Genomic DNA, 143309 nt, shown 5'->3' with positions numbered 1-143309 from the left:
GTGGCCTATAAAGCTAAACCAGATCCGAATGTTTTGCGATAGAAAGACTTGAAAATCAGTGCCATTCACAGTAGAAATGTGCACTAGACATTATCACAAAAGATGGTGCATTAACTTAATTGAGGTTGCCATTTGTTGTGATTACAATGGAACAAGTTTACAGTTACTCAGTTTGTAGCGAAGTGCCGTTCAAGTTCCCAAGTACCATTCTGTTCCCAAACATGTGCACTGAAGTATACAAATTGCAGTTGCAGTTCTACTGAGCCAACGATTCAAAAGGGAAGATTTTTCTTTTAAAAAAATGACCTCACTGCCCCTCTTTAAACCCTAATTTCCTCTTTTTTAAAGCATTCTGAGTGGATCATATGAAAGCACATGAAATGAGGGCACTGGCAATTTTTTTTACTTTTCATGCAACTTACATGTCAAAGAAGTTATACATGAGCATGGAGCATGCTTCTGAATTAGGCAGGGAAGGTGTTTGGGATTTGCAGGGACACTTTGCATCTAGTCTCCGTTAGATCTCATTTTGGATCTGGATCTAGTCCAGTTCCAGCCTCTGCTGCAGATTTTATCTTTGACCTTGTGAATGTCATTTTAATCTCTCTCTGCCTCAAGTTGACCAATCACTAAAATGGGGATAACAATGTTTCCTGCCTGACACCTTTTGTCTGTGCTGCCTAGTTAGGATTGCCAGATACTTTCACAAAAAATCACAAACCTACCAGGAAAAATAGTTGAGCCAAAAAAAAAAAAAAAAGGTCACTGCACCTTTAAATATCCCCATGCTCCTCCCTCCCCTCTGCCCCTTCAGATGCCTTCCGTCCCAGAGAAACAGAAAATACCGGACGTTTTACATGTCTGGTATTTTCTGTTTTTTTTTTACCGGACAAGGGCCAGAAATAACAGACTGTCCGGGTGAAAACCGGACACCTGGCAACCCTATGTCTAGTTACACCGTAAACTCTTTGAGGCATGGACTCTGTGTGCACAGAGCCTAGCACAATGAGGCCTTGGTTTCTATTGGAGCTGCTGTTCAGAGAATACTAGCAGACCCACCAAAGCTTAGCAGGCTTGTGAGAACATGCTCCTGGTTTTCCCCATCTCCTTAATGGCCACGCCAGGGTGATCTCACATTTGGTTTTACAAACCCTCACCTGGGCTGTGGTTTTGTGATTCAGAGCTGACCCCAAGAGTGGCTGCTGACTTCCTTCCATCAGGAGGCCCTGCCGGCAGCTAGTAAGGCTCCTAAAGGGCATCAGTTCCTGCCAGTAGAGATCCTATGGTACCTCTAGCACATGCTGAAGCTGCCCTCTTGAAAGAGAAGGGTGGTGGCATGGCAGAATCACCACCAAGTGTTTAAGGGCTGAAACTGGCACAGCTGGAGTGGGTTAGACCCTATGACTGTTGAAACAAGCTGTATAATGACAGCCGGGAGTCGTCCTTAGCATGATGAGCTGTAATAACACTGTTAAAATCACCATGTCCCCCTAGTGGCGGGTTGTGTCCTTCACTGATCACATTTTTGCAATACGGAAAGAAAGATTCTTTGTAAAGGTTCATTTTGCTTTTAGAAACCAAATATCCAGGCTGATTGGCAGCCCTTGGCAAAAGTGCTGTCTCTGCTGCTCCCTGCAATAGAAAATACTCCTTCAAGTTGACTCACTTTAACTTTCAGCGATAGAAATCATTTGCAACACAATAGCCCTTGTATTGTTACCGGGGGAGTTGTTTGTTCATAACAAATGTGTGTGTGACATCGAGAGAGCGGTCCTGTGTGTAAACGAAGTCTACGTCCCACTCTGGGGACCATATGCCATTGAGGCGGCCAAAGACTCAGCTGTACGATAGACGTTTGTATACTCCTGCTGGTATCTTGGCTGCTCTCGTGATAGCCTGGCGGCAGAGCACAGCCTTGCCATGTGAGAGATCCAAGATGTGTTCCAGTCTCTTTCTGCAAGCCAGCATGGGAAGGAGTTGCTGGGATGCAAGCTACAAAGGCATATAATGCTCTCTCTGACTAATTAAGGACTGGAAATAAAAGGCCTGCAAAGGGAGCACTTTCTAATCTTCCTTAATTGGAAAGAGTATGGGTGTAATGTAGGGATAAATGGGACTCTCTGAAACACCGTGGCTGTGTCTAGACTGCATCCCTTTTCCATAAAATGGAGGGATAAGGGATCTTTCGGAAAAGGCTTTATTTCCCGAAAGATCCGCATCTAGACTGGCGCTTTTTTCCAGCAAAGCTCCGAGCTGGAAAAAAGTGGCAGCCATTTTTATGCTAATGAAGCGGGGGAGATTTAAATCCCCGCTTCATTTGCAATTGCGATATGTCTAATTTGCATCCCTTTTACAGAAAAGGGATGCAGTCTAGACACAGCCTCCGTGTTAAGCACGAGCGTACATAGGTAGTCTCAGTTTGGGTTTTCTGTTGGGCATGTTACTATTATTAGACCAGATAAGGACGGAGGAATATTCCAGACTTTTATCTTTCCCTGTAGATTTTTTTCTGAGATTGTGTTCTATGTACAAGCAAGAGGTGGGGGTGGAGGATGAGAACCCAGTCTTAGGAGACAGCCTCCCTTGAAGGTCCATGTTAGTCTGCAAGCTTTCTGCAAGTGTTTGTCTGACATAGGAACAGCAAACTGCTGTTAAATCCTTTCCCATTCAGATGTATGTCCGATTAAACGGATTTTCTAAAAAGCCTGTTCGGTGAAGAAACCCCGTGTGTGAGCCTGTGGTCACTGAAGTCATTTTAAAAACTCCCCTCACCTTTGGTGGGAACATGTAGAGGTGCACAATTTGGTGAGGCCTGCTTGGAAAACGAAGATCGATTAAGCTATGAGTTCCTTCCTGGATGGTGCTGAATGTCAGCCTGATTTTTCTGTTGCCTGCGTAACTTTGCAACCATAATAACACCGTTGACGTCAGTAGAGTCGTTCCCGTTTTATGCAGCAATAAGTGAGAGCAAAATTGGCTCCTTTATAGGAGGGATTTTCTAGTTTACAGATGCTTCCCCTTCCAATCCCCCACAAATAATCCATCATCTTTTAAAAATAAACCCTCTTAGAAGACCCTGAGGACTTCATAGGACTACAGGGGAGGTCAGGCTTCTACAAGCAGGCAGCTGGTTTTGCTGTATCTGTGAAAGCCTTGTAGCAGGTTGTTTGAATTGCTCGATTTTAGGACTGCAAAAGGCAGGTAGATCTCTTGAAACTTCTATCAAGAAGGATCATTAATAAATAAACCATAAATAACAATACTGACAACAATAGCCTATAATTGCCTGATTATAGAAATAGGCAAGGGATACTGTCAGAACTAAGAGTTAGATTTTGTTTATAAAAGGAAGGATTATATTGCTAAGAGACATATTTTCAGAAAATTCACTAAAAAAAAATCAGTGAGTTGTTTTCTTTTAGATTCAAACACGCTCTTGTAAATTCAAACTTTGCAAGCTTTATACCAGTGCATGACAACCCAAACTGGATAGAAACAAAAAGCAAACTTCCTAGAAATGCTTGAGCGCAGTTTCAGTGACTGTGCATGGAGATGGAATTATTTCATTGCTACCTGGCATGCCTCATACTCCCTCCACCAAACTGTCAGTAAGACTGTTTTGTAGCATATTTATTTCACAGACCCTACTGTGCCCAACCCCTTGTCCACACTAGCTAGGAAAACCATGCTAGCAAGATCAGAGTTTATAGACAATCTACATTAAGTACAGTCTCTATACACATGGTTTCATGCCCAATCTGTCTTCCTGAAGTCAGATCCGCAAAGAGCCCTCTGGCACTCAGCTGGGCTCTGTAGGATGTGATGGGGAGATGTGACGGGGCACCATTGCCTTGCACTGATAGCGGCGCGGCGACTCTCTGGGGAGCCCGCCAGCCGTCACGCTGACTCTGCTGTGCATGCTCAGAGGAGGCTAGAGAGAACCTGAGGATAGCTAGGGCCCGGGGGAGGGGGTGGGACCAGGGCCAGAAGGAAAGTACACCCGAGGCCCGGAACTGGGGACCAGCGAGAGGGGAAGCCCGGTCCGAGAGGGAGGGTGTGTGACAGGGCACACGCCCTGCACTGGCCCTTTAAGGGCAAAACCCAGGCCCGGAGCAGGGGCTGAAAGAAAAGACCCAGCTGAGGCCGTTAGGGCTAATGAGGGCCCAGCTGGGGACTGTATAAAGAACAGTTTGCTACTGAGGGGAGAGAGCAGTAGGGAGCTGGTAGCTGAGGAAGCAGGAGGCTCCCAGGAATGAGAACAGGACTAAGGCAGCCCTGGTAAGTGGGGTAGCAAATCTACACCCCGTGCTGGTGATGAGCGGCCCGTACAGACTGCGGCTTGCCTGGAGATGGGCTAGATGAAGACTGGCAGTGGGTCACTGAGGCATGGTGGGGAGTACGCACCCCTACAGGAAACAAACCCCACACTGCCCATCAAGGGGTTAGGCAGCTGCTCTGGGCCTGCACCTGCACTTCTGCAGGGGGGAGATTAAATAGGAGGCAGCCGCTCATTTGTCAGCAAAGCAGGGAAGAGAGCAAACCGTCACTCCCTGAGGAAAGGGCTGACTGAAGCCCAGAGACAACCACAGCCTGAAAGCACCTCCCTGTGGAAAAGGAGGACTTGACCCTGATGCACTTGAAAGGGAGTCGTTCCTCTCTGCTTCTTACAAACTCAGCTTACTTGCGTTAGTTGCCCTTGCTTTTGTTCTTAGCCTGTGTCTGAAGGTGGGGGAAGGAGCAACCTGCAGCCCTCGTCCGAGTGCCAGTGTGCGACCGATACACTCTCAGGCTACATCTAGACTGCAGGCTTCTTTCAGAAAAAGCTTTTCTGGAAGAGAGCATCTACCCAGCAAAAGCGCAACGAAAAAGCGATGTGCTTTTTCGAAAGATAGCGTCCACGTTGCGAGATAGCGTCCAATCATTTAAGTTGTGATTACTGTGGATGGAGTGGCTACCAGGGCACCTGTGCTTTTTCCTGGAGGCCTTTTCTTTCGGAAAAACACTCTCTTCTGTGTCCACACACGTCTTTTTCTGAAAAAGGTTTGTTCCTCGTAGAATGAGATTTACCACCATCTAAAAAACCCCTCCGGTCTTTTGACTTTCTGCTGAAAGAACGCAGTAGCAGTGTGGATGTAAGTATCGTTTTTCCGAAAAAACTCTGCAGTGTAGTCATAACCTCAGTGGGGCTTAGCTGGTGACGGGGTATTGTGCTGGCCCCATGCAGAGGGGTGTCCCTGTCCACCAAAGCATTCAAACATGTGCTTAAAAGGGAAAATAGGGAGGGGCTTGCCAAAGAGATTTCTGGTGCCATCTTAAGCTGGCAGGCATTTATCACATTTAAAATCTCTGGGTCGTTATCGCTTATGGCTCCCCTTCGTTTTACTTGGGTGATCGCTTGCAGGTCAGCACCCACGCATACGTGCCTTTCCAGTGCTCCTCAGGTGTAGAGATATCTAGGGATCAAGGTGATACCAAGCAGAAGATAAGCTGTGGGTTTTTTTTTTTTTTAAAATGGCAGCTAATGAAGAGCTATCTCTGGTGATAGTCAAACACCTCCGGCGAGGAGGAAGCGGTGGGATCATTTGGAATGCTAGGAAAGTTTTAATTAAAGGTTTTGCTACACTGAAAAGCTGACCTTGTGTGTCATCCCCTTTGCTAGCATCGGCCTTTGAGCAGGAAGCATCATTTAGTGACATAACTTACTTCCTCATCGGCTCCCGCTCCAGAGCCAGTGCCATTTAGGGATGGAGGGGTGGAATTGTCACAGGGTGGCAGGGGTAGGGAGGAGGCTCTGCTTTCACGGACTGGCACTGGTCTCCGGAGGTGGGAGTAGAGGTGATCAGCATCAGGGCCTGACTCTATAACTGTCAGGCAGCAGGAGGAATTGCAAAGAGCTGGATAAAGCATAAAACCTGTTGGAATAGCTGCCATCACTGCTGCTGGTACTCTGCCTCTCTAGCTGTCTTGCCCCTTGCTGTATTTTAGTTTAAGCACAGCCAGGTGGAAGCAAGAAGTGACTTAGGCTATGTCTACATTGGGATGCTTTGGCAACAAAAGTGCTGTGGACATGCAAAAGTCGCCAAAAGTGAAAACTGGTCAAACTGGTTTTTCTGCCTCCCATTGTCCACATTTCCTGGCCACATTCCTAGCCCTCTGATGACAGCTAGAGCAAAGAAATGTGGGTAAGTATCCCACAGGGCTGTGTTGTGGGAAGGCAGAGCTGATCCCTGTCCTTCGTGGGTTCCCTCATAGCTCTGTGAGCTCTCTGTGCTGAGGAATATTGAAGCCACACAACAGTCTTTTCAGTCTTCCCACTGCAGCAGCCTGCCTGCTGCTGTGTTTGTAGCTGGGCAAAACAGGAGCAGTCCAATGATTTGCTTTTTGTTTGTTCTCCAAAGGGAACAGCTCACTCAGCAGTCAGATACTTCTCAGAGCTTTGAAAGGGGAGGGAGTACAAAACACTGAGCAGAGCCATCAGGGCAGGCATCATGGGATACTCTTGACAAAACAAATAGCAGAGTCCACACTGGTTCTTGGTCAACAATAAAGGGAGGGGAAAAGACAGGAGTCGCTTGCAAGGTTGGAAGTTTTTTTTGTCGCCAAAACTGGATGTTTTTCCCAACAAAAGACATTGCAGTGTGAACGCGTTCACTGTTTTGTCACCAAAACGCAGGGTTTAGAACTTCCTGGATCCTTTAGGATGTCTCAGGTTGGGCACCAAATCCCGAGGCACCCCAAAATCACAGGTCACGTACGGAAGTTGTAGGCACTCTATGCTGAAGATCCTTAGAAACCAAGAGCCAAAGTTTTGGGGTCTGTACAGCAAAGACTCTGACTCTTTAAGGCTTCAAAAACAAGGAGTGTGTGTGTGGTGTGTGTACATACTAGGAATTTCTGACTTCTAGCTGTGATCATCTCTGTGCCTCAGTGCTACTGCCCAGGGCTGGTGAGATGAGTAATTAGTGACTCTTTGGAGTATATTAATTATTGTATCACTAGTGAGGAGCTTCTTTAGAATCAAGGAGTCATTTTAAAGGTTCTTTCTGCCTGGAAACTGTCAATATTTTCGACATTTGATCTAAGCAGCTCTCTGAAGCCCTCATGTTTTAAAGCAGCGTTATTTGTGAGGGGGTTTGTTTAATGTTAATGCTTGGAATTGTCCGTAAGAATTGGATGAGTTTCTTCTCTCTACTTTTCATCCAACAGCGAATGAGAATTTCATGAGAAACTTTTCTCTCTCAGCTGAGAACTACCCAGCTATGCAAAATGCGTAGCTGGAATCGGCTTACCTTAAACTGAGCTGTGGCGTCTACGTTGCAAGTAACCGCTGGGAGCACATACTCTCTCAGGGACGGCCCTAGACTAGCTGCCAGCAATTGGTGCCCTAGGCGAACCATGCAATCAGCACCCCCACCTCCAAACCCCATTTGGTGCCCCATTTAACTTGGCACCCTAGGCGACCGCCTAGTTCGCCTATATGGACAGGCCGCCTCTGCTCTCATTGGCTTCCCTTATTCCTCGCAGAATGAGGAGTAGTGAACACCTGTGGGGGCTGCCCTCTACATTAGACCCACTAAATTGAACGCTAGAAGAGCGACCTCTCGAGGATCGATCTTCTCCGTAATGTAGATGTGCCCTCATAGCAAGGGATAAGCGGTGGCAGAATTGTGGTGTGGACAGAAGGAAAATTTACAGGGAGGCTTTTAATATAAGTTGTCAATAGAGCCCAAACATTACTTTTGAGGACTATGATCTGTATTGAATCTCCTGACATGGCATATGTATTTTCAATCCTTACTCGGAATCTGTACCATAAAGGGATTCTTGCAGCTTGTCATTGGAAGAAAACACATCGTATCCAGCCACATAGTTTTAATAAGGGAGAGCAATGGGCAGAGGCAGGCTTTTGCATTCTTCTGCTGTGTCAGATGAGACTCACAATACTGACACTAGAACGGCAATCCCACCACATTGCATTGCACAGCCGGAGGGGAAAGTGAGATAGTCACTAGCCCCAACCTTCCTGTCCCCGGGACACCGAACTCCTTATCCTCACTGGAGATAAGCACATGCGGTTTCAACTGGTGGCATGGACTCTCGGCACCCTGAACACCAGACCTTACGGGCTGGCCTGCCTGGAAGAAGTGACCACAGTGCCCGGAAGGGCAGTAGGAAGGTTGGGGAGCATCGCAAGCTAGGGAATGTGTCCCTGGTTGCTTTGTCTGACTCGGCAGGGCCAGCAGCATTAGTGATAACAATCCCTTATATTTGCATGGCAGCCAGATTACCTTATTCAGGTGCAATGAGGAAAAAATACAGCTTGTTTTTCACTAGACAGGTTGAACCTGTGCCTCAGTGAGAGCCACTTAGACCTGTAGCTATGGCAACCCCCTGCAGGTTTTTTGTGTATTTTTTTTTTTTTAAGATCAGGATGAGTCTCTCTCCTGAGAGATCCTGGGACTGTTCCCCAGGCTGCACCAGCATGTCGGGGAGAAGTTCATTCCCCTGCCCTTTGACTGGGACTAAAGGCAAAGACGAGGAGCCATATCTTTTATGCTGATTCCTGAGACTAGGGACTAGAAAGGACTGACTTCTCCTGCCTCATTTCCAACCTCATGAAGACACAGAGGGTTCGAAAGTTCACCCTGCGCTCAGGCACTCTTGGACTCGGGGCACAGCTAGACGGTGGGATAAAGAGATCAGGAGAGAGCGAGAGCGAGAGAATGAATCCAATGGATAAACCGGGAACACGGAGCAGCGTGCGGACAGGAGCAGAGAGCAAGGACAGAGAATGCAGGGGAAGGATGTGCTCTGATTGGAACAGGGCAGTCATGTGGCTTATGCGTAGAGGAGTCAGACTAGATTTTGTCACAATAGCCCTGGCTGGCCTTGGAATCTATGAACAGAAAAAGGTAGCAAGAAAAGAAGGAGAAATTCAAATGAAAGACTACGCAGTAAGACACAGGTCCTGGTTGGGCCAGGTTGGCTCGTGTGGGGCTCTGCTAACCAAGAGCAGAGTCCCTGTTGCCCTTGGGTTAGAAAAGAGGGGTTTCCGCTGCATTACACTTGAAGTAACCAGGGGGCTAAATCCCAGGAACTTTAAAAAGAGTAAATTGTAAATTAGAGTGGAAGGTAAATCGCAGGAGACTCAAATAATCTGACCAAGTCTGCCGACTGCCCAGACTAGCTGAGCATGTTTGCCAACCCACCCCATCTCTGACGCATCCTCCTTCCTGCCAGGCCCTTTCCCTTTAGTTCATTCAGTTACTATCACCCTGGCTGTGTCTACACTGTCAAATTATTCCAGAAAATCAGCCACTTTTCCGGAAACACTTGCCAGCTGTCTACACTGTCCGCTTGAATTTCCGGAAAAGCACTGACTATCTACTGTAAAATCATCAGTGCTTTTCCGGAAAAACTATGCTGCTCTCGTTCGGGCAAAAATCTTTTTCCGGAAAACTGTTCCGGAAAAGGGCCAGTGTAGACAGCACAGTAGTGTTTTCCGCAAAAACGCCCCGATCATGAAAATGACAATCGGGGCTTTTTTGTGGAAAAGCGCGTCTAGATTGGCCACGGACGCTTTTCCGCAAAAAGTGCTTTTCCGGAAAAGCATCCTGCCAATCTAGATGCGCTTTTCCAAAAATGCTTTTAAGGGAAAACTTTTCAGTTAAAAGCATTTCTGGAAAATCATGCCAGTGTAGACGTAGCTCCTCTGTTCCAGGTGGGGCATGTGCATAAAGCGTAGAATCGTGTACAAGATTTTCTAGCAGGCACCAAGAGGAGATGATCAGGGCTGTGTGTGAAATGGTTTGGGACACAGAACCCAACAGCTGGTCTCGGACGAGCTGTCGGTGATGTCGGATCCGTGTCAGCCACACTCACGTACGGCGCTAAGGATCAGTTGGACGTACAATTGTAAACCTCAAGGGAGTTCTCTGGAACCCAGGCTGTCAATAGCAGCGATATGTTGATGGCGGGTTTCTAGGGGACATCAGTCCCCACAGCCCCTTCTTGGCAGACTAAACAAGAAAGCCAGGGGTTCACTGAGCCAAGAAGAACAGGCTTCTTGCTCCTCTACGTTTGAGTCAGGGTTATTAGAACGCCTGTACTGCCGCTGTTCAGACTGCACCTAGTTTGAGGATAAGCAGAGAACAGCAGCCTTCAGAGTAATTGGCCTGGGATCTTTCATGAGCTCCAAGGAAATCATCGTTGCAAATGCAGAGGTCTGATTATTTCCCTTATTTGAATTCATGAATCCCATATAATAATGATGGGGGGCAGGAAATTAGTTGTACTTTTCAGGTATTCTTAACCAGCTGAGAGAGTTTTCCTTGTAACACCACCCTGAGCTGTGCTACCAGCCCCTAAAAATGCAGGGCCAGTTGCTTCCTATTGCTTAATTGAGACATCCAATCTGTTTGCCCTTCCTCGGTCTGGCTGACGGTCAGTCCTGCTTTGTGACCTTGACAAGGACCCTCATGGCAAGAGAGTCAGCAGAACGGCATAACATATTTGGCAGTTCCGTCAGCTCCAATCAGTATTCTACTTCTGTGAATGCAAACGATGTAATGATCCCCCTCCGCCACTGACTCACTATGTCACCTTGAGCAAGTCGCTTACCCACTCCTGTGTCAGTTTCCCTTGCTGTGAAATGATTGTTACAATGATAATATGTTACCTCTCTGGCCAGCCACAAGGTTGGATTCACCAGTGTTTGCGAAGTGTTTTTTGGCTCCCAGGGGAGGGTAATATACAGGGATATGAATGAGTAAGTAACTGGTTAACCAGTGCCCGAGAGCAACCCCCTGACTGCGGCACACTGCGGGAGAGGGGTTACTCCAGCCAGGCTCACCACGCCACAGGCCAGAGCCATCAGCTGCTCCCACATCCACTTCCCCCAGTGCTGGCAGCCAGCAACTAGGAGCTCCGCGGGGCTGGGAGCTGGAAGACATGCAAGCTGGGGGCTGTTCTGGACAGACTAGCCCCTCCCCCTGCCCACAGGATCCTGCTTAATTGGTGAACCAGTTAAACATAACATTTAACCAGTTAACTGATTAAACAGGATTTTACATCCCTAGTACTATAGAAGTGCAAAGTATTGTCCAGCCTATCCATTCAGGTCAGTTTTGATTGACACTAAAGGAGAGCAGAGCTTTCTGTGACATTTGGGGAGGGCATGTCCAGTGGGAAAAGGCTTCGCTACCCTCTGGCACCTTTCCAAGATCAGCAGACGTCAAAGGCTTGTTAACAATGAGCTTCTCTGTTAATATAGTCCCACATCCTTGCTCTGACAGAAAATCCCCTTGATTGAATGGGAGGTATGTCTGAGTAAGCCTGAGTAAGAGCCGGGTGGACTGGCTCACTGCTTGTCTGTTCATCTTCGGGACTCCCTCGTAGCAGAGGTGTGTTATCAAATGGTGGCTCCACTGAGCCTTTAATGCTCGACACTGCAAGCTTCTTTCTGTAGGAAGTGGAGGAGTCAATGAGGTAATGCCCACGACCACTCAGGCAAATCATTCCCCATGCTGTTCCTTGGAACATCAAATCTGTGAAACACCCAACTGTCAGACTGTAATTTATGTGTAAATTGCAGCTATTTGAGGAGGCTAAACATCAGAATATTTGCCTCTCCAGTGATGCCATAAACACCTAAACATTATCTTCAGGAAAATAATCCCAGTCTCCCAAGAGTCTGAGTGACAAATGCATATTCTCAATGCTCCCTATCGTGATCTATACAGTTTTCATGCTGCTCAGCAACATGTGAATGCTCCAGGAAGCTCTTAATTGTAGGTATGTGTAATAGTGACAGGACAGGGTAGGCCTGACTCCTACCCCAAAGGTAACCTTCCCCCCACTCACCCATCATGCTGTTTCCTGTTCAGATATCCCTTGCAGGGACTAGTCAGACAAGCCGAGCTAGGAACTCTCACATGAACAGTTCAAGAACCAGAATCAACATTCAACAGGTGACTAGTGCTAATCTGTTATCATTGGACTTTGTGTTTCTACAATCCCTTTCTACACGTGCCGCTCATTTTCCTGACCAGAGAGATTGGATGCCTTTGCTGTGAATGGCATCTGGTCTTTCCGGAAGAGCTAGGACCACCAAATTTGGAAGGCTGCTTCCTCTTATCCTAACGTATAGCAAGGTCAGGGTTTGGCTGTGCCAGGAAAACAGGATGTGCCTGGAAAGTGATTGTTTTCCGTATCATGGAAAGGGAGGAGGGAGAGAGAAGAGGGGCGCAATCCTCACTCTCACCACTGGGGGCAGTGAGTGCAGGGGAGAGCTATCCTGCAGAGTCACCTCTGGCAGCAGCCGCACCACCAACAGAGTGACCAGCTGGAGATGAGTTGACTCCATCTTGCCTGCCACTGGTAAGTGACCTCTCTGCTTCAAACCCTGACCCCAGGCCTTCTCGCTGCTCCCCTCTCTCCCAGGAGCACCACTGGGGCTGGCCATCCCAGCCCCAGCTGCCCCCTATAGGACACACCAGTGCCTGCCCTCCTCCTGCCACCAGCCTGTGCATCCCCCCCATTTTTACCCCCCAGCCAGACCAGGGAGTGCCGGTGAGGAAGGCCTCTGTGGACCTCCTCCCCGCTGGGCCTGAGGAGCTCTGGCAGAGGAGGCCTATGCACAACCCCTTCCCTCTACCCCGCCAGCCTGGGACGGGGGAGTGATGGGTGGGGAGGCCTTTACGGCCCTGCCTTTCCACCCCTGGCCAGGCACAAGGTGGGCCAGCACGAGGGAGGCCTGCGTGGCCCCAATCCCCAGCCCCAGGCCAGCCCCCCTAACCCTAAACCCTGGGCCATTCCCCCTCCCCAAACACTGGGCCAGCACCACCCCTCTTCTGACCGCCAGCCAGCACAGGCCGTGCTGCTGGGAGTTGGCTAGTTAATAAATAATTTGCATCACGTGAAAAACCGCTATCCAACTGATGCAGGTAACAAGCTCCATCACTTTATCCCCTTTATTCTCCTTGTCTCCATGCATTATTGCCACTGACATTTGGCATATGGATCCCAAAGACAATTCTTTCATTGCCCTGTTAAAATTTCTTTCCTCATATCATCCCTTCCCTCTAGAAGAGCAGCCAGCATGGGAAACTGAAGCTGCTTCACATACAATACAAGAGCCGGCGAAAGCCAGCACCAATGTGTCCTTATTTATTTGCAGTCATTTGTGTTTTATAAAATGATCTGGAAGCAGCTGCGGTTTCGCTGCTTGGCATTTGCCCCCATTCTACAAGGTGAGACTAATGTGTCTGTACAGACTATGCCCTGCCCCCACACAAGAGCCTCGCTAGTGTCAGATTTCCCACCCTGGGAAAAAAATTTGAAAATTGTCTCCTTCCCAATCAGGATGGGAAGTCAAACTCTCAAGAATCCTTAACCAAATACTGCCCCTTCCCAGTTCAGTTTTGGGTCAATCAAAATGTTTTGTTTCTGGTTTGACCATTTCTTAATATATAGCAAAAATGAATTAATTTAAATTTCAAAACTTTAAATTGTTTTGAACTGAAAAGTTGAATTTTTCATTTTAAAAATATTAAATGGGAGGTGGGGGGATTGCTTAAAAGAGGAAATTTGTAACTTTCCCATGAAATGTTTCAGTTCCGATGAAGCAAAATTAACCTGGCCCCAAGCTGACTGGCTACATGTCTTTTCAACCAGGTGCATGAGCTAGCCACACATGCCAGGTGCATGAACTAGGTGGCTAGCCAAGTGCTTCCAAGAGGGTTAATCCGGGGTCCTGCCAAGTTCTAGTACATAGGTGCTGGGGAATGAACTGGGGAAAAGGCCTCTTGGCTTCTTTCCCTTACTCGGGTTCACCTCTGCAAGAGAGGGCAGGTTTTGGTAAGGTGGTAGTGTCTTTTGAAGGTGGTGTGGGAGCCAATTAAACTCTGACTTGTGTGTAGGAGAAGGGTGAGATGCAGTCCAGAATTGGGACTTTCCAGGTGAAATGCTGAGTGAGAAACAGGAACTACCATGGAAGGATTTGCTTCTTAATGGCTCCATTAGAACTAGCTTGCTGGGAATCCTCCCAGTGGCTCAGCACATAGAAAATGGTACCAGATCTTGAAATCACTGTGAACGAGCTCTTGAGAGAGCCGTGAGACCACATGTCCCAGACACAGCTTGGTTCGAACTAACGCGTCCTGGCGCGCACTTCCTGGTTCGAATCAGCTGTGATTCGAACTAGTGCGTCAGCGAGATCTTGCTAATGAAGCGTGAGCAATTTAAATCCCCACTTCATTAGCAATTTTGAATGCCTGCATTTGCATCCCTAGTCCAAACTAGGGTGCAAATGTAGACATACCCTTAGAGAGTAGATGTAGTAGATTCTTGTCATCTGTAGAGATCAGTCACTAGAGGGTTACATCGTCTTGGTCAAGATCCCTGTCACCTGCTGTCATGTAGTGTATGCCTCAGAGAAGGCTGTTTGGAACATTCTTTGGGATCCCTCAGGATAAAAATGTTAGTTATGTAGAATACTACTAATAATATCAACTCTATTGTTTTTGTTGTTGTTGCCGCTGTACCTGAGAGACTGTGAAAAAAGCCCCTGCCCTCTTCAGCTTATGCTCATCCTATCACGGTTCTGTAAATAATGCCTTTTCTGGAGTCAGCATGACTTTAAAAGGGCATAGGAGTGGGAGTTAGGAGCCTTGGATTCTAATCTCAAAGCTGCCTCTATGACTTTGTATGAGTCATTTCACCTCTGTATGCCTCAGCATCTCCATCTGATTGCTAGGAATCAGGAAACAGCTGCGGTGGAGCGAGTTAAGTCACATTCTAGGAGAATCAGAAGGAGAGACTGAGTTAGACTACCAGGAGCCCGTTATTACCTTCAGATACAGAGATTCAGCTCCTAATAAAATTCAGTGTGAGAGAAGACTGGGCATCAGAGAGCAGAACTGATTCCCCATAGAACTCAGGATGCTGTTTGAAAATCCAGTGAGGTGGGAAATCCTCCAGTGATGTCTTAGCCCAGGGGTGGGTAATAAAATGGTGGTGGTGCACCAGGGTTAGCCCCTGGTGGGCCGCTGCTGCTATAGTTACGGTAGCTCCCGTTGGCCGGGAATGGCAATCCGCAGCCAACGGGAGCTATGGCCCCGCATGGCTGCAGAGGTGCAGGTAAATATGGCGGTGTGGGGGCCCGCGGGGGTCAGTATTTGCCCATTCCTGTCTTAGCCTCTTTTCAGAGAGGCGTCTCTACCACAGCACGGATGCCAACACTGCAAAGCGAGCATTCACGTAGCAAGCGACGATCTCATTGTGACCTGCTCTGTGACCATCTAGAGCCTGCTGTGTGATGCAGTCCATGGAGCAATGGATCTAAGAGAGCTTCCGCCTCCAAGTCTTTTTCACTGCCATCAAACCAGGCATCTAATGTTAGTAATTCCCAGCTTCCTTCTTTCCCAGACCCACCCTCAAGAGCCGAGATGGCGTTGCCATTGGCTTCAGTCAAATGATTTTTTTTTCTGAGTTTCCTTCTAGTAGAAAGAAAATGTTGTTCTCTTCTTTCTCTCCTGCTTTTGTGCATCTCTTCTTGAATAATTAAGGCTTTATGTTTTCTCAGCCTGCACTTGGGCAGATTACATTGTGTGCGCTTCTCACCAGGCAGCTGAGACGTGCTCTTATGTTGCCGAGATGTATATTGCTTATTGAAATGGGACAGGCTAAAAACATCTGAGACTTACCATTAAATCTCATTACATTTGTACAGTTTATAGATTTACAGTCCTCCTCGGGGCAGGCTGTAGCTGGCATCGAGGCCAGAGAAAGTTCTGAGCTGACCAAATGGGATTGTTAATAGGAGAAATTATAGGGGGAGTTGTGTTTTTCCCCCCTGCTTTTAGATTTTATTTCCTACTTTAGCAGTGATTGCAGTATTTTATCTCTGGTAATAGCTTATCTGGTAATACTGGAAACAGTGTCTCTGATGCTTATGTCTCAGGCTGTCTAAACCTTAATTTGAAAGGTGATTAAATGATAGAGGGAATAAAAGCAGGCCTATCTAATTTTAAGGCATTTAAGCTGATTGTGTCTGTTTTGGATTAACGCCTGCTTTGCCACTGATTATGGAAAAAAATTCTCTGCTACTTAAGCCATGCATGGCTGTTTGGATTTTGAGGGCTGGAACTGATGGGAGTAAAATTCTGTGATATGACTTCAGTATCCTCTCTCGCATGTTGTGAATTATCATCCACCCAGATGAAATCAGAGTCGTCTTATGCTCTGGTTCCCTCTGTTTAGGTTTCCATTCTGCATTCGTCTGTTTTTTTTGTTTTGTTTTTGCAGGTCTGGGGGTTTTTTTTGGGGGGGGGGTGTTTTCAGCTGCTCCTGCAGCATTTAGGGAAGGAGTGCGTGTGGGGGGGAGGGAGGGGAGACTGGTGGTTTGACACATGATTCAGAGAGACCTCTGAGACTTTCCTAAGGTTAGGGGCCGAACAGTCTGACTCTCAGAATTCCCAATCTAAGGACTAGAAAGACACGCCTTTACTGAAGCACCCCATGGAGAGCATGTTCTGGAAGAGAGATGGACATGAGTCTTTTTTTCTGTATTCTCTGTTTCCTTGGGCATGTAACTTGCCTTCTCTGGGGGTCAGTTCTCCAGACTGTGAAGTGATGCTTGCTCAGTGACACCTGTGCCACTCATGGCAAGGCAGGTGTTGGAGGGCAGGGGTGAGGGTTGGTGAGTTGGATAATCTTGCTAGATGAGAAATAAGGGGTGTTGTTAAACAGCTGTAGCTTAATCTTTCTCTGCCCTGGCAGTTTCAGCACATCAGTCCAACATACCTCTCTCCAGTACCATGATGTGGGAGTATCTGGCACCTCTCGGTGCCTCCATGAGGCAGGACAGGCCTATTATTCCCATTTCACAGATGGGGAACTGAGGCACAGAGACACTAAGGCTACGTCTACACTGGCCCCTATTACGAAATAGCCATGCTAATTTAGAACGTTGGAATAGGGAAATGTGCGGGGGATTTAAATATCCCCCGCGGGATTTAAATAAACATGGCCGCCGCTTTTTTCCCGGCTTGGGGAAAAGCCGGAAAAGAGCATCCAGACTGGCGCGATCCTCCGGAATAAAGCCCTATTCCGGAGGATCTCTTATTCCTACTTTCTAGACCTGTTGGGAGCTGCTGAGCCATCCCTCAGTTGGAAGAGACCACGGCTGTAGGGCTGGATTAAGACATGCTGAGGCCCGAAGGTCTGTCAAGTGTCAGAGGCCCAATAGTATTACAAATATATCTGTATATCTATATGCACACACAGTAAACTTCCAATAATCCGGCACCTTTGGGACCCAGGGGGTGCCAGATTATCGGATATGCTGGAATATCAGGAGGTACTCCGGAAGGGGGGCTGTGAGGCGTCTGGGGGGAGGGGTCTGCTGGGAACAGCACGGCGTGGGGCGAACCCTCTGCCGTTTTGCAGGGAGGCAGAAAAGCTCCACGCAGCCGCCGGCGACAGGCCAGCTAGGGCTGCAAGCGGCAGCGGCGATTTGGGGAAGCTGCAGGCAGAGCAGCTGGGGTGCTGCCGGGTTGGTCCCACAGCGCCGCCCCTCACCTGAGCAGCGCTGCGGGATCAACCCGGCAGCACCCCAGCTGCTCTGCCCACAGCTTCCCCAAAGTCCGCCACTTGTCAGTTTCAGCAGCGGCAGCAGTGAACTTGGGGAAGCGGCACGGAGCAGCTCCAATTGTCCAGCTGGCCGGAGCACTTCCGGGTTCCAGTTGGTGCCAGACTATCGGGAGTGCCGGACCACTGGATGCCGGACAATTGGAGTTTTCCTGTATATATATATTATTCTAACAGAAAGCACAATGAAAATAGAAATAATAAAGTTTAATATGTGCATAGATTCCACAAGACAGGTGAGGATGTAACAAAAAACAAGTAATTTTTTAATCTAAGGCCCTAAAATGTAGTTTACTTTGCTGTGCCTAAATCCAGCACTGTGAGGTGCTCTGTGCCCAGTACCCCTGGGGCTGAGTGCACCATCCCTGACATGGCGACGTCACCCATTGGGTTTGCAGTAGATGTTACCTTGAAAACAAAATGGCGGCCTTTCTCATATAGGGTTGCCAGGTGTCCGGTTTTGAACTGGACAGTCCGGTATTTGAGGGTTCTGTCCAGGAAACAAATCAAGAAAATACCAGACATATAAAATGTCCGGTATTTTCTAATTAGGTGAGTTTCATTATTCTTAGGAGTATCAGTACGTAGTTGCGTACTGCCTGGCTGATAGACACGCTCACACTGCAACTACGCAAGGGGCTAGGGCGGGAGGGAATCCCCAGGGCCGGACTTGCTCGTGCTTCGCTGGGACCATGTGCGGGACAGGCAGCACCCCGGGATCTGCGTGCATCCGGGTCAGTCCTGCTCCCCAGCAGCCGGTTCCCCTGGACAGCACCGCTCCCCTCGACTCCCTCCCAGCCAACCCTGCTTCCCATCAGCCAGTCCTGTCCCCCCTCGATCTCCAGCCAGCCCAACTGCCCCCGACCAGCCCTGTTTCCTGCTGGCTGTTTCTCAACCCACCCCGATCACCCCCAGCCAGCTACGCTCCCCCCAACCCTCACCTGACCAGCCCTGCTTCCTGCCAGCCGGTCACCCCACCCCCATCTGCCCCAGCAAGCCCCACTGCTCCCAACTCCCTCCCGCCCCCAGCCAGCCCTACTTCCTGTCATCCTTTCTTCCCACCTCCTCCCAGCCAGCCCCGCTCCCCTTCCTGCTGGTCCCTGCCCCCCTAAGATCAAGTATGTCCGGTATCTTTTTTGAAGCCACCTGGTAACGCTGTTCTCATCCAGTTTCGTGCCCGGAAGGGCTGGGTGTTCTTGAGGCTTTCTCTTGCCACAGTGGCCCCAGCAAGTAGCCAAGCAGCCTCTGGCATGGGGTTTCGTATTGCCTGTTCAGCACGTGTCCTCCCAGCCCCCCTGTTGTCATGGTCACTACATTTCCCCCTGAGGGTCAGAAAGGCTGCTGTTGCCGGTCAATATGTTTGCAATGCTTTTCCTGCTAGTGGTCCCTTTGGGAGTGCTGAAGTGTGCGGCGTAACCCCCATTCCTTCCCCATGGGGGCTGAACTTGCAGCCATCTGGAAGAGGACGAAGGGCAGTCCAACACCTAGGCCTCCCGTCCAAGAGTTCACCGCTACACACAAGTGATTCCGCATTTTATCTCCTCCCTCCTCCACTCCCCAGCCGCACTTAGCACTCGCTTTGTACCCCCTCATTTAAATTCATGCCTGGAGTTGTGCTTAGTAAGCACCGACATCGCTTTGATGAGCTATGCAAATATTATTTTCCATTAGGCAGGATTTAGTTCTATTCCATGGCATTACTGCCTCGTATTATGAAGTATGTGTTTCCTTCTGCAATCCGCTGGGCAGGCATTCCCTGGCTTGCTTAGCTTTGAAAACGGTCTGCTTAAAGGCGCTGGAAATTTGGAAAGCTCAGCTGCACCTGGGCCCCTGGTTTAAAAAAAATAACAACATTATGGGAGAGAACATTACTGTCCCTTGAATCCATGCTTTTTTCCATTCACTTTCTCGGGTACCCCTGCTACATGCATTTGTGGGAAGTGAGAACTGCAAGGTGGCTGTTATGGAAAGATGGGTTTTGTTAAAACTCTGGGGTTATTTGAAGGGAAAACTGGGGGCGGTAGGGTTCAGTAGCATCTCAATGTTGTGTGTGTAGCTATAGGTAGATATAGATATATGCTTCCACTGGAATCTGAAGACACAATAATGCTGCTGCTACTAAAAGCAACACCTACAGTATAGTACACTTCCGATAATCCGGCACCTTTAGGATCCAGGGGGTGCCGGATTATCAGATATGCCGGAGTACCGGAAGGGGGGCTATGAGGGATGGAGTCGAAGGGGCACTGCGCAGCATGGGTGAGGGCAGCACTGTGGGACCAACCGGGCAGCACCCCAGCTGCTCTGACCCCGGCTTCCCCAAGTCAGCCGCTGCTGAAACTGACCAGCGGCAGATTTGGGGAAGCTGGGGGCAGAGCAGCTCCAATTGTCCGGCTGGCCGGAGCACTTCCGGGTTCCAGTTGGTGCCGGACTATCGGGAGTGCTGGACCACTGGATGCTGGACAATTGGGGTTTTACTGTATATTGTGTCTTCAAACCCATATGGAAAACCCCTATAAACTGTAATAGCACTGTGATATATTCTCTGTAGGTGTTTTGGGCTGCCCTGCAGAATTTAATAGAGCATTATACTGGGCTATAAAATTCTATGGGAAGGGGTTTAAAAACCCTATAGAATGGATCAGATTCGCTATTAAATTCTATAGGCCAGATTTTCAGTTACATGGCTCGCTTTGGGCGTCAGCACAGAACTGCCATGGCGGAGGGGATCTTGGGAGACAAAGCCATGGTAAAGTGCCAGGAGCTAGGCTGCAACTTTGTTAGGTTGTGAGTGCGTGCCTGATTCTGATCTCGCTTGCATGGCTATAGAGCAGGGGTTAACTCTCTTGAAGTCAGTGGAGGGAAAACCAGCTTGAGTGAGATTAGAATCTGGCCTCTGTGGGGATTTTTGTGTTGCTCAGATAAGAGAGAGCTCGTTATTACCCATTGATTCTAGCTGCTTTTGTGGTACATGCCCTCAGAAGTGTCGGCATTCCCCCTTGCCCTCTGCCATTCCCGGTAGGCATCACACCAAGCCATTTCTTTCTATAGAGTCCAGCGATCACTGGGTCCCCCAGAACTACCTTCCTCCCTTGCCTTCACCACAGGCTGTGTCATTACCACTGGAAGTCTGCGAAGGCCTGGGAGCAGCTTGGCATAATTGAGCTGTTTGCTCTGAGTAGCCAGAGTGTCTCAGCCGGGGCAGCTCTGTGAACATTCTCAGGAGTATAATGTGGGGCCAGCAGCTTTGTTGCTACTGCTGGGTGCTGGCTCCGTTCAGGGAGGCGGCCAAGAGGTTTGCGCATTTGGATGGAGGGTTGCCAAGTGTCCGGTATTGTACCCGACAAAGTCTGGGATTTGCGCGCTCTGTCTGGTAAAAAAAAAAAAATCAGAAAATACTGGACATGTGCAATGTCTGGTATTTTCTGATTTTTCCGGCTGGGCACCGGACAGAAGCCTGGCGTGGGGCGGGGGGGGGAGCGGTAGGGAGACGGGGCCGTGATTGCAGCCGGGAGCCCTCAGTCGATCGAGTGTGAGGCGGAGGGGAAGCCTCCTCCTCGCTTGCACGTCACCGGGAGCCTGCGCGGGACAGGCAGCAAGTGCCCAGGTCAGTCCCGCTCCCCGCCGGCCAATTTGCTCCCCCCCCCTTCCCGGCTGGCCGGTTCTCCCCCACTTCCCCTCCTGATCTTCCCCGGCCAGCCCCCTTGCACTCCCCCCCCCCCCCCCAGCTCTGCTTCCTGATCTCCTCCAGCCAGCGCCGCTGCACCTCTCCTCGCCTCCACCAGCTCTGCTTTCTGCTTCCCCTTCCTCCGGCCCCCCCTTCCTCCCGGCCAGCCCCGCGGCTCCCGACCCCCCCAGCTCTGCTTCCTGCTGGCCTGTTCCTGTTCCTGATCTCCCTGGCCAGTGCCGCTGCACCCCCACCCCCGCCAGCTCTGCTTCCCACCCACCCTTCCTCCAGGCCACCCTCGTGGTCCCTGATCCCCTCCAGCTGTGCTTCCCGCCCCCCCCCTTACTCCCGGCCAGACCCCCCCCCCCCCCCCCGGCCGGACCCCCCTTCCCCGATATCCTGTGGCCAGCCCCGTTCCACCCGACGACCCCACTCCCCCACAACCAGTCCTGCTTCCCATTGGCTCCCCCATCTACCTCGGCCAGCCCCGTTGCCCCCCTGTTAGCTTTTTCCAGGCCCCCCCTTCCCGGCCAGCACCTCTCCCTTCCTGGGCCATTCCCCCCTATGAAGTGTGTCTGAGTTTTTGGGTTTTTTTTAAATGACTACTTGGTAACCCCTAGCAGTGATCCAGGTTCTTAGAGTTTTTTGTTGTTGTTGTTGTTCAACAACTTTGGTCTGCCCCCCCTCCTGCTTTTTTATTTTCCTACAACAAAATTTTTTCCCTGTGGTTTTTTTTTGGGGGGGAGGGTGTCAGTATTTTTGTTTCAGAAATCTGGCAACCCTATTTGGATGTGAAGCGGAGAATCCCCCTTTGAGGCAGAAAATGTGGCAGGTGCTAACGATTATGTACCTTTGGCACCAAGTACAATCACTAGCATATTACAGCGAGGAGCATCAATCACAATAAACTGGTGATTATAGGCAGAGCTCTCAGTGGTTTTTATTAGCTAGTATCATAGTGGGATGAACACAGGTGAAAGGGGAGAATGCCTCCCTCAGCTTAGCTGGCCTCTGAACGTGACAGGAGCAGCAGCAGAGGGACGTATGCAATTAGAGAGGCTAGAGGTTTCAGGACTGATAGTAAACCATTCCAAACAGGAAGGGCCAGCATCCTGCTTCTGCTTGTGAATTACTGTGTAACTAGTCTACAGGGTGCCCTTGTAGCCAAGAAGGCTAATGGCATATTAGGGTGCATTAGGAGGAGCATCTCCAGCAGATCTAGAGAAGTTATTAAACCCTTTTATTCGGCATTGGTGAGGCCACATCTGAAGTATTGCATCCAATTCTGGGACCCCCACTACAGAAAGGATGTGGACGTATAGGAGAGGGTCCAGCGGAGGGCAACCAAAATGATTAGGGGGCTGAAGCACATGATTTACAAGGAGAGACTGAAGGATTTGGGCTTATTTAATCTGCAGAAGAGTAAAGTGAGGGGGATTTGGTAGCAGCCTTCAGCTTCCTGAAGGGAGGTTCCAAAGAGGATGGATAGAAGCTGTTCTCAGTGGTGACAGGTGGCAGAACAAGGAGCAATGGTCTCAAGTTGCAGTGGGGGAGGTCTAAATTGGCTGTTATGAAAAACTGTTTCACTAGGTGGGTGGGAAAGCCCTGGAATGCATTCCCTAGGGAGGGGGTGGAATCTCCATCCCTAGAGGTTTTTAAGTCTCTGCTTGACAAAGCCCTGGCTGGGTTGATTTAGTTGTGGTTGATCCTGCTTTGGGCAGGGGGCTGGACTCAGTGACCTCCTGAGATCTCTTCCAGCCTTAAGAGTCTATAATTCTAGCACGGATTGTCTTTGATCTGTGTTTGTACAGCACCTAACACTATGGCAACTTGGTTTGTCATTGAGACCCCTTCATCTCTCACCAACCAAATCCTAAATAATACCATTGATCTATCACGGCATTTCTACGGCACTTAGCACTGACCTATCTAGACACCACAGGCATTCGAGAATTTGTAACACTTTGCCCTCTTATAGCACAGTAGGGCTGAGGATCCCAAAGCACTGTACACACATGAGTGGTGGACTCCTCACACCAGCCCTGTGGGATAGATGAGGACTAGCGTGCCATTTCCTGATGGGAAGACAGTGAAGTCATGGAGGGGTTGTAAAAAGCTGAGCCTAAGCCCTAATAACATCCCATGAAATTGAGGTGCGTGACTCCCACTGGCTTGTCTCCTGAAAATTTTAGCTTTGATCCAGCTCCCATTAAAGCTGACAGGGGCCACTCCAGTACAGAGGGGAAACTTTCTATGTCACTTGCCCAAGGGTCATGCAGGAAACAGTGGCAGAGCTGAGAAAAGAACTGGTATGTCCTGATTCCTAGCCCTGTGCATGCTCTTCCTTCCCATGGTTAGGTGTCATCATGCCTACATGTGGTAAGAGCCAAATTCTATTCTACTTGCAGTAAGAGCTGGATTCTAGTCTACTTCTGATACTAGGACTACGTCTAAACTGCAGAGTTTTTGCGCAAAAACAGCTGGTTTTGCGCAAAAACTCGTGGAGCATCCACACTACAAGAGCATTTTTGTGCAAGAAAAAGTACAATAGATCATTGGAAGACAGGGATTTTTGCACAAGAGTTATTCCTCTTTCTATGAGGAATAAGCCTTTTTGTGCAAGAGCTCTTGTGCAAAAAGGCATGTGTGGACAGACATCTTGTCTTACAATGTAAAAATAAGATTTAGTGACCACAGGGCTAGCCTACAATACAACATCAGGTTGACTCAGGGCTGTGAAAAAGTTCACACAGGGGCTACGTCTAGACTGGCATGATTTTCCAGAAATGCTTTTAACGGAAAAGTTTTCCGTTAAAAGCATTTTCAGAAAAGAGCATCTAGATTGGCATGGACACTTTTCCACAAAAGCACTTTTTGCGGAAAAGCATCCGTGCCAACCTAGACGCGCTTTTGCACAAAAAAACCCCGATTGCGAAAATGGCTTTTGCCCAAATGGGAGCAGCATAGTATTTCCGCAAGAACACTGACAATCTTACATGAGATTGTCAGTGTTCTTGCGGAAATTCAAGCGGCCAGTGTAGACAGCTGGCAAGTTTTTCCGGAAAAGTGGCTGATTTTCTGGAAAAACTGGCCAGTCTAGACACAGCCCCTGTGTAATGGAATTTAGCCAATCCAAGCCTTGGCATAGACACTAAGGGCATGTCTACACTACAGAGAAGATCGAGAGGTTGGTCTTCTAGTGTTCAATTTAGTGGGTCTAGTGTAGATCCCCAAATTGAACGCTGAGGGCAGCCCCTGCCGGCGTAGTGTACTCCTCATTCTGCAAGGAGTAAGGGAAGCCAATGAGAGTGTGTGCTCCCTTCGGCCTTCCACAGTGTAGACACTGCTGCAGCTTGGCTTAAGGTAAGCTGAATCCAGCTCCACATTTTACATTGCTGGGTGGCGTACCTTAAGATGACCTGCCTGGTCTAGTATAGACCTAGGGTAGGTTGATGGAAGAATAGTTCCATTGATTTAGCTACCACCTCTTGGAGCAGCGGATTTATTAGTGATGAAAAAATAACTTCCACCTCTGTAGTAAATATCCGGAGAGCCTGACACAGAGAGGTTTGCAGCCGAAGTGTCTCATTCTTTCTCACTCACCCTCTGCCCTCAAACAAGATCATATTTTCCTGACTGTAACTTAAACAAAATCCTCTTCTTTCAGTACATGAGCTGAGTGCTGCATTAGGACCGTTCCTGATGTGTCGTGCTTTTCTGAAATGAGATTTGCTTTGTACCCTTGTCTTGTTTACTTCTGCTTTGTTGTCTAACATAATAATGCCACTGTCAAAACTCCGACTGCAGATTTTTTTAAAAAATGCAGCGAACTGTCATTATAAAGAGATAATTATTTCCTCGTTAATCTTTCAGACGAGACTGGTAGAGTGGTTGTGGGGGTTGGGGTGGTGGTTCTCCCTATCATAGCCCGTAGGTAGCTCTAGCTCCTATTCTGCAGACCTCAGCACTATTCCTATGGCATCTTGGTTGATGAATAATTTAGCTTAGCACTGTACATAAAACACTTTTTAAAATATTTGTTTCCGGTTCAAATGCAAATGATGACTTAAGCCCTAAAATCGTCTCTGTCAAGCCAAAGACAAAGGGTGAGGTGAGCCACTGCTTTCAGGATCTGATAAAGACTATGCTGAATCGCCACCTGTTAGAGACGCTTTGCTAATAAAATGAGTCCTGAACGAACAGGTGTGTTAACCCTGACTTCTTAATCAAATATCAACACATTTTGGCTACCTACATTTCAGTCCGATGTGGAATTCTTCACTTCTGGACTGTTGTGTCATGCTGCTGTGTGATGTTAAACAACTTCCATGCTGCTGCCCAGAAATGACTGCATTTCACTCACAGGGGGATTCTTCTTGTAGACAGTTTATATTAATGCACAGTAGCCATGCTGAAGAAGTCCTTCCTTGGGCTAAAGATGACCAGTTCTAATAACATTCCCCATTTTAATGTTAGTGAAAGTGTCTGAAACTAGCGCTAATAGAAACTTCTTTAAATTTACTACTGGGACATTTGATGTTTGGGGTGAGAAATAATATCTAATGTTAAGTTCTGGTCTTGATCAAATGGCATATTTTATAACTTTTGTAAATCCAGTGGAGATTAAAATGCTCTGTCTTGATCTGTAGATCTATATAAATAGGATGAGGTTCACACTCATAGGCTGCATCTAGACTGGCAAGTTTTTATGCAAAAGCACCTGCTTTTGCGCAAAAATTTGCCAGCTGTCTACACTGGCCGCTTGATTTTGCGCAAAAGCACTGACATTCTACTGTCTGAAATCAGTGCTTCTTGCGCAAATGCTTTGACGTTCCTGTTCAGGCAAAAGCCCTTTTCTGGAAATGTTTTTGCGGAAATGTTTTTGCCCAAGAGGGCCAGTGTAGACAGCTAAAAACTGTTTTGCGCCAAAAAGCCCCGATGGCGAAAATGGCGATCGGGGCTTCCTTGCACAAAACCGCGTCTAAATTGGCACGGACGCTTTGCCGTAAAAAGTGCTTTTACGGAAAAGCATCCGTGCCAATCTAGACGCTCTTTTCTGCAAATGCTTTTAACGGAAAAACTTTTCCGTTAAAAGCATTTGCGGAAAATCATGCCAGTCTAGACGTAGCCATAGGGTACATCGAAGCAAGATATGTAAATCTCCATGCTGCAAGCCAGAAGTGCAGTCTCAACAACTGCCCTCCCCACACGGGGCTGGAGCGTGACACGTGCTGAGTTAAGTGCGAATGAGGGATTTTTTAAAAAAATGTTTGCTTCCCGCCTTGGAAGCATTAAGAGCTGGTGAGTAATGAGGGGTTTTTTTTTTGGGTTGGTTGGTTTGGTTTTGTTTCTTACTTGGGGTCAGGTGAATATCGAGGGCTTTTTTGTTTTGGGGGTTTTGTTGTTGTTGTTGTTTGTATGTGGTCCCTGACTGATTTTAATGTGGGTCAGCAGCCCCTTACCAGAAAACGGTTTCCCTGGCTTAGAAGACAGTTAGTAAATAAAGCAACTAGAGATGGTCAACAAATGGTCAGCATTTTCATGAAAATTTCTTCCCAGTTTCTCATTAACGTTTTGAGGGACATTTTTTTTTTTTTGCCTATCTCTCTGCTTTGACCAACTCTAGCAGCAGCTATTAAAAAACCAGGAACTCTTGGGTAAGCATGAACCATCAGACTCAGATGGGAAAGAACAGCCAGCCCAAGCTACTTCATACTGGAGAGGGAAAATTCCACCTCAGTTCCAGTCCGACACAGAGCCCAATGGAGTTTTGCAGTTGGCTTTTTTATTACTTCACTGATCTTGCACTCACCAATCAAGCCCCATCAATGTTCACTGCTTGCATTAAATGCGCTAGGGTATTGTAATGATGTTGCGACATCAGTGAAGCCCTCAGTGGAGATTGCCTTTGAACCATGCATAGACAAGTTGGATAGAGCGTGTGTTATACCCCCTAGGAAACATTTTTCTTCGTTTCTGCTTATTTCTTTATGCCTCTCTGAGCATCATCATTAACAACACTGCTTGTGATCAACAGGAAGAGGGGCAGAGGAGGAGATCTACTAGAGACTATGGTGCTAAGTAATGATCCCTCTAATATTTCCCATCCATGTGCGGAATTATTTTTCCGATGTGCACTGAGGCATGTGCAAATGTGCACCACCAGTAGAAACACAAACCTAGCTGTGGGCACTCTGCTAATTAGCTGGGTGGCATTTGACTCTCTCCTGAGTGGCTGCACAAACACACAGCTTACAGGGAACGCTGGTGCTAAGTATGCCGCAAACTAAGCAGGTAGATAGCAGAAGTGCCACAAAGCCTGGGGGAGGGGGAAAGTATTTCCTGGAGGAAGCTTTTCACTTGTCTATCAATTTGGTGTAGAATAAGCCAGACACAGAATTAAGTTTGTCTGGAACCGATACCCTGATTTACAAATGCAATCAGGCCTTTGCTGAACTCAGGTTAGCTGAGCAGGGGATACAGCCAATGCTGGGCCATTGCTCTGTTGAGGAAAGAGCTGGCATTTGTTTTCCCATTCGGGTCATGATTTCTGTTTGCTCTAGGGGGCAGCCTCTCCTAACAACACAATCCCTTAGCAAAGGCACCTGAAGGTCCAGGAACTCCAGAGGCTGTGCCTACAGCAGTGATTCCCAACCTTTTTCCCATGGAGGAACTCCTAAAATAATTTTTCCTATCCCAAGGAACCCCTACCTATGAAAACGTTTGCTTGGCCAGAAAAAGTTGACAGCGGGGAGTGCAATTCAATTACTGCTAAATTATTGTCAAGAAAATGTATTTGTAAAGAGCTGTTTATATATATGTATGTCAACTTACATTGTAAGAAAATTTTTTTATTTATTCCACGATTTCTCGCGGAACCCCTGACAATGGTCCGCGGAACTCCAGGGTTCCGCAGAACCCTGGTTGGGAAACACTGGCCTACAGCTTGCAAGCCTTCCGTAAGGCAGATTGCACTGCAAAGCTAATCACCGTCTCTGAATCCATGACATTGACTTCAGCCTCTGATCTGCAGCCTTTTGAATTCCTGCCAGGGCTTCCCCACCACCCTGCTTCTGGAACTTGGATTTCTGTGTGTCACTGCTGAGCGCAAGAATCGAGGCAGGTATCCTGGTCAGTGGCAATGTATTGCCCAGCAGGCAGAAAGCAGGTTGGTGCCTTTACCCCCTCAGACTCACCTGGCTCGTGCCCCACACCTATCCCCAAAGGATGGAATTGCTCCAGGGTTGCTGACCTGCAGCTCCACATATGCATGGAAGAAGGGAATTATGTGCATAGCCCAGTGCAGCCCTTCCCCTCGCACTCTGGAAAGTGAATAGGTTCAGAACAAAGTTGCAGCTAGTTACCAAACAAATGGATAAGTGATTTCGCTAGATCCTAAAGCTGCTTGGTGTGGCTGGAGAACAGAGATGCTTGTCTGAGACGTGTCTGTGCTGTATCTGGTTTATAACTATCCTTTAGTGACAAAGGACACTGCTTAACTAAGATTAAGGGTGTTAAGGCGGGCTGAGAAATGCCAGGATAGTCAACCAGGGCTGGCCCACAACATTTTGGCACCTGAGGCGGGGAGCTCAAATGACGCCCCTGTGCCCCCTCGCTTGGGCCAAAACTTTGAAAGGTTTCAATTCTGCCTTCTTCCTGTTCTACGCCTCTCATGGCACTGCTCGGCTGCCTACCTATGCACCAGCAGCAGACACAGTTTTCTACACTCTGGGCCCTAGCGGTGCTCCCCCACAGTCTGGCACCTGAGGCGGCCGCCTCAGTTCGCCTCATGATGAGGCCAGCCCTGTAGTCAACAAAGATTGGCATTCTTTGCAATTAAAAAGCAGCCCTCAGAGCCCTTCTCTTACAAATGTCACATAAACCCCCTGAGCCAATGAGCCATATGCAACAAAAGCAGCTGCACAAGGAATGCAGATTGTGGATGAAGGGATTTTATGTCACCAGAGTCGTCTGTTTTGTATCCTTTAGCATTTGCATATTGTTAGACCTTTCCCCCCTGACTCCACGGAGTGCCTTCTGCCTCCTTTCCCTTGTGGCCTGACTTTCCGCCAGCAGAGTCCTTCCAGATGGGATCAATAGATCTCATTGGGCCTACATTCTTGTCCTCTCCTCATCACCCACTGTGTGAAAGGCTAAGGCCAGGTCTAAACTAAAAGGGAACGTCAAAACAAGATTCTCGAGTCCAGCTACATTAATTACGTAGCTGGGGTCGACGAACCTTGTTTTGAATTTCCCTGCCATCCTCACAGCAGGAGGCCTACCAGGGCAGATGCTCCCATCGGCTTCCCTTACTCCTTGTAGAAGCAGGAGTACCGGCCGTTGACGGGGGCACCCTCTGAATTCAATGTAGCGAGTCTTTACTAGACTTGCTAAATCAAACTCTGGAAGATTGATTCCCATAGTGAAGACATGTTTGAGGAGAGGAGGGGTATCCCTTTGAAAAAAACAAGTCCTCATTTTTGTGAATACAGACTAACATGACCCCCCCCCCCTCTCCCCCGATGCATGTTCCTTTGGAAATTCAATACATTCAGAAACTGACAGGATATACCTGGGGTTGGCAAATACCTGTTAAATGGCTTCATTACCACTTGAATGGTTCTTTCATGGGTTCAGGGTCTACTAATAGCTCAGGCAGGCTTTTTCACTTTGAAGTTAATTAGATCCTCTCCAGAGAAAACAGATAAAAAGAGGCAGGTGGGTGGACATTAAGACCCAGCGGTGCCCCAGATTTTCAGGTGCCCTACACAGCTGTCTATTCCGCGTTTGGGTAAGGATGGCCCTGCCCAGGCTGATCCCTAGCATCCTCTGCTGTTTCTCAGCATGGCTCTCCAAAGGAGTCTTTACAGCTGTCGCTGCGAGTGCATGTTGAGCATGGCCCTATACTCAGGGGACGCATTTTCTTCCCCTCCTTCTTGTCACTGATCCCCTCTTAGAAACTGAGGGGATACACTTCCTTTCCCTGCCAGCCCTGCCCTGGTTTCTTGGGCCAGGAGCTTCATTGCTCGTCTTCGCCCGTGTTGCTAATAGAACTTGAAGGGAACAGGAATTGCTTGTCGTTTTCACTTTTCTTTGGGGACCAGAATCACTGGTGATTCCAGCAGGAACAGCCACAGCTTTGTGCCTCTCCGTCCTGAGATTGAAGCACAGCAGAGAAGCATCCCCAGGTCTCTTTGGGATATTGCACTGTCCTTCCAGTGCCCAGTAATGCAGAGCTGGGGTGCCCAGGGCAGAGGAAACCAGCCTGCAGGTCACTGATGTGGGCCCTGGCTTGCATGGGGACCCAATGCACAAAGGGGTTAGGATAGGGCAGCTCGAGTCATTCTGTGAGGGGCTGCAGATGGAAAAGCCCTGTCCCTGCATGTGCACAGTGTGCATCCCCAGCCAGGCAGCGTGGAGACAGCAGTATGCAGCAGGCTGCCAAAGCAGGGAGGGAGATGCCTTGGCATCTCCCAGCTCCACACACGACTTCCTGTGCAATTCACCTGCTGTCACAGCTTCCCCGCTCGATAAACCCCCCCCTTCCCTGAGTCTTCCGCCCCCGTCCTCCCACTCATCTCCCCGCTGTTAGGTACAACCATCTCTGGACCCCCCCACTGCCAGCGTTTGTGTGCAGTGGGAGGGCCAGCGTGCACGGCTGTGCCTTAATGTCACCGCGACTGAGATGTGACCGGCACAGCCGATGCAACCACTGTGCAGTGGGGACGCTTTCAGTAACGACACTCCAAACTCCCAGCACCAGCGTCCCCAGCTGGGGGCCACGTGGGCCAGGTAGGCATGGGCGGGGCTGGATCAGGGCAGGCCAGTCAAGTGAGACTTGCCGTCTGTTCTGTCTTCTACCTCCCCCTCGTTAAACAGCCGGTTTTCCTCTCCACGGGTGTGAATAACAACCGTTGGTCCTCAGCCCCGTCCCCACATCAGCCATGCTGAGAGCCAGCAAAGAACCGCCAATGGCACAATGCCTGCTCACCCCACAGTGCAGAGAACTTGAAACTTGTCCTGTTTCCTTCTAGCCGGGCTTTAAAAATATTGATTGCTGAGTACCCCCGGGTGGCATGGGTTTATAGATCTGCAGCCTGGCATTTTAGGAATATTGGCCCTGAATCGTATGGAATAATGGAGGTTGAATGCGGGTGAGTAATACAGGCAGGAGTTCACAATGCAGCTGCTGGGAATCAGCCCTGAATTCTGGCTGTACAGTGTCTTGCGGGTATACAGTGAGTTTTGGTAGGTAGCCAGAGCACGCCCCATGGACAATAGAGGGGGTGATGTGCCTGTTCCAGCCAAGTGTGCATCCACAATGCCAGCAAAGCCAGCACCAAGGGGTGTGGCAGTGGTGCTGTCTGTCTGGCTGTTAGGGGGGATAGCAAGGCTGATGACAGACTAGGTGGATTTTTTGTTGGTTGGTTGTTCTTTGCAGGATGTCACTGTTGGGGAACCTGACGGGACTCCATGCTGTGTCTTACTACTGTTATGTAAGTGTAGTCGGATGGAATTCAGCTGCCCTGGAGAGTTGGGAAATTGGGCCAGTAGGTTGAATGGACTGAGCATAAGAGCAGGAGCCAGGATCTCCTGCCTGCTAATCACAGCTCTGACTCTGATTGACTAGGTAGCCTTCAGCAAGTCAATTAACCCTTCTTTGCCCTCTGTCCCCACTCTCCCATCTGTACAATAACAATTTTCTCCTCCACCTGGTGGGCATGGACGTCATGAGAATGACTTTGTTTGGGCTCGCATGTAAATGCCGTGTTCCCATTAACGAGCAGTTAATCACCTGGGTAGTCCCAGTGGCTTTGCTAGGCCTCCGTGTGTGAGTACCTGTTCGCTAATGCTGGTCCTGACTAGGAAAAGCTGCCAGGTTGAGGTAAGACTTAATGAATATAAAATAAGCCCAGCTTAAACTCATCCTCTTTCCCCAGGGTGTACACAAGGTAGCGCCTTTTGCCCAATTTTTAATAGCCCAAGTTCAGGTCTAGACAGGCTCATGTCTCCTAGGCCGAGGGATCAGGTTTTGGTTGGGCTTAGCTAGCTCACATGAGCTAAGCCTGAGTTATATTAAGGCTTTTCCTCAGTGAAAATTTTTTCTCAGCCACACTCTGTGTATGGTGTCCATAAAAGGCAGATAACTTTGGTTCCACACAAACTACATAAGCATCGCTATCGCTCACTGCTGTCTGTGCCCGGGGATTCACGTTGCCAGGCAGGAGGTGTGATATCATCGGTCGCGAAGGTATGTCAGACACTTTCCCTGCTCCTCAAGATGAGCAGGAATATTTTTAGCTTTGGAAAGGCCCTGGAACGAGTGGTTTGAAATTATTCTAAGTTGTGGTGTTTTCCCAATTACACTGCTTAGCAACTTGTTTTTAAATGTGCGACAGGGAGCTGTTGACACTCAAGCTGTTTTTTTTCCCCCATGATCACTCAAAGAAGGAAGGCCAAATACGCAGGGTAAGGGAGGAGAGCAATGGTGAGGGATGATAGGAGTTACTATAGAGAATTTTCTGGGTGTCTGGCTGATGAGTCTTGCCCACATGCTCAGGGTTTAGCTGATCGCCATATGTGGGGTCAGGAAGGAATTTTCCTCCAGAGTAGATTAGCAGAGGCCCTGGAGGTTTTTCGCCTTCCTCTGTAGCATGGGGTACAGATCACAGCTAGAGGATCTCTGCATCTTGGGGTCTTCAAAGTATTTGAAGGCTTCAATATCTGAGATATAGGTGAGAGGATTATTCTAGGAGGGGTGGGTGAGATTTTGTGGCCTGCACTATGCAGGGGTTCAGAGTAGATGATCATAATGGTCCCTTCTGACCTTGGAGTCTGAGTCTGAGGCTGTATAAGTAAAGGGTGGCAGTAAGGGTATGTCCAGACTGCATCCCTCTGTCGGCAGAGGGATGCAGATTAGGCAGGTCGACATCGCAAATGAAGCAGGGATTTAAATATCCCGCGCTTAGTTTGCTTAAAAGTGGCCGCCATTTTTGCTGACTCAGCACATTGTCGGCAAAAAGCGGCCGTCTAGAGGGGGATCTGTGGAGAAAGAAAGACTTTTTCGACAGATGCCTTATGCCTCCTGCAAGGAGGTTTACAGGATCTGTCGAAAAAGGCTTTCTTTCTCAACAGATCCCCCTCTAGACTGCCGCTTTTTGCCGACAGTGTGCTGAGTCGGCAAAAACGGCAGCCATTTTTATGCAAATTAAACACGGGATATTTAAATCCCCGCTTCATTTGCAATGTCGACCCGCCTAATCTGCATCCCTCTGCCGACAGAAGGATGCAGTCTAGACCTACCCTAAGTGTCCCCACAGTTGTGAAAGGCGTGTTCCTAACCACTTCGTTCCCCTTTATCACCAAAATTCAGATTGAACAGCCTGGCACCCAAATGTGGGGCTGGACATCTAAAGGTGGCCAACGCCCTGCAACTGCATCTAGGCCCAAAATATGGAACTCCTTTGAAAATCTGGCGCACAAGCTCTGAGGACATGTCTACACTAGGAAATTGATCTGAGGAAGTGGGTCTGGCCCACGAAAGCTCATCATCTAATAAACCATCTTGTTAGTCTTTAAAGTGCTACATTGTCCTGCATTTTGCTTCAGCTACCCCAGACTAACACGGCTACATTTCTATCACTATTTCCAAACAAGTTATTGCAAAATAGTAACTCCAGAAATAATTATTTCAAAATAACGTGTCCACACTACAGGGAAGCCTCGAAATGAGTCCTACCTCGACTTAGAGCCCCCAGGAAGCACAGGGGAGTAATGAGACTGAATGACTCAGGGGAATAGTTATTTCGAAAGAGCTGCAGCGGAGCAACCACATGACTGCTGTTTCGATATAGCTATTTTGAAATAAGCGTTATTCCTCGTGGAAAGCGGAAGTTATTTCAAAATAACGGGCTTGGTAGTGTGGATGCTCCACTTGTTATCTTGGAATAAGGGAAATTATTTTGAAATAACTCGCTAGTGTAGGCCAGGGCTAATAGTGCAGAGGTGTAGCACACCCACCAATCCAACTGAAGTTAATGGGTATCTGGGTGCTCAGTTGTTCTGGAAATCAGGCCTTTCATTGATGGAGGTCCACCCCAACCCAAAGGACTGTGTAATAAAGAGGAAAAGAAAATCTTGAACTGGAAGGGACCTTAAAAGGTCATTGAGTCCAGTCCCCTGCCCTCATGGCAAGGCCAAGTACCAGCCTTGATAGATTTGCCCCAATCTCTAAATGCCCCCTTCAAGGGCTGAACTCACAACCCGGAGTTTAGCAAGCCAATGCTCAAACCACTGAGCTATCCCTCCACCTGCTGGTGAGGCAGTGGAGTGTGCCATGTAGCACTTGGTGCATGGGATAGAGTGTGGCTGTCCTTTGGAAACCTGTTCATGATGGGGATGCTTCCCATCACAGCTTCAAGCAGATGCGCCCATCGTGCCTTTTTGGAAGCAAATTCCCAGTTGCTGTCAGTGGGCCCGATAGACAATGCTAGTTAGAAACCTTGGGCTGGGGCATCACCTCTGCTTGGTATCTTAACAAAAAGGCCAAACATGGCACCTTTTATGGGCCAGGATGTTAAAATTTGGTTAAAGAGCTAATAGGGATGTATGTGAGCAGTTGAGCAGTCAATAATAATACCCGATAAGCCTAGGCATTCCGGGTAGCTGAGTCGACTACTTGCATTCCCCCCACCTTGCTGCTTTTCTATCAGAGACAGCAAGGTGCAGGGGAGAAGCAGGAGCTGATGCTTGGGGGGGGTTGGCTTAAAAATCAGTTTCCCCCAGCACCATCTCCGCGGTGCTGCTTCCCTCGCCCACCGTGCTGCTGCCTCTATCAGCAACCCACGGAGCAGCCACTGTCCACAGCGGGTCTCAGTTCCCCACAGGCACCCCTTGCAGACAGGGACTGTTGGACCCGGCACAAGCCGGGACTGAGCAAGCCCAGCTCAATCCCAGCTCACACCGAGTCCAGGAGCTACCCCCACTGCTGCTCTGCAGTTTAAATGTAGTAAGGGCCAGGTGGGCAGGCAGCCTGGCTCCTACTACATTTAAACTGTACAGCCACCACAGGGGTAGGTCCCGGAGGCTTCCTCCCTTATCGACTAATCGTGTCGTGGATGAAAATTCTATCGACTACACGATTAGCTGTTTACTCGCTTCCTAGCATCCCTGCTAGGTAACAGCATCACCGCTGAAAATCCCAGCAGTTACACGGTTGCACACTGTGGGCTCTGCAGTATAAAGCTGAAATAAGCTTTATACTGCAGCGCCCGCAACTAAGCCACCCTGAGAGTGGAGTCGGCAGCCCTTGCACGTCTGGCTCCCAGGGAGGAGGCGTCGCTGCCCTGTCTCCCTGCCTCCCTGCTGAGTGTAACTGATACCATTAAACGATAAGCATCGGTGTATCGGTTAAACGGTTATTCAGCTACACTCTAACATCCCTACCGGACACCACAACCCATTGCAGGACCTTGAGGTGGCCACCACCTTGAAGTGGCACCATGGGGCCAGGCCAGGTGCTGGATTCTGCACTGCCTCTTGGAGATTTTTCTTAGCGATTTTGGGAGAGGCTGCAGGCCTCCAAGTCTTACAGATCTTGATGTGGATTTAGGTCGTGGATTCAAGGCCTTTGGAAATCATTTGGGAATAAAATCAGAAGCCTGTGCTCTTCCTGGCTGGTCTTGTCAGGTAGAAAAGGCCGTGGTGAGGTAATCCATTGCTTGATTGTCTGCGCTTCCTCTGGCTGGAGAAAGCATCATGGAATCACGGCATCTGGCTTAGCTGGCCTCCTGAGCAATGTTCCCTCCAATTGTTTTTATCTGCGTGCAGAATACATTTTGTTTTGTGCACTGAGGCATGTGTGGATGTGCACCACTAATATAAACATGCCACGGGCTCTCTGCTAATCAGCTGGGCAGCACCTGAATCTCTCCTGGGCGGTCACCCAAGAGCACAGCTTACAGAAAACTCTGCTCTTGAGGATTTGCCCTGCTCAGGGAGTACTGCATACAGACGTGGTCGCCTTATCTCAAAAAAGATACCTTGGCATTGGAAAAGGTTCAGAAAAGGACAACAAAAATTATTAGGGGTTTGGAACGGCTTTCATATGAAGAGAGATTAAAAAGACTGGGACTTTTCAGTTTAGAAAAGAGGTCTGTAAAATCATGACAGGTATGGAGAAAGTGAATAAGGAAAAGTTATTTACTTGTTCCTATAACATAAGAACTAGGGGGTCAGCAAATGAAATTAATAGGTAGTGGGTTTAAAACAAACAAAAGGAAGTTTTTCTTCATGCAGTGCACAGTCAACCTGTGGAACTCCTTGCCAGAGGATGTTGTGAAAACCAGGACTTTAACAATGTTCAAAAAAGAACTAGATAAATTCATGGAGGTTAGGTCCATCAATACTTATTAGCCAGAATGGGTAGGAATGGTGTCCCTAGCCTCTGTTTGTCAGTGACTGGAAATGGATGACAGGAGAGGGATCACTTGATGATTACCTGTTTCTGTTCATTTCTTCTGGGGCATCTGACATTGGCCACTGTGGGAAGACAGGATACTGGGCTAGATGGACCTTTGGTCTGACCCAGCATGGCTGTTCTTATGTTCCCTTTATGAGGGAGAAGTCATGTTGGTCAGGTTTTCATGGAAGTTACAACATTTGGTTCTTAGCTTCCTGGGAGGGGTGGGGATTTGGCGCAGTGAAGTATTCAGATATTTAATTTAATTTAAAACAATAACTCCATTTCTCTCTCCCAGAGCTCTCTAAATTGCACACAGAAGGGGTAAGTGCATGTGCAAATGTAAACTTCTGCATTTGGCAACGTATATAATATACATACCTCATGGCTGTCAGCTATACCATAGTTGTGGCTGGCCAGACTTCGCAGTCTTTAGTGGGAATAGCAGTAGGCTGCCTGCCGTCAATACTTCTTCACATGCTCTGGAGAGGAGGACGGATGTATCCAATGGTGATATGCCCGGACAGAGCATTGCACATGCACACACAGATGTGCTGATGAATTTTGTGGCTGCAGTTACAGATAATCTCTAAAAATGTGGCCCGTTAAGAATCTGATGCAGCAGCTGCCGAGTGGCATGTCTGCTGTTTGTGGTGGGAATTAGTTTCTAGTAATGACTGGTGTTAACTAGACAAGGGGGAGAGGTAATATCTTCGATTGGACCTATTTCTGTTGGTGAGAGCGATACGGTTTCGAGCTCTCCCGTGCTCTTCTACAGGTGTGATTGACTTAGGCAATTGTTGCATGATGGGGCTATGAAATGAGCCATGGTTGCACATTGGTGGGTAAAGAGCTGGATTCATTATTGGACATTCTGCGCTCCTGTAAGACCTTTCATCTGAGGATCTCAAACCATGTCACAAGCATGTCGCCTAACAGCAACCTGAGCACCATTTTACAGTTGAACAGAGTACAGGGCAATAAAAGTCACCTGCTGAGCTATTTTGAGGGTAGAAGACGGAGGCATCTTGCGTTTCAGACTCCTGATCTAAGAGTTAGGGTTGCCAGATGGTTTCAACAAAATACCGGACACACTTGACAGTACTTCACAATCCACATTACATTTTATTTAGAAAATACCGGACAGTTCTATTTTTTCATTTCTATTTTCTCAATTTGTTTCTCGAACAGAAAGCTCAAATACTGGACTGTCTGGTTCAAAACCGGACACCTGGCAATCCTAGCCACAGTCCAGAAATGTTGTGATCAATGCCGCTTAGTAGCCAAAATGCATTTCAGCGTCTACAGCAGCTTAGTTATTTGTTCTCAGAGCTCTGATTATTAGGCATTGCTTTCATTCCTGCCCTACACAGCACTCAGACAACAGTTATGTTTATGAGTTGAAACTACATCATAACTCCTAGCCCACTTGGCATCCATATAACAACTATGTTTACAGGTTGAACTACATAATAAGTGTCGTCGGTTTTTATTGCTGCTGCTGGTGGGTTATTTTACAGTTAAAAGAAAATAAGCTCTGAGCTGAAATAATCAGTAGCACAGAACAACCTGTGGGTGTGATCATACGGCTGTTTGTTAGGAGAACACACAACATCTGAGTTATTTAAAGTTAAGGCATCTCAATTACATAATTGGCCCTTTTAAACCCTACATTTCGTACCTTGCTGCTCAATTTGTAGAAATCCCCCTTCCTTCCAGACGATCCCACCTGGAGCCAAATATGGCTTGACTCGGGGAACTAAGCAATAGCATTATCTCCACCAGTACGAAGAGGTATGGGGCAGTGGATGGAGCTCAGACTAACGATTCAGGTTACGATTTATGCTGGCCTATCACATGCACATCCCAGCTCTGAATTGCGACTATGGTAACAGGCAGCCAAATTCCCAAATTGCGAGGAATCATTAAAAAAGGGATAGAGAACAAGACAGAGAATGTCATAGCCATGCTACGCCCACATCTTGAATACTGCGTATAGATGTGGTCGCCTCATCTCACAAAAGATATATTGGCCTTGGAAAAGGTTCAGGAAGACTGTGCCACAGACTTCCAGTATGACCCTTGGGCAAGACGCTTGCAGCCTGAGTTTCAGAAGTGTCTGGTGATTTAGGGCCAGGGACGGCCCACAACATTTTGGCACCTGAGGCGGGGAGCTCAAATGACCCCCCCATATCCCCTCGCTTGGGCCAAAACTTTGAAAGGTCTCAATTTTGCCTTCTTCCTGTTCTCATAGTACTGCCGAGAGAATACATAGGCACCAGCAGCAGACACAATTTTCTATACTCTGGGTCCTAGTGGCGCCCCCCCACAGTCTGGCACCTGAGGTGGCCGCCTCAGTTTCCCTCATGGTAAGGCCAGCCCTGTTTAGGGCAGTGTTTCTCAACCAGTGGTATGAGTACCCTTAGGGGTACTCGAGAGAAGCCTGGGGGGGTACGTCAACAAACTGAAATTTGTAGAAGATTGAATTTTTGTTTTAAGTTTTAGAGTGTTTTATTATTTTTGTACTTTCTACACCCAAAAATTTCATCACCCGCCTGGCAACAATTAAGTTGTTTAAACAAATGTGTTGCAATAGTAGAAAAAAAATGGAGTGTCTGAAAACTCTAGGTCCTGGGGGTACTTATAATTTTTTGCTTAAAAAAGGGGGTATTTTATAAAAAAAAAGTTGAGGAACACTGATTTAGGGCACATCTGCTCTGTTATTGGCAGTGGGGCTTAGCATCTACAGCTCTACAAGATCTGGGGTTTTCAAAGGAGTTTGGCATGCTGAGAGTTAAGCCGGGCAAGTTTCATTCCTAGTCTACATAGCATGCAGGCATCTGTTATATTTATGGGTTGAAACTACATAGCAAACGGGTTCTGAGCACATGTAAAAATCGAAGGAATTTGGGGGGGAGGACGGAGGGTGGGAGGCACTTTGAAAACAGCAGCCACGTCTGAAGAAGTTTGCCTTAAAACAAAAACTCTCCCTGCCTCTATTTCTCCATCTCGGACAGCAGAGATAGCATCAAGTAGGATGCTCTGAGGGCTAGACTGTTAAAATGTGCAGACTACTCAGAGGTTCTTGGATGCCCTTGAGAAACACACGTATAAGGAGAAAGGAAGAACTGAAGAAAAACATGAAGCCTGGAACAATCAAGTTTTAAGCTGCAGGGCTCTTTTCAGAGGCTGTGTCTACACTACATGCCTCTGTCGGCAGAGGCATGTAGATGAGGGTTGTAGGCAAAGGTAAATGAAGCCGCGATTTAAATGATCGCGGCTTCATTTACATTTACATGGCTGCCGCGCTGAGCCGACAAACAGCTGATCAGCTGTTTGTCGGCTCGCCGCTAGTCTGGACGTTCCCCCTGTCGACATCAAAGCCCTTTGTCGGCAGCCCCGGTAAACCTCATTCCACGAGGAATAACGGGGCTGCCGACAAAGGGCTTTGATGTCGACAGGGGGAACGTCCAGATTAGCGGCGAGCCGCCAAACAGCTGATCAGCTGTTTGTCGGCTCAGCGCGGCAGCCATGTAAATGTAAATGAAGCCGCGATCATTTAAATCGCGGTTTTATTTGCCTTTGCTGAATAAACAAATCTACATGCCTCTGCCGACAGAGGCATGTAGTGTAGACATACCCAGAAAGTCCCAAACTACCGCACTCCCAGGGACTTCACAGGAAGAATGATGAACCAGACACAGCCTTCGTCCAAGCTGCCCAGCACCATGATGATAGCGAATGCCCCAGAGCTGGTGTCTTAGCATCTAGCTCATCGGACATGGGCAGTGTGCAGACCCTGCGTGAGCCAGCAAAGCTATCCAGCGAGTGCTGGCTGGGCCTGGGACTGGTAATGAAAGACACAATGTCGTGACTCAGGACCAAACCCAATGGAGCAGTTCAGCTCTTGTGGTGCTGTACATTCAAACTTTTTTTTGTGATAGTCGAGTCACGCTTGAGGCTGGCCCATTGAGGGTTGACACTGCAAGCGGCTGGAATCTATCCACAGCAAATACCTGCCTGCAGCAGCCAACAGCTCTGTGCTGGTGAGCCCTCCCCTTCGGAGGCTCAGAGAGCCCGTCACACTTTATCCTGCTGTTTCTAAAGCCTGACGTTGACATTGTCTCTACTTCGTCTCATAAAGGCGCTGAAGCTAATGCCAGAGGAGGAGGGGCTGCATGGGCTACAAGAAGAACTAGAGGACACCAAATGAAATTAATGGGGAGCAGGTTTAAAACTAATAAAAGAAAGTTCTTCTTCACACAGCACATAGTCAACCTGTGGAACTCCTTGCCAGAGGAGGCTGTGAAGGCTAGGACTATAACAGAGTTTAAAAAGAAGCTAGATAATTTCATGGAGGTTAGGTCCATAAAAGGCCATAAAAGGTTAGGTCCATAAAAGGGGATAAAATGGTGTCCTTGGCCTCTGTTTGTCAGAGGCTGGAGAGAGATGGCAGGAGACAAATCGCTTGATCATTGCCTTCGGTCCACCTTCTCTGGGGCAGCTGGTGCTGGCCACTGTCGGCAGACAGGATACTGGGCTAGAAGGACCTTTGGCCGTTCTTATGTTAAGTCAGGGCCAATTCTGGGAACTCCTACGAAAACAAAAACCCACCTCAAAGTGAATGGGCACCTGGCTTTTGAATCTGTCCCATCATGCCGTGCTCAGGCAAAACTCTTTGGGGATGTGCATCCAAACCTGATAGCCCTGCCGGGTCAGACCAGTGCCGTGGTCTTTGCTGTCACAGCCTCTCTCCACGCATTGTGCACGCAGCATAGTTTGCTTTACGTGTTGTAGGGCTGGCAGGGAGACGGTGTCTCTTCCCCCGCTCCAAAATGATTTTTGACAGCAAATGAAAAAAGCTTCGTTTTCTTCAAATATTGCCACACAATGCTTCAGCCGGTTGCTGGAAACTCAATATTTGGGGACAGGGGTGGGGGGAGAGTGGCACCCAAACGCAGAGGAATCTCAGCCTGTTGGACGGAAGAAGCGCCCCCTCTCGTGCCCCACACAAAGCCAAGCAGCTATGTTAATAACAAACACTAGCAGTGAAACGTGCGTCTTGCTTCTGGCTGGATGCTGCTCCGGCTCACCACCCCCTTGACCACAGCCAGACTACCTGGCAGAGTCTAACGGCAAAACTTGGCCCCTGCTTCAGTGACATTCAAGAGGAGGTGGAAGAGGCCAAGCAGCTGCTGTTGCCTTCCTTGGTCTTGCCATCCACAAGCACAGCATTACCTGGATTCTCACTTAGTACAAAGGGTGTGTCTAGACTACAGGGTTATTTTTTCAAAAAAAGTGGCCTCTTTTCGAAAAAACTTCCCCTGTATCTAGACTGCTGCCGCGTTTTTTCGAAAGTAAATTGAAAATGCAGCAGTTTTTTTGACCGCGGAAAAACTCGATTTACGAGGAAGAACGCCTTTTTTCAAAAGTGCTCTTTCGGAAAAAGACGCCATGTAATGCAAACAGGGCTTTTTCGAAAGAGAGCATCCAGACTGCCTGGGTGCTCTCTTTCGAAAAACCGGCTCGCTTTTTCGAAAGTTCTAGTTGTAGTCAGGACGCTCTTTTTTTTTTTGAAAAAGCCTCTTTCGAAAGAGGCTTGCAGTCTAGACGCAGCCAAAGTGTATTAAAGGCCCTCGCCTCTCCCAGCCAAGCCCTGCCTTTGACGCTGAATTCTCCTCGTCTTTCCCACTCTGAACTAAAGGACATCGTCCAATGCCCATTGAGATCAATTGCAAAACTCCCATTGACTTCAGTGGCTCTAAATGAACTTGTCTTTATTCCAGCCCTTTGGCACTTAATGGTTTCAAGGCGACGCTTTCCTTCTCTGAACAACGTTGTGCTTTTTCTGTGTCCTGATGCTGGTTTTTTTGTCGCTGCGGCAGCTTCTGTGCTTTTCACGCTGGCGTTCGGGGCCGTGGTGCGCATTAGCATTGTCACGGTGGTTGCATTTCAGAAGCCTCTGCAGAGCCTCCGTGAGCCGCTGGAATGCTGCTTTCAATGTGCCGTTATTTTGTAAATCATTGTTTTCTGTTAATAGTGGCTCAGAAAATTTCACTCCTGGGTTATTCCCAGCAAGAAAGGAGGTCTTGGTGTATAGGGAGGAAATTTGCTCTGGTATCTGTAAGCTTCCTGGATTCTAGTTCTCACTCTGGCCCTCACTCTGAAGTGATGTTACCGTCTCATTCTTTCAGCTGGTTCTTAACCCAGCCTCAGTTTTTGCTAGTGCATAGTTGTTCCTACACTGAATATTATGCAAATACTAGAAGACTTACCCGGCATTGCATGGATCCTTCAGGGCTGGGGACTGGTGCTGTGGAAGGTGCAGGAGTCAGGGCAGGGCCTTGGGGATTTGGGTGGCTCAGGGAAGGAGGCTGGGAATGTGGTGGGCGGGGGGGTTGAGGAGGGGCTTCAGGGCAGGGAGTGGGGATATAGCGGTATGCAGGAGTCAGGGCTGGGGTGTGAAGAGGTGCTCATGGCAAGGGATGGATGGGGAGTGCAGGAGTCAGAGCAGGAGGTGAAGAGGGTCTCATGGTGAGGGTTACAGGAGTCAGGGAAGGGGGTTGGGTAAAGGGGGAGCTCAATGCAGGAGGTGGTGGGCTCAGGGCGGGTGGCCTCCAGCTTCTCTGCGGGTGTGGCCCAGGATAGCGGGGGCCACACACACACCCCTGCTAGTTTGTCCCCATGATGGGGGGGGCATGCATCTCACCCTCTGGTTTCTCCCTGGGGCTAGCCCAGGACAGGATGGCTCATGCATCTCAGCTGTTGGCTTTGCTTTAGAACCAGCCTGGGAACAGGGGAAGCACACAAGGACTGCTGCTGGCACGCCCCAGACCCAGGCCAGGGCTTTGGGGGCTGCACAGGCTTCCCACCAGTTCTCCCTGGGTCTGGTAGGGGTGAAGGGTGCACCAGCTGCCCCTGGAGCAGGCCAGTGCCCAGTGGCTGCTTGCTGGGGTGCTTGCTGCCCCCCTCTGGTCATGGGTGAGTATAACTGTCCCTGCTCTCTCACCCCTCCCTTTCCGTTTGCTGAGAACCAATCACATTCCATGCTCATTCCATTGTCCTGGCACAACCAAACCCTGACCTTGCTTTAAGTTATGTTGAGAGGAAGCTGCCTACCAAATATGGTGGTCCTAGCTCTTAGGTTATGTCTACACTGGCGGGTTGTTGCGCCAGAAGTATGCAAATGAGGCTAAGCGTGGAATATCGCCAAGCCTCATCTGTATACCTAATGAGCCGCCATTTTTGCGGAAGAGGCTCTTGCACTAGAAGGAGCTGTCTACACTGCCTCTTCTTGCGCAAGAAAAACCCTGTTGCGCAATGCCGTTATTCCTGAAAATAATCAGCGTAGCGGCATTGCGCAAGAGGGTTTTTCTTGCGCAAGAAGGGGCAGTGTAGATAGCTCCCTCTAGCGCAAGAGCCTCTTCTGCAAAAATGGCAGCTCATTAGGTATGCAAATGAGGCTCGGTGATATTCCACGCTTAGCCTCATTTGCATACTTCTGGTGCAACAACTCGCCAGTGTAGACATAGCCTTACTGTTTAGAAGGAGCTCTTGAACAAATGGACTCATGGACAGACAGATGGATGGACTCACGGGCTATATTCTAGACTGCAAGCCTCTTTCGAAAGAGGCTTTTTCGACAGTATTTTTCAAAAAAGCCTCTTTTGAAAAAGAGCATCTAGACAAAAAGAAGATTTTTCAAAAAAGCGACATCTCTTTCGAAAAAGCCCTGTTTGCATGCAATAGCACCTTTTTTTGAAAGATGACTTTCGAAAAAAGGCGTTATTCCTCGTGGAAGGAGGTTTACCGCTGTTGACAAAACTGCCGTGTTCTTTCGATTTACTGTCGACAGAATGTGGCGGTAGTCTAGACCCAGGTAAAGTTTTTTCGAAGAAACCCTGTAGTCTCGACACACCATTTGACAGACAGATGCACCAACTCTCTAAAATATATGTGCCGATGGGAGTTGGGTGAGGACCCATTTCAGCCCATGTATGACTTATTAAAACACAATTTTTAAGTGGAACTGTAGCCTAAACTGCATTGTGGCATTGTACCCAGGCATTTCAACGGGAGACTCAATTTTATAGGAAGAGAGCAGACTCTTGAACCTCTCACCACAAACGTGGCTCTCAGTCATGCAAATAGTCCCATTGTCTTCAATGGGATTGACCAAATGATGAAGGGGTTACAGGATTACTTTCCAAGTTTTTAAATTGTTCCAGATGAAACTGACAATGCTTTAGTAGTCAGCTCGGAAGGAGCTTCAGTCCAATAAAGGTGGGCAGATGTGTGATAAGTCTTAGCTCCCTTGCTACAATAACGAATGTGTTTTCTGCAAAGCTCTTGGCAGATTCTGCAAAGCTCTTGGCAGATTCCTGAGGCTGCTGGTTTAAGGCCCTCAGTGTCCAGCACTATAATCTTCACTTACCGTTCTTTCACCCACAAACCTGTAAAACGAGGCATTTGCTTTCTTTGTTTTGCTGCTCCAATTCCAGTTAACAAAATGCATGTTAGACTAGTTTGGCTGCCAAGAAGAATTCTATGTACAGTGGAGAGAGACAACACCTCATGCCTTGTCAGTGCAGATGCAGACATTTCACTGATGATTTGGACTTAATGTGATGCAGTGTGGACATGAATAATTCAGACCAATGGGGAGAAACAGAATCAGAGACACTATTTATACGCCTTCTGTCCACCTCACCCCTCTTGAGGACTCCTAACCTGACCAACAAAACTAGAGCCCTGCAAATCCGTGAATAGCTGTTTCATATCCGCAGGTATCTGCATCCAAGGATATCAGTGAGGGGATCCGCCGCTCATTTTTGCGGATGCAGTTGCGGATACAAATTTTGTATCGCGCAGAGCTCCAGACATAACAGCACAACACATGTGCTAACAAATGTAAACAAAGCCATTGGTTAAGTTTCTTTAGCACATGTATTGTGCTGTTAAAGCCATATAAAGAATGAATCCCTGCCCCCCAAACTTATTCTGCTCCTTTAAGGAACAGAGCGCAGCCCCATCCTTCCCTCCATGCTTTCCAGTACCCGGTACCCTCTAAGAATCTCTCGCCGCTGCCAATGTGTACCCCAGTGTACCTTGTACTTGCACTCCTGCCTACTTCACTCAAGCTTATGAGGATTATTTACTGTTTGCAAAGTGCGTTGATAATGAAAAACAAGCTCAACATGCTGCAGCCTGTTGTTCTTCCAGCATGCACTCACCCCCTGCTGTGAGCGGACTCTGGGCTCCAGGACCTTTTGAACTCTTATATTGCCTCTTTGCAGAGGTGTTCTTGGTCCTAGGATTGGGTGGGCAACATATTTTACTGAGTTTGTTAGTGTTGGTGGAAGGTGCGAGCTTTCAAAGCTTCACAGGGCTTCTCTCCAGGTCTGGAGAAGGAAAAGAATTGCTCCTAGCTCAGACGTGTTGAATTGGGGGAGGTCTAGGTTGGATATTAGGAAAAACTATTTCCCTAGGAGGGTGGTGAAGCACTGGAGTGGGTTCCCTAGGGAGGGGGTGGAATCTCCATCCCTAGGGGTTTTTAAGTCTCGGCTTGACAAAGTCCTGGCTGGGTTGATTGAGTTGGGATTGATCTTGCCTTGGGTGGTGGCTAGACTTGATGACCTTCTGAGTTCTCGTCCAGCTCTATAATTCTATGAAATCCTCCCGCAGGCCTGGCGAAGAACTCGGCGAAGTTCTGTGTCTCTTTCCCCAATAGAAGTTGGTCTAGTAAAAGATACGAACCCCCCACCTTGCCCCTCATAGTCTCTCAGCAGGCAGTTTTCCCAGCAAGGTTTATAACACCTGAGACTAAAATAACATCTGCCCTTATTTCGGCGGGTGAGCATTGTTCATTGAGGGGAAAGATGGTTTTCTTCCATTTCCAAATTCATTAGTTTCTTTTCTTTCTCTTGACTGGAGCAATTCCCGAAATGTGCCAGGACCGGGGAACAAGGGGACATGCCTCTGTGGGCTGGGAGCTCTCGTGGCCCCATCTGGAGCTGGTTACTGGTTGAATGGCAGCCCCTCCCTTTCCACAATGAGCAATGGCTCCGACAGATCTACATGGCAGGGGCAGAAGTTTTGAAAGAAAAGGGCCCAAAAGGAAAGGGTCAGGTGGAACCGCGCTTCCATGGAGCAAAGAAAATGTGTAATTTCCTGAACTTTGGCCTTATGAGTCTGTGTGTGTTGTGTGTGTGCTGTGTAATGTGTAAGAGACAGCCCTGCCCTCTACTGGATTGAATTGGAATAGTTACTGCGTGTCATTAGATGCTCTACAATCACTAGCTACATACAGCCTACAGGAGAGTCTCCCATTACACTTTTTCTCTGTGGCCTGTATTTCCGGAACAGGGGTGAGGAAGTTCTGTGACGGACCGGGCCGAGTCTGGGCACAGCTGAGGGCGTCCGCTCAGGACGAATTGCTCAAATTTGGGGCTCCTTATAGCCCCCAGACTGGTGACCTTCCCAAACAGGCCACAAACCAGTCCCACAGAGTGCTTCAGCAGCCTGCCTGAAGCCTCACAAGCAAAACTCCTCCAACACCCCAGCAATATTTGTGCCCCAGATGGCCCCGGACCTCATACACAGGTGGCAGATCTTAGAACCCAATCCCACCTATCCCGAACAAGTTGGCTACGTCTACACTGGCATGATTGTCCGAAAATGCTTTTAACGGAAAAGTTTTCCGTTAAAAGCATTTTCGGAAAAGCACATCAAGATTGGCAGGATGCTTTTCCGCAAAAGCACTTTTTGCGGAAAACTGTCCATGGCCAATCCAGACGCGGTTTTTCGCAAAAAAGCCCCGATCGCCATTTTCGCGATCGGGGCTTTTTTGCAGAAAACGATACCATGCTGTCTATACTGGCCCTTTCGTGCAAAAGTCTTTCGGAAAAAGACTTTTGCCCGAATGGGAGCAGCACAGTATTTCCGGAAAAGCACTGATGATTTTACAGGAGATTGTTAGTGCTTTTCCGGAAATTCAAGCGGCCAGTGTAGACAGCTGGCAAGTTTTTCCGCAAAACCAGATGATTTTGTGGAAAAACTTGCCAGTCTAGACACAGCCGTTCTGTCTGGTTCCAAGAACCACAGCCACAGGTCCCTGGTCAATTTACCCTCTGGATCTTACCCACAAATCACACTGAGCCAATCCTTTAGCATCTAACAGCTAAAGGTTTATTATTACAATAAAGAAAAGCATGAGAGTAAGGTTGTTAAAGTATAGTACATTACATGCATCGAATCTCCCAGTTCTCAATGCAGGCTCTAGCAGAGATGTTACAGCTGCTGGCTTAAAAGTCCTCGTTGCACATCCTAGGAACAGGATGGGTCCACAGTTCTTTCAGGCTCTTCGATCCCTGCACTGCTGCCTCTGGGATGAAGTGCTGAGCTGAGTACCAAGATGGAGTCGACCACATGGACTCTTTATACATCCTTCCTCATCTCTTCTTGGCTGCAGCAGGTCACCTGGCCAGCGACCTATCCCTGTGTTCCCTGCTGGCAGCCCTCAGGTGTCAGCCCTCATTCTTTAGGTGTGTCTTTGGCCCATTGAGTGCCATTGTCCCACAGGGCCTCGCTAATTAGCATGTCCATAGGCTGGGCTCTGCCCACTGCTCAACCACATGCAGAGAAATATTCAGTATCCACACAGATTACAGATTCCTAACTACACACACGGACATTATACAATCACATGAATAGCGTACATAGGATTAGCAGACAGTAAGCTTCTATTCAACAACCCACATGGCCCCCTTTTATACCATTTTTGGGGCCAACACCCCTACCTATGGGTGCAGCAGTGATCTGGCTGCTTCCCTCAAATTCGGTAACGGGACAAGGAAGTTCTATCACACCTGGAGTACTGCGTCCAGTTCTGGGCCCCCCCACTATAGAAAGGATGTGGATGCATTGGAGAGGGTGCAGCGGAGGGCAACCAAAATGCGTAGGAGGTGGGAGCACATGACCTATGAGGAGAGGCTGAGGGATTTGAGCTTATTTAATCTGCAGAAGAGAAGAGTGAGGGGGGATTTGATAGCGGCCTTCAGCTTCCTGAAGGGAGGTTCCAAAAAGGATGGAGAGAGGCTGTTCTCAGTGGTGACGAATGGCAGAACGAAGAGCAATGGTCGCAAGTTATAGTGGAGGAGGTCTAGGTTGTCTATTAGGAAAAACTATTTCCCGAAGAGGGTGGGGAAGTACTAGGGAGGGGGTGGAATCTCCATCCCTAGAGGTTTTTAAGTCCCGGCTTGACAAAGCCCTGGCTGGGATGATTGAGTTGGGGTTGGTCCTCCCTTGGGCAGGGGGCTGGACTCGATGACTCCTGAGGTCTCTTCCAGCTCTAGGATTCTATGATTCTACCCTGGCTGCGTGTTCAAGGTGCAGCCCATAAGCAGGGCTCTCTCTGCACTAGCTGTGGGACATCCGGTTGTCAGGTGTCCAGTTTTGAACCGGACAGTCCAGTATTTGAGCTTTCTGTTCGGGAAACAAATTGAGAAAATAGAAATGAGAAACTAGAACTAAATAAGATGGAATGCAGATTGTGATGTCATGTCAAGTGTGTCCGGTATTTGTGTTGAAACCATCTGGCAACCCAAGTGGGACAGTGTCACAATCCCTTATCTCCCTCTCACTAGCTCGTCCCACCTCAGAGCCACAGGCCTGGCCTTTCCGTCAGGGCCTGACCAACGCCAGAGCTGAGCACCGACCCTGGGTAGAGAAGGGTTTGTCAAATAGGAACAGCACCAGGGGGAGTCCTGACTAACTGAGGGCTGATTGTCGCACAGGCCAATAGCAAGGGGAACTGATGTGACTTTGGGGGAGGAGGGCGGTGCGGGGAGGTGGAAGGGGTTGTATAAAATGCCGGCGCACAAAGGAGAATGTCCACCTCAGGCCACAAGGAGTTAACATTTGGCTTCAGGCCTTTCCTCACTCTTGGCAATAAAAGAAAATGCGCTGGGTGGGGGAAAGGATTTGGACAGGGAGCGTCTCCAGGCATCCACAGTAGCTCTAGGGCTCCTAACAGTACATAATGGTGAGGAAGAAGCCATCTGGAGTTACACTGCGCATGGTACCTCACAGCGCCTGTGTTTCTCATACCAGGGCTCCTGCATAGTTTCGCCAAGACCACAGCAGAGCTGCAAAGCACTTCCTTTTACCAGTGTGTTTATTACTAAATATATGAATCTGGGAGCCCTGTGGAGCGTGAAATGAGGAACAAATGTAAAGGCGGTCTAGACAGGAACTGTTCTGCTTGTGGGCCTCCATATGCTGCGCTTTTCTGTTCTTCCCCCTTCCCCCCCCCCCCCTGCACACGGGAGAGTTTAAAGCTTCCAGGTATACACTGTTCATAAGACACATCTGCTTAAAAAAACCCGGCAAACTCCAACTGGTGTCAATTATAACTGAAGAGTGTCTGAGCATGCCAGAGACCCTGACATGAGATTTTCATGGCTGACTGCATGTGGCTTTGTGCTTGAGGGAATAGGGGAAGCAGGGCCCTGTATTCTCCCTCCTTATTGATTCCATGAGGAAGGGAATGGTCGTTTACTTCATGCGCGGGACAGAACGGGAATCCGCGTCAGCATGGAATTTATTGTGGGGGGATCCCCCAGCTCTTCACAATGGTGGGTTGATAGCTTTAGCGCCCTTTTCAAGATGGGGAAACTGAGGCCAACAAAGAGGAAGTGCTTGGCTTGAGTCATGGAGTGAACTCCAGCTCGCGTAACTCCCAATCGCTTTGCTTCAGCCACAGGGCACTGTGAGTGTATGATGCCACCCCTCATTACCTTTCCTTCCAGGAGACCTTGTTCTTTGCAGAGCCCAGCGTGTGAGAGCACAAGGACCCTAGCTCCCAGGGCAAGGTGATGGAATGGGAAGGTGGGGAAAAGGCGTTCTGGTAGGCTGACCATTGCAGAACATGGCAAGACAATTATTTGGGGGCAGGATGACCTCTGGGATCTGACTGTCCTTCTTCCGTCGGCGTCGGACAGGAAGTCAGTGGAGACAGACTAGCATGAAAACTGAAGAAGAGTCAGGCCATCTATAGATTTCTGGGGCCCTACCCAGTCCCATTAAACTACTGCCCCTATGCCCAAAGGCAGCCTGGGGAGAGGGGTTATGATGAGTTTTTAGAGACGTGATTTTATCATTTTCAGCAACATACTAATGAAATCGTTTTCAAGCAGGCTTTTCCGCTTTTAAGTGAACTACCTCCTCTCCAGAAGAAGCCAAGCCACAGAACAGGGCTAGGGAGGTGGGCAGACCCAGGAATGCCCCAAATTTTTGAGTGCCTTCTACACAGCTGTGTATTCTGCATCTGGCCTCCCAGGATATGCTGAGTTTAGCGACGCCCTGATCCTTACAGAGCCCCACAATTATTCCCCATAGCTTCCGGTGGAAAGCGACTTGAAAAGGAAACAATCGGGACATAGATGCCCTCCAGAGATTAAACATGTCTGTGGGATCGTTTGGCATGTCACAGAATGCCCCTCGCTCTTTCTCATTCTCAAGTTGTAACTCTGCAGATTTTTCCCACTTTGGGCACCAAGGTTGTGTCTAGACTACATGACTCCATCGACGGAGCCATGTAAACTAGTTTACCCGGCATAGGCAAGAAGAGGGGATTTAAATAATCCCCGCTTCATTAAAATAAACATGGCTGCCACGCTGTACCGACAATCAGCTGATCCGACACAGTGCAGTAGTCTAGACGAGGAGCGGTCGGCTGGGGAAGCCTTTGCCGACCGAGCCCTTATGCTTTGTGAAAGGATGCTTACAGGATCGGTTGGCAAAGGGTTCCCCAGCCAACCGATCTGCCTCTAGACTACCGCACTGTATCGGATCAGCTGATCGTCGGCACAGTGTGGCGGCCATGTTTATTTTAATGAAGCGGGGATTATTTAAATCCCCTCTTCTTTGCCTATGCCGGGTAAACTAGTTTATAGGCTCTGTCGACAGAGCCATGTTGTCTAGACATACGCCATGGGCCTATGTTTCTCGAACTTCTCTAACGTGGGTGTCCTTAAGATGAGTGAGGCCCTACACAGTGCTGTTAAACTGGTGTCCCTATGAACCGCAGTCCTGGGGCCAAGGGGAATGATGCTTTTTTTTAGAGATGTGAGTTTATCGTCCTCAGCAACACACTAATGGAATATTTTTTAAGCAAATTTTAAGCTAAGGTCCTGTCGGCTAACCCAGTAAAATCAGAAATGGCCTGGATTTGGCAAATGCTTGTTAAATGGCTTCATTGCCACGTGAAGTTTTGGGGAAAACACACCAATGAGGCAGCGGGGGAAGGGGAGGTTAGAAGAGTGGGGTGCATGTAAGTTAGTGATAGATTGATCCAGGCAGATATTCAGGGCAGTGCCAGGCCCTGGCTAGATTGGAGTCTTGCCATTAGTCACAACGCAGTCAGTCAGCCCCATGGCATCAAGGCCTGGCTTGGGAAAAGCAATTCCAAAGCACTTTGACCACTATGTTCATTTTCACCTCAGCAAACAATGCAATGGCCTGGACCTGAGGGCATCTTATGCCCGGCCTGGAGCATCACGTTTCAGCCTCATTTCCTGAGGCAAAACTGCTCCCTAGAACAGGTGTTTGAATCCAGCCCCAGTCCTGGTATTGGACGCTGGACTCTGGCAATGCAAAATGGTCTCCTGTAATAATGTGTGTGTGTGCTGGTCGGGCACAGGTACACCTTTTACATGATATGGCCAGCACGAGAACATAAGAACGGCCGTACTGGGTCAGACCAAAGGTCCATCTAGCCCAGTAGCCTGTCTGCTGACAGTGGCCAGCACCAGGTGCCCCAGAGAGGGTGGACCGAAGACAATGATCAAGCGATTTGTCTCCTGCCATCCCTCTCCAGCCTCTGACAAACAGAGGCCAAGGACACCATTTTATCCCCTGGCTAATAGCCTTTTATGGACCTAACCTCCATGAAATTATCTAGGTTCTCTTTAAACTCTATTATAGTCCTAGCCTTCACAGCCTCCTCTGGCAAGGAGTTCCACAGGTTGACTACACGCTGTGTGAAGAAGAACTTTCTTTTATTCGTTTTAAACCTGCTACCCATTAATTTCATTTGGTGTCCTCTAGTTCTTCTATTTAGGGAACTAATAAATAACTTTTCTTTATCGGCCCTCTCCACACCACTCATGATTTTATAGACCTCTATCATATCCCCCCTTAGTCTCCTCTTTACTAAACTGAAAAGTCCAAGTCGCTTTAACCTCTCCCCGTATGGGCACTGTTCATACAAAAGCAGGAGATACCTCATTTAATGCATTTGTGGTGCACCCTGAAGTGCTGTGGCTGAAATGTGCTTTCCCTGGGTTCATTAGGCGAGTGTTTAGTAGTTCCAGTTATTATTCCAAATTAAAATCCATATGGAAAATAGATCACAGGCTCCAAAGCAAATGTTTACAATTGAAATTCTTTACTGCATACAGCTCCTCTGCTTGCCCTATAATTGACTCCATAAATCTTAGCACAAGTGAGAGCCTGTCACGCTAGGTAACATTGCCTTCAGAGTGGTGGGTACACAGGACAATATGCATTGTCTATGCTGTGCTGCTGAGGCCACATTGGGCTAATTACAAATCAGAAAGGTTTTTCTCTCTCTTTCTCCTCCTGTTTTGTGGGTCCCATCTTCTGGGAAACTGCATAGCCCTCCCTGGTGTTTGAAAGTGTGCTGCACCATGCAGGATCAGGGCCTTTCTTGGGGGGTGGAGGGGTTACCCAAAAGTGACTCTCTCAAAATTATATTCCTCCTTGTATATAGTTATACTAGCAGATTTACCTGGCATTGCCCGGGTCCTTAATTAATTTTTTATATTTTGGAAAATGTACATGCTTTAGTTACTCAAGTGTATTTTTCAAAAACACAGCATTATGTCTATGAAGTTAATTTTTAGTTCAGATTTCTTTGAAAAAGGATTGATAAAGTGTTCCCATATCATTTAAAAAAAATTAAATGGGATTCCTAGCAAATGTATTTTTTTCTTCATCCCTGTCGACTCTTATCATTGTTTTAACAAAAAGGGTTTGGTTTCCGAGAACATTGTCTTCTCGTTTCAAAACTTAAGCATTGATTTAGCTGTGCCGAAACAGAGCACGGCTCCACATTTCTCTCTTTTATCTCTTTTCTGTAAGGTTTATTGAGAAGCAATCCTATTGCAGGTTCATCCTAATTTTCCGGCTCCTCTTGGTCCAGTCTCTTTCAACATTCGCTCAGTTATGTTGCATTTGAGGACAGTGTTTGATGAGGTGACTCTGTATCTTTTCTGTTTGGTTTTATGAGAAGCAATCCCATTCCAGGCTCATCCCAGTTTTCTGGCACAATGAAACCCTTACATTGTTTTAAGTTATGATAAGAGGCAGCTGTGGGGCTAGCTCTTAGGAGGAGGTCTTGATCACACAGACAAACTCTCTACAATATATAGTAGATTATATAAATATGGTCTGGCATCACCACTGCCCACTGAGCTGTCCCACCATACGGTGTAGAGGTTGCGATGGTACCAGGCGGCAGGCATGGGCTCAGCCCAGCACTGACCCTGTACCTGCTGGCAAAGCCAGTCATCTTAATGGCTGCCCTCTCTCAGAAGCCAGTCATTTGGCTCCATAAAGGATGCTCAGGCCAACCCATTGATGCTTTAGCTTTTTCACCTGCTTCAAGATGCCCTGCATCATACTGACTTACTTTCCGGCCAGTGGCTGTGTCTACACTGGCATGAATTTCCGGAAATGCTTAAAACGGAATACTATTCCGTTTTCAGTTTTTCCGGAAAAGGAGCATCTACATTGGCAGGCTGCTTTTCCGGAAAAGCCCTTTTTCCGGAAAAGCGTCCGTGGTCAATGTAGACACGCTTTTCCGGAAAAGAGCCCCGAGCGTCATTTTCACGATTGGGGCTTTTTTCCGGAAAAGACTACTGGGCTGTCTACACTGGCCCTTTTCCGGAACAGTGTTCTGGAATAAGGACTTATGCCCGAGCGGGAGCAGAATAGTTTTTCCGGAATAGTGGCTGATTTTGTACAGTAGAGCATCGTTGCTTTTCCGGAAATTCAAGGGCCAGTGTAGACAGCTCGCAGCTTATTCCGGAAAAGCGGCTGATTTTCCGGAATAAGTGGCCCAGTGTAGACACAGCCAGTATGTTTTATGCTCCACAGTGAAACAGCCCAGTTCGGTAACCCCTAGTCAGCAGAGTCTTGCCATTGAAGTTACAAGCACTACTTGTGGAGACAAGTTTGCCGAATCGGATCCTGAAGCAGGGCACATCTGCCTTTGTCATCCTTCTGGGTGGCACTCAATATGCTTCCAGGTGCGCTCTGTTTTGTGTTAGCTGATGAGTTATTGCACCGTTGGGAGATGGTTTGTTAGTGTCTTATTTGGGGAGTCACAATGCTCCATAATTTGCACTGGCTCCCCCAGTTATTAGTGCAAGGTAGCAAGGTTCAGCTGTATAGAAATTATTTTGTTTTATTAATACACCAGCTTAGCTTCAAAGCCAAACACAACCCAGGCCTGCCAATAGTGGGAAAGGACAAAGTGAGGCCAGCCAGCTTCAGCAGTGTTACTGAGCATGCTCAGTCCATGGGCGCATGCTCAGTACAAGCGAGGCAACAGATCTGGAGGAGCACAGGCCCTTTCCCCGCAACACATCACCTCGGTCTAAAGGTCAAAAGTGATACCAGGCTACAATGTGCAACTGTTACAGTGACGCACACTTAGGCAATTGCGTCACCCTTGTGAAATTAACAGAACGCCAGCTCTTTTTCTAAGACCTAATTCATGCGGGAACAGTTTTTAAACACATTAGACTAAGGAGAAGATTAAAAATACATTAGCCTGGAGCAACTCATCATGGACCTGAAATACATGTGCTGCTGGTTTTGCAAATGAGTCATGCACTCGGCTGCCGCGTAGTGACGCAAATACAAAGACCCTTCATTTGGTTCAGCAGACCCACGTGAGCGGGAATCTGCCAATATGTTTCTTGTGGATTTTATTTTTTAAGGCACCGAGACAAATTTTCTAACCTGCACAAGCCTCTTGACATAGGCGCATAACGGAGTAGAAAATTTCACTCGCTGTCTCTCTCAGGGCTGTTTCCCACTCTGGCACTCCAAGTGCAGGAGATGGGGACTCACATAGGGCACGTCTAAACTATGGGGGGGTTTTTCAAAAGAGGATATGCAAATTCCGATCTCACTTTCATTTTTTAAGGAAGAGCGTTTTTGGGGGGAGGGTTTGGGTTTTTTTTCAAAAAAGGGTTTTTTCCCGAAAAAATCCACGTCCAGACTACTTCCACTTTTGAAAGTGAGATCAGAAGTTAAGCAAATCCCACAGAATTTGCATATCCTCTTTTGAAAATAGAATGCAGTCTAGACATAGTCAAAGAGCTCAGAAGAAAAAAAAACCCTTTGCCTCTTCAGGCACTAGTTACCAAAACTTCCCAGCCTTACAGATTCCCTGGCTCTGAGAAATAAACAAACAAACAAGCTGCCACCATCATGTGATTTTTTTATTCCTAAAACTAGGGGTGAACACTTGGGTGCCCAGGAGTATCACAAGCTCTTTTGTCCTACAAGAGCTTGACAAAGAAAAGAGAAAAACAAGCTTCAGTCTCTGGTCGCTGACCCTTAGTTGGAGGCCTGCAGATACACACAGACAGACCTTCCAGGACACACGAATCAAATCATTGCCTAAAAAAAGATTTTTATTACAAAACAAATGATAAACGTTACAGAGTAACTAAGGAAAACAAATTAAAACACAGAGAAAAATCTCTGGGCACAATGCGAGATGGTAAATGAGGAAGGGAAGCATAGATTCACACAAAGTGTTTCAAACCAAACCTCAAAATAAAGAAAAATACCCTGGAAGTGACTAGATCCACTTTTCCGTTACTTACTTCCAATCTTTTCTTTATTCAGTCCACTTCCATGCCCTGAATTCCTTGGAGGTATGGTATTCCTGCCTGGATTTAAATCATTCTGTCTCTCAACTCCTAGTTTTTCTCTCCCACACAAAGAAAGCAGGCAAGGAATCTATACCCAATTCAAATTTCAACCCCCTATCTCAAGTGGTTCGCCGGGCCCTCTGGCCAACACCTTTGCTAGCTACCTGACTTTAACCCCTTAGTCGCCTGATGCTGGTCAGCACTCCTCCTGTCTATGACAGTCTATTTATTACAGTTTTTATATGGCTTTAACTAGCCCAGAGGATGATGGGAATTTTCCCTAGATCCAAGTCAGAGATATTTTTTCCCCACCCATTGGCTGCACTGATGCACATTCAATCCTACAGCCACTGTGTGGTTCCTTTTTCCAGCCCCCCTCAGACAGACCCGCCTTTAGGGCAAAGCGAGCAAGGCGGTTGCCTCGGGCCCCACACCTTCAGGGCCCCGTGCTGCCCGGTGTTTGCCCACCTCTGCCTGCCCGGCTGCTCGCTTGCTGCCCTGGCTGGGAGCCGGTCGGCCACACAGTGCAGCCAACCACAACATGCCGCCTTGGGTCCCGCAAACTCTTTGGCCGGGCCTGCCCTCAGACATCTGTCAGATGGCACTTAGCTGGACTCCATGGGCGACAGCAGCCCCCAGGCTGCTGCCAAAGCAACGTCACTGTGGAAGAGGTAGCTTGGCACAGATCAGCTCCCGATTGATTCTACAGGCCTTTGCTTCAGCTGTTTGGCTTCAGGAAAAGCAGCCGGTAGCCCTTCCTTTCAGCCCGGATAATGGCCCTGATCCTGGGGATTGTCAGCCACCCACCCGTCCTAGGGAAGTCACGTGGCCAATCATGCGGGTCCATGAACTTAGTGGGGAGGTTTGCTGGAGGAAGGCCTCCAGGCTTTGCTCTACCAAGCTGCATGGACTTAAGATAAAGCTGGACTAAGGTCGGCATGCGGCCTGTCAGCCAGAACACGAATCCACAGCAGGCCACGTACGTCTGTGTTAGTATCCCTTTTGGAGGGCGGGTTTTAACGGGGGAGGGAGGAGTGATACTAATGTCTGTGGGACGAGTGCAGGGCCGGCCCACAACATTTTGGCACTTGAGGCGGGGAGCGCAAATGACCCCCCCCCATACCCTCTTTTCTCCTGCCTGCCTGTTATGTCTCTTGTGCCCTGCTTCCTCCAGCACAGCACTCCGCCATCTCTGTGCAGCTAGAGCGGACAGAACACATCTGCACCCGCAGCAGACACACTTTTCTACACTCTGAGTCCTAGTGGTCCCCCCACAGTCTGGCACCTGAGGCGGCCGCCTCAGTTCGCCTCAGGGTAGGGCCAGCCCTGGAGGAGGGAGGGAAGGAGGCATGCGACATATGCCGTCTTCGCAGAAATCCTTCAGCCAGTTGTTTCAGTCACGCCCAGCAACCAATGATGCCGCTACCAAAGGCTGAGCTTTCCAAAAGGGCTCAGCATCCGGCAGCATCCTCTGGGACCAGCATCGCAGAGGGGCTCTGCACCCGTTTGGGCCCCAGAAGACATGGCCAGATTTTTTCAGACACGTTCACCCTCGTGGGCGCTGAGGGCTGTCAGGCTGGCCCTTACCACTTGGTAGGCCAGTGACTTTAAAAGACACCGCAGCGCCGCTGGCCCACAGCTGCCCTGTGCATGGGCAGCAGGCGCCAGATGGGCACACAGCTGGCTGAAGAAATGGGAGCCCAGTGGAAGATCCATTCCAGCCATGCTAGTGCGAGCTTGACGCGTCATGGTCAGGGTCTTGATGGGCTCGTGTCGAAGAGGTGGGTCCCGGACTTGTTCTCGCTGCTGTCGCTGTCTCCGCCCGGGTTTGGATTGGTGCTTGCAGGCGAGCCAGCCCATCACACAGGGCTGGATTAAAGTAATCAGGGGACACAGGCAGAGGAGAAATGTGGACACCCCCTACCCCTCTCGTAGCCAGTCCTCATGGCACTGCAGCTCACAGGCCTCCTGGCCAAAGGCACACGCCTCCCCCATGAACTGACTCACAGGGCCACAGATCACATGAGCCACAAGGCACTTGCCTCTGCCCTATAGGGCTGGGGACCACAGCCCACGCCCCGTCCCACATGTAAGCCTTGATGGGGGACCCTTAACTCACAGCCATCCTTGAGCCTACTCCCGCATGCCTGCTTGCACCAGTTCCTCGGGACCCAGCCGCCGCACAGTTGAAAAAGAAAACCCAAGCAAGCCCAGGATTAAGCAGCCCCATCGTGGGCTGGCTGCACAGCACTTACCGGGTAAATAGCCAGGCTGAGGAAACTCCCCCAGCCTCCCACAGCTCAGTGTGCCCCAGTGGCGTGCTGGCACAGAGCGAGGTGGTGCTGGATGATGGGCGCCCGTGGCCGGTGTGCCAGCACCAAAGAAGCACATAGCCATTTAGCACTGGCTTTTCCATAGGCCCGGCACCAATAGTCTTTCTAATTTTTCCATCCATGTGTGGAATAAATTTTGTTATGTGCACCAAGGCATGTACAGATGTGCACCACCAGTGGAACCACATGCTGCCAGCTGTGGTAGCGTTGCTAATCAGCTGGGCGGTATTTGAATCGCTCCTGGGTGGCCACCCAAGTGCTCGGCTTACAGGAATCCCTGCCCAGCACCCAGCACCCTGCCTTGGAGCACACGAATGGTGTTAGGTGCCAAGCAGCCTTCTTTCTCCCCACCAATTTTTTCCTAATAGCAAGAGAAACGTTTACAGTTCTTCTGCCTGTTTACCCCGTATTTGAAACCTGTTCTGTCTTCCAGGTTGTTAATGGAGAAGAGGTCGAATGACAGCCGGGACCGTGGTCATCACAGGTGGAATATTAGCGACTGTCATTTTGCTTTGCATTATAGCAGTTCTCTGCTATTGTAGGCTTCAGGTACTCCTCGCGGGGTTGCATGTCAGCCCATGCTTCTTTGTTTCAAAGCCACACAGGCTACTTGGTACAAGGGCAGCCCAGCCCGAGAGAATTCGCTCAAGGGGTGGGAGAAGGAGAATTCGCTCAAAGGGGCTTTTAGTAAGAGCTAGGGGAGCCAACAGCCATGCTGGGCCCCAGGGCAAGGTGAGGGGGGCAGCGCCATGCTCCCAGAAGGGGAGGAGCCAAGTGCAGTCAGCCCTCCGTGCCACCCAAACTGCACCCTCCCCCTGCAGAGCTGGGTACAGCATCCCCGCCTCCCCAGGAAGCCCTAAGAGCCCCCCGGAGCACTGGGGCGATTTAAAGGGCTCCAGATGCCACTGCAGCAGCAGCAGCCAGAGCCCAGAGCCCCTTTGAATCACTGGGACCCTTCCTCCCAGCAGGTCTGGTTCCTGCCAGAGGGGACAGGAATCACTTCTGCATGGGGAATGAGCGCGGGCCTTGGCTCGGGGCCAAGTTCCTCCCTGCTGAGAGCCAGTCCCTGAAGTATTCGGAGCCACACGCAGTGCAGTCCGTGGGCCTGGTGCTTTGAGCCATGGACATAGGCAGGTCCCTCCCTGTGGAGCTGGCAGGCTAAGCACAGCAGGAAAGAACGTGGGCTGACGTGTTCATTGGCCCTTGTGAGTCGGACTCTTGGCCCTTTGAGCTCCGGCCTGTCGCTAAATGGGCTCAAACTGAATGTGGTGATGAGGGGAGGAGAGTCCGTTTCAAAGGCTTGATGGAGCCTGGCACTGGAAAGTCCTGTTCAGTCCTGCCCTTGCCAACCGAGGCGTGCGCCCTCCAGCGCCGTTCATAGGGTGTGTCTAGACTACATGGCTCCGTCGACGGAGCCATGCAGATGAGGTTTCTAGACAGAGAGAAATGAAGCGGCGAACTAAATAATCGCCGCTTCAGTTACATCAAAATGGCTGCCGCGCTGTGCCGATTGGCTGTTAGGCGGCACAGCGCGGTAATCTGGATGCTCCGCGGTCGACAAGGGAAGCCCTTGTCAACCGCCCCGTTATGCCTCATGGAATGAGGTTCCCTCGTCGACCGCGGAGCGTCCAGACTACCACGCGGTGCCACCAAACAGCTGATCGGCACAGCGCGGCAGCCATTTTGATGTCAATGAAGTAGCGATTATTTAAATCGCCACTTCATTTCCCTTTTTCGAGTACACTAATCTACATAGCTCCGTCGATGGAGCCCTGTCGTCTCGACGTACCCATAGTGTTAGCTCCAGAACACAGAGCGAGCCCTGGGGCCCGAGCCCCAATGCCCCTCCGCTTTGGGAACGTCCACAATCCAAACTCAGGTCCCACGCAGGATCTTGCGAGTGGGCCAGCTCTTTTTCGTGGGTTGAACCAAAGTTGCCCTGAAAATCAGGTACCCAAAAGGGTGTCACACGGAGGAGGGAGAAAAATTTTTCTTACCCTCTGAGGATAGGACAAGAGGCAATGGGCTTAAATTGCAGCAGGAGAGATTTAGGTTGGACATTAGGAAAATCTTCCTAGCTGTCAGGGTGTTTAAACACTGGAATAAGTTGCCTAGGGAGTTGTGGAATCTCCATCACTGGAGATAGCTAAGAGCAGGTTAGGCAGACACCTGTCAGGGATGGTCTAGATCAGGCGTGGGTAAAAGGGCCTCCACGGGCCAGATCCGGCCTGCCAAGCGGGTGGATCCGGCTTGTGGAGGCCCTGCTGCTCTCCCGCCCTCAGGCCAATTAGAGCTTGGGAGCGGGGGAGCACCTGAAGCCTTGTCCGCTCTGTCCCTGCTGTGGGGTGGGGGAGCTGCATGAAGCTTCCTTCGCCCTGCCCTGGCCCTGCAAGGAGCCCGCGGCACTTCAAAGTGCCACATGCCCCCCCCTACCTACTAGGCACCCATGCCCTGGAGGAGGCTTCCTGCGCCCCCCCGTCCCCAGGTCCTGATTGGGCTGGGGGCGCATGCCAAGCCTCTTCCAGGGCATGGGTGCCTAGTAGGTAGGGGGGGGCAAAGGGGCTCCCCCACCCCTAGACCAATCAGTTCTATGATGGCCGTTTGCAAAATTGTCCCTGTTTTGAATGAGCCGGCTGCAGGCTCGGGTTCCTTTGAAGTAACCAGCGACTTTCTGTTGCCTTGGCTTCCCAGTATTACTGCTGCAAGAAGGAGGACTCCGAAGAGGATGAGGAGGAGCCGGATTTTGCCGTGCATTCCCACATCCCTCCGCTCCACAGCAACCGCAATGTCGCGCTGACCAACGGGCCTTCGCTCTACTCCTCCTCCTCCTCCTCCTCGCCCTTCAGCAAGCAGCTCTCCCAGGGCACGACTGTCTGCCCCGGTTGCTCCCACTATGAGCCCCCCACCTTCTTTCTGCAGCCGCCGGAAGAGCTCCACAACGGGGGCGACCGCATCAGCTACAAGGCCATCAGCCAGGAAGATATTGAACTGCCGGTGACTGTGACCGGCCTACAAGTGCTGAACCCCAACCGCCTGTCAGCCATGCGAGAAGCTTTCTCTCGCAGCCGGAGCATAAGCACCGACGTCTGAGCGTCTGCCCCCCCTTCCGCACGCGGGTGGGCAGCTCAGCCAATGACCACGCCACGCAAGGCATTTTCTGTGCCATTGTGGCTTTCCGCAGTGGCGAAACTTTGAAAATCCATGGAAGTGTTTTAAAACGATGAATGTATTTATACATTAGCTAGACAGATAAATATCTTACATCGCTAGCTCATGGGTGAGCAAAAAAATAATGGAGGGAGGAGGCTGTAGAGGCTGCAGCTTGTCTGGGTAGGTTTTCTAGAGCTGGGCATTGAAAATGTTTTCTTTTTATACTGGGGAGATTTTGATATTGTGCATCCTTTCATACACCTAAAACGTCCCACCGTAACCATCCCCCCAACGATTACTACAGGGCCGTTTTCAATCTTCCAGGCAGGTTTACTGCCATGACTGACCAAACCAAGAGCACTGCATGGTTGAGTAGGGATCCGCAGCTTCTCTTAGGGTTGAATGTCGCTCCTCACAGGGGACTTGCCACCAGGGTCATGCAGAGCAGGACCAACGGGGACTATGTCACTGCATCATCTTGTGCAGTCGTGCTGGAGGGGGATGAACTTCCCAGATCATCTGAATTTACAGGTTAATAAATGCTGTTATCTGTGATGCTGGCGCTCTCTGTCTCCCTCTTTTTGGTCACAAGCGCTGAAGGGAAGTGCCTTGAGGTTAAGGATGCACAACTATTGTAAAGTCTCTTCCTTTTGTGGAGGCCCCCAGAATGTGGCATGCGTCTGGCCCCACGGAAAGTATCTTTTTTAAAGCACGTGCAAGCGCTACCAGATTTTTGTGGACCGAGAGAGCGGTGCATTGAGCACTTTTGTTTTTGTAAATATTCCCAACCCTTCCTCACCCCCCAACAATGCCGCCCACTATTTCTAAACTTGGGAAACGAGGGCTAACCAGAAATAAAGAGGGCATTTTATTTTTTTCCATCTGGAAATTTGTCACTTTTTAGACCCAAAGAAACAGTCACGTTCTCAATTCGAAGTCACCGACATCGCTCAGCTAATTTGCAGCAGTAGCCAAGGCCATGCACAGAGGAGAAAGGGGCTGCTGTACGGTTACCGATTAGCTGGTTCCCTATTCCCTCCTCCGCAGAAGAGGCTGTCTGAGTTTGCAAGGTCATGCTTGCTGAAAAAAGTAAAAACTGCACCATTGTTTTCTTCTGTTCGGATAACAGTTGAAACCTTGCCATCTTGTCGGAATGCTAGCAGCCAGGGAGGTCTCAACACCATCTATGGCCTGGCTTTGGTCGTTTAATATGAGAAGATGTGCCCTGAAGTTAGGTTCCCAATTGTAATTTCTTGATGCTGTGAATCCATAAGCATCAAATTCTCTGGCTGCGTTGGAGGGCTGTTGAGTGCTATTCTGATACAGTAAGGTGCTTCCCTGGCTAAAGCCCAATAGGGATCATTTTATTCATTTAAATAACAAACTATCCACAATTTCTTTAGCAGAGGAAGGAAAGAGCAATGATAGAAACTCATCGAAAGGCCCTTCACAACGCTCTCTCACGTGGCTCGTTTTTCGGGCGCAGACAATTTGCTTTATGAACTTTGTAATGGCATTGTACAGCATCGCTCTGTATTGCGGAACGACTCGTTCAGCTACAGAGAATGGACTGGCTGCCAGTAGACTCTGCTGAGCTCAGCACTATGCTCTGGTTCAGGTTTCTTTATTACAGACGTGCGCTCAGCGAGGAAAGCGGTTGTTTCAGACTCATTGGTTTATAACGACTGTATGCAGCCGAACTGGCACTTATACGTTTGACCTTGAGCAGTTTTAGTTCCATGGGAGACCTTTTACACTTCACTCTTTACAACTTAATAGCTTAGACAATCTTAGGGTTTTTGTCTTGGTTTGTAACAAGTTCAGTATGCTGGGTTTCTTCCTTTCTGAGCTGCCTAATCGGGGAAGCATTGATGTAACTGTGCTCATTGGGAATGGTGTTCCGTCTTCTAAGTGATCTGATGTAACAGCAGCTGCTTCTCCAGGCCTCTTCCTTTGTACGAGTCTTACTTGTTTCAAATGCATTTAGCCTTTGGATTTTTTGCATTTCCCGTGGCTGTACTTATAGCTCCATCTTCCCTCTTTTTTCCCCCCTGTAGAGCTTTGTAACTAAGCAAGCAATGCCATCTGTTCCACTTTCCTTCACGTGGTGAACTGTTGTACAGGACTTCTGGCCTCACTGAGGGGGGGGAAAAAAGCAAATAAAAAAATAAACGACTCTTTGCCATGATTTCAGAGACTGCGCTTTTTTGATTGGCGGCGTTTGGAATCCCGTTGGAATCGTGTTGGTGCCTAGAGGAGGGGATTCCAGAAGTGCTCAGGACTGGCCCCAATGTGAGTCTTTGCCATTGATGGCCATGGAAGCACTGTCCCAGACCATGCTCTAAGGGGGTTCAGTTGTGGGTATCTGGCTAATCGTGTAGTCAATACAACTTGTATCGACTACGTGATTAGTTGACGAGGACCGCTCTGCAGAGCCACAGACCAAGCAGTCCCATCTCATGCCAGCTCCGGGAGCCACCCATGCTATGGGTCTCCATTTTAAATATAGTAAGAGCCGCCAAGCTCTTACTACATTTACAATGCAAAGGCATAGCGTCCCAAACCAGTGCGAGCTGGCAGTGCTCGATCCTGGCTCGTGCTGAGTCCAGCAGCTCCTGTCTGCTGCAGAGGCTACTCCAGCACCAGCCCGTTTGTGGCAGCCAGAGCTGGCTGCAGCCCAGGACTTGGCAGCAGCAGCTGCAGTCCATGAGGGGAGGCAGCTCCCGACTGGGACCCCCGCAAATGGGCTGCTTCCGGAGCAGCCTTCCCTATTCCCCATGCTGCCTCTGATAGAGGCAGCAGGAGGGGGAAGGAGGGGGCTCCCCCCAGCACCAGTGCCTGTCCCCCTCCCCCCACCAATGCCTCTATGAGAGATAGCAAGAGAGGGGGGAGGGAGTAGTTGATACTCCACTTGACTACCTGGTAAGCTTATGTCTATTGCAGTGTTTCTCAAACTGTGTTCCACGGAGCCACAGGGCTCCGTAAGATATCGCCAGGGGCTCCGCGAGGTTGACAAACTGGAAACATCGATAGGTACAACACATACGATCAGTGGACTACTGGGGCTCCGCGTAAGTACAATACAGACAATCAGTGGACCGCTGGGCTGCCGCATAAATTTTTACGCATGTAAAGGGCTCCAGAGCCCAAAACGTTTGAGAACCGCTGGTTTATTGGGTAGTTGACTAGTCAACGACTCAGTAACGTCCATACCATGCCCTTGCATTTATTCAGTGAGTTAGGTACAGTGTTGCCCCTGTCCTGGAGGGCGCACCATGGGGACCACTTACTCAGGGTATGTCTACACTACCCCGCTAGTTCGAACTAGCGGGGTAATGTATGCATACCGAACGTGCTAATGAAGCCCGGGATTTGAATTTACCGGGCTTCATTAGCATAAAGCCGGCTCCGCCATTTTTAAAAGCCGGCTAGTGCGAACCCCATGCCGCGCGGCTACACGCGGCACGGGCTAGATAGTTCGAACTACGTAGTTGTTCCGAACTATCTGTACACCTCATTCCACGAGGCGTACAGATAGTTCGGAACAACTACGTAGTTCGAACTATCTAGCCCATGCCGCGTGTAGCCGCGCGGCACGGGGTTCGCACTAGCTGGCTTTTAAAAATGGCAGAGCCGGCTTTATGCTAATGAAGCCCGGGAAATTCAAATCCCGGGCTTCATTAGCACGTTCGGTATGCATACATTACCCCGCTAGTTCGAACTAGCGGGGTAGTGTAGACATACCCTCACAGATTATTGATTGATTATTACTGCCTAGTTGTATTTGCAACATCTGGTTGTATTTTCTATAATGGGTAGAAGCCCAGTCATGGGCCATGACACCACCATGGTGCTAGGTGAACAGAGGACAAAAAGATAGTCCCTGCCCCAAAGAGCTTACATCCCATTAACTGCCTACTCCCACCGTAAAATAAGTGATGCTTATTTGTATGATCATACCCTATGATTACAGTGAATCCTATCCAATATCATTTTATCAGTGCCAATACCCAGGGACAGACGCACACTAAAAACTCAAGAATAAAACTAGATCCCACCATAAATATGACAATTTTATTAAAATATAATACATATGAGTACAACTTAATGATTATAGGGATAAGGTTCACTGTTTGTAAACAAATATATTAAAAAGAGCACGTCTTTTTGTGATATAAAGTGCAGTTATGTTTCATTATTATGTACAATATGTCAGCATTATGATTTTTATAAGGCCTATGAAACTAAAGTTTGATTATAAGATAAAATTCTCTGAAAAAGTATACACCTACATATTACAAAAGGCTTTGGTTTGAGCTCATGTAATGAATGAAATTCAGCTCCCAACCACTATAAAGGAAATAAAGGCTAAAAAGCAGAGCTTGTGGGATGAATTATAAAACAGGTTCTAGGATCCTCTGCTAAGGCAAACATGACGGTGTTTTTAATTTCACGTGGCTGGCTCTTTGACAGTGTCAGTTTAAAGCGCGTGCAGACAAAAGACAATAAAGGAAAGCCCTTTCAAAACGAGTGAACGGTTGGAATGAGAGTGAATCAAATATACAAGATTCTATGTACAGCTTTTGAGAATCACATGCTACCAATATACAGTAGTAACAAAGCTTTCATGTCAGCTTCGAAACAAAATGTTGGTGCCGTTTCCCTCTGTTCTGAGGAATGTGAGGAGCAAGGTTTTGCCCCGGTGGAAGAAAACAGCCTGGTGGCACGTTTGTAGCACTTTTAACTCTTAACCAGACTGGTACAATGAGCTCTCAGTAAACCGTTAAGTCAAACCTGGGAGCATCACCCTGATGTCTGTTACTTCTGCCAAATGCTGGATGCTCAAAACGAGCCTACCCCTAATTCCTTCTGTCTCCAAGTGCTGAAGGCATTAGTCCAATCGCTCCCCTAGGAATGGGGTGCCCTACAGGACCTGCAACAGGCTTTGCTGTAATACCAGTGGCTGCAGAGATTCACTTTGATTGCCAAAGCGCAGTTCGTTCCCGCTTGGTCCTGACAGCTGTCATCTAGAGAAGAGAAACACATGTTGGCAAGCAGATGAGAGAGGTCAAAAGGCACCAGTGGGGAGAAATTACAGTCCAAGTTATTTTAGCTCACTTCTTCCCACGCACATTAACTCCTTGCCTCCTTGGCGGTTTTATTGCTCTGCAACCAAGGACCCTGTGTCTGGCGCTGTACACACATACAACATAAAGACAGCAATGTCTGAGTCAAAGTGCACATTTGAAATCTTGAGTGCAGCAGTAGGGTGGTAAAAAAATCAGAGGATGTAACCGGCGGAAGGACTGGAGGAGGCTCAAGCCAGTCCCATCAGGGTGCACCGCACAGTCGCTCTCGATACGGGGAGCTGTGGGGATCTTGGAGCATGTGGGAAAGTGGACAAATGAATGGGAACCCTCTTACAATGAGGCTGCTGAGCAGAGCCACGCTCCCTAACGGTCTCAGATGGCCAGAAGCACTTGCTGGTGCAGAAGAATCCCTCCCTGCTTGCTGGGTTTTTAGCACCCCCTTTGCCCCTCCATGCTGCCTTCCATCCCAGGGCCGTCAAGATCCTTACAAATCTCACAATGGGAGGCAGGCAACACCTTCCCCCCGTAACGGGGGCAGGGAGTAGCTGGAAAGGGGTTACCAGAGGTACCCAGAAAGTCTATGGCAGAGACAGGCCCGGAACCTGAATGTGACTCCCAGGTTTGTGCTTTTACTGCAGGACTATTCTTATTCCCCAATCCTATTAGTGAATTAGACCTGGATGCTCACTAAAGCGCACAGTTGCTTCGAGCCGCCAGAACATACTCAGATAATGAGGTGGTTACAAATCCTCCAGGACATTAGGAAACCAAAGTCATTAAAATAATGGCACCGATGAAACGTACTGGAACATTAGAGGGAATTCACCGAGAAACATGCCACCAGCGTTAGCGTTTGTCTTCAGGCCAGCATTTTAGTCCTTTGAAGCACACCAATTTCATTTAACAGGGCCGTCTGCAGGTTTAATGGCTGTGAGGAGCCATCTTATTTGGACATGGGCACCTGCCACCATTATGCCTTTGCTGGGCTGAATGCAGATTTTTTTTAGCTGGAAAAGATACAGTATAATAATACTGCTCTGAGACCTTGACTATATTTACATGGAAGGTCAAATTAAATACGCAACTCCAGCTACATTACTTGTGTAGCTGGAGTCTATGTATTTTAATTCAACTTGTGGTGCAGCCTCCCCACCAGGAGGTAGACAAGTACAAACGTTCCTGTCAACTTCTCTTACTCTTCATGATTCAAGGAGTACTGGCATCAACAGGGGTGCCCTCAGCATTTGATTTAGAGGGTCTTTACTAGCCCCACTAAATCAAACTCCGGAAGGTCGACTGCCACAGCGTCAATCTTCCTAGTAGTGAAGATGTGGCCTCGTATGACTAGGACTTCTGGTTCAACTGATAAACCTTGATAAAACATTCCACTACACAAACATGACATTGGTATTTAGGCAATAAACACCAGAAAAACATTGCAAAGTGTCTCCGTTCATTTTGGCTTCTCCCCTTTCCCAGTGCAGTTTATCAAGGGGCTCTCCCTGCATTCTAGCTGGTATCTAAGGGCTTGTCAAAAGGAGCAGTAAGGTAATGTACAGAGGTGTGAGTTCTAAAGTGTGATTGCTAAGGAGTGTTAATGTGTTAGGCATTAATTGGGCCTTTGTAGACCTTGCTGGTGTGCACTGGAAAGTGCCCTAGTACACGTTAATTTAGCATTGTTTGATACAGTACTACAGGTATAAACAAACAGATAAATCCAAAAGCCCCTGGGTTTTGGACATCTACACAGCCCTCAAAGTAGTTCAAACTAAACCCCACACTTAAATGAATAAAGGCAGAAAAATTCTGGACAAGCACCTTTCGTCAGGCACTTTCAGAGCACTTTATAAAAGTCAGTGTCATTATCTACATTTTCCAGAGAGGGAAACTGAGGCACAGATTGTTGCTCTGATTTGTCCAACATCACCCAGCTGTCCATGGCAGGGCCGAGACTAGAACCCAAGTGCCAGGGCTCTGGCCAATAAGTCAAACTAACTGTTTGCATCTTACTGCACGGTAGCTAGTGTTTCTCATGCATCTGTGCCAAGTCACTGTACAACTAATACACATATATTGCCACTGAAAAGCAGCCACCTCTGGGGTGGAGAGCAGCTACAAGGCATGGAACAAGTGCCCCCACTATGAGGGGATGTAATATGTTGGCCAGATCTCTTCCCTTTCCGGACGTGCCACAGGAGGGGAGAAAAGACTGCTCAGCACCTTAGAGGATCAATGCGCCTGAGAACTCACAGTGTGAAAATGGCTTATTGCAGTTTAGCTTAAGTCCCGTCCCATATAACATAAGCTGAACTGATACAAACCACTTTTAGCGCCGACTGTGGCCACATGGGGTTATACCAGTATAACTATACAGCTACGTCTAGACTGGCCCCTTCTTCGGAAGAGGCATGCTAATTTCTAACTTTGGAATAGGGAAAGCCGCGGGGGATTTAAATATCCCCCGGGGATTTAAATAAACATGGGCGCCGCTTTTTTTTCGGCTTGGGGAAAAGCCGGAAAAGCGCGTCCAGCCTGGCGCGATCCTCCGGAATAAAGCCCTTTTCTGGAGGATCTCTTATTCCTACTTGAAAGTAGGAATAAGAGATCCTCCAGAAAAGGGCTTTATTCCGGAGGATCGCGCCAGGCTGGACGCGCTTTTCCGGCTTTTCCCCAAGCCGGAAAAAAAGCGGCAGCCATGTTTATTTAAATCCCGCGGGGGATATTTAAATCCCCCGCGGATTTCCCTATTCCAAAGTTAGAAATTAGCATGCCTCTTCCGAAGAAGGGGCCAGTCTAGACGTAGCCTACCTGTGTAACTATATGGCTTTCACTATACCTGTGTAAATGGTAAAATTGGCCCATGTAGACAAGGCCTTAGTCTAACTCATCCACTATACATCTTAGCAACTTTGTCTGTCTGTGTGTCTGTCCGTCTGTGAGTCCATTTGTTCAAGAACACCTCAACAGCAAGAGCTGGGACCACCAAATTTGGCAGGCAGCTGCCGCTTATCATAATTTAAAGCACGGTCAAGGTTTGGTTGTGCCAGGACAATGGGATGTGCCTGGAATGTGATTGTTTCACATCAAACAGAAAGCGAGGGATGTCATCACAGGCACAGTTATACTGATAAGTGATCACAAGGGGGCCCTAGATGGCAGCCGCTGGATGGCAGCATGGCCCCCACCACTTGGTTTCTGGGAAACCAAGGTTAGGGACATCATTCCTGCCCTTCCTGGTTAATAGACATGGATGGACCTATCCTCATGAATTTATCTAGCTCCTTTTTAACCCTATCTTGGCCTTCACAATGTCCTCTGGCAAGGAGTTCCACAGGTTGCTTGTGTACCTGTTTTTTAGGGATTTGCAATGAAAACACAGCCCCAAACTCTGCCTTGGAGAGCTGATCTAGATTCTTTCTCCTCACCTGGTGGCTCAGTAGGGCAGGGCTGCAGGTCACAGGTTTGTTTACCCACAGGCTTCACAAGCGGGTCACAGCCACGAACAATATCTGTCCCCTGGTAGCACTTCACATCTCGCATTCGCACGCCAATGCCGCAGGTTTTGGTGCACTGGGGAACAGAGCAAGGGAGACATTGTTGGCAGAGGCAGCAGGTCCTCCGAGGGACGTGCATGGAGATGTCACCTAGAAATGCACCCTGGGCTTGGGGCGCACAGCGACTAACTCCTCCCCTTTCCTAGAGATTCCTCTCATGACTTCCCAGCGCAACAGTTTTCATGGGTGCTTTTGAATCAAATCTTCGGTGGTGGCTAGACCAAGCCAAAAACCTTCCCGACTTCCTCAGCACAGCACACGCGCCCTCCCTCTCTCCCCGCCGTCACCGTACAGAGCTGGGCACTGCTCTTCCATCCCACATCCGCAGCATCTAGGCCTTGCGTTGACCCTCTGCACCGAGGGGGGTGTCACTCCTGGGGCTGGTGTAGCCAAGGCGAGCAGCCCAGCAAGTCGGGCAACCTCCAGCCCCAATTTCCCAGCCCCTTTGGGATGTAGGATGAAACCGGGCCTGTGTCTCAGCTTGTCTTGTGTCGTTCTGAGTGCTGCGCGTGTGGGTACTGACGTGTGGTGGCAGTGCTAGGGAGGAATCGCAAGGGGATGATTCTAGATTACACCGACGCCTGGCTTTAGAAACTGAACTTAACAGGTGTCTGGCCCTCTTAGAGGAAAGGGCTAAAATACAATGAAAGGGGCCTGTGGTTCTGGATTTCCCTTTGAAGCACCCAACATACCTAGGCTAAGTCTACACTCGTGGGTTCTTGTGCAAGACCATCTTGCGCAAGAGTTCCTGTGCAAGAACTCTTGCACAAGAACACAGCCACACGGCCGTGTGCTTTTGCGCAAGAGAGGGCAGTGTGGATGCTCTATTGCGCAAGAAAGCTCTGGTGGCCATTTTAGCCATAGGGCTTTCTTGCGCAAGAAACCCCTACCACATGTCCACACTGCCCTCTTGCGCAAGAGCTCCTGCACAAGAGGGCTTCCACCTGTTAGAGAAGAGCGTAGCTCTTGCACAAGAAGCCCTCTCTCCCCACGCTTTACTGTAAATCTTCTCGCGCAAGAGCAGCTGGACTGTGTGGACGCTCTCAGGAAGAACATCAGTTATTGTGCAAGAACCCACCAGTGTAGACATAGCCCGATTGTGCTATTTAATGATGATAACAGCAAACATCTTGTGAGGCAGGTTGGGCTAAGACCCCACATGCCAGGCCCAGCTTTTGGGGTCTGGATAGTGGCCTCTGATTGAAAGACAAGAGCTGCCCTACAGCTGCCCCGGACAATCAGTCCGAACCAGAATCTGGTCCAGTTTTGAGTTTTCATACCATGAGGGAGTTGCTGTCAGGGCCCGTTTAAGGTCTTCATGGGCCTTAGGCACTCTCATAATCGTAGGCCTTAAATTAGATGATATATAAATATATAAGGGAGAAATGCCCTATTGCCTGTTTAATTGTATGTTATACCTGTATGTTGTTTGATTAAAGATAGCAAAGCATGAGTTTGATTTAGCAGTTTTCTAATTTTCAAGTCAATTATGATTTTTTTTTTTTTTTAGGCCCTACATTTCTTGTAGGCCCGAAATGTTTTCCTAGATCCTAGGCATTGTGCCTATTGTGCCTACTGGATAATCCGGCCCTGGTTGACTTGCTGCACGGTTTCCTGGAGTATATTGAGGGATTTCATACATGTTGTGCCCCAGAAAGAGCCCCGCTGACTGGTGCCCCCTATTTCACCACAGGCCAGGCCTCAGCAGGACAAACATCTCAGCACTGCTCTCTATCAGGGGGCCTCGACCTTGTGCCGCAGGGCTTCTCTTGAGGCTCGTGAGGTCAGCTCCCCCTCCATGAGCCCGTCAGGCGAGTGGGAATTCATACTAGCAGTAGCGACGTGGGGACATGGTTGGCTCCCTGGGGAACTGCCCCAAACCATTGCCACAGGGACAAGGTGGGTGAGATACAATCTTTTACTGCACCAACTTCCGTCGGCGGAAGGGCCCCGTTTTCTCGGTGGAGCGCGAAGGCTCGGCCCTTCCTCCCAGCAAGGTCAGCCCAAGCAGAGAACAGCAGGGATCAGCTTGACTGCAAACCCAGCAACGCTTTCCCCGTCGCTTAGTCAATCTCAGCTGCTGAGCCACGGGCAGAGCGCATGTCGGGAAGTGTATTACTGCTCCGAGGACCGCGTGCTGATCCCATTCTCTGCCAGTCCCCCTCCCTTTCACCACTCCCTCTGCTGTCCCGTTACACCGTTACTATGGCTGCCCCCAGGGGAACTGACAGCTGCCACGGCCCCCAGCACAAAGGGAGAGGAGTGGCTTTGTGTTCCTGAAAGGGGCGGGGTTTCTGGCAGAAGGGGCGGGGCTGAGGCAGCCAGCTGTCCATGCCCCACCCCTGAGAGCCTCACGGAGCATGCAGCATGCCGCTCCGGGCCCCTCTGAATCACTCGGCACCAGGGCAATTGTTCCTTTTGCCCTCTCTGCTAGCAGGTCTGGCTGCTCCTAAAGCCCAAGCCAGACTCTCACAGGCCTGTGCAAAAATAAGCGAATCGAGCCCCAAACCCTGCCTTGCCTCGCCGTTCTCCCCAAGCGCAGCGAGTGCCGGCTCAGGCAGCGAATGGCGCCCTCGGTATCGCTAGCCAAACCCTGATCAGCACTTGGCAATGGTGCTGCGTCGCGCCGGCTGAGCCATCGCCGGCCGGGCCATGGGAGCTCGCCTGGTGTGGTCCCTTTTGCGCTCCCTAAGGGCATGGGCAGCTCGTATGCGTCCTTCGCCGCGCCACACAGAGTGGGGAAAGAACCTGGCACTTGCCTAGCGGGGACATGGCTGGGGGAATGGGGGGGCGAGGTCCCCAAGGGTTTCTCTGTGGGCGAGCAGGTGTCATGCATTCCCACTGCAGCTATTCAAGCAGTCAAGCACCTGCCCATCTTTAGAGAGGAGATGGATGTAATGCCCATGAGAGGCGGCAGGGATTGGGGTCCTCAGGAACCTAGCAGGGAGGTGATCAAACCCACGGAGCCAGCGGGTAGAAGGGGCGTTTGAAAGTCTTGGCTCCAGAAAGAGCAGCCGCTTCCATGCTCCTCGGCGCAGCTGTGTAGGAAACGCGTGTCTCTTCCCTGTAGTCAGGTAAGTCGCCAGGCTCGGCAGAGGTTGCCAGCTTGGATGCCATGATGTTACTGAGCACTCGGCTATGGCTTCCTAGAACTCATGGCACTTTGTGAGGGTACTGCTGTCCTCATTTTACAGACAGGGAAACTGAGGCACAGAACAGGGAAATGACCTCCCAAAGCTAATGCAGCAAAGGTAGGAACAGAACCAAGGTCTCTTGGCTCCTAATCTGGTGCCCTGTCCGCTAGAGCAGCGTTTCTTAAACTTTTTAAAACCGAGGAACACCAAACAATAATTTTTTTTTAATGTGGAACACCAAGGATTCTATGTTGAGCAAAAAAAAAAAAAAAAAAGTCGCCTGCCCCTTTAAGGGTGGCCATTTTGAACTCTGTTCTCCGCAGCACACCTCTTTCAGAAACACTGCGCTAGAGCTGCCTGCTTCTCTCCTGAGCGATGCTTCCTCTCATCCATTAGTCCCCTGCTGTTGCCAGTTGACCTGCCACCCCGGAATACACCCTAGCCCTCAGCAGCCCCAGTTCCAACAGGCTGCACTTTACCTCAGACCAGGGGGTCGTGTACCACTTGAAGCAAGGCCGCTCAAAGCAGGTGGTTTCTTCTATGGGCTTCTTGGTGACGTCACAGTCGGTGGGGTTCCGCGTTTTGATTTTCCCGTTGACGATCTCCAAGCACAGCACGATCCTCTTCTTCACCCCCCGGCCGCACGTGGTGTTGCACTGCCACGGGCGGAAGCCAGACAAAGAGAGACACCAGCGTAAAGAGTGGGAGAAATGGCTGCTGTCCTGTGACCTCAGGCAGAGCAGCCCCAAGGGCAGTGGCCCCTGCCTGGCCCCAAGGGAGACGTTTCTCTCACTGCTGCACCGCCGAGAGGAGAACGCCTCCACGCAGCCACTAGGCTGCCAGGGTCCCACTCAGGCCCTGCCCCACCTACTGCCGGCAGCACCGGGGAGCAGGGGACGGAGTCGCACCAGTTCTAGCAAGGAAGCCCTCTGGGCGTTAACACCCCCCTCGGGGAGCCTGAGGCCTCGTTCCCTGGTATGGACGGGCCGGCTGACCCCACCGGCTGAGTTGGGTCGGCCCTTACCCTCTCCCAGTCCTGTGCCAGCCAGTGGGTGGGGCAGTTCTTGTCCCCACAAGGGTGGATCGCAAGCGGCTTGGTCTCCAGGTTGCACTGGGCTTCTGGCACCACCCGGCCGTCGCTGGTTTTACAGTACACGTGCCGGATCATCCTCCCTTGCCCGCAGCTGCCGCTGCACTGAAACGGAAAGAGCAGAGAAGTGCTGGTGAGTAGGGGGAGGAACCAAACACCCCACGTTCCTGCAAGCAGCCCCGCTCCCTTCTTCAAACACACAGCGGTTGGGACGTCCTTCATGAAACCCTCTTCTGGCCTGGCCCATAGCACAGTGGGCAGGAATCCTGCAGGGACAGCAGCCAGGAGCTCTGAACTCAGGCTCCAAGGAGACTGCCTCCTTTGCCCCTCCTTGGCGGTCGGCCTGGGGGCCCTTTATGGTGTCCTGAACACCCCACAAAATCTTGGCCAGAGCGCTTAGGTGATTTTCCCATGGCTATACAGGGAGCTGGTGGCAGAGCCCACAGCCTGACCGACAAAACCAACTTCCGTACAAAACCAGCCCCCGGCACGGACTGTAGGTGAACTCAGCCAAGAAGCTTCTACCCGTGAGCCAAGGTCTCCACATCTCTGGCCAGGACCATTTTATTTTCAAACGTGAGGCAACGGATGGGCATATGCACCTGACCCGCCAGACCCTGCCAGCCCTGCTCATGGTGCGGCCCACAGTGGGACAACAGGGAGCAAGGCAGAGTATGGCACAGACTGAGAGGCCTGGTTGTCAATGCAACCTGGGGAGATGCTGTTTGGGTCACCCCTAAACTCGTCTCTAGTCACCAGCAGGAGACAGGACACCAGGCAAAGTGTTCTGCCTTCAGTAGAGGAAACAGGTGGCAGCTTTCAAAGAGAGGATAAAAAAATCAGGTAACTGGTTCTCTGCATTTAAGGGGGGGGGAATGCCCCTCACAGGTATTGTCTAGAGCTATATTTTAAACACCCAGCGCGCCTCACGTTCTTTTGTTGAAGTTCTTTAAGGAGATGCACTACCTCGCCGAGTGCAGCTGTTGCCATGGAGATCATTTATTTTTAGACAATGCCAATGACTCAAAATCAGTGTAAAAATAGCTCGGGAACAAGGTCCACGTGACACAAATACACGACACCTTTTTTTTTTCCAGAAAGTTTTTTTTCCCAGGGGGATACGGCGGAGGGTTGTTTTGAAATCGCATGAACGTTGACGACGTCGAGCAAAGATTATACCCAGGGCAGGCTGAGAGACCCTGTGACCTTCCTGCATTGGATAGCAAATGCTAAAGGTCTCCAAGAGTCTCAGGATTGGCTCCAGCCTCCTACGTCTCACCTGGATGGGGAAATCTTTGTGCTGGAGGAAGCAAAATGAGGGTCTAGATCATTAGTATGGCTCTTTAACCTGAACCCTGCATCAAAACACTCCTAAACTAAGAGGAAGTTTGGCTGTGGAGCAGAACTTTGCAACGGGACCAGCCAAGATGTTAATGACGGGCTTTCGCTTGTGCATGGAGGAGGCAGCGCATCAGCAGTGCATCTCTCCCTTAACTGAACATCACAACAACGCTCGGGAAAGGGCTTGGGGAAAGGATCCCACCTCCAGAAGGGGAGCAGCTAACAGCGATGGGGTCACGGCTCCCAGCCCTGTAGCCTGCTTCACACCGGCACTTTCCAGTGCTGTAACTTGTAGCACTCAGGGGCGTATGGGGGAGGTGTTTTTTCACACCCCTGAGCCGGAAAGTTACAACACTGTAAAGTGCCAGTGTCGACTTAGCCACTGTGAGAATGTGTCCGGACTGTCTTGCTCCCGCAGGGCATTCTGGGCCACGAAGAGCATTTCCCGGGCCAGGGTGCCCAGACATCGAGTGGAGAGGTTTGGCTCTTGCCACTCCTATGTGACTCCTCCATCACGGATGGGCTCTGAATGCTGGTACCCTGCCCTCTCCAGCCAGAAGGGGGCGGGCCAAGAAACATTTCCAGCACAGAGCGCCTTACAGTCATCCGGAGGGTAACCCTCCCATCAGCACTCCGGTGAGGAAAGAGTTACACTGACCACGCACTACTGTTGGGAGGCAGTGTGGTCTAGTGGTCAGAGGGGCAGCTTGAGACTCAGGAGACCAGGAATCTCGTCCTGCTTTAGTCACTGCACACGGTGTCGCCACCACGTCCCTGAGGTTCCTCATCGGTAAAGTGCAGCTGACGATGCCTGAGCCCTTGTGAAGGGCTTTGGAGCCCTGCAAAGCCTTCCTAACCCTGCCCTGCAGTCAGGGCTGAAGGACAGCTCCCTCCTGCTGCCACTCCACTGAGTCCTCACCCCCGGTGGCAGGAAAGGTCTGTGACTGCGCATTCGGGCTCAGATTCCCACTCGCCTGCTGTAACCATTAGACCTCAGATAACAGGGGAAGGAAAGGGGAGGGTCTTTGCCCTTCTCCTGTCTGAGACGCGGGGGGGGGGGGGGTAGGTGTAGTGAGAAGGGGACAGTTGGGAGGGCCCCGACTTCAGGTGGGTGAGCAATGGGGGGAGGGGAGGCGATCAGGAGGGATTAGGCCACCTACCTCCCAGCCGGGCTTGAAGTGGGGGATGGACATGCTGGCCAGGAGACCCTGGGCCACAGGGACGCAGCCGGAGAGCAGAGTCCACCTGCAGGGGCTCGCCCTGTTCCGCCAGCCTGTCACTCCAGCCCGAGTGCAGGTTCTAGCCCTGTTCCTCCTGCTCCCGGCTGGAGCCCCAGCAGACACAGTAGAGCAAGCCCTCATCCCCTCCCCCTGGCTGGAACTCCTGGCCGAGCAGGGTAAGCCCTGAGCCCCCATCTCGCTCCCCAGGTGGGCTGCTGGACCGGGGGGGCACTAGGGGAGCTGAGGGGTGGGCCTGGCTGTGCAGGCACTCTGGCTCACGGTGGTTATGTCCCTCAGCCAAACTCGCTCCCTGGGGCAGCAGAATTTAGCCTGTGGACCGCCAATGGAGCATGGCCACCTCCTCCCCCGCAAGCAACTGATGGACTAGGATCCTTCGCCCCCAACGCCTCCCCCCCTCCCCCTGAGGTCACTCACCGGTCCCCAGTCAGACACGGTCCACTGCCGGTCGCAGGGGGGCCCGGTGCAGTTCTTCTCAGCCAGCGGCTTGGTGTTCACGTCACACAGTTTCTCGTCTTCCGAGCACCGGATGTCCCTGGTCACCACGCTCCTCTCGCCGCACCGCGCCGCACACTGGTGGGGCACAGAGTGGAATGGTGATAGAAATGTAGCCGTGTTAGTCTGGGGTAGTTGAAGCAAAATACAGGACAATTTAGCACTTTAAAGACTAACAAGATGGTTTATTAGGTGATGAGCTTTCGTGGGCCAGACCCGCTTCCTCAGATCAAACAGTGGAAGAAAGTAGTCACAACCATATATACCAAAGGATACAATTAAAAAAAATGAACAAATATGAAAAGGACAAATCACATTGCAGAACAGGAGGGGGATGCAGGGGGGGGGGGAAGGAATGGGAATGAGTGGAACGGGCCAGCATCAGCAGCGTCCAGGGGCAGCCCCAGCCACGGCTACTTTCTGCTTTCGCCCCCCCACCAGGGAGGAGGCCCTCGTGGCCCTGGCAGCAGCCAAGGCAATTGGTTTAAGGTATCACTTATGCTGGCCTTCTCCTTCCCTCTCCCCCCTACCCTCTTCACATGAAACTTCCGAAAAATGCAGGGAAAGCGTTTGTATTGTTCTGCTTGTAAAACATGACACAGCAAAGCCCGGTGCTGCACCGGGGGACCAGTTCGAACGTCTGGGATGGGTTACATCCTGCCCTCTTGGGAAACACAGGCAGGGCCGGGAGTGGCACAGGTCCTCTCCATGGGACACACAGGCTCCCGAGCACGTAGGCAGCTGGCCTTCTAACTTACTGGCCCCGTGCACAGTATCTTCAAGGGGGCAAAATGCCTGGGTTGGCGGGCACAGCCAACCAGCCAGTCCACTAGCTGGCTGCTGTCCAGGAAGCACTTTGCTCCTATTCGGGGGGGCAGCAAAGATTGCACTGAAATACTCACCTTGGCCCACCTTCAAATCCTGCTCTGGGAGGCCAGTTTTGCTCTCAGCTCCATCAGTGCAACCCCATCCCAATTACAGTCATGCAGCGATTAACGCACGTGGCACTGAGAGCAAGACGAGGCCCGAAAGCCCACAGTTTTCAACCACCAATGTGCCCTCCAATTTTTTTCCATCCATATGCAGAATAAATTTTGCCATATGCACCAAGACATGAGTGGATGTGCACCATACATCTATCCTCACACACCCCATCTATCCACTCATCTATGTACCACCGAACACCCTACCTACCTACCTACCTATCTATCCTCAAACACCCTATCCATCCATCCGTCCATCCATCCATCTATTGATCCATTTATCCCCACACATCCCATCTATCCACTCATCTGTGTATTACTGAACACCCTACCTACCTACCTATCTATCCTCAAACACCCTATCCATCCATCCGTCCGTCCATCCATCTATTGATCCATTTATCCCCACACATCCCATCTATCCACTCATCTGTGTATTACTGAACACCCTACCTACCTACCTATCTATCCTCAAACACCCTATCCATCCATCCGTCCATCCATCCATCTATTGATCCATTTATCCCCACACATCCCATCTATCTACTCATCTGTGTATTACTGAACACCCAACCTACCTACCTACCTATCTATCCTCAAACACCCTATCCATCCATCCGTCCGTCCATCCATCTATTGATCCATTTATCCCCACACATCCCATCTATCCACTCATCTGTGTATTACTGAACACCCTACCTACCTACCTATCTATCCTCAAACACCCTATCCATCCATCCATCCGTCCATCCATCTATTGATCCATTTATCCTCACACACCCCCATCTATCCACTCATCTATGTATCACCGAACACCCTACCTACCTATCTATCCTCAAACACCCTATCCATCCATCGATCCATTTATCACCACACATCCCATCTATCCATCCCCAAACACTCTCTCTCTCTCTCTCTCTCTCTCTCTCTCTCTCTCTCTCTCTGTCTTCATCATCATCACAAGCCAGTTTGGCCCCCTGTTTCAGTTGCAGGGCCAAATTAGATTAGCATTGCTGCTGGCTGAAAGAGAGATGTCTCAGCAATCCAACTCTAACACACACTGGAGGAGTAGGTGGAAGTCTGTACCACACACCACTTCGATTTGCTAAGCCGGTCAAACTACACCCTCAGCATGTGTACAGTGAGCTCCTCTCTACTGACCTGGAAGTCAAAACAGCCTACAAAATCAAAGAACCCGACAGGTTTTCCACTGCAGAGCACTGCGGAGAAAAAGCTACTTACCACTGGCACTCCTTTTAATAGCACCACCCAGAGGCATTTCATGTCTGGTCTGGGAGAAAAAGGGTCAAATGATCTGCTGGTGTAAACTGATGCCGTTTCATCGAATTCAGTGGAGTTAGGCCAATTTGCACCAGGAGAGAATTTGTCTCAATTGGTGCTGGTTTGGGCTTAGAAAGGGGCCTGGATAAATTTGTGAGCAATAATATATATTAGTTTTTGCTCTGAAGTATGAATTTTGGCTTTTCTTAGGAATATATCATATATAATAAATATATAATATATAATTAATTAATATATATGCCTAAGAAAAAACAAAACTCTTTCTTCAGACCAAAAACTAATCAGTGCCCAGTCAGGAAGGAAATTATTCTCCTTCCCACGTGCAGCAAGGCATCATTGTCCGGCTGTGTTATGGGGTTACTGAGACATCTTCCGACACATGAGTTCCCGGCCACTGAGCAAGGCGGGATATCTGACTCACTGCCCAGCTATCTGAACTAGAAGGGCAAACTCCGTGCTTCCTTAGGATCCTTGAGCAGTTCGACTTTGCTGTTTTTCACTCCGGGGCAGAGGGACCGATATGGTGACATCAGAAAACAAAACGTAAAGAGTTCGGGATGATTTTCCAGCAGTGTGAGAGAGCATGACTGTACTTAGGCACGTGTGTTTTACACATTTACTGAGAACCCTAGATCTCGTCTCTATGACTTTGGTGCAAACCCAAACCTTTTTTGGGTCGGGGGCCACTGACCCAGAGAAAGATCAGCCAGAGGCTGCACACAAGTGGGAAGAAAAAAAATCACTAATGTGGCCCCTGACTGAGAAGGAGAAAGATACTCTCCACTTGCACGCCAGAGTTTAGAGAGGGGCCTACCACAGGTTCCCCAATGCTGGGGGGGAGACCCAAGCCTTGGGGCCCAAATCCAGGCAAACCAGGGGCCGCATCCAGCCTCCGGGCCATAGGTTCTCCATCCCTGGTGTAAACCCATAACAACTCCACTAAAATGAATGGTGTTATTCCAGATTGACCCGGAGATCAAAATCTGGCCCTGGGGACCCCTCAAAGAAAGAACACTGGTTTTATCACTGGTTTGATGTTAGAAAGTTAAATACTGGCATGCTGGTGGATATTCTCTGGCACTCAACAGGGTGGAGTGGTTGTCAAGGAATTCAAAAGATCCATACTGGAGGAGACAGCAAAATATCTAGGAGGCCTAAGCGACGGACGCAGCCTGACAATGATTTCACAGCTGAAAACATTCCAGAATGCCTCTGACGTGTCACAGAGGTGTTTACATGGGAACTGGCGAGCTAAGCTGCTATATTCCCTGGCCATTGTGCTGCTGAACCAGATTCCTGTGGGAGAAAAGGCCTCTTGCTTAGGACCCAGACTCAAAATCTAAAACGCTGGCAGGAGCCAGAGATGAACTCAGGCTGGAGGTCCGGTCTGGGGTCATCTCTGGGCGTCCAGTACCAGACCACCAGACATAGACCCGCCCTCACTTCACCCCCCGAATGCCCGCTATAGGCGTTCTAGGGGTGGGGTGCTGCTGCCCCCAACACCCGCCCTCCCAGTTCTCCGGGGCTGGAGAAGCTGGGCAGGGCGGGGCTTCACCAGAAGGGATGGGGCTGGAGGTGGGGTTGGAGCCTTGCCTCCCCCAGCCCTGCCTTCACCAACCACCCTGTTTGCAAAGGAGACACAAAACCATCGCCATTGGGAAGCGAGAGAGGGCTTGGGAGGATTTACCCAAGCCATGTCTTGTGAGGTACAGAGAGAAGCACTGTAGAAACACTTTAACTCCAAGACCCTATTTGCATCCTGGCCTCATTCAAATGCGTCCCCTGGCACACCATCGATGACACAGTAGCTAAAATGCCAGTAGCTGGTCTGCAGAAATCCTCTTGCAAGCCCACGCCAGGGGTAGGTTTTAAGAACAAAGCTGAGATAGTCATGGCCTATGTAGGACTGCAGTGGATTTACATCTCAGGGATTCACATTTACAGCTCTACAGCCCCTTATTTGGGGATCCGGAATCAAGGCCAGGAGAAACTAGCAATCACGTACTAGCATGTGGGGCTGACCCTCATCACTGTCGCCTGCTTTCTCTCTACAAGCTGCCAGCTCTTTTCAGGGGGCTTACCTCAGACCACTCAGACATTTCCCACTGAGGCCCACACGCTGGGTTCTTGCAGATTTTGCGTTCATCCGGCCGGGTAATATCGGCAGATTCACACAGATCGCTGTAGACAGAGCTGTCAAAACCAGGAGAGATCATCTTCCAGCATCGGACGATGCGAAACTGGTACCCTTCCCCGCAGGTCCGGGAACATTCACTCCAGCTACTCGTCTCCCACCTGCCAGGAAGAGAGAGAGAGAGAGATTCCAACTGGAGTATTCACATTCTGACTGGGAGACGCGCAGTAGGTCTGAGCTTAATAGTGAGTTAGGAAAGCAGTATTATATGATGGTTACCGGAGCTCACCAAAGGTTCTTCAAGGCTATTTTAGTGACTTCTTCCATGCAATAGGCACATTCTGTAACAGGGCTGCAAATGTCTCAGCTGTATCCATACAAGGTAGGATTAGGTGATGCTGTGCATCCATCTCCTAATATTTCACCCTGGAGTCCTGAGTTCACAGGGACTGTAAGATGCACAAACACTACCACAACAAACACCACCTCAAAACCTTTAGCCCTGGTCTACACTAGGGCTTTATTTCAAAATAATCCCCCTTAGGTCAAATTTATAAGCAGAGCGTCCATGCCACCAAGCCAATTATTCTGAAATAACAGGCCACTTCATTCGAAATCTGTACTCCGGCTTTTCATCAGGACTAATGCTAATTCTTAAATAGTTACTTCAAAATTGCGGTAGTGAGGATGCTCCAGTGCCGCTATTTTGAAATAACCAGTCCCCAGAGTAATTCCAACTAATTACGCCCTAGTGCTTTCTAGGGCTCTAAGTCCAAGTTAGTGCATCCACATTAATGGAGCCTGCCTCACACTCATTTCAAGGCTTCCCCGTAGTGAGGACATGCTATTTTGAATTTGTTAACTTGGGAATGATTAAATCAAATTTAGTAATTTTGAAATCATTTCCTAATGTAGACGTGGTCTTAGAGAGCCAGGCAGTTCCACGTGAGAATGACCAATGTGGTCTCAGTCTCACCCTAAAAGGACACAAAACGTTTCCACACACTTGGCTAGTTCAGAAGTTGGAAGGGAAACCCGTTACTGTTGTGGACCAATGCATCCATAGGCAAGCGTGTGCATTCCCCACATACACCCACCATTGATATCATCGCCTTCAAAAGCACCAATAATTGCCCCAAGCGGAAAGAAAATCATATATATAGTATCCCAGTGTCTGAGAGTCTGTAATGCCGAAATACTGGCTGTTCCCTCTGGGGGGCGTTGTTGCCTCCCTGGCTGTTCCCTCTGGGCAACGCTATTGCCTGAGTCACGTACTTCGCCTCCTGCCATGGCGCTTGGCTGACTTCTGCGCCGCTCAGCCAGGCCGCCGCGTGGGAGCAAGTGGTGCAAGCAACTGTTTGGGCTCTGCGGTCCCCTAAGTGAGAGGCAGGAGGGGGAGGAGAAGAGAAAGAAAGAGACAGAGAGAGAGGCAGGAGGTGGAGGAGAGCTGAGACAGAGAGACGGGGAGACAGTAGGAGGGGGGAGAGAGAGAGAGAGAGAGACGGAGCTGGAGCGAGAGACCGGAGGCTCAAGAGAGAAGACTGACATGGAGTAGAGACCTGAAAATCCTCTCTTATGATGGGCTAATTGGCTAGTATTTGAAGAAATGTCAAAAACGGGAGAAATAAACCGATCACAAACCTCATTATTAAACAAGCCTTGAGATTTCTCTCTGGAAGGCAATAGGAGGTGGAGAGAACACAGACTCTCTTATTTTGCCGTGGGGTACACTTAGAAGAGCTGCCTAGGTTACATGCTCCCTTACCTGCTATCAGACACGACCTTTACGGTTTTCAAAAGCTACCAGAGGCCTAATGCATTTACCTCAGTTTTAACTCCACTGACTTCAGAAGTCAGTGCCTGGCTAATCTGTTTGATTGGCTACATAGACACACGCACAAAACAGCACCAAGCAATGAGTATAGCACCACTGTGGTGCTGCAGGTATTCTGACGAAACCTGCTCTGCTTTGCACATAAACATCTACCCATTAGGAAAGTGGGGGGAACAGAAGTGACTCTTGAGCAGTGACTTTCAACTGATGGCTCACAGTCCCTGGGGCAGAGGGTCAGGAAGGCAACCAGGTCGTCACATGGTATTGGAAACGTGCTCTTCTCCCCCCACGCACCTGCGCACACACCCACACGCCCCATTATTGCTCAAGATCAAGAATTTTCCATCAGCCTCTTGAATCACACACGCAAAGTAATTGTCCGGGCTCAACATTTGTACTCTGCTTTTATCATAAATGTTGATAGGGTTGCAAAAAGGTTTGACTTCCAATAAGAATGGCCAATCTGAAAAAGTCAAGCAATATGGATCTAGCACATGGAAGTCACCTAGCAAACAAGTCACCATGCTTGGTGCACACTCTAGGGGTCACACTTTTGCTTCAGGACATAAGCTCCAAAAAAGAATTTGGATGCCATGAGCAGAGAAGTTCTAGACTCTGCACACTTAGGCCTTGTCTAAATTTACCCAGAGATTGACAGTCTGGAGATTGATCTTCCAGGCATTCAATTTAGTGGGTCTAATAAGGACCTGCTCAATCGAACGCTGACAGTGCCCCTGTTGACCCCAGTTCTCCATAGGGCCACAAGGAGTAAGGGAAGGTGATGGGAGAGTTTCTCACATTGACCTGCAGTGAGGCCACTGGAGAAATTCAGTTTAAGGTACTTCGACTCCAGCTGCATTAGTCTCATAGCTGAAGTTGTGTATCTTAAATCAAATTTCTCCCCCAGTGTAGACCTGGCCTTAGCAGTGCCACCCATATGCAGAGGAGACACTGAACCATTTAGAAAGACATGGGCACAGTAGGGTGGGTAAACATGACCTCAACATCTCAAGTCCAGAGAGGTTTTTCCCTGGAAAAGGGGAGCGTACTCCCTGTATTCCTCTTCAAATACAACAAACCCAGCAACAAATGTCAAAATGCTAAACTTCCCCTTTTGATGTATATGCAGACCTCTGACACTGCTCTGGACTGGTTTTGTGCTGTTAGAGCAACAAGGCACTATTACGGAATGTGCATCATATAATTTTGCTCCTTTTCACTTTGTGCCAGCTATAGCACAACAAATAACATTTCTTTCCCTGCCTCTTTTAGCCCTTTTCCCTTTGGGAGGCACTGATCTATCCCACCTATAACTTATGTTTCCAGTGAAACTAGAAAAGAACAAACCTTTTTTTAAAATTGTAATTTGAGATGGACCTAAGCCATGAAGTTTGAATCTGGATCGGAATCTCAGCTTCCCCACAACAGAAAGATCTTTGGATTTGGAGTCCATTGTAGAGGCAGATCCAAACCATGTAGTTCATATCTAGAGTCTGAACTTTCCCAAAGTTTGAAGACTCAAACCTTAGGGCTGTGTCTACACTGGCGTGATCTTGCACCAAAGCAGCCGCTTTTGTGCAAAAACATGCTTCCTGTCTACACTGGCGGGGAGTTCTTGCACAAGAACACTGACGTTCTAATCTGTGAAATCAGTGCTTCTTGCACAAGAACTATGATGCTCCCGCTCAGGAATAAGCCCTCTTGTGCAACTGTTATTGCGCAAGAGGCCAGTGTAGACAGGCAACATGAATTTCTTGTGCGAGAAAGCCCGATGGCTAAAATGGCCATTGGAGCTTTCTTGAGCAAGAGAGTGCTTACACTGGTACGGATGCTCTTGCACAAAAGCACATCTGTTGCGCAAAGGCACATGCCAGTGTAGATGTAGCCTAGAGATTTTATATGAACTGAATGCTGCTGTATTTCATTGTGCATTAGCATGATCGCTGATGCTAGCAAAGCTCTGGTCATGTAAACTTGTTGGCCAGTCTCAGAGGGATAGCTGCGTTAGTCTGTAACTTTAAAAACGAGTAGTCCTGTGGCACCTTAGAGACTAACAAAAATATATATGTATGGTATCGTGAGCTTTTGAGGGCAAAACCCACTTCATTAGATGAGCTGGAATGGAAACAACAGAAATCCAGAATTTATAACAGAAAAAGAAGGGGGGGGGGAGGAAAGGTGTCTGTCAATTGTAAAACTGGTTATTGGCCAAAGTACCTTCTCCTTACAAGAGTGAAGAGTCTAGGTAATACATCAACAGTAGCTATTGTTTGGGAGCAAGAATGAGTCCTTCCCAGCCAATCAACCATGTCACCTCAGAGGCAAGAACTCAGGTACAGGAAGGTTGACCCATCCCCTCACAAATGCCAATACTCCAAGGGTCAATAAACCATGTTTCAACCTAATTCACCATGATTCATCTGCCTCTGGCCAGTGAGTTCTCCTTCTCCCCCTTTTGCTGGTCTGGCGAGGAGATAGCCTTTGTAATTAGAGATGGACCAAACCAAACTCCAGATACAAACATCTGACCAACAGAACAAAGAACAATGGTCTCAAGTTGCAGTGGGGGAGGTCTAGGTTGGATATTAGGAAAAACTATTTCACTAGGGATACGTCTACACTGCACACTTATTTTGGAATAAGCTATTCCGGAAGAAATACTCCAAAATAGCTTATTTCAAAACATTACATCTACTCTACAGGGAAGTCTTGAAATTAGTCCAAGGCAGGCTCCCCTAATGTGGACGTGCTACCTCGATTTAGGAAATAGGAGTAATTACTTCGAATGACCCTGGGGGAGGAGCTATTTTGAAATAGCAGCAATGGCGCGTCCACACTACAGCTATTTCAAAATAGCTATTTCAGAATAGGCATTATTCCTCATGAAATGAGGTTTACAGAAGACAGAATAAGATATCTATTATTTCAAAATGATTTTGAAACAACGGAATTGCTGTGTAGATGCTCGAATTGTTATTTCGCAATAATGTCAGCTATTTCGAAATAGTGCTGCTGTGTAGACGTACCCTAGGGGTATGTCTACACTATGGAGTTTTTTTGTAAAAATGCCAGTTTTTCTGAAAAAACTTCAATCACGTCCACACTGCAATCGTGTTCTTTTGAGAAAAAAAAAACCCCGAAAGAATTAAGGGGTTTTTCCAACATTGGTAAACCTCTTTCTATGAAGAAGAAGTCTTTTTCCGAAAGAGCTCTTTAGGAAAAAAACGTGCGTGGATGGGGAAGAGGGAGTTTCTTCACAAGGAGTATGTCTACACTGCAATTCCTCTTTCGAGAAAGGAATGCAAATGCAGGCGAGCGAAATTGCAAATGAAGAGCGGATTTGAATTTCCCGTGCTTAATTTGCATAATCGCGGCTGGCTGCTTTTTCGAAATACCCTAATTTGAGATAAAAAATGCTGTTTAGATGTGGTTATTTTAAGAAAAAAACCCTTCTTTCAAAATAACCCTTAAGCCTCATTTTTAAAGGAGTAAGGTTATTTTGAAAGAAGGGTTTTTTTCAAAATAATCCCATCTAGACTGTATTTTTTCTTTCAAAATAGGGTATTTCAAAAAAGCTCCCAGACGCAATTACAGATGAAGCGCGGGAATTTCAAATCTACGCTTCATTTGCAATTTCGCTCGCCTGCATTTGCATTCCTCCCTAGAAAGAGGAATGCAGTGTAGCCATACCCCTTAAGAAGAGGAGGGAGGAAAAAGCACAGGTGCCCTGATGGCCACTCCATCCATAGTAATCTCATCTTACATGCAAGACAGTGTCCATTCAGTGGGGATGCAATCTGCTGAAAAAGCAGATCACTTTTTCGATGCGCTTTTGCAGTGCGGATGCTCTCTTTTGGAAGAAGTATTTTCAGAAGATCTCTTCCGGAAAAGTTTCTTCCAAAAGAAGCCTGCAGTCTAAACATAGCCTAGAAAGGTGGGGAAGCACTGGAATGGGTTCCCTAGGGCTATAGTGGAATCTTCATCCCTAGAGGTTTTTAAGTCCCGGCTTGACAAAGCCTGGCTGGGTGGATTTAGTTGGGGTTGGTCCTGCTTTGGGCAGGGGGCTGGACTCGATGGCCTCTTGAGGTCTCTTCCAACCCTACGATTTTATGATTCTATGATCTCAGGAACTTTGCAGGAGTTCTGAACCTGGTGGCTTGTGCCCATCAGTGCTTGGTACTTAGAAGAAAATCCCCGCCAGCTCCAAATAACACTAAAGACGACAAAATGCATAGCCCCGTGACGAACTCCTTACTGAGATAGTACCTTGGCTGGCATTCTCTTCCAGCACAGAACTCATGGACAGGTTCGGGACGGGTCATGGCATCACAGTACGTATCATCCACTTCGATCCCATCATAACGAACACACATTGCATATGTAGACATCACTCCTATTTTTAAAAAGAATACACACACACAAAATGCATGCTTGGTGATTTTGACACTCACACTGTTTGTGAGCTGAACGTTCCAAAATTTCTTTCCAAATTAAAATGGAAAGAGCATAACCTGAGCTGACAGTCATTAAGGATGCTGGTGGCAGAAAGGGGATGAGTCGGGGGGAGTGGAGCAATGGAAAATCCTTCCTGCCTGTATGAAGCAGGGTGGCCAGGGCTGGTGATGGACTTTGCCAGGCTGTGGGCAAATGGGAGAGGGCTCAACTCTGGGGCCCTGGAAAGGGGTGGGGCCTCAGCTGAAAGGGGCGGGGCTAGGAGCATCCAGCCTTCAGTGCCACTCAGACTACCCTGTGCCTCCATGAGCCAGCCCATCATTTTAAATTGCTGGACCCCAGGGAAACTGCCCTCTTGCCTCATCCCACCCCCATCGATAGCCCTGAGGGACACCTGGGCTAGCACACGTTGAAGTTCTCCTTCATGCTGCTGCAAGGTAGAACAACGTGACATCCCAACCAGGACTTTCTACCAAGCCTAGAGGTTGAGAGGTCTCCTCATCCCGCCAAGGGCCAGCAAGCATGTTAGCAGGGTCCCTCATCCTGAATCTCAAAGGAGGTTTAGATTCTTATTTTGCTCTCCTCTTGTGCGGGTGCACCAAGGGGCGTTCTCACCTCCCCCTCTCCACCCAGTACATCCACACAATGCGTGTCACAATTGTGCCTTACTGCCTGCAGGATGGATACACTGCATTCCACCTTGCATTGATTTTTACATGCTATTAAAAAAGAACCTGTCCTTCCTCCTCTGTTTGAAGCACAGAAAGCAGAATGTCCTGTTGCTGGGATTTATTTCCCTGCAGCCTTGTTTGCCAGAATAAATCTTGTTCTGTTCTTTCTGGGACATGGCTTGGGACCAAGAGACCCGTCTGACTTACAGGTACCAACAATTCCAGCTCTCCCAGCCAAGTTTCTGAAACACAAGGTTGCATGAAACTAAGACCTACCAACTCCCGACACTGCATTCCTCTGCAACAGTCCAGTAGAAAAAGGTGAGGAGTGGTTTGGATAGGACATTCGCCACTGGCTACAGTTTGGGTCAGGTCAAAAGTCTGCCTCGGCTAAGGGGCGGCCTTTCAATCGGGATCAGAGAGCTCAAGATGATACTCAAACTTTGTGGGTTCCAGGATTTTGAACTAAGGAATAGTTGTCAATGTTTCTGGCCCATACACATTTTGTGGCAAGGCCAGCAGGACAAGCCAACAGTTCCGGCATGCCTACAAAAAGATCTGTGCACTCATTCCCTTAAAAAAGTTTCCTTCCTAAGATTTTATTAATTCCCCCATAATTCCAGAAGCAATAAAGCATCTGGTTTATTTTGACTACTGTGCGAGTTGTAAAATGATACTGGCAAACCCACGATCTGATGATCATTCTACATGCATCTTTTAAGACAAGTCATGGATTTGTCATGGGCCAGATTTCTTAGATGCATTGCCCTGCTCTGATCAATGAAACACGGAGATTGGGTCATTTGAAATGTGCCCTGAGAGGGAAATAGGGGGAAAGATGGTTGGCACATTCTGATCTCACGGATCTCAATGGAATTACTCCAGATATATCCTGAGAACAGACTCTGGATCAGGAAAGAGAGAAACAAAACAAATGCAAACAACACATGTTATTTTGTTTCCTGCCAGAGCTGTACAGTTGAGTGTTAAAGTTTAAAAAGGAAAAAAAAGATGCCGGCTTCATGGGCTCCATTGGCTCAGTGACTCAAGTTCAAGTTTGCTAAAACTTGGTGCAAAAGCTTTAGAATCCTGCAGGGTCCTGTATCCCAGTGTAGCCCTGCAGGGCTAGTAAATTAAGAAAACATTAACCAGTCCTTAAAAGGGAACTTTAAAAAAAATACTGATCTTTCCCACAAACACCGTGTGGTACAGCCTCTGCCTGCATCTGTTCAGAAGGGTGAGAAGTGCATGGAAGTGGCAATTTGCAAGGAATGATCTGGTAGTGGAGTGGAGATGGGTACAATCTTCAAAAATCCCTAAGGCCTAGGATACATTAGGATCTTAGTCCGAAATTAGTCCCCCAAGATCAAATCTGTAAGCGATGCGTCCACACTACCAAGCCCGCTGTTTCAGAAGAAGGGGCTGTGGAATTCAAACTTTGCAGCCCTGCATTTCATGCGGAATAATGCTGTTCCCAAACTTGTAAGTCCAAAATAACATTATTGTGGATGCTCCAGTGCTGCTATTTTGAACTTACTCGCCAGGGGCCTCCCACAATTCCCCAGAGTGCTTCACAGGCTCCGAGTCCAAGGAAGCGTGCCCACATTAATGGAGCCTGCCTTGGACTACATTCGATTCTTCCCCGTAATGAGGACACAGAACTTTGAATTTGTAAAATCGGGTGCCCAGAAGTTGAATTTAGTAAATTCGGACTAATCTCCTAGTGTAGACATGGCCCCAGTGGGTGTCAATGGGAATTAGGCTCTTATGTCACAGATGCTCTTTTGAGACATAGATCTGGTTCCTAACAGTGATACTGGGTCTGATTTTCCCCTTCCCTGCATTTATACCTCTGCAGAGTGAACTAAAATACTCTCGAGTCAGAAAGGGGCTCCCCATGGACACAGGATTCCTCTGCATAGATCTGATTGCAGGATGTGGACTTTAATGGTTCAAGCCAGTTCCACATGGAGTCTGAGCCAAAGGCCATTCACGCCAGTGGGCTTAGATGCAGCCCCTACACGTTACCAGGTCCTCCCCGTCTCTAACAAACATAAAAGCGACTCACACAGCAGGTGATCTCAGTACTTCTGTAGAGCTTGGACTGGGCTGCTTCTTATAACTACCTGTCGTGCATGTAGAGCTGCAGGGTTCGTGGGAGGAAAGTTTCCACCTGTACATGTCAGCAGCACTCACACCTTGGCCCTTTCTTAACAACTTCAATCTGTTTCTAGCAACAAGCAAAAAAAAAAAAAAAGTATTTACAAGGAGAGCCTCAACACATCACAGCAAACACTCAAACTGCCTTGGTTGCGGTTGGGTTGGGTTTGGGGGGTATTTTGTTTCGGTTCAGGGGGGTTTGTTTGGCTTGGTTGGTTGTTTTTTTTTTTTTTTTACAACATACCTGTCCTGATCCCCAAGTAGAATCCCCAGCCTGGTTAGAGACAGAGCTTCCACTGTCTAGAAATAGAGAGAATGGGATAAAAATACCCACAAGTAGAAACAGTTCAGAATTTCACAAAGTTTGCATTTTCTGCTCAAATACACCTGACCCTGAACATACCATACTGAAAGGTGCAGTATATCCTTCCTAGTGATATCAGCATGAAATAAAATATGCCACGTTAATTGCTGCTGCTGCGAGCTGGCACCACAAACATGCCCTACACGGGCATGAGATTTTCAAATCCTACACGCTTACTGGTTTTGAAAATCTAAAGGCTGAAGACAACTTTGCTCCGACCAAACAAAGCTTGGTTTTTAAACATACAAGCAACCCAAGAGCATTTTTGCCCCTATGTTCCTCTTGCTAGATTATTTATAGTATGTACATCTCTTAGGACACTAGAGTCACAAATGTAATGCCATTGGCTGAGGAATTATGAATATATCTTGCTATATATACAAGCATTTACAAATCAAGAATCACAACTTCATTGTATAGGTATGTAAAGTAACATGATAATGTACCAGGGATACTGCACCTTTACAACAAGAAAATCTTAAATACTGCCCTCATAGCTTTGTTTAAACTCTCAAAATTGCTCTAGTGTTTTAAAATCATATATACAGTTCTATCCTGATATCCAGCTGTCTTGGGCCTAGCAAAACATGCAGTTTGTGTGATTTCTAGGCAGCAGAAGCTCTGAAATTGCCTTATTTATGCATTCATAAGAAAAGTTCACGTCCATTCTGTCACATAAAAGCTTTAAAAGGACACTGTTGAGCGTTTTTATAGTTTCCCTTTCAGACATACCCTTCCATTGTTAGTCATGACCTCTTAGAAGAATTTAAAACAATCTCATTTTCCCCGTTGATTTTGCCTCTGTCATTTTGGCAAACAGTTGCTTCCTGTGTTTGAAATGGAGCTGAAATTAACATGGCTATTTTTGTTTAAAAATCACAATCTTGGCTCGCTATAAATAGCGCTTTATCTCGCCCAAACAGCTTTGATTGTGGACCAGCATCAGCCATTGATGTCAACGCACTCCCAACACTGCCTTCTTACTAACTACTGCTGTCAAGCCAGCAGAAGGGGCACAAAATGATGATCTTCTGTGAGCCCCATAAAAATGGTCGTCAGCCTCTGTTCTGTCTAACGAAACAACAAGAAGTCCTATGGCACTTTATTTATGCTTGCCTCTGTATTTTCCACTTCATGCATCTAACAAAATAGGTTTTTACCCATGAAAGTTTATGCCCAAATAAATCTGGTTTAGGCTACGTCTACACTGCACAGTTATTTCGGAATAAGCTATTCCGGAATAGTTATTCTGTAATAGCTTATTTTGAAATAGAACGTCTACACTCTAGGGAAGTCTCAAAATTAGTTCGAGGCAGGATCCCTTGATGTAAACGTGCGATCTCGATTTAGAGTCCCAGGAGGAATAATTTAGAATGACCCTGGTGAGGGGCTATTTCAAAATAGCAGAAGTGGAGCGTCTACACACGCCTTATTTCAAAATAGCTCTTTTGGAAGAGGCATTATTCTTCGTAGAATGAGGTTTACAGAAGTCGGAATAAGCCGCTTGTTATTTCAAAATTATTTCAAAATAATGGAACAATGCTGTGCAGACACTCGCATAGGTATTTCAGAATAATGGCCTTTATTACAAAATAACTTTGCTGTATAGATGCACCCTAAGACTTTAAGGTGCCATAGGACTCCACAGATACAGGCTAACACAAGGATCCCTCTGAGACTTGTTCTTTTTAAGGTTTTAAAATGTATCTGGAGAAAGATAACACTGTCTATATACTTCAGGTCATAGTTTCTTCTCAGTCACATCTGTGCATTTCCAAAATAACTCCTATGACTAGGACCCCTGTGAGTTTTCACACGTCACTGAATTCATTGACTTCAAAAGGGTTACTCTAGACCAAAATGGAAAAACTGAATGAAGCATTTGATCATTGGAATATGTATGACATTACTCCCTTCTTCCTAATCCTCCTCCTGCACACACACACACGCATGCTCGCACACACAAATTTCGAGTTTAATCCCTCCTCAGCAGTGTCCCTTTAACGTATGTGATCTGAACTCAAAGAGCTTCTTCTATCAGTAATGATGTTACCGAAACAACTTGTGGATAAATTAGACATCTCGCCATATGGTAACAGTTAGTTCTCATCCCATTGAGAGCACAGACATAACCATGGTTTGGTTTTCTTCTAAATGCAAACAGCAGTGAGTTGTTACACAACCAGGCTGGGCTTTTTAAAATGATGATTAGTATGGGTTGCTCTAAGGTCACCCATTTTCCTCCCCCTCCGGGCTTTTGTGTCCACATTTCTAAAGCAAGCAAACAACAACAAAAATTCACCCCGCCCCGTTTCAGCAACAGGCTAGGCGCGCCCGTAGTGGCTTTATACAGAACGGCTTTCCTGGCATCTCTTTCTGGCAGGAGCTACGATCCTGGAATCTGCTATTGTTTTGGCTGCCGGATTCAAGCAAGGGCCTTTGCAACAGAAGAATCACCCTAACACATACAAGGGACTGGAGAGGCTTCATATTCAAAGCACTTGGACTCATCTGGTTTGCTTTTTAGCCCAGATTTTTGCACCAAAGTGGGTGGCAAGCAGATTAGCCTCAGTAATCATTCCGATTTCACGGCATTTTGCATCTACTTTGCCCTTGCGGACTTGACTGCACAAGAAGCAGCTCAATGAGGATTCAGGCCCACGATGTTATCAGACAGCAATTATGGGTCTGATCGGGACCACCGACAGCAATACTAGGCCAGAGGGCAGAAATCACTGGACTCCCTCCTCCCTCCTTTGGTTGGAGCCACAAGGCCTGTTCCCGCCCCGCCCCGCCCCCAGCCCTGTCCGGAGAAGCCCCAAATGTCCCCTGCCAGAGGAGCTTTGGGCCAGCCCAGCCCCATCCCCCACCTGCACTTTCCCTCCCTTCCCCACACACAGCCTCCCTGCTCTGGAGAAAGACATCTTGAGGTAAAGATGCTTTAGCCGCCCTGGAACCTGTACGGGGCATATCACAAGCCTCTTTGACTCAGAAGCAGAGCTACTGTGGCAGTGGTCCCCTGGGCCCAGTTAAATCACCCAGGTCCCTGGGCATTTATTCCCTTTACCCCACCCTATCAGCAGGCCTAGGTCTGGCCCCGCTGCCAGTGACGTCAGTGGGATAGGACCCATTGAGAATCAGACACCGGTGTATTTTATGGGTACACATGGATTAAGAGGGATTCGTTCCATATTTCGTTTTATCTTCTCCTCCAAAAGAAAACCAGAACAATAACGGGCCAAATTCTGCTCCCTGTTCCATCTGGGTGACCCTTTCAGCAGAGCGCAGAATTCAGGGCAAAAGTTGCCCCTGGGAAAATCCACAGAACCTGTGGTTTCTCTTGCAGACTTCACCAGGAAAAACACGGGATTTTCACGTGTGTTGAAACCCTCATGCACTCAAGGAAGTTGTAGCTTTAACACATTCACAGATGACGGTCAACACCAGAGGGAGCCTGGATTTACCTGCACCAGCTAACACCTAGTAAAATGAGTTGTCTGATATATAGTTGACCATGTGGCCTAATGAACATGTGAAAATACACTTTTTCCTGAGTGTAGGAGTTCCCTCCGCTTTGCTTTATCTGGAGAGTGGATTTCTCAACCCAGATGGAATTGGCAGAGGTCGCCACCCCCTAAGCCTGCAGATGAACCAAGATCTTGGGACAAACAAAGAGGGTGGGAGAGGACTTGCAAGGAACTTGTTGTCTGCCCAGTTGTTCTCCTGCTCCCTCCTCCTCCCTTCCTAAGCAAGCTAGGGCGTCATGCAATCCAGGAAACAAAACTCCCCTAAGGAGTCGTCAATACTAGGCCCACAGACTAGACATCCACCTGGATCTCCAGAGAGCCATGGCTACTTGCTTTCTCTTGTCACTGCCCCCTGCTGTGGAATTGTGGAGTGGCTTCCAATTGCCAGCAACCCTAAAGCGTAGCTGCTGATCTCCTTTCACTGCAGGTTTGGGGCCCACCCTTCCACATTCTGCTCCCACCTGTGCCAAGGGATGCACAGCTCCAGCGGTTTTACAACCCCAAACTTCCAATTTGCTTCCTGCCAGCTTTCCTCGGCCTCTCCAGAAACTGTTCCCATCAATCAGACTCTTTATCTGTGCAATCCATCCTCCTCCGGGCTGTAGATCTTTACAGTACACGATGTGCCAAGAGGCACTGGAGCGTAGTCTGGCCTTTTCTGGCAGCGCTCGCTCTCTCGCTCCCGCGGGTGCGCACACACACACACCCCCGCACATGCACGCAGGCGCTATATTTGGAAGTGCAAGTGGCCGACTATGTTGTAAGTCCCCTGTGCACCACCACGCTGGAGAACAACGTTTCAGCGAAGTGCGTAAAAAAAACGTAAAATGAAGCACACATCTGTTTGCACTGCTGGCACCCCGAGGAGAATGCTTCAGGCCAGCGGCTCAGCCGTGTTGATTCAGCACCATGCTGCCCTGGTGGCATAAAGCTGCCCTCCCCCAGCTTAGCTGGGCCTTTGTGGCACTTCTAAGCCAAACCCTCCACACCAGGCTGCCAGAACCCAAGGTGAGGCTCAGGCCCATGTGGCAAGGCTGTGACATTCCTATACACTGGCCTTAGGAGACCACTGGAAACTGGCACCATTTTGAGCAGTGGTGGGCAACCTGCAGCCTGAAGCCACTGAGATTCTAGATGAGGCCTGCGAGACATTTTGTTTTCTGCTGCCCGTGCGCAGGTTGCCAGATTCCAGCGAGGTGCAGGCCAGTAGCACACAACACTGATTGTGAGAGCCGGGCGCTCCCTCTGAAGCCAATCACAGCGCTGTGATGGTGCCATCCACCCACCCCGCACACTCTAGATATGCCAGCGCAGTGAGCAACACTGTCCTGTCCCGGGAACCGGTCTTAGTTACGACAATCTTGTCACCCACTGAGAGGTAGAAGGGCCACTCGTGTGGCCCACTCACAAGCCTAGGTTGTGGGCCAGTCCAGAGCAGAGACAGGCAAGAACTAGTGGGGCGGGTGCAAACTACGTCCTTCTACCTCCCAACTCCCAGGATGCACCATGCGCAAGAAAAATCCTCTTGCACTGGAAATATGCAAATGAGGCTAAGCGTGGAATATTGCGGGATATAGCATAACTGCAAACAAGGCAGTGTGCTCATTAGAACAGGTGCCAGTTTTGTTACTGAGCGTTCTACAGTAAATTGTACTGTTTCTCTGTATTGTTAGCCCCAACGATAATTATTTAGTAGGGGAAGAAATGGCTGAAGATCCACAATTTATTCCTTACAGGGAATTCCTTTCCTAGTAAACTACTTAACAAGGGCAACTACATGTCCTTAAATCTCCCTTAATCCATGCCCTAACTGTACATGTAATTGTTAAATATATGCTATGCCTTGTTTAAAAACCAAAATCATTTCCTATTAGAGTCAGTAGGAAACACCAAGTCAAGTGTCTTCATGGTTCACGTCTGTGGTGGGGCAACTGCCCCACACTTGCTGGAAGGGGTTAAAGCAGGCTTGAGGAAGCCTTCACAGAGCCCTGGCCAATCAGAGAGAGGCTTTTAAGAAGCCAACCAGAGGGCAGATTGCTGGGGCAGGCCTGTATATAAGGACCTGCCCAACAGAGAGAGGCAGTTAGGTCCTGACTACCAAGAGTGAGGGATTAGCTCCCTGCAGGGAGGACCAAGGAGGTGCAGGGGTCACAGAGGAAGTGGCCCAGGGAACTAGGGGCAGTAAAAGGGAGCAGAGGAGGGCAGGACAAGGCTGCCATCAGAGGGTGTGTCTATTCTGCACGGTAGGTCGAAATAAAATATTCAACTTGAGCTACACAAATTGTGTATCTTGTTTCGATGTTATTTCGAAATAACTTAATTTTGAAATTTGGCGCAGTCTACACAGCTCTTATTTTGAAATAAGCCGCTATTCCAAAACCTCCCATACTCCTCATGGAATGAGGTTTACAGGGACGTCAGAATAGCGAACCTGTTCTATTTCAAAATAACGTGCACGCTCAAAAGACCTCTGGTATCCCTAAATAGTGCTGCACTGTAGACGTAGCCAGGGGGCCTCTGAGCTGAGATCCAAAGTAGTGAGTGGGCCTGGGTCCCCCCCTTACTTTGCCACCAGGGTGTGGCCCATGCCGACTGTGGCTTGGAGGCCAGAGTGGCAGTAGAAACCCAGGATGGCTGACTCACCCCCCAAAAAGGGAAGAGAGGTCACTTTAGTGGGCACTGGCGGAGGGCAATATCCCGAAGAGGACACTGGTCTGGGAGCGACACGGGTTCCGACCAGGACCAGGGCTTGCCAGAGGCGCTAAAGATGGTAAGTCCTGCTCTGTGACAACACCCCATATCTGACCTGGCTCAAAAGAAGCAGCTTGTAGGATTGGGGGGCGTTTTGTGTGTGTTCTTACTAACTACCAACTAACAACACTCCTCCTTCCGCAGTTAAACAAAAGAAACAAACCAGCCTATTTTTGTAGGACCTACACAAAAGCTCTTATCTTTCCTCCTCTGGCTCCGGGGCAATAGTTAACTCACAGAGGTTATTTCCAGAAGCTCCAGACTGCACACTGCTATTGACATCAGTGACCATGCTGGTGAGTGACTATCAACCACAAAGTACACAGAAAGGAGCCATCCCAACTTCTGCTGCATTAGAAATACAAGGAAAGGGGGAGCAGGGCGAAGTACGTGCTGGTCAAATAAGAGAACTCCAGATTAGTAGGAAAAGAGGCTTTATTAGGCTCAGTCCTCTAATGAGATGCTAGAACAGACAGAGAGCAATAAGCATGATCATAACTATAAAAATACACCGCCCAATGTCCCTTTAATGAGGACAGTGAATTTTCCTTTTGTTAAAGTTTCCATTCTTTTCCCTCCCCAGACCGCACTGTGGAATTTTCCTTGCAAATTAACCTCTAGCCAAAACCTTTTGTGATGTCCTCCTCCCACTTACCTCACAGATCAAAACGTGGACCGCTCTAAGTGCCACGCAAAGAAGAGAACAGCACAGAAACAAACGGGACTGAAAGATTAAAAAAACCTCTCCCCTACCTTGCTTTGTGCGTTCTGTTTCCTTGGGGGCTGGTCAGGGTAATGGTAGCGTTGGAAAACGGGGTCTCTGAGGAAGCATTCATGATTTTGTCGCTGCTGAGCTCCAGGTAGGTCCCATTGATGCTGTATGTCACCACCCCTTCGTTGTCCTCGTAGTCGACGTAAAGGCTGTCGATGTGGGACCCCACGGTGTGCATCGGGTCTCCTTGGGCGAAGATGCTGTTCATGGTCATGTTCCGAGCTAATTCCTTCGAGTCCGAGCTTTTATCCAGGAGCTTGTCGGTGATTGCGTTTTCTGACAGGAACTCCTTGGAGGCGAGTCTCGAGTCAAAGTCTCGGTCCTCTCTGTCTGTCAGGTAAGCAGACCTGGTTGTGTTTGAAGCTGGCGTGGTGCACATGGGGGGCAGGATGGAAAGAACAAACAATGCAAAATAAACTTAACATGGGAAATGGGAGAAGCAGAAAGGGGAGGGGCCTGAGAAGCTGCGATGAGGGGTAGCGGTGGTGGCCGGTAAGATCTGTGGCTGTAGCTTAGACTGTGTGTGGCACCCACAGGGCCTTATTCACACTGGAGGACAGGGAGTTCATAGCTGCCAGGCAGCGTTCCCCGTAAGATGGGCACTTGTGCAAACACTCAGGAGAGGCTCAAATGCTGCCCAGCTGATTGGCAGAGTGCCACCAGTGGTGCACATTCACACATGCCTCGGTGCACGTGAAAAATTATTCTGCACATGGGTGGGAAAGATTGGCGGGAACATTCCTGTCAGGTTCTGAGGAGCTTCTCCAGTTACATGGGTCACAGGAGCAAGCTGTTGTCCAGGGCAAAATGCAGTTTTGCTCTGTTCCCCACTACTGCACAACAGTGAGAACAGAGACTATGATTCAGCTCCCCGGTCCCACCACAACCAGGAGTGGGTGCTGGGATGGGTTAGGCGCTGGGGTAGTGGGAGTGCCATGGGGCAGTGTGGGTGGAGTGGGTGCTGGGGTAGCTGGAGGATCAGGCGGGGCTGGGTGGGAGGGTACTGGGTTGGGTGGGATCAGACTGGGTGAGTGTAAGGGGGCTGGGTGAGAGTGGGTTTGGTGGGGGATTCTAAGCAGGCATAGATATAGGTGCTGAGTGAAGGTGAGTTGGGTGGAGGAGGAGGGTTAGGAAGTCCTGGATCAGGTGAGTGTAGTGGGGTGCTAGGTGGAGGTGAGTTGGGTGGGAGGTGAAGGGAGCTGGTTTGCATGTAGGAAGCAGGGGTGCTGAGTGGGGCAAGTTGGGTGGGAATTTAGGGGTGCTGGATTGGGTGGGTGTAGGTGGGTGCTGGTTGGGTATAACAGGGTACAGGGATGAATTGGGTGGGTGTAGGGGGTTCTGGTTGGGTGTACAGGGTGCAAGGGTGAGCTGGGTGGGTACAGGGGTGAGTTGGGTGGGTGTAGGGGGTGTTGGTTGGGTGCATGGGGTGCAAGGGTGAGCTGGATGGGTACAGGGGTGAGCTGGGTGGGTGTAGGGGTTTCTGGCTGGGTGCATGGGGTGCAAGGGTGAGCTGGGTGGGTGCAGGGGTGAGTTGGGTGGGAGCAGGGGTTGCTGGGTGGGCACAGTGTGCAGGTAGGTAGGGGATGCCGGGGTGTTAGTTGGGTGGGAAGTGACAGGTACTGTGGGAAGAACCTAGTGCAGCTGCCTCTGAGCACCAGGAAGAGGGAAACAGAAAGGCAGCCTGCAAAGCAAAAACCACTGTGGCCCCCTGCGGCAGGGGCATGCAACCGCCAGCCATCCCTCCAGCCCAGCCCTGCCAGAAACCCGGCCCCTCCAGGCAAAGAGAATGGATAAGCAGAGACATTTGTACAAGCTCTCTGAGGATTCAAATAACAAACCAAGGAAGCAGAACTTGTTTCATCAAAAGCACCACAAAGCAGCATTGCAAGGCCAGCTCTCCCTCTTACCTTTGGGTTGTTTGCCCTTCAGTTTTGGTTCACAGTCAACAGCTTCTGATCGTTCATAAACTTCATTGGTTTCCTGACCTTTGCTCAAGTTCAGATCTTCCTCGGTGTCCTGCCTTCCAAAGACCTGGTTCTCCAAATGCACCCTTTCCCTGGAGAGTTTCCCAAAGTAGCTTGCATTGCGCTGGCTAAAACCGAGAGGTACTTCTCCGGCAAACTCTCTGCTTTCCTCGCTGTCTGATTCAGAAAAGGGGTAGTAGATGGGCTGGATCATTTTTGAATGAGGCTTACTTAGAAGAGTGTATTCAAATGTTATGGATGGATTCTTGCCATTTTGGTTCCATACCTAAGTGAAACAAATTAAATGACGTTTAGCCGAGAGGCAATGTATATTTGGCATCGACTTAGATATTTTAGCTTATTGTCTCAGAAGGGCCGCTGGTTAGTATCCGTTTATCCATTTTTAATGTGCCTGTTGCTGCATCGTTAGAGAACCAGTTCATGTCATCAGAGGGGCAGCTGTGGTCTGTTTCAGCAAAACCCAATGAGCAGGCCTGCGCCACCTAAAAGACTAACAATTTTATTTGGGCATCAGCGTTCGTGGGCTGGAACCCACTTCGTCCATTCATATCATGCATCTATTGTAACTGGCACGGCAGCAATTTATTTGGCAGTGTTCCCAGCTGATACACCACTAGATTGGCAAATATAGGTCCTAGCCATTGCTCTGCCACCGACTGGCCCCATGGACTTTGGCAAGTCACTTATCTGTTCTGCATTCACCCAGTCTGTTAAATGAAGATAATGATCTTTGCAATTGTCTTTTTTTCTTTCAAGTGCTTGGAGACCTTCACATGCAAAGTGCGGGGAAAGACATTTGCAATAATGAATCACAGTGGAAAAATGATCAGCCACTCACCAACAGTTGGCCAACAGAAAGCAAAGCTCGGTTTACCCAGTGAATTGTGTGCGGTGAGTTAGTCACTCAGCTCTTCTGGTCATTGTAAAACCCACTTCGGGAGGGGGGGAAGGGTTCACCCAAGTGAAGAGGGCAGGCACAAGGGCATTGCACCATTTAAAGTCTCATTTAAACCCCGAGGGGCTGAATTAAAAGCTGCACTCAAGTGTTACTCTTGATGATCTGGAAATGCCGTGCTGGAGAAAACGGTCCAAACTCCCACCATTATTTGCAGTCATATCCTGAGATAGTCAGGGACTTCCAATGTCTTCAATGTATAGGGAACCCAGGACAGAATTTGGCTTTGAGAGTGAAATTCACCCTGTAAAAAGGCCCAGGCACTATTTAATGGATGTTTGGCCTGTCTGCGGGCTCTCTGCCTACAGAGCAATTTCTTCCCTTCCCCTGCAATGGAACTGATAATGGCTGTAATATTGTGTTTTAAGAGTTGGACAGTTGTTTTGTTTAATGGCCCGGTTGTCTTTTAGGTTGACTGAGATACTGGTACTAAAGAGAAGAACAGACGAACTCTCCCCCGGCCCCCCGCAACATCCAGACTTGTCACCCATCCAAAACAGATCATGGAACAAAACAGCACTTATTCCTTAAAGCCAGATCTGCCTCCAAAAGCCTCCCCTGTTCTCTTCCTACTGGTGATGCAAATAAAACAATGTACTAGTCAGCATGGGGCCACGCTCACCCCCAAGGTATAATCTTCATCCTCTTTCCCTGTAGGAGGTAAGTTTCCTGAACAGAGAAAAGGAAATTTTACAAATTCCTTAGAGGGCTGCCCAAATCATCAAATCAGCGTAACTCTCAGCTGTCCTGGACAATGGTGCTATTTGTGTCCCGAAATAGCTATTAAGCATCTTTAAACATGCCCAATATTTTGAAATAGATTTTGAAATAACAGGCACTCGATCCCTGTAATCCTTGTTCCACACGAGGGTTAAGGGATGTTTCAGAATATTTCAAAATTAGATTGAAATAACATACGCAATTTGTGTAGTTCAAATTGCATATCTTATTTTGACCAATGGGTGCAGCGTAGATGCGCCCTTTGAGGGCTGCAATCAGCGACAGATATAGGGCAGGATGAGCGGGGCGGCTGCCCTGGGCACCACGCTTTAAGAGGCCCTGCGCATGCGCCGTTGCGCCATGGCACATGCGCCGTGTCAAAGGGGGAGCCCCGCAAAATTGTGCTGCCCTGGGCCCCGCAAAACCCTCATCCGCCCCTGGCTGCGATGCAAGTGGCAGGCAAGCCTCTCCCTGACTTACAAACCGGTTAAGGACTAAGCAATTGGTCGTAACTTGGTTTGTTCGTAAGTTGGACCCCATAGAGCAGGGGTGTCCAAACTTTTTCAAAGAGGGCCAGATTTGAAGAAGTGAACATGCGTGAGGGCCGTCCCCGCACTCTCAGCCCCAAGGCGGAGGGCCCGCAGGGTCGGAGGCGGGCGGAGAGCGCAGGGCACGGCGGCCTCACGGCGGCCCGGGGGCAGGGCAAACCCGCAGCCAAGCGGGGGAGCGGGGCTGCGGACGTGCCCTACAGGGCAGGCTCTAGGACTGCGGAGGCCATGGGCGGCGGCGGTGGCGGCATGGCCGGAAGCGGTGCACTGGGCGCGCCAGTTCAAAAGAGCGCCGGGGAGCCAGGAGAGGGGGAGGAAGCGGGGGCCGTATTAAATCGGAACACGGGCCGCAATTGGCCCGCGGGCCGGACTTTGGACATGCCTGCCATAGAGTTACACGCGACCGCGCTGTTCGTAAGCCCAGATCGCGTTCGTAACTCGGGGTCCGCCATTTACAACAGCTTCGGTCATAAATGCGAACAGTCGTAAGTCAACCGTTCGCAACTCGGGAACCGGCTGTACTTGTGTTTCTTCTCTCTGCAGCCTTACTGATCCAACACAGGGGGACAATCTGGCCCATATCAGTTCTGCTCTCTCTCCCCTCTCTCGGCTTGCCACATTCCGACTCCTCCCTTAGCTGCATTTTTGCCTCCGCTAGAAAACACAGTGGGGAAATGTCTGCAGGATCAGCAAAGAAGCCAGTCTGCAGGAGTGAGGTAGCTGCAGTCGTGGCCTGGGGAGAGGAATCCTACCTCCCAAGTCATGTGTACAATGTTCAAATTACAGAGGGAAAAAGGAGAGCCTTGACTGCCACGTGGCTTGCTTTAATCACTTGTAACACGCAATGGAGCCATAAAAAGTCAGGGAGCCCCTAAAAGTAGGAAGGGGGCCACCTGTAATGTATGCACCACCTGTAAAGATCCCCAGCTTGTATCTCATCAACTGTGGCCGCATCCAAAGGATTTGACCACCGGTTAAGAAACACACAGGAGGAAAAAAACAGGAGGAGTCAGCATAATTGTTTTCTTCCTGCAATTTCTACCCCTACAAATATAAAAAGCTGGAGCACACCATTATATTCAAGCCTTGATTAGTTGGCCCCTGTGCGACGATATATTCTATGCCAGTCTCATAAACATCCATAGGCCTCCTGTACTTGAACACCGTGCCTGCAATGTTGAAGTTCTTTGGGCTGTCGACTTTGTAATTCCCATTGAAAAAATAGTATCCATCTTCATCGGCAACAGCTTAAAAAGACAGAGGGAAAGCAGGAAATCAGCTTCCTCTAATGCAAAAGGAATATGCAGTCACAGAAATGTTGGGTTGGAACAGACCTCAAGAGGTCCTCTACTCCAACTTCATGCTAAGGCAGGACCAAGTCTACCTAGACAATGCCTGACCAATGTTTATCTACCTTGTAATCTATTTCCTGTACTTAATTATCATTAGAGATAGAAATTTTTTTCTAATATATATCAAGTCTCAGAGGGGTAGCCATGTTAGGCTGTCACTTTATAAACAACGAGCAGTCCTGTGGCACCTTGGAGACTAACAAATGTATTAGGTCATGATCTTTCATGGATAAAACCTACCAAATCAGATGAGTTGGAGTGGAAATTACAGAGTCCAGCATACATATAACAGCAAAAGCAATTACCTGTCAATTGTAGGATCAGTGTTAATGAAGCTAATTAAGCCAGGTTGATGTGTCTCATTCATAGCATTTGATGTTGAGATGTGAATATCAAAGGCAGGGGAAATTCCCTTTGTAGTGTGTTAATCTGTTCAGATTTTTATTGAAGCCTAAATTGATAGTGTTGACAGGTAACTTCTTTTGCTGTTGTATATTGTTGTTTCTAATATCTAACCTAAATCTCCCTTGCTTCAGAATAAGTTGATTATGTCATTGCTATTTGTTTCTCATAAAAACTGCAAGTATTTTTATTTCCTAGATGCTGATAACACCTGGCATTTACTTATGTTATTACATTTGCTTTACAATAATATCCTAAAGCCTCATTAATATAATAAGGAACATAATAATAAATAATAATAATAATAATAATACATAATGAATAAAAGTGCTTTTCATCCACAGATCTCAAATTGCGTTACAAGTTCAGTGTCATTAATACCATAAGCTTCTTGCTACTTCGACTTTATTTCTACATCAGTATTTTGTGCACATCTGCGAGACTAAAAAAGCAGGGACTGTCATTTACTACATTTGTGCAGTGCCTTGCACAACAGGGCCCAATCTGGATGTGGCTTTTTGGCACTATCACAATATAGATGCTAAAATAACACAGGCTTCACCTGTTATGGACAAACTGGTTGGGTTTCAGGACTGTGCACCAGAAGTTCGAGTTTTTATAAAATGAAGATTATTCTTCTCTTAGCACATGGAAATCTTTCCATCTAAGCCATGTTGTAATAACCACAGAGCTTGAAGGCAGCATCAGAACTTGATACTCATTGAAGCATCTGTGTGAATCATTTGAGCAGAGTCAATTTGCTTACACCATCCAATTCCGGCACCTATCTGAAACCTGCATTCAGCCCTGGGCATTAGCCACGGTCCCCCAAGACATCAACAAGGCGATTATCTGAGTCATATTTTCTTTTTTCTGAGTGCTTGCTGTAGCCAATGCACTTTCTCTGAAATGCAGAAGTTCCATGGGCCCAAGAGAGAAATTAAAGTGCACGCAGAAATTATTTGAGAGCCAGGACGCGCATCTGATACAATCCTCTGCCACAGTGACAATATACATTGTTCAACAGTTCAGAATTAAAGCAGCTAAAAGGTTGCACCAGTTGAAGATTTGGTCCATGTCTGCAAATGTATTACCAACAAATGCTTTTACTTGCAAAGAAAAGATGAATACATTCGCGCAACCACACATCCACTTACACAAACACTTTTTAGCTAAATACCAAGAGGTTATACACACCCAAAACATCTGCCGATTTTTTCCGTTCTACTATCTGGATATCTCTGGCTCCAGCCGGAATATGAGTTACCAAAGAATAGCCTATGGAAAACTATACATTAATGAAAGGTAAACTTTGTAACCAATAATATGAACAAAGATGAGTTCAAGAATCAAGAGTGGGCACTTTTCAGGTTTTTTGAACATTTGATCCTTTCCAATTACATCTTTTTTAAATGATAGACATCAATAACCATCATATTACTCATGATGTCCATCCATATAAGGGAGTTTTCCTGCTTCTTTTTCCAGGGGTGTAAACCTCCATAGCAGTAAACTAATGTTAACTTCATCAACTTCAATGGAGTGACCTCAGTCCAGTTGAAGATTTGGCCGTCAACTCTGAATAAGAATCTGTCTACACTGCAGTCAGAGGTGCGACTGCAGCACATGTCCTCCTCAAGCTATCTTTGGTCGAATCCGCTCCTAAAGAACGATGGCTGGGCAGGGACTCTGCCCATGTACGCTGCTGCATCTTCAGTGCTAGTAATAGAGAGGTAGCCGTGTTAGTCTGATCTTGCTAAAACAAAAGGAAAAACTATGTAGCACTTTAAAGACTAAAACAAAAGGATGTGTTTGAAACAAGATTTAAAACATCTTGTTAGTTTTTAAAGTGCTGCATCGTTTTTCCTTTTGTTTTCTCTGCTAGTGTTATTCAAGATGATTAGATCAAAGCTGGGTGCTGCAGTCACATCTGGTTGCAGTGCAGACAGACCCAAAGGCACATTTCCTGCCTGGATCTTCACACTCTGAGTTCTACATTAGAGGGGAAAGTTGCATCCAGATACATAATTCCAGCTACGTTAATTATGTAGTTGGAGTCCACATACCTTGATCTGAGTATCCCCACCATCCCCACAGTGGGAGGCCAACAGGACCAAACACTCCTGTCAGTTCCCCTTACTCCTCGCAAGAGCAGGAGTACCAGTGACTGGCAGGGGAGCCCTCTGAGTTCAATTTAGCGAGTCTTAACTAGATCCGCTAAATCAAACTCTGGAAGATCAAGCACAGGAATGTCAATCTTCCCTGGAGTGAAAACATGGCCATGAGACTGATCTTGACGATCTATTTTTAAACCAGCATCTATTTGCCTTATAATGAAACTCCAACATTGTAGTTTGCTTGAAGAAAAATACATACCCAAAACATCTGCCTATTGTTCATCCCATTTATATTTCTCATGCAATTAAATCAGAATAATGCTATATCCAATAAGAAGATTTACAGTTATACATACTAAGAAAAAGAAAATCAATTGTTTCTGAATATTATGGGGGGAGGGGTGTGACAAGGCTTACCTACCCTGCACTGCAGGACAAGGGGTTGCCTAGGCCCAGTTAGCTGGGAAGACCCCTCCCCCACTGCTGGGCATGCTCCCTGGGGTGCATGGGTATAAAAACCCAGGGAGGTGCGCAGTCAGGAGGAAGGTCTCCTGAAGGGAAGGGGGCTGGGGCAGGAGCTTCTAGCCAGTCGCAGCTGCAACAGCAGACCCAGGAGGAGTGGACCCGGGAGCAGCTGCCACCGGAGCCACAGCAGCCACAGGCCTTGGAGCAGCCGGACGGGCAGCCGCCGACACAGCCTCAGCGACAGCCTTGGCTGGTGAGACGTCCCGCGGGGACCTCAACCCATCGTACTTCACTCCGGGGACCTGGGCTCCCCCAGGGTGGTCAGAAGGAGCCCAGGGCGGGGGGTTGCCCCTGCGGGCTTGGCACGTTGCGGGAGGGACCCCGCTGAGCTGGCCGTGCACTTTAAGGCAGCCCACAGGGCCCTGGGCTGGGACCCGGTGGAGCGGTAGGACCCAGGTCCCCCTACCATCCCAATCTGACGGCAACCCTGCTCCCAGGCTGTTGGGAAGAGTCGTACCCTGTTAGGTCAATTGTACTCCAAGGAGGGAGCAGCATTTGGAACTAGGCCTCTCAGGCTGGATATACCCTAGTAGAGGGGACTCAGACTTTGGAGTAGGCCATAGAGGCCGTATACGTCTTGATAAAGTGGCCACTGCAGGGTCGAAGGACCGTAAATGCCCTGAGAGAGAAACAGGTTATTCGAGGCAGAGGTCCTCATAGAGACTCGTAATGTCGTGGGGGTACACAACCCCCCTGACAAGGGGATTATATCTTATGTAGAAATATCAAATATTGATCACTAGGGTTGCCATTTGCTGTACAGTTAGGGTAGCGGTTGCCCATCATAGACCTTGGTTTGTAACGCCACTCCAGACTATTCATAATCTGTACTTTGCACACACACACACCCCACACTGATTTTCCAAGCTATAATACAATGCCATGTAATGTTCTGCATGCTCACACGTCTTTACACAGTTCAGAATTCTTTTGAAAAGTCACCCCTGCTAAACCCTACTGTAGTCAGGATATTGGGCTAAATGAGCCAGTTATCTGACCCAGTATGAAAAACATCTCAGGTTCCTAGAATTATTTTCTTGAAATAGTCTGAAATAGCATCTTGAAAACAGCCTGAGTCATGACAAACTAAACCCTTGGGATATGGAAGAGGACACGGAGAAAGAAGATCAGAAGGGGGAAAGCCTCAAAAATATTAGGCATAATTTGAGGCTACGTCTTACACTACAGGTTTTGCTGGACAAGGCAATGCAAATGAAGTGTGAATTAGCATTTTCTCACGCTTCATTTGCATAATCTCTTCTGATCCAATTTTGCGCAAGGGGTTTTTGTGCAAAAACAAGCAATCTGGACGTTTCCTTTTTGTGCAAAAACCCCTTTTTGCACAAGATCCTTATGCCTCGAAAAAGGAGGTATACCGATCTTGTGCAAAAAGATGTTTTTGCGCAAAAAGGAAACATCCACACTGCTTGTTTTTATACAAAAGCCCCTTGCGCAAAAACGGATCGGAAAAGATTATGCAAATGAAGCATGAGAAAATGCTAATTCACACTTCATTTGCATTGCCTCTTCCGGCAAAACTCGTAGTGTAGACGTAACCTCAGTGTTTGAGACCCTCATAACTGCAGCTAAAGTTCATAGGCTGTAGATCAAATACAATGAAGTGTTAAGAAGGACTATTTAAAAACTTGTATTAAATACTGCAACTAGCCTGGTAGTTGGACCATGGTCAGACCCACCGATGAGAAGAGGAATGGACAAAGGGGACAATTGCTCCAGGGCGCAGCAATTCAAACAGACCCGGGCTCCTGACTACCATTACCGCAGCAATTGCAGCAGCCAGAGCCCTGGGTTCTTTAAATGGCCACTGGAGCTCAGCATGGCGTGCTCCAGGCAACTCTGAGGGCCTTCTGCCCCAACCCCGCCTCTTCTGCCCAAGGCCCCGCCCCTTCTGGGAGCATGGAGCCAGAGCTTTCCCACCGGCCTGGCGAGTCTGTCAGCTCACCTGACCATGGTGCATTTCTTGGCTGGTTATTCAGGAGCCACCATTGTTGGGGATGACAAGACTGATTCTCCTCTCTCTCACCTTGATTTGACCCCAGTGTCATTTACTGGGCTAAATCCTAGGCAGCTGTAACACCACTGACGTCCACAGAGCGATGCTGACGCACACCAACTGAGAGGCCAGCCACTGATTTTAATGGAGTTATTCCTAATTTGGCCCAGCGCAAGTGAGGCTATGTCTACACTACAGAGTTTTTGCGCAAAAAGGTGTGTGTGGATGGGAACAGGGTTTTTTTGTGCAAAAAGAGGCAATCAAAAAAGCACAGGTGCCCTGGTGGCCATTCTGTAAATAGCAATCAGAGTTTGCTTTCGAGAGAACGTCCATGCAGTCTGGATGCTTTTGCAGTGTGGATGCACTCTTGCACAAGACGTTTTTGCAGAAGAACTCTTCTGCAGAAAGCTTCTTGCTCAAGAAGCCTGAAGTGTAGACATAGCCTCAGAAAATTAGGCTCTCGCTGTACTAATTCTGGGATTCCTAGCGTGTCAAAGATAACCTAGCTTTCTGTTGTAAAGCATTAATTCCTGGCCTTACTTGGAGTAAGAACTAAGACCGTAAAACTGAGATTGGTTCGTTATTTCACTCTGCTGCTCCCAGATTCAGTGTAATGAGGTTCCGATTTTGGATCAGCACATTGCTTGATCCTTGCAAGGTTACTTGTATCCTTTAAAAAAGGGCTTTCCCTGTCCTAAAATGTAAGAGTGACAGTCTTAAAAAACAAAAGACAGAACTTGAAAAAAAGAAAGAAACCCAGAAAATAACAGGGCACTTGGCTGTATTTTGAAACTAAACCTAATGTACAAAAAAGCCACGTTAATTGTAAACAGTCACAAGCTAGGAATACAGGAAAGGGTAATGTAAAGTCTTACCAAGATGTGAATTTCCTTTTCTGTAACTCCCAGTTACATGAGTGCAGCTACTCCCGTCCCCTTGGCAAACCCCACATTTATCCAACATGTGGGTGGAAAACAGAATCCCATCACAGCCAATTGGCTAGAAAAATGGTAAATAGAGTATTGAGGGCCAGGCAAATATTGCACCCGTTGTAATTTTCTGAATGCTGCTGACAATATTTTTGCTATAATGTTTAACAACCTCACATTTTCCAGACACGCAAACCCCTCGGAAATCGGTGTATTTGCAGGAGGTTCCATCCCGAGCCTGAACCATGAGCTGTCTCTGACCATCCACCGTGGTGCAATGCAGGTCGCAGGGCTTGCTAGAAATGTGAACATAGTCATCTAAGGGGAAAGGACAAACAGATTCAAAACAGAAAAAACACAATCGCTCATCTTCCCGACTCAATGCTTGTCTGTCAAGCTGAATCACAACAGTAATGGGACGATGCACTGCACGGCGAGCGGACATTTCAGGAGCTGCCACCGCCAAGGGTTGGAAACTAGATTGGAGATCACAGTTCTCATAGCATGATAGGCACAGCATTGCAAATCCGCGCACTGGTAAGTTGTCCTTACCTCCTGCAAGTCATTCCACATGCTAATGTTATCCATTATATACACAACATGGCTGAGACTTTGCAAAGCTGCCAAGCAGATGGGCATCTCCAAGGCAGCTTTAAAAAATGTAGGTATGTATAAGCTATTGAGCCATAGAGCTAACACCAGTCTCTGGGATTACTTGCAGGAGCGAGGATTACTCACCTCTATAGGGAGCTGCAGTATATATAATCCAAACATGCATACCTGAATATTTCTATATTTGATATATAGCTTTGTTATACATACACAGATTGAACCTCTCTAGTTCAGCACTCTCTGGTCTGGCAACATCCATCGTCTGGCTTGATTTTAGTTAGCCGGATGTCCACTTATGTGTGGCCAAGAGATCTGCAATCCCATAAAGTCTGTGTACAGCCACCACCAGTGCTGGCTCTCAGTGTTCTGTGCTGTTATTTAGCTCTAATTTACCCCAAAATGTCTTCTAAGCAGTGGAAGTCTTGGCAATGCTGCTAGACAATACTGATCTTTGGTTCGGCAAAATTTGGTTTGGTAAATTCTCTGGTTTGGCACCAGTCAGGTCCCGAGAGTGCCAGACTAGAGAGAAAAGACAAGACTATGCAGCACTTTAAAGACTAACAAGATGGTTTATTAGATGATGAGCTTTTGCGGGCCAGACCCACTTCCTCAGATCAAACTGTGGAAGAAAATTGGCATGACCATACAGAGGTTCAACCTGTACATGTAAAAATGACATATTAATATATACTTTTATATTATGGAGATTAACCAAGTAAATTAATACAGAGCTAAAATAAGCTTTACTGCTGTATGTGGACAAGCACTGCAAATGCTTTGACAAGCATCGGTTTGAATTGGTTCATGAGCTCACTTGCATTGTGTGCACCCCCTGCTGCATTTGCTTGCCGCACATATTCAGATGACTGAATCCACTGGCAGTAACGTTCACTGAAACAGTGAATTTTAAGTGGATAGTGCAGAATATTCACAGAAAGCAAATTGCAAATTCATATTGGCTCCAGAAGCCCGATCCTGAGAGTTACACCCAACTAGTCAGGGAACAGAAATATACCCGCTGATCTTTATGTCCCATTAAAACAGCGTGACATTCAAAACATCCTTTTCAGACTCTCCCAAGGAGCTGCTTCCACACCTGCTACCATTCAAGAATCATTCACAGAAACTATCCAGTGAATAATTTCCAGAAGTAAATAGGGTTGTGGAAATTACCACCTGGCCACAGGAAAGAGTCAATATTGGCCAAAGAAATTATTGATTATGAATCATTTATCCACCTTCACATCACAGGCCAAATTAAGGCCTGACCTGAGCAGGGGCTTGGGTGCAGCATGGACTTGTATCACTGCAGGAGGAGCAAAGAGAAGGCATGAGGCACAACTGATCCCTGGCATTTTGCAGGCTGCAAAATGGTGCATCGTGCTCCCCTCCTAATGTAAAAGGATGGGCAGGTTCCCGGCTCCACCTTCTCCCTGCCTCTGCGAGCAGTTGCAATGCTCCCCTGAATGTCCCTGGCTCTTACCATGTGACCCAAAGGTTTTCCTTGAGACCCCAGACACAGCCCACTTATGATGGGGAAATTTTTCATAAACGCCTTGGGACCCAAACTCCCATTTTCAAAAGCGATTTAGGCCCCCTCTTGTGAAAGAACAGGTTGGGTTAGATAGCCTGGGCTTCTACATCTGTGGTCCAGCATCCCCGTGGGTGATCCCAGACTGGAACGCTCATGGGACAAAGCGGGCCTGCATTCAACAGCTCCTCCCTGACTCTCCCAGAGCACTGCAAATAGCTCACTTGCAGCGCCCAAGCTCAGGGAAAGAAGGGGAGGAGTGGGGATGGCGGGACACTTGGGCTATGTCTAGACTGCAGGCTTCTTTCGAAAGATCGCGTCTAGACTGCAGGCGGATCTTTCGATAGAGGAAATCCGCTTTTTCGAAAGAGAGCACCCAGCGAGTCTGGATGCTCTCTTTCGAAGACGGCCTCTTTACATTGTAGAACGCCTTCTTTCGAAAGAGGAACTTTCGAAAGAAGGCGTTCTTCCTCGTGAAACGAGGTTTACCGCCATCGAAAGAAAAGCCGCGTTCTTTCGAAATAATTTCGAAAGAACGCGGCTTGAGTCTGGACGCAGGGGAAGTTTTTTCGGGAAAAGGCTACTTTTCCCGAAAAAACCCCTGAGTCTGGACACGGCCTTGGAGGAAGAGGCAGAGTGACTATGTAGCCCTGTAGGGTTGCTTTCCTGGCCTCTGGCCATAGGGCTCCACAACTACCCTGCCTCTTTCCCCGAGCATCGACGCCAGTGCCTGCTCTGTCAATGCTGGCCCCGGAGCTGGCAGCAACAGAAGGGCTGGCATTGACCTCCCATGGTCTGGCAGATTCTCTGGATGGGGAGCTGTTAGGTCCTGAGGGTGCCAGAGCAGGGAGGTACAACCCGTATTTAGGTGTTAGCTGTGTTCAGTATTGCAACGTCTGGTTGATTTAGGAGCCTGCCTCTTCCTTTGAAAATGAGATTTAGATCCCCACATCAGTCAGGAATCGCAATTTTAAGTGCCACAGCAACAAAATACCTTTGAAAATCTGAGCCTTCGGCTCTCCAGGCCAGAGTGTCAGCTTTGAAAATGATTGTTATCTGGGCAGAGACAGATAGGGGCTCAGTGGAATTTTCAAAAGTACCTAACTCTCTGCTGTCCATGGGAGTCAATGACTAGGTGCTTTTGAAAATCTCACTCAGTCCTATCTGGAGTTTCCTAAATCTCTTTAAAAATCTGGTCCTTAGGAGCCAAAGTCTGATAGAAAAATCAGTAAGTAAGTTGCCTGCCTCGTTTCTGAAAATGGGGTGTAGGCTCCAAGGTCACATTGTCAATTTACAAAGTTTTACTCTATGTAGCCATTGAATTGACGCGTTTCATTTCGATGACCCTCAACAAAACTAAGAACTATTTACAGAGGTGATGTGTGAGGATGTTATCAAATGTCACTGAAATGAAATGGGTCGGTCCCATGGCCATGCTGCACTCTTCAGAGGACATTTTGTTTGGGCAAAGCTGCTCCTAATTGCTGAAACAGTCCATCTCTCCATGTTATCTTGTCTGTTAGATCTTAACACGCAAGCCTGCTAGTCTAGAGTCACTGAAGTCAATGGGAGTTTTGGCCAAGAGAGGACTGTAGGATCCAAAGTGTGAGCTAATTTGTCATTTTTTTTCAGTGCTTTGTGACTGCAGAATGCTCCTTTGCGCCTGGGCAGAGGTTGTCCCTGAGTCTTCCTGAAGGACATAGCATCATAACTATCAAAATATTTTGGTTAAGCGTTATAGAGCACACAAAGAATGTCTTGTTACCAGGATATAAAGGTTTCCATTGATACGTTCTTCCGTTATACACATGGGAGTTAAAAGATGAGCACTGTTCCTCTCGAAAGCTCCTTCCGGTCGGAGGGCACTCCTAAAATGGGATACATTAATATCTCGATGAAAACAAAATGCAGGAAAGGATTTGGTGGACCTCAACTGGTCCCTTCTACAATTATCCTGCTCCAGTCCCTGGGGCCTGGCTGCCACCTGTCTCTCAAAGGGGCTAATCGTGCAAAGTGCGGAGTGCCGTCTGCACAGTAGCTCAGCCCCTTCTGCACCTACTGGAATTGTCATCAGAGCATCCGACACACAGCGATGCAGGCGCAGCTTGAAACTTTCTCGAGGACCCCACCACACAGGTAGAGGGGCAGTTCCACCAACCAAAATCCCCACTTCTGGGGTGCAGCTGCAACCACCAACCCGGGGCTATAGCTGGCTACAACGCTGAGCTGGGTTCTGTTTCCAGTTCTTCTACAGGCTTACTCTGCGAATGAGGCCAAGTTACTTCATCTTTGTGTGTCTCAATCCCCTGTCTGTCAAATGAGGGGCAGTCCTGCTTCCCTCCCACAAAGGGGTCATGTGAGGTGCTGCAATTAGGGAAGTGAATGGATAAACGTGTAACCTTACTGGGTGATGCTTATGCTAATTGGTTAATAGGAGTCGGGGAGCAGACCTTCACCCTCCCGCTCCAGCCTGCTGCAGGTGAAGGGCTGCTCCAGCTCCGTTGGTCCCACCATGGGGCAGGCCAGCAGCCCTCCTGGCTGGAGGCTGCTCCAGCCGGGCTGTGGGAGCCCCACCCACCCACGGGATCCACTTAATCGGTTAACCAGTTAAACTAAACATTTAACTGGTTAACTGACTAAACAGGATTTTATATCTATTTAGACACTGAGGCTACGTCTCCACAGCAAGGCTTTTGCGCAAAAACAGTCCACACCTTAAGCACGCTTTGGCGCAAGTCAATCAACAGTAAAACGGCGGAACAGAGGGCTTAACTCCTTTTTGCGCTACAGCTGTTGCACAAAAAGGCATGTGTGGATGCTCCGCAGGGGTTTCTTGCCCAAAAAGAGCCTACCCGAAAAAACACAGCTGCTCTCAGAGCTTTCTTGCGCAAGAGCATCAATGCAGTGTGGAGGCTCTCTTGCACAAAAGCACATCGCAAAAGCAATGTGCTTTGAGGTGCGGACGTTTTTGCACAAGAAATCTTCCTCAAAAGACTTCTCGTGCAAAAACCCTGCAGTGTAGACGTAGTCTTAGAACCCTGCGCAGATATATAAATGTGGGTCTGCATCCAATCCACAATCCGCTCCAGGCCTTTCTGTGGATCCGCACCCACATCACGGCAGCAGCAAGCGGGGTCATGGTGACTCCCTCTCGGGAGGAGTATTGGTGTGGGTGAGTCCTAGGGGTGCTTGTCTCTGTAGGTATGTCTACACTACCCTGCTAGTTTGAACTAGTGGGGTAATGTAGGCATACCGCACTTGCAAATGAAGCCCGGGATTTGAATTTCCCGGGCTTCATTTGCATAAGCGGGGCTCCGCCATTTTTAAATCCCCGCTCGTTTGAACCCTGTGCCGCGCGGCTACACGCGGCACGAACTAGGTAGTTCGAACTAGGTTTCCTAGTTCGAACTACTGTTACTCCTCGTGGAATGAGGAAGCCTAGTTCGAACTACCTAGTTCGTGCCGCATGTAGCCGCGCTGCACGGGGTTCGAACGAGCGGGGATTTAAAAATGGCGGAGCCCCGCTTATGCAAATGAAGCCCGGGAAATTCAAATCCCGGGCTTCATTTGCAAGTGCGGTATGCCTACATTACCCTCCTACTTCGAACTAGCGGGGTAGTGTAGACATACCCTCTCTCCCTTGCCTGGTGCTCCAACTGGGGAGTGGAGTTGGAGGCTCCTGTGGAGGAACATGGTTGGGGCAGGTTGCTTGTCCCAGTGCCCAGTAGGAGTGCCTGGCAGGTCAGAGCAGGAGAAACCAGGGGACTGACAGAACTGCCTGGCCCCTGAGCAAGAGGGGGCCGCTCCACACTCCTGGAAGGGATGGGGCCTTGGGGCTCTACAGATGCTGCAGTTATAGAAGCCACGGAAAAGCCAACAATCAAAATGCAGTCACTTGGTTTTGGACAAGATGAACACCTCTCAGTTTCCCCTCTAACTAGCTCTGCAGAAATGCTGCTGTATTAAAGGACCATGATTAGTAATATAACATTTGGAACATTCCCCATGAGAAAAGGATATTCTTACTTGTACTTTGCAGAGCTGATATCTTTTGGATGTCCCAGTGCAAGTTTTATTAGCAAGCCCACTCAATGACTTTCTTCTGAATAAAGAAACGATCGTTAGACGTGAAGTTCGAATTTTTGACAAATAAAATCTACATTCCCTGTTTTTTGTAAGGGTTCCCGCTAATAGGGACAATTCCTTAAACCAGGACCCTACTGCAGTCAATGGCAAAGGTTGACTTGACTTGAATTACTATAATTGCTTAGTAATAGAGATGTAGCCGTGTTAGTCTGGGGTAGCTGAAACAAAAGACAGGACTACGTAGCACTTTAAAGTCTAACAAGATGGTTTATTAGGTGATGAGCTTTCGTGGGCCAGACCCACTTCCTCAGATCAAATCAAATCGGATTTGATCTGAGGAAGTGGGTCTGGCCCATGAAAGCTCATCACCTAATAAACCATTGTATAATTGCTTAGTAAGTTTATTACAGTGGCACCAGCCCCACTGTGTTGGGTGCTATGAACACTTACTACTAAGGCAGTCCTCACCCCAAAGGCAGACTTGCTCAGTGGGTGTAAGAGCAGGCTTCTATTGAATTATTAAGTTATAGTTCAAGCCACCACTGATTTTTTGTCAATTACTCTAGACATGAAATGTGGTTTAATACGTACACGAGTAATGTGAAATGGGATAGATAGCTAGCTAGATAGATAGATAGATAGATAGATAGATCTTTTTCTGGGTCATACGCTTTAGTCAAGTACAGTCATTGAGTACATACAGGAATAACTTCAGGAAATTCCATAACTTGTGTTATCCAGGAGGTGAGACTAAATCATGTAATGGTCCCTTCTGTCTCTAAACTCTATAACAGTGGTCCCCAACGTTTTGGGGCTGCCAGGCGCCTGGGGGTGGGGCCACTCACGCACTGCGCGTATGGGGGCGGGGCCACTCACAGGCCACGTGACTGGGGGCAGGGCCAAGCATGCGCCGCACGCCCGAGGTCGGCACCAGCATGTGCCGTGATCCCGGGCAGAGGCTGCCCAGGTTCCACGCGGCGCCCCCAGGGCCGGGGCCGGGGCACCCGGGGCAGGGTCGGCACCGGCACGTGCGGCGCACCCGGGGCCGGGGCCGGCCATGCGCCCAGGGCTGGCACCTGCCGCACGCCCGGGGGCGGAGCCAGCCCAGATTTCTCCGCGGGCGCATGTAAATGGCCCGGCAGGCGCCATGACGCCCGCGGGCACCGGGTTGGGGACCACAGCTCTATAACTCTATTAATTTAGTGGCTTGCAAGGAATAAGCTGATGACTTTAGCTCAGCTCCTAGAAGTCAAACACCCACATCATAAAAACACCCAGTCTCCCTGGCACTGACAGACACTTCATGTGGTTGCATGAGCAGAAAGGCTACACATTCACTGAATATACAGAAGGAGTGACAACCTCACCCTCGGAGGGGGTCTTTCCCGCTCAGGACTGGAGCATAGTGGCAGGGAGCAGAGCTTTGGAAGTGTGTGTGTGTGTGTGTGTGTGTGTGTGTGTGTGTGTGTGTCTGTTCTATGGACAGGCAGAGATGTTCATTCACTAGTGCTTTCAATCCAGCATATTTTCCCAATGACACATTTACTGTGGTGTCATCTACTGGATCAAATTCCACTCTGGGACAGAAGGACGGATGTCCATAGATTTCAGGGGGTTGCCGGAATGTGACCGAGAGCAGAATTCTGTGCCGTTTACCTAGCATGTCAGGCACGTGGTGTTACAATTTTCTGCCTGTGTAGTTCACGTGTGCCACTCAATTATTCTGACAGTACCTCTGCCGGAGGCAGTGCCTCTCCTGGGATTTGACACCTCCCCCGCAGGTTCTCGTGCATGCTGTCCATTTGGTCCACTCCCCCCACCAGTATGCCGTGACATCTGCTCCTTCTTCGAGGCTGTTTGACGTCTGCACGTTATCCTATTCACCATGCAGGGCATTCACGTCCAGGAGAGAAGAGGCGTTAAACATTTACACTGCTGAGTTAGCATGACTAGGAGTTCTGCACTCCAGGCCCACAAACAGCAGACTGGATCCACTGAAGCAAAGTCCAAGCAAGAGGGCTTTGAGTAGGGGTAGGGCAGGGATATTAGGGGAATGGGACCACCTTCCAACTGCTGAGCAGGGCATGTGCTGAACAGTCTATGCATAGCACTTCCCTATCTTAGGGTTTTTCTATAGCACCCATCACCATAGTATCCAAGCATAATGATAGCAGTAATTGCAGCCTACCATGCCACTCTGCCATGGGGCGGATCCATGCAGCTCATGGACCATGTTCTCCCAACCCCCACAACCCACCCCATACTGCACACTTGTGCACTGAATCACAGTGCACAGGGAATGAGGAATCTCCTTAGTAGCTTCTCCATGGCATGTCCCTCTAGACCAGTGGTTCCCAAACTTTCGGCATCATGCCCCCTTTTTGATTTTTGAAACACCCCCCCCCCACCACCACCACCACCACCAAATAGCAGCAAAACTTGTTGAGAAAAAAAAAGGAACTGACTGGGGACAAAAACCAAAAATAGCAGCAAAACTTGGGAGTGGGCGATTGACGGGGGGGCTGGTTTGCCTCCCCCCCGGAATTTCTTCACGTCCCCCCAGGGGGGCATGCCCCCCAGTTTGGGAACCCATGTTCAACACAGAGAAAAGACAGAGTGTTTCCCACCATATTGGGGGTAGAGCTATGCAGAAACCAGAAGTGCCATCTTCTGGGAAATCCCACAGTTTCCAAACTGATTTTTGTTCAACTTTGGAACAAAATGTCAATGTTCAGAAACTCCTTGTAACATTATATTTTCTGAAAAAAACTGATTTGGGGTCAGTCTAACCATTTCACGTAGCTTCTTACTTGTATAATATAATGAATATAATATAATTATAATATAATATAATTAATTAATACATTTCAGAATGCAAAAGTCATTTTGACACAAAAAATCAAAATGAAACATTTCAATAAGGCTGAAAGTCAATGTTTTGACCTCATTAAGCATTTTCATTTTTTTCAGTGACATGGACACATTCCTGCAAAACATGTTTGTGGATCCTCATTTGCCAATGGAAAAGTGTTTTGTCAGAAAATTTTCAACCAGCTCTAATCCAGGGCCTTATGCAACTTCCACCATCCACCCAAGAGACATAGGCTTTCCCCGTCAGGCCTCACCCAGTCAGAATTCCCATTAACTTAAAATGGGAGTTATGATGGAGTCAAGGGGGGCCCCAAACCTCCCAGGTGATGACAGTACCCTTAACCCTTTAGTACTCTCTGATCCTTGATCCATACTGAATTCAAACTCAGGATGTTGAGGAGTTAGGTTCACCAAAGGGTATGTGACGGGTTTCACCAAGGACAGACCATAAGCATTAGGGTTGTTCCTCTTAGAAAAGGGACCATTAAGTGTGTGTGGAGGGGGGGATATGACAAAAATCTATAAAGTCATGAAGTGGTGTGACGTAGTGGGGGTACCTGGCTGGTTTCTATGCTGCTGGCTCTGGGGTAACCCCCACTGGCTGCCGTGGGTACCACGACCCAGCAAAACAGGATGAGTCACTATGCAAACCAGTGGCCAGACACCCCCCATGGAGAGGAACAAAGGAAGGTGGAATGCTGCCCTGGCTGGGGGGGCAGGGCTGGAAGAGTGTTGGTTAGTTGCTGTCTGTGAGCATGGAGGAGACAGCCTAGGGAAAGGGGCTGGAGTTTAGGGGCCCAGTCTCCCCCATCTCAAGGGGGCCTGAGGCATCCTAGCCCAGCTCTGTGACCAGATTCCATCTGTGCTGTATCCTGGAGAGGCAATAAACTTCCTCTATTCCACCGGCTGGTGCAGTCTGTTTGTGCCATTTCGGGGTGCAGGAGGCGGGGGACCCCAACGCGTCGTCACAAGTGGAAAAAAAGTGTTGCTCATTTTTCCCCACAGTACAAAAACCAGGCGTCACCCAATGAAATTAATAGGCAGTGGGTATAGTATAAACAAGCGGAAGTTCTTTTCCACACCACACACAACTAACCTGTGGAACTCATTGCCAGCTCAAAAGTATCACTGGGCTCAAAAAAAGAATAGGCAAGTTCATGGAGGATAGGTCCATGAATTGCTAGTAGCTAAGGTGGTAAGGATGGGCCCCCCCTGCTCCAGAGCAACCCTAAATCTCTTGCCACCAGAAGCAGTGAGTATAAGCCAGGAGTGAATCACTCCAACAGGCCTGTACACTATCCCCGAATTTATGGTCCTGGTCCCTACCCTGAGAGTACTGAGCTAGCTGGACCATTGATCTAAACCAGTAGGGCAGTTCTTAGGTTTAAGTACAAGAGCAAAGGCAACAGCACTTGCCTCACCCAAAACAAAACCCTCCCCTGCCTTGTGTGGGTGGTGAAGTGGAAGAGAGAACAGACAGTTCTCTTCCCACTCGCTCCTTTATGCTCTCTCAGCAGCTTGGCAGCACACCAGCCCAACTCTCCCTGGATGCCGCAGGTGCAGTGAATGCAGCCTGTTTTGGTGCATGGCGTGGTCCTCTGGGAGATGTTCCCAGATTTCCTTTGATGACACTGTTGTTAGCAAGAGGTGGGGGTGATGCACATTGCCTCTATCTTGGAGCAGCCGTTGGAAATGCTACCAGTGGCTCTGTCACCATTCCTGCCTTTCCGTTCCCAGCGCAACCCTGCTCTCAGCCGGCTTTAGGATCTTAATGTAGTGCCACAACTGCTCTGCTCCCACACAGTCATAGCCAGAGGCGCTCTCATCTCCCTGGCACTAGCAGATTAATTTTTCATGGGAGGTTATGTTTCCATCCCCTTCCCTGGCTACTGATCTTTATCAAGGAAAAGGACACTCCATGAAAAGGAGTCCTTAAATCTAGCAACTGATCAAGAGCCAGGGAGAACGAACTGTGCCACCTAACGAACATGTGTCATTTTATGTAAATATTGTGGATAAGGTGAGATCCCTCTTAAGGAGATCCAAGTTGCAGAAGGGAAACCAGTCAATGAAATACCTACCTCATATGTGCAAGAGTCTGGATGTGCAGATTCTAAAACACAAAGTCAAAATAAGATGCACCTACTGGAGAGTACCTGGGCTCAGTTGTTTGGTGAGCTCAGAAACCAGTCTGCCAGGTAAATATGGAGCTATCCTTTCAGCACCAGCATTTTACCTGCCCGGCTGATACACTTACCTGAGAAATCACAAAGGCAATGTTTCCTACAAAGAGCATAATGGCCAGGGTCCCCTTCAGGTGAGAACTTTCACAGATGAAGATGCTGCTCCAGAGCCATTTAATTATTTTCATTCTATAAAGCCCAAAAGTATGTAATTGAAAACACGGGTGTAATTTCATTAATGGGCAATTTTTAGAGATGAGATCCATGCTACTGAGACAGAGCCATTGTGCTTTGAGATACATAGAAGGCACAGGATCAACTAGCCTATTTTATTGCGTCATCACCAATGGGCAAAAAGAAAATAGTGATCATAAAGGAGAATAAGGATTTGTTCACTAACAAAAATGATTACCTTGTAAAAAGGACAGATGGATTTTTATAATGGCCATAATTTCTATACCGTTAATTAATTAAAAGAAAATGCGGGGGCAGATGTTCAACTCGTGTAAATGGATGTAGCTCCACTTGCGATCAATGTCTCGCCAATTTATTTGCACTCGCCAATTTATTTGACGCCAACACTAACCTATTTCCACTGAAGACAATAGGGAGTCATATCGATTTACACCAGTTGAGGACTTAGCTCTGAAAGAATTACATGAAAGCACCTGGCAGCAAGAGAATTAGCCAAAATGCAGATCCTGTCTGTGTGTTTAAGTTGAGTGAAGAGTTGCAAATTCTGTGCAGGAAGCATTGGAGAAAAAGAAATAGCTGTATATTTAAAATGCAATAATTTGAACATTTGCTGCTACAACCCTGTCACGTGATAGATTCAAATAAAAAAGGGAGCGCAATTTGAGTCTTTATTTTTCCTTTTCTAAGACAGCAGTTCCTCTTGTTCTACTTTAGTTCCTGCTGATGGAAAAATCTGTTCCTTTGCAAAGAAATCCTCTAAAGTTTTTTTAAACAATAAATGTCAGCCTTTCATTTCTGTCCCCTACAGCTCTGGAAGGAAGGGTAAAAGAAAAACCAGCAACCCTGAATGACATGACTTTAAAGAAAATGCAGTGCAATATAGTTCACTAGAGTAAAGTGAAACCCCACTGTAGGAGACAGAGATGAGCAAAGTTTCAGGTTCAAAGCTATGAAAGCACCACATGTCTGAGAGGGAAAACCTCTCTCCTAGCACTAGACTTCCCCATAAAAGTAAATATTCAATAAAGTGGGAAGGTAAGTAAGACCCAGACAGCCCTTGGGGAGGGGGGAAAAAGATTGCCATCAGGTCTGGAGCATAAAAATGTCCCTCTTTCACCCCTTTAAACTAGTCCCCCTTTCTCCACCTGAGCTTCTGTAGCTGTTTTAGGACCGTGGCCCTAGTGGTAAATGCATCAGAAATGTGGCTAGTGTCTGATTTAAAGGGATCATCAACTAGTTTTCTTATCCCTTCCCCCTCCCACCTCCCTTGAGTATTCACTTAATATGCTGAAGATGGTTTTCAAAGCTTAAAGTCCATTAACTGAAGCCCAGAGTTCTTGGCTGTGAGTCCCAGGGACAGGTGGCTGAGACTTGCCTTACACTTGGTTTTCATTAAGACTTCCAGACACTGCTGGTCCAAAGCCAATAAAACAACTTGCTCGGGTGTTATCCTTTGTTCAGTCAAAAAAAAAAACCCGTCAAAACACTACCCTCAGTCTTTAGGGGGGCAGAGTAGGAGAGAACACCCCAACTAAAATAAAAATCGATCAAAAACCAAAGGGCAATCAATGAGTCTGTGGACAGGAGAGAATCCAGTGTCCTAATAGCAAGGCAGACAGACAGCTTTAAGGTCTTTCCCATCCAATAATCCTACCAGGTTATATAACTGTCTCCTGACACAGAACATGACTCCCACCAAGTCTAATCTAGCTCCACAGCAAGGAGTCCAGGTGGGGAGAGCAACCCCTCTGAACCGAAAGGGGCTGGTAACTTTTCTGGCACTTCAGCAGTTTTTGCTTAGTTGGGGGGGAGGGGGGAGGGAGAATTGTCTTTTCTCATTTTGGTTCCTTTTTCTTTTTCTTCTTCTTCTAAATCAATATATTTAAAACCTTGGGGATCATTGCCACGAAAGTACAATAAATAAGCCATACCTTGAAAAATGGGGAAGTGCCAGCAAGGTGCAAGGGGTTTGTTTTAAGGCTGAAGATGCTCCAGACACCAGGTGCAAAGGCTTGTGTGTGGGGGGAAGAGTGAGCAGCAGCAGCAGCAGCAGCAAAAGGAGGAGCAGGAGTTGCAGATACACACACTCTCTCTCTCTCCCTCCCTCCCTCCCTCTCTCCTCAAACTTCAAAGGGCAGCCAAAGAGCCTGGGTTTCCAGCGAAGAGGAGCTGCCTAGTGGCTTTCCCAAGTCGGCTTTAGTCGGTTTTATAGCTGTCAGACAGACTGTGAGGAATTCTCACTTCTCACCCTGAGATGTCTCACCCCCCCCCACAAGCCCACAGTTTAACCCGCTCAGCTCCCCTAATGCAGGCCAGCAGCAGCTGGTTTCCTGCAGCGAGGCTGGTGGAGGAGTGGAGCGGGGAGCTGTACGCATGCGTTTCTCCTCACCAAGAGCGAGACAGACACACACATGCACACAGAGCCAAGCGTTCGGCCCTGGAGTCTAGCGGGGAAGAAGGCAAGCCAGGCCGAGCGAGACAGCCGCGCGGGCAGGCCGGCGGGGCCGGCAGAAAGGACTATGCTATTCCACAGTGCAGGCCCAGCCGTCTCAGGGAGAGAGCCGCACTGGCGACGCCGCCGCATTCTTTTCTCGACACAAGACACGCAGCCAGGCGTGCAGTTTTATAGCACAGCCAGAGGGAAGCAAAGGGCATCTAAGGCCGTCGGAATGCGAATCCTTCCCCGCGCCGTCAGACGTCGCTAAGGACACGAGCAAGGCCCTGCCGTCCTGGCCCTGTCAGAACGGTCACCTAGCTGGCTTTCTCTAAGTCGGCTTTTTCATAAGGACAGGCGCTTATCCTATTGCACAAACCCCAGCTTGGGCTGCTCTTCACCTGCTCACTGCCCTTTGACCTGCCCACCATGGACAGGAGTTTACTCTCTGGCCGGCATCACTTTCAGGCTCACTGGACCACACAAGCTGTCCCACCACATCAAGGAAAGCCTTGTGTCCACACAGAAGCTGCACTGCCTTACGTATTCCAATACAGCTAAAGCAGAACAAGCCCCCAGGTGTGAGAGTGCTGATACCACCACACAGGAAGGGGAATAAGCAATAGTGCTCTGAGATCTTTGTCGACCCATGGGAAATATCTCCCCATATTTCCTCCTAAATTTTTCCAGAATCATTTCACTATTTTGATATAACTTCCCTGCATGGACACTCCATGCCAGAATTAAATCACTTTCATTCTAGGGTATTTCCTCTGCCTCCTAAGTGGAGTGATTATTCCAGAATAAAGTCAGATTCCTTTTGAAATGGAGGGTATGTCTACACTAGCGATTTTTTGGAAAAATGGCTGTTTTTTGGGAAAAAAAACTTTAATTATGTCCACACTGCAATCACATTCTTTGAAAAGAAAATTGAAAGAACAGAGCATTTTTTCTGACATTGGTAATCCTCTTTCTACGAGGAAGAAGCTTTTTTCCGAAAGAGCTCTTTTGGAAAAAGGTGTGTGTGGACGGGGAAAAGGGAGTTCTTTTGGAAGAAGAGGAAAGAGGAAAAAGCGCAGCTGCCCTGGTAGCCACTCCGTCCGTAGTAATCACAGTTTAAATGTGAGATAGCATCCATTCAATGTGGATGCTATCTTTCGAAAAAGCAGATGGCTTTTTCGATGCGCTTTGGCAGTGTGGACGCGCTGGTTTGGAAGCAGCTTTTTCGGAAGATCTCTTCCAGACAAGCTTCTTCCGAAAGAAGCCTGCAGTCTAGACATAGCTACAGTGTACACGTGGGGAGTTATTGCAGAACGGTGATGGCAGAAAAGTTGTTCCGCAATGCTATGCCAGTCCATTTCTGCATAAAGACAAAAAGCACACTGCACATGTACCAGTCAAAGTGCCTCCACACTAGGGAGGGAGTTGTACACGTATAAGCATTTTGGTAAAAAAAAATCCCCTTCCTAACTGAAAAACTGCAAAATCTGTGTGTAGAACAGACCTTGATAATTAAAAAAAAAAAAACAGAAGAAATTTTTATTCACAGATATGAGTCTCAAATGGAGCTAAATAGATCTATGTAGGCTGGGGACCTCAGACTTTTCTCTATCATATGGGGATAATTTGTGGCTATAGTGTACTGGTGTAGAACGGAGATAGTCTGTTCGCTTTCTCTGTATGTGCAGAAAAACAGTAGCACATAATCCATTTAATATGAAATAATAATGGGTTTAATTACATACCATGACCAGAGTCTCTGTTGTTATGATCTGTAAAATTCCACTGATTGGCTTTGAACAAAAGCAATAGATGTTATTTACCACTAGATGAGGGGATAATAAATGCAGTGCTCATATGGAGACAAAGATGTATCTGTATGAAATAGTATCAATATCGATAACCACAGTTATCCTGACTGCAGCCCTGAGGGAAAATTCTGAAATTGTACATTATACAGCCTGTCAACAGAGCTGCTGAGGAATGGACTGTTAAAGGGCGCTTGTTTGTTGTTGTTTTACTTTGAAAGTTAGTCTCGGACTCATGAAAAGCATTGGTTGGATTGATTGATCTCCAGATGGGATAATCCTTTCTGGAACTCCTGAACAGGCACAGAACCATCAGTGATGGAGCAAGCTTCCTTAGCCCACCACCAATGAATGTCAAGACATGTCTGCAAAAGCCCATGCAATTTGGAGCACCTTAGTAGCCCCAAGCAAACTTTTTATATATATATATATAAAATGGAGATTGCCTATCTCTTAGAACTGGAAGGGACCTTGAAAGGTCATTGAGTCCAGTCCCCTGCCTTCACAGCAGGACCAAGTAACATCCCTGACAAACTTTTGCCCCAAATCCCTAAATGGCCTCCACGAGGATTGAACTCACAACCCTGGGTTTAGCACACTGATGCTCAAACCACTGAGCTATCCCCTCTCCCACCCCCAGCACTTAGCGGAGGCTTCTTGCTATAGAGAAGGACCAGAACTAGAACCTCCATCCAAGTCTCTCCAGGCACCAGGGAAGAAGTTCCACCTGGTGAACCCGCATCTCGATTCTCATTTTGAAATTGGCCTGCATCTGCATAATGAGCTAATTCCAAACACCTTCAGCCTTGGCCTGGATGTGGCCATTGTTTTCAGTGTGTGTTAAGCTTGCCTCTGCACCTGGTCTGCACAGACACCAGCCAATTAGCTGTCTCAGCCAGACTTTAGGCGAAGCTGTAGCAGCTCATCCTCTTAGCTCTGAAGGTCTGAGGCTCAATCCTCTAGAGAGACTCAGGATGATGGGTCCTTGACACATTTGAAACGCACATCAAGGTGATGTGGCTTGATTCTATCACATGAAAACAAATTCATAACCAGCGGAGACCCTAACCAGAAAAAAGGTATGTTTAAAACCACCTCTCTACCGACCTACTGCAATGAGTTGCTTCCAACTCATCACCTGACACTGAGTTTTTAAAGTGATTATTAGTAAGTCTCCTAAAACAAGCCATCTCTGAGTGTCTGCTGGTTACCTTCCCATAGTCTAAACAAGCTACGTAGCTGTCAACATGATGTCATGTCTCTGCAGCAAAAGGAGCCTGTCCCATCATTATCAATAACCATATTTATCCTGACTTCAGCCCTGAGGGAAAATTCTGAAACTGTATATTTTACAGCTTGTCAACATTTCCATTTGAAAATGGCACTGGGCATCATTAGGAGGTAAATACAGGCAAACGCAGACACTAAGAAGTCATTTCCTACCCTCCCTAATTAGAACAAAAGGCAACCTTTCGCATTGCCAAGCGGCAGCCGGCAGAGGCAAAGCATATCAAAATGCCTTACCTGAAATTAGCCCACAAAGGGCTTGACATGAGCATCCTCTTCTCTCAATGTGAGTTGAAGGCACTCAGCAATGGGCAGGGTGTGATCAAGATTTTGGTCATCTGGAGGGGGACGTCTACATGGTTAAACACTGGAATAAATTGTCTAGGGAAGTTGTGGAATCTCCTTCACTGGAGATACTTAAGAGCAGGTTAGACAGGCATGTATCAGGGATGATCTAGATGGTGCTTGGTCTTGCCGTGAGGGCAGGGGACTGGACTTGATGACCTCTTGAGGGCCCTTCCAGTTCTAGTGCTCTATGATTCTATGGCAGTGTTTCTTAAACTGTGCTCCGTAGCACACCGGTGTGCTGCAAAGAACAACAGAATTCAAAATGGCCACCATTAAAGAAGCTGGCAACCCTTTTTTTTTTTTTTTGGCTCAACAAAAAAATCCTTGGTGTTCCTCATAAAAAAAATTATTGTTTGGTGTTTCTCAGTCTTAAAAAGTTTAAGAAACACTGTTCTATGGCAGTTAGACACTTGCTGAAGGTGAGTTCTAGGACCGTGTGAGGTGGGAGGGTCCCAGAGCACAGGCCTCCAGCCATGAAACTGCTTGTAGGCCCTCAAGCCTGAATCAGTTGGCACAGGTTTAGTGGTAGGTAACTTGCAGTCCACTGGCTGCAAGCGGCCCATTGGCGTTCTAAGTGTGGCCCATCAGACATTTTGTTTAGTGTTACCCACACACAGGGTTGCCACATTCTGCTGGTTTCTATCCATGTCGTGGTTTTTTCCTCCTTGTATTACTAAAGCGACATTCACAGAAAGCCAGGAGCCGTAAAGTGAGGTGCAGGCTGATTGCACCCAACACTGACTGTGAGAGCTGGGCGCCCTGCCCCCTCTGCCGTTGATCAAAGCGCTGCTACGGTTCAATTGGCTCGCCCCACACATTCTAGATACACCAGCACAGGTAGCAAAACTCCCCTCTCCCCAGAGAACATCTTGGTTATGACAATCTTCTTGCAGCCCACTCACTAGCCTTGGTTGCCCAATGCTTGTCCAGTTGCTGTGTAGACCTACCCTTAGGGATTGATTCCCACTGCTCAAGGGGTAAGGTAATCTGGATAGATAAGGGGGCTAAATTGAGGCCTTAGCCTCCCTGTGACTTTAAAGCACACAGAGCAGCTCTTGGCTCTCTCCAAGACACAAGAGCGGGACCTACCCAGTGAACTCTGGAGAGCTGCCAGCCTAGCACCAAACACAATGTCTCAGACCAATCCCAACATTCAAGCTGAACTCAAGTCCAAGCACCCATGAGCTTGGGAGAAGTTCCATGTGGAATTTGAAGTCCATGGCTGAGACCCATCCCTAACACATGTCTGACTTTGGCCTTGGCTTTGGCTTCCAGGATGTGGTAAGTACCCCAGACAAAATACCCAGTAGAAAAGCAGGGTTAGGCCATGAATTCTGCCAGCTCAGATTCTGGCAGTTTACTGCTCAGCTGGATATTTGAAGATTAATGGATTTATTTTTTAAAGCATATCTACGGGGGTGGCCAAGATGCTCAGCTGTTCTGCAAGGTCAGGCTTAATGGACCGGGGTCCATAATAATCCAGACAGTTCCCAGGAAGTTCTGACCCTGTCATGCAGCTCCTGCTTCTGGTTCCGTTATTGTATGGAGAGCCCTCTGCCCAGGGCAAGATGGGTCGAGACGAAACCAGCATACCAACGGGCCCTGGAGACAAACTCTGCCTTCTCCCTGTCAATGGCAGTGACCTTAGTCCAACCAGCACAGAGCTCCCCAGAATCTCTGACCCATGATATACTTAATGCTGCAAATATAATGCAATATAGGATAGAAGAATAGTATGCACCATGAAAACATTCCCACGTCCTTCTTAAGCTGGCCTACACACCCACATCTCCACTGAGAGAGAGTGAGGTTCTGGGACAGGCCCTGTTTTGCTGTTCTGTATAAGTATAGCACCAAGCACAGAAGAGCCCTGATCTATGACTTTGTCTCCTTGTCACTACCTCAATACAAATAATAAATAGCAATGCTTCAAGTAATGCTTAAGTGTCTTGATACTCTTTCCAGTTCTGCTACTATCCCAATCTCTGTGTGCCTCAGTTTACTTGTCTGTGGCATGGGGACAGACAAGTAAACTGAGGCGTGGTTGGGACAGTAACCTGCCTCATATTCCTATGATACTTTTAGTTATAAATGTCTACAACATGCTTAATCAGATTAAATAAGCCTTGCCACTAAGCTGCTATCATCATCAACCTCATATTAAACACATCTCTGAACTCATCAAAAGCCATAAGTTGCCCACCCTGATCTGTGGCATATGCCACAGTCACGTCCACATATTTATTTCCATTGGCTTTAAAAGCCACTCTTCTATGGCAGATTTTTCAGTTTCATTTTACCAGCTCCCCAATATAACATATTCTTACACAAAATGGAGAGGGTTCCCTTGTGAATCAAAGTTTGCTCGGGATTGTCTCATTGCTGTGAAAATGAAATTGTGCCTGGCCTTTTATATTAATGAAACAGCTTTTGCTTGGAAGTTTTGTACAATCGTGCTTAGGAATCTCAGCTATGCAGTACAGCCCACCCCACGCATTCAAAAATCACTGGTCAGACTCCCCAAAATCATGAGATTGGTTTAAAATAATAAATTCAGGGTTCTTTTCATTCGCTGTCTGGGTTTTGAGTCATTAGCAGGTCACATCTTCAAGTTTTTCTCTGCAAACAAGGGGGCCCTGAAATTATTTCCTTTTCTTTTAAAAATGAAAGCTGAGACTTGCGCCTAGTCACACGACTCCAGGAGTGGGAGCTTTAAGAAAAGCTCTATCGAGACCCTCGAAATAAAATCAGAGAGTTGGCAACAGTGGCATTGGACCAGACCTCTGCAAAAATAATAATTTGTACATCTGCAGCATCTTCAATTCCCCCACCTCCCCCCAAAAAATACATGACAGAGATTAATTACTGTTTACTGTTTGTCTTGTGCTAGTGCCTACACCAACCAGGGTCCCATTGTTTTAGATAAAGTCCTTGCTCCAAAGGCATCTATCATCTTTGTAGTAAATCTGGCCTTACAATTCCCCTATGAGGTACATGAGAGTTCTCTCTACAAATGGATAAACTGAGGCACTGAGCAGTTAAGGAACATCGACAAGGTCACACAGCAAGTGACTGGCAGAGCCTGGAACAGAACCCAGATCTCTCAGCTCTCCCCGCCTATGAAATGAAAAGGTTATCTGATATACCACCAAGACTTGACAGACAAATAATAGTTGCATTCCTTTACTCCTCCCCAACAGGGCCGGGTATGCAGCACCCACAAGGGCCAGATTACACGTAGTATGTAACCAGCCAGGGGCTGACATGGGGGCACACCTCTAGGCAAACTGGGGCTAACAGGAGATTATCAGGGAATGCCAACATAGTGAGATCCCACCTGCCATCCACGTGGAAGGCTTAAGGCAGTAACACTGGAGATAAAATATGCCATCTGTGCTGGGCCAGGGAGAGGCTGAAGCTAGGCAGTTAGGTCTCAGTGTAGAATTCTTCATAATGTTTTAACTTTCTGCACCCTGTCACCATTCTAAGTGTCTGAAGCAAAGAGACTAAGGGGCTATTCCAAGGTTTGCACTTTCTTTTGGGGGAACCCTGGGCAAAGCTATGGCCAGGTCTACCCTACAGGAGAAAGTCAACCTACGATACGCAACTCCGGCTACATGAATAGTGCAGCTGGAGTCTACATAACATAAGAGGAATCCCCAAGGCAGGAGATCAACAGAAGAAACTCTCCTGTTGAATTCCTTTCTCCTCGCAACCTGGTGAAATACCAGGGTCGACTGGGCACCCTCAGTGGTCGATTTACTAGACCTGTTAAATCAAACCCTGGGAGATGGATTTTCAGAGCATCCATGTCAGGTTAAGTAAAGACAAGCGCAGTTGGAGTTCAGGAGCCTGTTCCTAACAGTGGCCAGAGAGGCTAAGGTGAAGGGAAAGGGATGCATTTTCAGGACACTGGAGGTTCTTCTGAAGAGAGATCTGCCTGCTTATCTCCCTTTCTCAATTGCTAGTTTCAGCTCTCTCTTTTCACAAGTTTTCCTTCTGTGCTATGAGAAGTGCAGAACCCAGCAGTTAAGATAGGAAGCTGGGACACCAAAGGACACCAAAGGAAGGGTGTACACCAAAGGAGCTGCGATGTCTGGAAGGGTGCAAACATAGAAACCTAGGGTACATCTAGACTACAGGCTTTTGTCGACAGAGGCTTTGTTGACAGATACTGTTGACAAAGCCTCTGTCGACAAAGAGCGTCTAGACTACAGCCAGTTCTGTCGACAAAGAAAGCCGCTTTTTCGACAGAGTCTAGACTCTCTCTTTTGAAAAAGCACAGTGTGGATGCAATAAAAGGTGTTATTCCTCGTAGTATGAGGTTTACCGCCATCGGCAAAACTGCCGTGTTTTGTTGACTTACTGTCAACAGAACTCGGCAGTAGTGTAGACGCAGGTATAGTTTTGTTGACAAAACCCGGTAGTCAAGACACACCCCTAGTGACTAAAAAAGCCATCCTTGCATAATTTAAATAAGTCATTCATGGGTCAGCCTTGAGACTCATTTGTACAGGACCAGTGGGACATTGTCACAGCAATTATAGGCCTGAACTCAACCTATGGAACCTTAACAGAGGGTCTGATAAAGGTAGCTGTCTGATACGTTGGTCAGCATGGCCAAGTGTGCTATACATCTAACTAAGAGTAAGAGCTGTGACCTTCAGACACTGTGCTGGCCTGGGTCAGCTACGTTTGCGTGACGGTGGTGGTGAAAGTGGAGGGGAGGGAAGAGAATGCAAATGCATGAGACAGGATAGGAGTGTGTGTGTGTGTGTGAGAGAGAGAGAGAGAGCCCAGTGCTTATAAACCCATTCCGAGGAGAACGCAAACCGACTTTCATCAGCAAAACTCTGCAAACTCAGTGAGAAGCAAGACCAACCTTATTTGCATACAATCTTTGGAAATTCACCTTTTCAGACAGATTCAGAGCGCCCTGTGGGGCAGCAGCTAACTTCCCTCAGCCCACACTTCCCTCTAGCGCCACAGACTTAGGCTCTTGAACAACATGCCTCACAGTCACATTGGCCCCAATGACATCATTACCTGTGGCTACGCATAACTAGCGAGAGCACAGGAACATGAGACATCAGCCATGGTGCATTGGCATGTGGACTGCTCTTGTCTTGAATGAGTTTTTTCTCAGGAGAGGCAGCATCCCATAACCCAGACACAAGCAGGAAGGGTGTCTACTTGGTCAACAACATCCCTCCCTCCATCATAAAAAGCAGAGGGAATGATAACAAAGGGAGACCCACCTGAGAAGCTGCAGCACCTCTGCTCTGGCACTGGCTCAATTTGTGGCAGTGCAGAGGTGTCACACTGCTTCAGTTTCCCTGTCTGTAAAATGGGTTTCATGATCCTTCCCTCTCCATGCGGGTGTCTGAAAGAACTGACGAGTTAATGCCTGAGGATGGACCGGGCTACCTAGATGCTAAGCATTTGTAATTTGCTTGTCAGAGGGACTTTGCTCTCTCTGGCTCGCTTTCCACTGTCACCTTTGCTCCTCTCCTGTTCTGGGCCTATGGCGTTACCCCAGGCAGACTCATGGCCTACCACCACCATGGGCTGCTCTGACAGCTAGGAACAGATGGGATGCAAGGGTGCCCTGACAGGCGTTCCAAAAATAGGGCCCTGGAGGGGCGGGCACAACAGCGCAAAAGGAGCCATAACACAATAGACATTTGTGCGTCAAGTCTTTTGTTCTCTGCGGGGACTGGAAATGCGGCTGAATCCCTAACCTGTGTGTGCGGGTCCCATGTCTCTTCAGATGGCAGAGACGCAGAGCTGATGGGCCCTGGATAGCGTGTTCCCTCTAAAAAGATGGGTTTGTACATGTAGGGCTCTGGGAGGAACATGTCGGCACGCTAATGGATAGATTAGCCCTGGGTTGTGAAGTCGATTTGGAACGCCTAAAAATGAATGCTTAATTGCATGAGTAGATAATCCTATTCTATTCACACCCCTTGCAACCCAGTCCCAGCCACCCTTACACAGCTCTGCTAATACATCTTAATTCTTACCTTCCAATTACCCCCTGCTCTGTCCTTCCACCTCAGCCCTGTCCTAGTCTCTTCCTGGATCCCTGCATAACTGGGATGCTGTGCCTTTGCCTTCCCAGGGCCTGTGCTCTCCTGAGAGGTGGCTGTCAAGCATAATGAACAGTGGCCAAAGGATATGGAAATTTGGTGGATGAAGTGGAATCATTATTCAGGAGGTGCACACCGTTTGCACAGAGTATTTTTGTTTAATGATATTTGCTTGGGGGGAGAAAAGTTCTAAGAACCCTGTGTCTGAATGACAGAAAATGTTTGTGATTCAAAAATTATTAAAAAAAAATTCCCCTGAACAAAATGTCATGGCTATAAAAGACACTGAATGGGGAGGGGAGGGCGGGAAACAAACTGTGGATAAAGTCTATGTCTAAGAAAGGGAAACAAAGCAAACTGCAAAGAACATGCATAATAAGCTTCTTGAATTGGGGAGGGGAGATCGAAAAGGCAGGTATCCAACTAAAGCTACCTAGAGTGAAGCCAGACCTTCCAGGGTATGTAGGTTTTTAAGTGGCAATTTATTCCACTAATAAAAAAAAGAAAGACACAGGTGCATTGGCAGGGCTGTGTAAGGGAAGCTGGCAAGAGCGGGAGTCAAGGTTAATCAGCTCACTGTTGTGCCTGCAAAAAGAATCTCTGAGTGCATTTTAGGCACACCTGTCAGCTTATGTATTTCTTGTGATCCTTGTGCTTGGGCATGCAAGTAAATTATATTTTTATTAAGTACCACAAACACCTCGGGTGCTTGCAATGGCCCTGTTCCCTGACGAGCGATGTATGTAATGAGAGATTTTTTTTTAAATCAGATACTATTATGTTCCCCTCTCTAGGGAGGCAGGAAAAGATTATTTTCTAATATAAGTAAAAGCCAAAGAGAAAGTGTCCACTTAGCTGATTGGCTGAGTGTGAAAACTTCTGATTGGCAATGCAGGCCCCCAGAACCTCAATGGTTTGTTTATGAAGATGTGATACACATAACAACAGAAGCAGAAGGAGAGTGAGCTCCATTCCCCAAGGAACAACAAGAGATTCAATTTCGCTGGAACACCAAAGCTTCAAAATTCCAAGAAAACAGATGTGACAGCTGGATTTGAGTGGAAATCGAAAAGCCAGACGACTGTCTTGCAAAAAGACAGAGGCAAGTCTAGAGAAATTCCAAACATATCTACCCATATTGCAAAATAACATTGATCTTCTGGTTTCAGAGAGGTAGCCGTGTTAGTCTGTTTCAGCAAAAACAACCAGGAGGCTGGTGGCAGTTCTGCCTGAGGGGGGAAAACAGAGAAGAAAGAGGTACGGGAGGTGGAGAGGAAGGGAAAGGGACCCATCACTCCTTACGAAGATGCTGTAGAACCAATCTGAAATGCGTATGAGTCCATGCATGACAGCAGGGTTGTATCTTAACACAAGCCATTCAGCTCCTACTATTGGGCATCCTTGTAGCAGACCAAATGGAGTCACCCACCGTAATTCCTGTTGCCTAGTGCCCCACCTACTGGTGGAAAGGTAGCTGTTCACTTGCACATTCTGCTTGTAGAGGAAGAGCTGTGCCAACCCGCCTGGTGTTAGATATTTGCCTGGCAGAATTGGTTGAGCAACAGCAAGGCTTAGTAAGACCATGCAATGGCGTGTGCTAGATTCTGCTATGCAGGGCAAGTAAGTAAGGGCCATGTTGAATGCACCGTACTCCCATGCAATTATGTGTGCAATCCCATTGAATCCAAGGAGGTGGGTTATTTGCCAGTGGGCAACTGGCCCCGGGTATGGTTACATTGCAGTTTTTAATAGGTGGGCCTGAGCCCGGACGGCAGAACTCAAATGCCCTGAAATATTGAGAGGAGCTTGGAAAGTGAACAATTGGGTCCATATCTGGGTTTTGAGGCTACACACACCCTTCATAAAGTGAGGCTGAACCAAAATTCAGATCCCTGCTTGCAAAGGGGTCTAAAAGTTCTACCTCGAAGGTGCCTCTCTGGTTCTCTCGTGACCATCATCATGTTAAATTACTGGCAGCATGATAATGCGTAGATTCCAGCTGACATCAGGATGCTAGTCCACATACATAGCCCCTGCCACAATGTCTTGCAATCTAAATCGGGGACACTTAGCCCCCAATGGCTTCTGGGGCCAAATTAGCAATCAGCATTCACCAAAAATGCCACAGCAGTGTGAATTCATTGTTTTGTGTACTACATATAGATACTATTCACACAACAAAATGACTGACTAAGTATTATTGCTTTATCAACTACAATTGGCTAATAACATAGTCAATATGTCCTAACTGGTTAATAAGACAGAGTGGGTAATAATTCAATCACTTTGGCTACATCTACACTGCAGAGTTTTTGTGCAAAAACGGCTGGTTTTGTGCAAAAACTTGCAGAGTGTCCACACTACAAGCACGTTCTTGCGCAAGAAAAAGTACAGTTAATCGTAAGAAGACAGAGCTTTTTGTGCAAGAGTTATTCCTCTGTCTACGAGGAATAAGCCTTTTTGCACAAGAGCTCTTGCACAAAAAGGCATGTGTGGACAGGCAATTGGGGTTTCTTGCGCAAGAAACCCTTATTGCTAAAATGGCCATCAGAGCTTTCTTGCGCAAAAGAGTGTCCACACTGCCATGGACACTCTTGCGCAAAAGCACATGGCAGTGTGGACGCGCTCTTGTGCAAGAACTTTTTGTGCAAGAACTCTTGTGCAAAAAGTTCTTGCGCAAGAAGCCTGCAGTGTAGATGTAGCCATAGTGTGTTAGTATCGTGCTGCAAAGACTCATGGGAGACACGTTAGAGAGCCACTTACTGCTTTCGAGCCTCAGTCTGAGTATCACTAATCTAAATATATAGTTTGGTACTAAGATGAGTTGAAAGCCTTTTCTGCATGGGAATTGTCCTCTATTCCAGTGGTTTTCAACCTTATTCCATGTGCGGGCCCCTTTGGAAATCTTAGACATAAACTCTGGGCCCCGGAGGCCACAGACCACAGGTGAAAAACCACTCTCCTATTCTATTCTCGTGCCTATCACCATGTTATTTAAGGGTGTATCACTCCATCTTGCTTTCATTGCCCGTGTTTAAGTGATGCAAATGCTCTCAGAAAATGGATCTAAAATTTGCTTTTCATGAGTATCAAGTGTATGAGCTGAAAACTTGCTTATCCATTGAGATTTCCTACTTGTGTAAAAAAGAAAAAAATATAGCGTCTGTCATGTGGAAAACTTCTCATCTACATTTGAAAGGCCTGCATCCAACTCATTGTCTTATATTGGTTGTAGCTTGAACAAAGGTCTTTTAAGTAGCAGTGCCAAGGCTACAACTACTGACATTACCCAGCCACCTGCCCTGCCCAGACCTGCTGTTTTCTTTTGGGGCTTTTTTTTTTTAAATCGCTGGAACACATGTGCAACCTGATGTGTTTTTCCCCCCTTGGTGCCTAAAACTCTGGCTTCAAACCAAACACCAGGCTCAGGGTTTGCAGCTGTGAAAAAAAAAATTCATCAACCTGTGGAATGTTTTCTTGCTTCTGAGAACTATAGCACTTTTTATTGCTCAGTCAAACACTTTCCATGGCTGGCACCTACGGCATCCATCAGCCAACTGGGTTTCCTTTCCAATGGATTCCAACTAGAACTGGGGCAAAGACTACTCGTGGGGGGAGGGAGAGGGAAATAATTCCACAAATATTCAGTTGTAATTTTAAACAAATTCGCTTTGGCCCTGCACAATTTCCTTCCCGCAAACGTCCATGGGATGGCACTAGCACAAATGTTTGTGGACTTGTGACTTTAGCTCACATGCCCGAATACTCACGGCAAAAATTCATCCAGATCCTTGTAGTGAAAAATCATTTTCAGGGGCGCATTCATACCATTCCAACACAGGTGCTATGGAGAGGAAAGCAGGAGGCAGCCATTAGACAGAGGATTATCAGGAGGATGTGCCTCCGCTTGGCATGTGTGACCTAGCACATTTGCCTTGTTGGTTGGTAGGAAAACATTGGAGAAGATCTAGCAAGTTTTAAGAGGCTTATGATGAGTATATTATTTCTAAAAGCAGGGGATTCACAAATATCAGGTGGGGAGATTTTGAAAACAGCTCTGCCAAAAGACTCCCCGGTCCCCCAAGTATACTGCCCCATGCCAATCTGCGGTCTCACACCACCCAGCAAAGGCACATCCGCCCCAGGCTCCATTGCCTACAACTCTGCCACCCCAGCCTCTTTCCAGAACAGAAATGGCCAGTCAGAATAAGCTAGATGGTGGTTACTGTGAAGCAAACAAATATCAGGGACTGAGATGAAACCCCACAAACTCAGTCCACTCAGGAACCTAAGGAAGGATTTAAACATAGACCTCCAAAGCTGGCAGGTGAATTTTCACTAGCAGGTGGAATTGAACCCAGAACGGCTGGAGCTTAGGGTACGTCTAAACTACATGCCTCCGTCGACGGAGGCATGTAGATTAGCCAGATCGGCAGAGGGAAATGAAGCCGCGATTAAAATAATCGCAGCTTCATTTAAATTTAAATGGCTGCCCCGCTCTGCCGATCAGCTGTTTGTCGGCAGATCGGGGCAGTCTGGACGCGACGCGCCGACAAAGAAGCCTTTCTTGATCGGCACAGGTAAACCTGGTTTCACGAGGCATACCTGTGCCGATCAAGAAAGGTTTCTTTGTCGGCGCGTCGCGTCCAGACTGCCCCGATCTGCCGACAAACAGCTGATCGGCAGAGCGGGGCAGCCATTTAAATTTAAATGAAGCCGCGATTATTTTAATCGCGGCTTCATTTCCCTCTGCCGATCTGGCTAATCTACATGCCTCCGTCGACGGAGGCATGTAGTTTAGACGTACCCTTAGTGCATGAGTCTGTACCAGATAAGCTAAAAGCCAGTTGGCTCTTACCACAGGCTATAGAACAAATTCATTATTCTCTCTCTGGAGGGGCTTGTTTACACTGCAGAGAAGATTGACCTCTGGAGGTCGATCTTTTAGCATTCAATTTAGCGGGTCTAATGTAGACCCCCAAATCGAACGCTGAGGGCAGCTCTCCCCTCGTTGGGTAATCCTCGTTCTGTGAGTAATTAGGGAAGCCAACAGGAGCGTGCGCGTCCGTCGGTCTCCTGCAGTGTAGATGCCATGATGGCTTGGCTTAAGATAAGCCGACTCCAGCTTCCATAACTGGATGGCCTACCTTAATCCAACTTGCCTGGTATACTGCAGACCAGGTGTAAGTGGTCTTGGTGCCACTTAGATGGGACAATACACCATACCCAAAAGGTGTGTGGGTTACATATGCATTAATCCACAAATCTGAGGAGCTCCCCTCTTCCACCAGGGCTAAATTATTTAAAGAGAATGTTTCCATTCCAAGCCTCCCTTTCAAAGAGCTCTCTTCCAGGGAGGTAATCAGCCTGGCCTATCAGTACAAAAAACAGGCAGTAGCTCATAGCATGACCCACGGTCTTGAGCCCTCAACCCCCGCGACTATTGCTCAAGCAGAACATTCCTATTCCTTGCTTCACAAGAACAGCTGGACTGAAAAGATGCAGAGAATCCACCCCAGGTTCCAAGGAAAAGAAATTAAGCTAGGAGGGGAGCCACTGGGCTACAATAAAAAGTCATAATAAACAAGAGAGACCATTGAGTAGATTAGCAGCACAATGTTTGCTTGGCTTTTGGTCTCCTTTCCTCCAGCTTCATTCAATACACCAGGATCCAGTGAGATTCTTTACCTTCAGAAAAGTTCTATGGCTTCACAGTTTCAGACAGATCTACAGTCGTTAAGATGCTACATGACCCATGGTGCAAGTTTTAAGGCATTACTAAGAAACAGGAAGAATTTTAACTGTGTCAGAACACACAGACAACAGGACAAGAACATGTAATGGACTGTTACCTGTTGGAATCTTGTGTGGTTTTGCCGTTATATGTCTGGTGCACTGTAACACCCTATCTTAGTGACTATGGAAGAATAGCAGCCAATCTTAAGTCTTTGCTTGTTGCAGAAAAATAAAGAAGAGTTTACAGCTGGTATGTTCTTTTCTAGGGGGTAGATCATAGAGAAGTCCACACCCTTACGGCTACTGTAACGTCTGGAAATGAAATAGCTACACACACAGACATTATACACTCACAAATAGCGTACATAAGATCAGCAAACAATAAGCTCCCATTCAATACCCCACCTGGCTCCCTTTTATACCAATTTCTGGGGCCCCCACCTAGGGGTGCAGCAGCGATCTGGCTGCTTCCCTCCAATTCGGTAATGTGACAGAATGTAGGTAGGAATCTGTAATCTGTGTGAAAGCTGAATATTTCTCTGAATGTGGTTAAGCATTGCTATGGACAGGCTGATTAGCCAGGCCCTGTAGGACAATGGCTCTTGATGGGCCAAGGACACACCCAAAGAATGGGGGCTGTCACATGAGAGCAGCCAGCAGGAAACACAGAGATTGGCCTCTGACCAGGTGACCTGCTGCATACAAGAAGAGGCCAGGAAGGAGGTATAAAGAGGCCATGTGGTCGATGCCATTTTGTTCTCAGCTCAGCACTTCATCCCAGAGGCAGCATTGCAGGGATCGAAGAGCCGGAAAGAACTGTGGACCCATCCTGACCCTAGGATGTGCAACAAGAACTTTTAAACCAGCAGCTGTAACATCTCTGCTAGAGCCTGCATCGAGGACTGGGAGATTCGGTGCATGTAACGTACTATTCTTTAACAACCTTACTCTCAGGCTTTTCTGTCTTGCGATAATAAACCTTTAGATATAGATTCTAAAGGATTGGCCCAGCGTGATTTGTGGGTAAGGTCCAGAGGGTAAATTGACCAGGGATCTGTGGCTGGTTTCTTGGAATCGGACAGAACTTGTTCAGGGTAGGTGGGATTGGGTGCTAGGACCCCCCCACCTGTGTATAGGCCCGGGGCCATCTGGGGCACGGATATTGCTGGGGTGTCGGAGGGGTTTTGCTCGGGAGGCTTCAGGCAGGTTGCTGAAGCGCTCTGTGGGACTGGTTTGTGGCCTGTTTGGAGAGGTCTGTACAGTCTGGGGGCTGTAAAGAGCCCCGGATTTGAGCAATTCGCCCTGAGCGGACGCCCTCAGCTGTGCCCAGACACGGCCCGGTCCGTCACAGCTTCACATAAGTAAAAGTAATCCATGTCATTAACGGGCTCTGAATGAGGTCTATTCTCCTTTCCAATACACATACGTATGCACCAAATGTTGTGCCTGCATCCACAAAAATGAGCTGTAGATATCCACATCAACATCCTCGGACGTGGATACCCGGGGATATAAAGTGGATACCCACACATTTGCAGGGTTCTACATACAAAATTTGTATCCACAAAAATGAGCCGTGGATATCTGCATCCACATGCAGATAGGTATAAAGCAGGTACCTGCAGATTTGCAGGGCTCTATACATATGAACTCTCTGGTACTTTCAGGGGGAGTCCCTCTCTCATCCGAAACAAAACTTGACCCACATGTGTTGCTTCACTCTTGACGCCATAACAGGTCACTTACAAAAATGCTGCACGCGAGTAAGATGTGTCAAAGAATGTTTTGCTTGGTGGCAAAGAGCTTTTGTCCCCACTAAGCTCCAATGCATTTCAGGAATCTTAAAAAAAGAGAGAGATGATGACCCTTTAAAGGGCAGCTGTGCCATCAGCTGTTGGTATTTGTCAGACATCACCTGGAACGAACCCAGCATCGGGGCATTTAAATTTTAAAGTACACTTGCCACAGCTGTTTTCACAACACTCTGTAGTCCCACTCAGAGCTGCTCCATGCTGTCCTTCTGATCCTCTCTAACCAGCGTCGTTGCTGATTTGAAAAAGGTTTTATTCCTCTGAATAATAATATTCCTCCGCGTTTGCCTGCGAATATCTCCCCCTCCCCATGGGTTCATTAGTTGCCAAGCTTCTTCTCCCAACTCTCAGCAGCCTCGTCTTCCTCCCCACCATCAGCATTGCAGCCAAGAGAAGGTTCCACATGGAGGCCATGGTTTATTTCTTCACTATGTTCTTTGTTGCGGTAAGAATTCCTTCTATTTGTTTTGTTGACGGTGTCCTGTTTTACCCCTTCGCTGCAGGGTTTCCATTGGGAAATAAACAGGGGAAAACACAATACACAGAGAACATAATGTACTGCATGTCTGGAAAACATCCACTAATAGTTGCATTTGCCACTAGGTGTTACCCTGAGTATCCAAAATGGGATTCTTTGGTTTATGGCAATATAAATCAGGGATCATAGGGCAATATATTTGAACCCCTTTATTATTATTGCAAATTTTGGGTTTGGCACCATCTGTCTGTTGGTCCATTACAGTTTTTCAGTGGCCATCCTGGATTTGGGTTTTAAACTGTATTTAAAGTAATTTGATGTTTTATAGTTTTAGACAAAAGCATGCAGTGGGATTGTTGATTTTACAGTAGCTGAATTATGGTGTAAATTAAGGCTGGAAGCAGGGGGGGTTTATGGAGTACCAGAGGAAGATTGAGGGACATGTCACAGAGTTATCAAGAAAGATGATTATTAACCTGGACAAGTATCAGAGGGGTCGCTGTGTTAGTCTGAATCTGCAAAAGCGGCGAGGAGTCCTGTGGCACCTTATAGACTAACTGAAGTGTAGGAGCATAAGCTATCGTGGGCAAAGACCCACTTGCATCTGACGAAGTGGGTCTTAACCTGGACAGGAAATCTATTTGCCCTCCCTTCCAATGCACTAATAGGGGTGGAGAGTTATCTTGTTCACCTGTGCACAAAAAAATAATTTATGCACTTGCTCTCGTCAAGCAGAACGGAACTCCACACAACTGTTATTCTAATGATTAACAATGCTATTATTTTATGCACAAACTGCTTATATATACAGAGCAGAGTTTACATCATCAACATAGTTACCTTTCAGCCCCTGTGGGGATGAACATGGTATTAGAACCTGAAAAGAACTGGATTCCTTCCCCCATGCCCGATAACTGAACTCATATAATATTTAGCCATGTTAATCATAGATTTCAAAACATTCAGTAATGGCAGGCAAGACTTGCTATGCCCATGTTACAGATGTAGGAAATTCAGGCACAGGATGTGAGCATCATCAAAGCCCATCAGTGACAGAGCTAGGAGTAGTACACACATCTCCAGAGGCACAGTCTGGTGGTCCATCCACTGGACTTGCTCGTCCCTCATTCTAAAGGCCAGCTTTGTTAGCACAGAAAAAAATCCTGCTA

General features: G+C 48.2%; 3 protein-coding genes across 9 annotated transcripts in view; 2 read left to right on the top strand and 1 right to left on the bottom strand.

Annotated features, from left to right (window-relative positions):
- FAM163B (family with sequence similarity 163 member B) overlaps positions 1 to 64409 on the top strand; it is a 76012-nt gene extending 11603 nt beyond the window's left edge. The window contains exons 1-3 of one of the 2 annotated variants that reach the window (XM_075905723.2): positions 21143 to 21256; positions 59516 to 59631; positions 61774 to 64409. In XM_075905723.2, coding sequence (XP_075761838.1) covers positions 59539 to 59631; positions 61774 to 62172 — 492 coding nt within the window. In that variant the 5' untranslated portion in view covers positions 21143 to 21256; positions 59516 to 59538 and the 3' untranslated portion in view covers positions 62173 to 64409. Of the gene's footprint in view, positions 1 to 21142; positions 21257 to 59515; positions 59632 to 61773 lie in introns of those variants that run through there. The other variant, XM_075905722.2, reaches the window with a different exon arrangement.
- Positions 64410 to 66300: 1891 nt separating this feature from the next.
- Positions 66301 to 124895, bottom strand: ADAMTSL2 (ADAMTS like 2). 6 transcript variants are annotated; one of them, XM_075905164.2, is made up of 19 exons: positions 124081 to 124895; positions 122029 to 122143; positions 118634 to 118776; positions 116841 to 116913; positions 114580 to 114682; positions 110844 to 110989; positions 110618 to 110741; positions 106284 to 106364; positions 104404 to 104579; positions 101032 to 101374; positions 99106 to 99487; positions 91677 to 91780; positions 88694 to 88820; positions 82541 to 82754; positions 78097 to 78252; positions 75035 to 75205; positions 74490 to 74666; positions 70748 to 70892; positions 66302 to 67259 (listed from the first exon to the last, which is right to left on the bottom strand). In XM_075905164.2, the coding sequence occupies exons 2-19, from the start codon at positions 122140 to 122142 to the stop codon at positions 67141 to 67143; spliced, it is 2898 nt and encodes a 965-aa protein (XP_075761279.1). In that variant the 5' UTR covers position 122143; positions 124081 to 124895; the 3' UTR covers positions 66302 to 67140. The 6 variants fall into 6 exon arrangements, with proteins under 6 accessions (XP_075761281.1, XP_075761279.1, XP_075761278.1 ...); XM_075905163.2 differs by having other exon boundaries at positions 116841 to 116916; positions 124081 to 124893; XM_075905166.2 differs by lacking the exon at positions 106284 to 106364 and having other exon boundaries at positions 66301 to 67259; positions 116841 to 116916.
- Positions 124896 to 141806: 16911 nt separating this feature from the next.
- MYMK (myomaker, myoblast fusion factor) overlaps positions 141807 to 143309 on the top strand; it is a 21501-nt gene continuing 19998 nt past the window's right edge. Inside the window, exon 1 of the mRNA XM_006123746.5 lies at positions 141807 to 142107. Coding sequence (XP_006123808.2) covers positions 141973 to 142107 — 135 coding nt within the window. The 5' untranslated portion in view covers positions 141807 to 141972. The remainder of the gene's footprint in view (positions 142108 to 143309) is intronic.

This window comes from Pelodiscus sinensis, chromosome 23 (assembly GCF_052426305.1).
Source record: "Pelodiscus sinensis isolate ZL-2025 chromosome 23, ASM5242630v1, whole genome shotgun sequence".
NCBI lineage: Eukaryota > Metazoa > Chordata > Testudines > Trionychidae > Pelodiscus > Pelodiscus sinensis.
The sequence above is the reverse complement of the archived record's forward strand: the minus strand, read 5'-3'. Positions and strand labels throughout refer to the sequence as shown.

Excerpts from the sequence above, each read along its gene's own strand:
- ADAMTSL2 (XM_075905163.2), bottom strand. The coding sequence starts at position 122,142 with ATGAAAATAATTAAATGGCTCTGGAGCAGCATCTTCATCTGTGAAAGT. Across the intron at positions 88,821-91,676 it reads CAGCTCTACATGCACGACAG|GAGTGATGTCTACATATGCA; the intron begins GTAGTTATAAGA and ends TTTTAAAAATAG. Across the intron at positions 75,206-78,096 it reads CCGTGTCTGACTGGGGACCG|TGCAGCGGCAGCTGCGGGCA; the intron begins GTGAGTGACCTC and ends TTTCCGTTTCAG.